Source organism: Podarcis melisellensis (assembly GCF_964234715.1).
Source record: "Podarcis melisellensis genome assembly, chromosome: 7".
Taxonomy (NCBI): Eukaryota; Metazoa; Chordata; class Lepidosauria; order Squamata; family Lacertidae; genus Podarcis; species Podarcis melisellensis.
Genome location: NC_138539.1, coordinates 65,944,098 through 66,087,135, shown reverse-complemented (window position 1 = coordinate 66,087,135; position 143,038 = coordinate 65,944,098). Strand labels below are relative to the sequence as shown.

General features: G+C 43.1%; 6 protein-coding genes and 1 long non-coding RNA gene across 7 annotated transcripts; all 7 read left to right on the top strand.

The window, feature by feature from the left end:
- The first annotated feature begins 5,996 nt into the window (after nt 1-5,996).
- Nucleotides 5,997-11,456, top strand: LOC309373764 (serpin B3-like). The gene is made up of 9 exons (XM_081918269.1): nt 5,997-6,034; nt 6,231-6,415; nt 7,274-7,354; nt 7,744-7,869; nt 8,310-8,456; nt 8,801-8,918; nt 9,301-9,452; nt 9,936-10,103; nt 10,325-11,456. The coding sequence occupies exons 2-9, from the start codon at nt 6,248-6,250 to the stop codon at nt 10,715-10,717; spliced, it is 1,353 nt and encodes a 450-aa protein (XP_081774395.1). The 5' UTR covers nt 5,997-6,034; nt 6,231-6,247; the 3' UTR covers nt 10,718-11,456.
- A 9,918-nt stretch (nt 11,457-21,374) lies between these two features.
- LOC309373770 (serpin B3-like) lies at nt 21,375-29,746 on the top strand. Its single transcript, XM_081918280.1, has 7 exons — nt 21,375-21,545; nt 23,174-23,281; nt 24,991-25,137; nt 26,705-26,822; nt 27,230-27,381; nt 28,496-28,663; nt 29,314-29,746. The coding sequence occupies exons 1-7, from the start codon at nt 21,378-21,380 to the stop codon at nt 29,683-29,685; spliced, it is 1,233 nt and encodes a 410-aa protein (XP_081774406.1). The 5' UTR covers nt 21,375-21,377; the 3' UTR covers nt 29,686-29,746.
- A 4,152-nt stretch (nt 29,747-33,898) lies between these two features.
- On the top strand, nt 33,899-47,608 carry LOC309373772 (serpin B11-like). Its single transcript, XM_081918284.1, has 8 exons — nt 33,899-34,087; nt 38,184-38,362; nt 40,082-40,138; nt 41,337-41,474; nt 43,309-43,426; nt 44,032-44,174; nt 45,151-45,306; nt 46,841-47,608. Exons 2-8 carry the CDS (start codon nt 38,201-38,203, stop codon nt 47,237-47,239), a joined length of 1,173 nt encoding a protein of 390 aa, XP_081774410.1. The 5' UTR covers nt 33,899-34,087; nt 38,184-38,200; the 3' UTR covers nt 47,240-47,608.
- Nucleotides 47,609-55,563: 7,955 nt separating this feature from the next.
- LOC309374815 (uncharacterized protein) lies at nt 55,564-91,573 on the top strand. The gene is made up of 23 exons (XM_081919995.1): nt 55,564-55,604; nt 59,734-59,913; nt 61,154-61,267; nt 61,703-61,945; nt 62,560-62,694; nt 62,912-63,029; nt 64,123-64,265; nt 64,491-64,658; nt 65,914-66,312; nt 71,687-71,860; nt 73,435-73,482; nt 75,430-75,567; nt 76,931-77,048; nt 78,533-78,675; nt 80,250-80,417; nt 81,397-81,799; nt 84,211-84,711; nt 86,439-86,611; nt 86,851-86,988; nt 88,559-88,676; nt 88,789-88,931; nt 89,690-89,857; nt 91,073-91,573. Exons 2-23 carry the CDS (start codon nt 59,746-59,748, stop codon nt 91,475-91,477), a joined length of 4,326 nt encoding a protein of 1,441 aa, XP_081776121.1. The 5' UTR covers nt 55,564-55,604; nt 59,734-59,745; the 3' UTR covers nt 91,478-91,573.
- A 421-nt stretch (nt 91,574-91,994) lies between these two features.
- Nucleotides 91,995-92,167, top strand: LOC309373873. Its single transcript, XR_014170260.1, has 2 exons — nt 91,995-92,085; nt 92,136-92,167. It is a non-coding gene; the product is annotated as an uncharacterized lncRNA (long non-coding RNA).
- A 1,846-nt stretch (nt 92,168-94,013) lies between these two features.
- Nucleotides 94,014-119,016, top strand: LOC309374814 (uncharacterized protein). The gene is made up of 13 exons (XM_081919994.1): nt 94,014-94,190; nt 99,359-99,536; nt 103,011-103,148; nt 103,652-103,769; nt 103,882-104,024; nt 104,303-104,470; nt 105,535-105,937; nt 111,994-112,169; nt 112,911-113,048; nt 114,116-114,233; nt 115,086-115,228; nt 116,617-116,784; nt 118,348-119,016. Exons 2-13 carry the CDS (start codon nt 99,369-99,371, stop codon nt 118,753-118,755), a joined length of 2,289 nt encoding a protein of 762 aa, XP_081776120.1. The 5' UTR covers nt 94,014-94,190; nt 99,359-99,368; the 3' UTR covers nt 118,756-119,016.
- A 7,775-nt stretch (nt 119,017-126,791) lies between these two features.
- Nucleotides 126,792-135,060, top strand: LOC309373784 (leukocyte elastase inhibitor-like). Its single transcript, XM_081918314.1, has 6 exons — nt 126,792-127,073; nt 129,957-130,094; nt 131,472-131,589; nt 132,724-132,866; nt 133,899-134,066; nt 134,211-135,060. Exons 1-6 carry the CDS (start codon nt 127,026-127,028, stop codon nt 134,622-134,624), a joined length of 1,029 nt encoding a protein of 342 aa, XP_081774440.1. The 5' UTR covers nt 126,792-127,025; the 3' UTR covers nt 134,625-135,060.
- Nucleotides 135,061-143,038: the final 7,978 nt, after the last annotated feature.

The window sequence follows — 143,038 nt, the reverse complement described above, 5'->3', positions numbered from 1 at the left end:
CACAACACAACTTGATAAAAATCGCTCTCATCCACCCACAAATATAGCCAGCAACACCCACACCCACCCACAACACAAACAGATGCATGCAACACACACATTCAGACTCCCCAAATAACACACCCATGCAAATATGCACGCAATGAGAGACTCAGGCAGATTGAGGGGATGAGGCCAATAGTGGGGCCAACAGTCCAGAGGGCAGTTTCTGCATGTGCTGTAGAGGGAAGCGAGGGGCAGATGAGGCTCTTCAACCTGGGAAGGTAGTTAATCTAAGAGAAGAAGGAAAACTCTGGTTGTTTTGGAGGACATCTCTGGAAGGAGGAAAGGCTAAGGGGTAAACCCTACACAGATCTGGAGTGGAGTCCCTAAGGTGGTTGGATGGAACCTTGTAGGAACTGCTCCTGGGAACTGCTGCAGCCAAGCTGGTGCCAAATGCATTGCTCTGCTTTTCTTTGGCCCACATCAGCGAGGCCAAGAGGGGCAGTCCAGGACCTCCATACATTGCCCAGGCTTGTGCACCAGGAAGGGCACTTTGGTGCTGCTACCTCAGCGGTCTAACTTCACTCCCAGAGGCACACTCGAATGTCTCTCGAGACAGATGGATGCCAACAACGACAAACTGGTGAGCAATCTGGCCATTGCATTTTGCACCAGCTGAAGTTTCCAAACCATTTTCAGAGGTGGTCCCACGTACTGTGCAACACATTACAGTAATCCAGCTTAGATGTTACCAGACTGTAGGCCACAGAAGTTAGGCTATCCCTGTACTGATAGAGGAATAGCTGGACCACCAAATGAAGCTGACAGAAGGCCACCTGAGCCTCCAGTGACAGCAATGGCTAGGAGAGCACCCCCAAGCTGTGTACTCGCTCCTTCAGAGGGAGTGTAACCCCTCAAGAGCAGGCAGTCTTCCACCCATCTGGTCTAGGGAACCAACCACTAACAGTACCTATGTCTTATCTGAATTGAGCTTCAGTTTATTGGCTCTCATCCAGTCCATTACGAAAGCATGACACCCACTCATCCACTGCCACACCTGTAGATGTAAAAGAGAAATAGAGCCGTATGTCATCAGCATACTGCTGACAACACACTCTGAAACTGAATGGCTCCATTCAGCAGCTTCATGTAGATATTAAACAACACAGGGGGTAAAATTGAGCCCTGAGAGACCCCACATGGAAGGTCCCATGGTGCCAAGAAACACTCCCCAAGCATCACCTGCAGAAGACAACTATCCAAGTAGGACCAGAACCACTGCAAAGCACTCGCAACTCAGATAGCCTCTCCAGGGGGATACATTGGTTGATGGTATTGAAAGCTGCTGAGAGGTCAAGGAGGATTTACAGGGACACATTGCCCCTGTCTGTCTCCCAACAGAGCTCAGCATATAAGGTGACCAGGGCAGTTTCTGTGCCAAAGCCAGGCCAAAACCCTGATTGAAATGGATCTAGAAAATCCAAGAGCACCTGGATCTGGTCAGTGACCACCTGCTGAAGAACCTTGCCCAGAGGAGGGAGGTTGGCAGCTGACTGGCAATTAGGTTCTTAGAATCTAGGGATAGTTTCTTAAGAAGTGGTTTTGTTTTCTTCAAACAAGCAGGAACCACCCCCTCTTGGTCTAGGTACCTCCATGGCCTAGGCAGCTGTCTCCTCTTCCAAGAGGAGCAAGGGTCCAATCCAAGCACCTTGTCCGCACCCTCCAGCCTCATCTATTGAAATTCGCCCAACGAAACAGGATTAGATTTTGCATTACCCTGCAGTTTGTCCATTTGAATACAGAGGTACAGGGTTTGTCAATGAGGGCGGAGGTGTATCTACACCTTCACCACGTCATTGTGGGTGGCTATATGCCAGTATCGCAATCTCCACTTCCTTCTTCCTTCACCTGGGGCATAAACAGGAAGGAAAAGGCATGAATAAGGGGAGGGTTTTCAAACCTGCAATAATTTACCACTCACTCTTGTGGAGGGTGGGATCTGGAATCATTCTAGACTGAAAGGAGCTGTTGAGGATGAGTATAAATGATTCTGGATTGAGAAAAAACTATGTTTTTGTACTACAAACTGGTCAGTGCGAATGCAGTCCATATCTGAGAATACCCCGTGTGTAGGGGCAATTTTGATCACAAAAAAATGTAAACCACCCATTTCCTAGTACTGCAGTTATCACTGTCACCGTCCACTGAGACTTTGATGTGCCAATATAACATTTTTCTAAGTAAAACGAATTTCCAGTCATAGCCATGCTTCCAATTGTTTGAAAGAGGAAGAGGCTGAGACATCTTGGTGGTGCCAAGATATTGAGGGGAGTGGGTGTCAGGGCTTTTTCAGCCAGAACTCGCCCTCTCAGGTGGCAGCCATTGCCATTATAAGAGAACAAAGGGTTGTTCCAGCACCTCTTTTTCTTGCAAAATAGCACTGGTGGATGTAGTTGAGATTTGGTGTCATTGCCCAGTGGCTTTTCCTGAGATATTTTAAAAAGCCCGCTCACCCCTCTTGGTGCGGTGGCGTTGCAGAATGGCAGAGGCTTCACTGGGGGCCTCGGTGAGGAAACTTGAACTTCAGTGCCCCTTCCTGATAGGCGGTGGGGGCATAAGCCCCTGTCCCCTATCAGGAACTGGATCCTAGCCTGCGCCCTGCTTTGTCAAATGGGGATGCAGGCTGGGCCTTGGGCCATGCCAGGGGGTGGAGCCGATGGAGCAGGTAGGCTTCCCTCAGATCTGCCCCATTTAAGCAGCCTACACCTGGGGCACTACCTGTTCGTTAAAAGTGATCTGGTCTGCAAATTTATAGAGGGGAGGAGCTGTTCAATGGTGGTCCAGGATATTTTGCCATCAGATTTTCCCCCTTCTAGGTCAACACTGTAAAAAGGCTTGCTGTGATTTTGTAGACCAATTCGTGTCTTCTGTTATCCCCTCCACCAGCGGCGGCTAGTGCTCAGTGGAACTGGTGGAGAAGACAGGTAGGCAATTGATCGATGAAGCCAGATCCAATGGTGAACAAAGCCAACTCGTTTCTCATTCCTCCCCTGTCCTCCTGGCTAAGTTGTACACAGGAAAGACTGGGACTAAAGAGGAAGAGCCTGGCAGGGTGTGCCACACCTGCACCGGTTGTAGGAAAGACAGGTGAGGGCTGAGTGAAGGTAGACTGGTTTTGTTGGAGCAGTGCCCCACTAGCCCTAGTAGGTGACCTCTCCACTGCCCTCCTTATGAGACCTACTTAAAAAGATTGCATTTAAGAAGTAACTCTGTTACAGCTGGCCAAGCTTACAGGCTAATAAAGATGTATATCAACATCAATATAGATCTCCCTACCTGCTTGCTCTATATCTCAAACACTACCATTCACTAATGAAGCTCCAGGATGATTTACATCAACAAAGAATGTAAAAACGGTGCAATAAAATATAAGCTGGATATGATAAAAAGCAATTCAAAAACCGTAAGAATGGTAGAAGAGGGCAGGACTTGATTTCCATGCACACAGTGGTGTAGCATGGGGGGCAGAGTGCAAAGTTCTGAGAGAGGGGCAACCAGGCAAACAGGCTCACCCATCAAAGCTCCATGGCTGAGCTCCTGCCACCCTCTGGAGCTGCAGGGAGGCAAGCCGTGCCCAGGCCAGGCCTTCGGGGCTGGAGTCGCGCATCCTTCTCCTCATGGCCAGTGAAGGGACGCCTGTGTGCTCCACCCTTGGGCTGGCTGAGCCGGGAGGCAGCAGAGCCGCCAAGCCTAGAAGCCACATGGTTATCGCCACCACCACCAGCAGCAGCCATGTGAACCATGTGCCTCACAGGTTCGGTGCACATCCCCCAGGACATGCCTCCACCCCAACTGCCCAGTCCAACACTTGCCCTGTCCCGGGCACCAGCAACCCATGCTACACCACTGCATCCACACCCAACTGCTAGAGACCAAGTAATCTGCAAATTCAGCAATTATTAATTCTTAAACATAGGAACAGCATGAATTGAAAGCAGGCTGGGGCATCTAGTTCTTTGAAGCCCCCTTCAGAAATAATAGGGGAGGGAGCACACCTCCCGTTGGTGGCCCCCTGCTCGTGCTTTCGCTTGGTGGCAGTGGCAGAAACGAGTACATTTCCCACACTGCCCAGCCTGCCATGGAAGGCTTAGAGGACATCTTATTTAACGAAGTGCTTGCCTTGCAGCTTGTCTCTCTTAAACAAGAACTGAAGAGTAACGAGAAATTTCTGACTCCCAGCTAGATATCAATAACTCCATTGCCACCTAGTGACTAAATCATATAATGACACTGTCCAAACAATTCAGGAAGTTAAGAAGGCGCTTGCTGACATAGACATGAGTTAACACTCGCTGTGCCCAAACTCCCTCCAACACTGTGCAAAGGTGTAGAATTAATCTGTTTTCAGTCAATTCCCATCTAAGTCAAGTGATTTCTTCCTTGATATAGATGTCCTTTTCCTTCCATAAAATGGGAAATGCTTCCAACTGCACTGTCACTGTCACTGTCACTGACTAGTGATAAGTGATTGGTTATATTGGAAACTTCAATTTTTGACATTGTAGTTTTGCTTTTTTACCTTATAACATCATCTGTTGTTTGCTTATTGGACCTGTTTATATGAATTTGTAGTATTTGTATCTTGTTGTTCTTCTCTTTACCTTTATTACTTTGTGCCTAGAATTGGGATTGGAAATATTAAATGAGGATCTTCAGAGCAGAAACATAAATGCTCCTCAGAGCTCCATATGTATTAAATAGTTCATGGCACAATGAATTATCTGGATGAATTCTAGCAGATCACAGAACAGCCTATTTATCCTAGTCCTGCCTGCTTCTCCTGACTGCTCTTTGGGACATTGGTCATATTTTAGATTTTTTTTTGTTCTAAGCCATGTGAATAACACGCTACCCCAGGATGGATTGTAGTTTGTGAACCCTAAAAGCACATAGCAAGTGATGGCTCTCCAGATGTAACAACTTACAAAGAACCTAGATAGGTAGAACTAAAGTTACATCTGATGCAGCCTTCTGTTTTGAACAATGTTCAGTCTGGTGTTTCTTGAAAGGTGGCATATATGTCAGTGTGGGGTAGTGGTTAAGAGCGGTAGTCTCGTAATCTGGGGAACCGGGTTCGCGTCTCCGCTCCTCCACATGCAGCTGCTGGGTGACCTTGGGCCAGTCACACTTCTCTGAAGTCTCTCAGCCCCACTCACCTCACAGAGTGTTTGTTGTGTGGGAGAAAGGGAAAGGAGAATGTTAGCCGCTTTGAGACTCCTTAAAGGGAGTGAAAGGTGGGATATCAATTCCAAACTCTTCTTCTTCTTCTCTTCTTCGAAAACAACAGCTCTCCTCTGCCACTCACGCTCAGCATCTTGAATTGTATTTGGAACTATAGTGCCTTTGGACTCGAACATTTCATTGAGCCATTTTGACGGATAGAAACATTTTCCACGAATATGCCCAGTCTATTTTTTAAAACATCTAATCGAGTGATCCTCACCATTTCCTCCAGTGGTGAATTCGTACCCACTGTCCTGCTGTGTCATTTTCAATTTCTTACACATTTTTTTTCAAAGCCCATGTAGGGTGGTGTGGGGAATAAGAAAGGAGCCCTCTGGCTTTCCTGCCTCTAGGGACACACATTCTTTCAATGGAGTCTCTTGGGGAAAAACTTGGTTTTAAGGGACAGTTTCAAGGGGATATTTGGAGTGCTTTGGGACACGCTGACAATACACCGATGCTGACAGGGTGTGTCACATTGTGCCTGCACTTTGCACTAGATGAAGTATACATAATTAAGCAAAGTCATATAGGGAGTACATGTGGCAATCCAAGATAATTACCTTTGGTCATTAGAAATGTCCAGATTTTGCACCGTACTGGTTTCATTATGTAAATTTGAATTAATCTAATTTTTTGCAGATTCAGAAAATACAAAGTAGTTCAATGGTTGTGGGGGTGTGAGGTGATCAGTATAAATACCAGCATCTCACAGGAGGAGAGCATCACACTCACCTGCCAGACTCCTATCATCACAGCTGAAGCCAAGGTAAGCAGCTCTCCTTTCCAGCATCCATGCAGCCTTGTGTTGGGTGATGTGCATCTTTACAGCAGTTCTTTTATCATGGGTAGTTCTTCAGAACTGTGGGTTTGGTGATAGAATGTATTGCAGTGCAGAAGTAGGAACAAGTATATCTGTATTCTGAAGGATCCTGAAACGACGAGCTGTTTTGGTCTTCCCTCAGAGCTTTTGAATTCCATCATGACCACCCTGCCTGAAGCCAATGCTAAATGCGCCGTTGACGTTTTCAAAGTGTTGACCACTGAACACCCATGCGACAACGTCGTGTTCTCCCCTGCGAACCTCACCGCAGGCCTGGGCCTCCTCGCTTATGCATCTGGTTGTGAACAAGCAGCTCAGATCGAGAAGGTGGGTCTAACCAAGCAGTAGAGATGCAGCCTTCAGACTGGGCTCATCATTAGCAGATACCTTTCCATCACCGGTCATATTTGATACAAGTTGAGAAAAAGAATGACCTCACTGTGGCTTGATCCAGTAATAAGCCCAGTCAACGTCTCTGCACAAAATCCCATAAATGTGCAGAGATCAAAGAATATTGCATCACTAGGCATGGAGTAGAAATTTGGTTGAATGGAATGGAAATCTTCCAAATGGAATCTTCCAAATTTGTAGTTTTCAAAACAATGCATGAGCCAAAAACAGCTCTTTTTTAATAGATTTGTACTTACCTGTACTTATTTTGTAAAAATAATATTTACAAAAATTCATATATTGGGGGAAATTTGCATAAAAATGCAGAAAGTAGCATAACATGCATTGTATTGGAGAAACTGCTTGCAAAAATGTGTACATTAGTAAAAGAAAATGCATCTGAAATGGGTTTATTAGGAGAATTTCGCACTAAAATGCTTGTGAATTTTTATGTGGATCTTTTTTAAAAAAATAAATAAAAAATAGCAAACTATTGCAAAATGTGGAGAACTAAATTTAAGATTTGATTCCTATATGAGATTTGTTTCTATCATCTCAAGGCAGAACCATAGATTGCCTGAAGTTTGTATGTATGTTTGGATCATTAATTTAGCATGATTCTGATATCATGGGCCAAACATGTTGAATTATTTTGAAGAGTAGTATGCAGGAAGATATCCATCCTGCAAATGTCACATATGATCTAAGAGTCATGTGACATACATATCAGGATAATAAGTGCTGCTGTTATAATATTGCCTGTGCAACTGAAGCAATGTCCCAATTTCATTCAAGGTCCTGCATTGGGATGAAGTGAAAGAGTGTGACAAACCCAGAAGCAGGAGCCTGGGACATTCAACAACCAGACTAAGAAGGGTATGTAGAAGAACGCTTGGATAAAAGTGTATTCCTCCCCTGCCCAAAGAACCCAGCTTGCATATTAGTATTATCTCCTGTTATCTCAACATCAACTCCATGCCTGTTGGGCAAAAACATCTCTAAAGGAAGAAAAGGGGCCTTGAACACTGAATCAGCTCTTAAAAGTGCAAGTGTCATTTTCGTAAATATATTTGCAACAAAATATTTGGATGAAGGAGGATTAAAGCATCAATATATGTGTCTGATATCAGTTGAACATCAGAACAAGGATTGGCTGATGTTTGAAAAACTAATTTGGTTTCATGCCAACATTTCTTATTCCTTTATTGTAAATGGGCTGGAAATGAACTACCTATGGATGCAAACATTTTATAACTTCATTGCAGACCCAAGGTGCTGGTGGTGCCAAACCGAGACCCCGTCCTGAACCTAAACCTTGTGACAAGAGACGAGTCATTCACCGCCCAGCTCCTTGCCCCGAGCCCGAGCCCGAGCCACGTTGTCCTAGACGCGTAAGTTGGGAAACATCTGGAGAGTTTCATCAAAATAATAATAATAATTACACACACACAAATAGACATTTTGGGGGTTATCTCTAAGTATTCTAAATGATACCACACAACTTGTGATAAAATCGACAGGAAAGTAGGGATGAAACCGCTAAATTCTTACTTAGATGTGAAGTTCACTGGGTGGTGTTGAGTCAGTCACCATCAACCCCCATCTAACATTGCCGTGGGCATAAAATTGAGTAAATCACAAGAAAGATGAGCTGGGCTGCCTGGAGGGATTCAGATGTGATAAATGTTTACTTCAAAGTAGGCATACCTGAGGTCGACTTTCAAGCAAGCTTTGTTGCTTAAGATAAGTTTGTAAGTTTTCTTTCTCATAAGATATACCCTTAAGAAGCCAGGTGTTGTGAGAATTAACCTCCTTCTTTTTGAATCCTTAGGATGTTCCTTGCTATGAGTGTGAGAAGCCTGAAGGAATCCATACGGCATTCAGCAAAATCCTTGCGACTCTTAATGAGCCCAGCGCCAACTATACCCTGAGCTTTGCCAACAAGCTCTATGGAAACAAGGACATTGCCTTCATCCAGGTAACTCTAATTTTGGCTCCTATGGGTGCTCCACTGCACTGTGTGAACCAAGTGCAAATTGCAACCTGCAATTGACTGTATTCTACCATAAATGGATTCATCATCTACTGGTGTCTGTCAAACTTGTGCCTCATTCCCAGGCAACCAGAGAGATCTACTACGGTAATGATTATCTTCTCTATGAAAGTCTCCACCTGCAAAATTTAGTCTTTTGAAACTACAAAGAGGCACTGAATCTTTAAGGGAATTAGGCAGTACTCAAATGCGAGAGAATACTCTGGACATTTTCTGTTTTGTTATATTTTTACTGATACATGGATCCAATGTTTTCTTGTTCTGTTCAGAAATTCGTTTTCTGTGCTCTCAAACTGTACTTGACTGAAGTGGATGGTGTGGATTTCCATAATGCCCCTGAGGAAGTGAGGAGACTCATCAACCTTTGGGTTGAAACCCGTACACATGGTAAGACCACAGAATGCACTAATGACCTCTTCCTGACATAACTTTCATGATAGGGAGGTCTCCGGTCTTTGTTCTTCTCATGCTGGTTCAAAAAACCAGTTAAATCTTTCTTATTCTCCAAGAATAAGCTAAGAGCCCACTGTGACCTCTGCTTTCTTTCAAACATGAGGAAAGGTAGGATTGATTTGTTGCAATAAACTGGTGCCCATACTATTTTATTTGCTTATAAAAACAGTTAAATGCTCCCATTCTGTTGCAAAGGACTACTTAGGGTATAATTAAGTACTTTATTCAAGCTGTTCCATTTATTCTCCATTAACCATGAACTACAAATTGTATGCCCCCATTCCCAAAAAACCCATTGTAACAATTTCTTTGCCAGGTAAGATCAAGGACCTTCTCCCCAAGGACAGCTTTGATTGCCTTGTTCAGCTCCTGCTGGTGAATGCTCTCTTCTTCAAAGGACAATGGGAAGTGAAATTTGACAAAGAGCTCACAGAAGAAGCTCCCTTTTACCCTCATCATGCAGATGAGGTGAGTTAGAAACATATTCCTAGCTTCCTTGCTTGTTTTGTGCAGAGACAATGTACCTTGTAACTTCCAGAATACACTTATAGTGTTGGAGTTGAGTTGCCCCAATGAGGTCTTGATGGAGGTCACTTGAAACACTTGGTGCAAGGAAGGCTCTGCAATGCTGGACGGTCATCACCCCTTTTAGTTGAAGATGATGGCCCAAAACTAGAGTTAGCTGTCCTAGAGCCCCACTGCTAACAATGGGGTTTAACTTGGCCACTTAATGCCAGTCCAATTGATTTCAGTTTAGTAGGATTGTTGCTGAAATTACAAAAGAGAAGAATCTGCTGTCTCCCTTTTCTTTTTCTCTGGGAGGTTTTTTTTTTTTTTGCAATGCCGAATCTCATGATGTCTGAGAAAGAAAGGAAGAAAGAAAGAACTTCCCAAAGAAAACTAAGTTCCTTCTCTCGTTTTAAATATTTACTTTTTTCCTTTTCTTCACAGAAGGAATGCCACAGTGTGCAGCTGATGCACAGGAAGGGTGTCTACAATGCAGGGACAATTGACCTATGCAATGTTCAAGTCCAAGTTCTTGAGATCCCCTACAAGAACAATGAACTGACCTTTGTTCTGCTGCTGCCAGTAGACTGCAGTGCAGAAGCTCTTGAACAGGTAAATGGTCTTTCCATCCCTATGATATTATACCCTATATAATATCATCCCTACAATATATCCCTAATATAGCTATTCACCTTATCCATGCCAGGCCCTTAATTTCAATAATACTGGTGTGGAAAAAGTCTGTTGATATATTTTTCTTATTGTATTCTCCCTTGTTTTGATTCAGTCGGGGATTGGAATGATATCACTGTAACTTCTATGTGTTCCTCTAGCTGGAAGATGGACTTAGCCACGAGCATCTGCTTGACCTGTCCTGTCATCTGAAGGCCATCGAGGTGGATGTGGCCATTCCCAAATTCAGCTCAGAGAAGAGCATTGAAGCCAACGAATACCTTAATCTGCCAGATCTGACTGACCACGAAAAGGCCGATTTCTCTGGAGCAACCACAACAGAAGGCGTGGCTCTGACTCAGCTGGTCCATGATGCTGCTATCGAGATTGATGAGGAGGGTGGTGAAGAACCAGAGCCAGTCCCTTGCCCCAAAGATAGGCGTCCACGTCGGGAACCTGTGGAGATTCAGGCTGACCATCCTTTCCTCTATTTCATCCGGCACAATTGCACCCAGAGCATCATTGCTCTCGGTAGATTTGCTAAGCCAGAATAAGAGAAGAGTTCTGATGCATGGAACAAGATCAATGGAAAATGGATACGGAAAATATTTTATAGAAGAATATTGTTTTCCCCTCTCCTCTTTACTCAGCAAGGTCAACCTTTGCATAGCTTTGGGCAAAGAGAACTTTCATTGGGTGGCGGGCCTAATTTTCATGGTATGACAACAATGTTTTACAGGATTGTTGCTCTACCTGCCTTCTCCTGTCATTTTACATCTTCTCAATAAGATGTTTGATAAATGACAATATTCGGTAAGTGCATTTTTCCCTGCACTATAGCACTGCGATGGAAGAAGCTACACTTCTTTGGGCCACAACTAAATTTTTCTAAATGGAACACCTGGGTGGAGACTGAAGTCAGGAAAATGTTGCTATTCTGGAATCTGCTTCTTGATGAAAGTCGTCTTGTTCTTTCCTGATGCAAATCTGCCTAACCAACTGAAGCAAAATTGTATGCCTTCTACTGAATTATCTTGCCTGAAGTCAGCAGCATGTGGCTGCCATCCTAGATCTACTTACTTGGAAGTAAGCCCTGCTGAATTCAGTGGGATTTCTGAGTAGACATGTATTGGATCACACTATGAAACAGGAAACTGCAGTTTGGCTCTTTGAAATGAAAATCTTTCCACGTTGCTTGTGAGATTATAGCTTTTGTTTTAAACTTATGAAACTTTCTTGCATCTTTTGTACTGAAGCTGCACAATATCTGAATAAACAAAGCATTTAATAAAACTTGTTTTGCGGTTTTCACTCCTGTGAGATATATTGTAGAGTACGAGTTCCCAAGGATTGCGATGACAAATCTTCCCCAGGCACCCAGACAACAATTTTTATGACTAAAGTCAACCCATAAGATAAGGATCCCCTCTTTCTCATTTCAAAAATTGAAGAATTGGTGTGCACAACATCACAAGATGAGTGGTATTTGGAGGTGGCGGCACAGAAATCAGTAACTTTTCCCCAAACATAGAATAAGGTAGAGGTTGAGTCTGAAACCCAAATGCCAGACCACGTATTTGACCCCACATAATGCAACAAAATATTCATTTCCTAGGAGGAAAACTTCTCACAGAAATACAGACAGGCAGCTCCAGTTGCCCCAGACTTTTCCTTTCCTTTCCTAAGAATGCCTCTGAAGGAAAGAAAGATGTCTGGAAGCTAGCATTGCCTCTGGAAGAGTTTAAACAAGTGGGGCAGGGTTAGACTTCCTGATACACTGGATCAGGCACAGGGAACTTTTCTGGACCAAATGCAGACCCCAGTGCCTCTGAATCTCCCCAGCCCAGCTCTTAATGCTACATGTTATCCCTATTGTCACAGCAGTGTGAGATCCCAGGGGTTCAGGCGCTTACCCAGGGTTTGCATCTGCTTCAGAAATGAGGCACAGCGGAGACTGTAGTGTCAATATGGTTTTATTTACACACACATACATAACCTTGGTTTACTGTGGAGGGAATTCCAGCATTACACTCTGCAGGTTCTGAAGCTTCAATAGGCAGCTTGGCAGCGACTTTGAAAGGCCCCAGCAGCCAAGAGATTGGTATGTGTGTTGTGCTCTATGTATTCCAGCAGCTCATGTATGTATTCTTGTGCTCTCTGCACTGTCTGGTGGCTTTGGGCCAGGAGGGTGCTGGAGAGCTCCTGGAAGTATCTAACAACGGAGTAGGTCCTTTGCTCCTTTCATAGGTGCAGCAGGCTTTGGTCTAAAGGCAGAAAAATCCTCTGTTCCATCTTAGTCTCTTTGTTCCAGCCTGTCACCCTCAGCTCACAGAGTGTTCTGCCCTCCCTTCTCCCTCTCGCTGCTAACAGGCTCCATAGATCTCTCCCTGTAGCGAAAACACAGCTAAGAAGCTCAAATCATATATGTGACTGACATTCTCCTTTGGAAATAAAACCAATATCCAGACTTTAACATTCAAAAAAATTACTTGCAGAAACTTATAGATGAATGAAAACATAATATTTAGAATCACATGCTTATCCAAGCATGGGCTTACAGTCTTTTATTCTAACTTCCAAACAACTGTATTTTTCCTCTCTTTTCAGAGCTCAGCCCTTTTAGCCTTCTGTATCTCAGTTAGGCCACGCCTTGCAGCTCCTATGAGAGATTTCCACTTTTACCTTCTCCTGCAGCTTTGATCTCTTTCTTTCAAGCAGTGAAGAAGCACTCCAACACTCCATTCAACTTAGCAGTGTTCACAGTGGATTCGAAAATGGAGTCTCTCCTTCACTGGATACCCCCCCATGTGACCAGCATTAGCCAATCACGTGTGAACTACCAGAAATCTCTCTAGAATTCACATACCAATCATTCAAATTCAAACTCATAATAATGCATACAAGCGTTTACAATTTCAGTGAATTAAATTACTACATTCAACACCCCCAGCCTACGCCATCCAAACCTGAAGCTCTGGGCCTGGCTTTTGCCTCTGTTCACCATTCCCTGATGGGAGAAGAGGCTCACACTCCTCTGCTGTCCAGCCCAGAGCAACCGCTTCGTTAATTACTTATTGCTTTCTTTTATATTACATGATGGCTCTTCTTTCCAGGTGATTCCTGAGCAGGAAACTGATACTGCCTACATTTTAACACTGCTAAATCTAACATTTGTCAACCAGGTTAATACTCCAACATTTTTTTTATTATTTCTAACATTTATTAACCCTATAAATTAGTGGTGTCTTACACCCACAAACCCTGGCACCCGAAACCTGTAGCATTACCCTCCTCTAAGAAAAGCACATCTGCACCAGATGTGTAAAAGAATTACAGAAAAGTTAGTAAAGTCACTTAGAGTAGTAGTAGTTGTTGTTGTTGTAGTAGTAATAATAATAATAAAGCAAATCATAACACCATAACATTGTCACAGCCCATTCCTTTCCTACACTTCCCTCTGTCGAGATGCCCCACCAGGCCTTCTTATTTCTTTTGCTTTCCTGCAGCGCAGGAGAACTAAAAACACACAGCGCCCACAGAACAATTCCTAAAAATAATTTATCAGTTCAGTTTCTAAAAATTATCAATGGGTTCCCATCACATGTAAAACAAAAACCCCCCACACAGTCTACAGTGTTTAAAAGATTTTCTGGAAGATTTTCTGGAAGGATGATTGTAGTAAACCAAGGGTCAGCAACCTTTTTCAGCTGTGGGCCGGTCCACCGTCCCTCAGACCATGTGGTGGGCCAGACTATATTTTGGAAAAAAATATATGAATGAATTCCTATGACCCACAAATAACCCAGAGATGCATTTTAAATAAAAGCACACATTCTACTCATATAAAAACACGCTGATTCCTGGACCATCCATGGGCCGGATTGAGAAGGCGATTGGGCCGCATCCAGCCCACGGGCCTTAGGTTGCCTACCCCTGTAGTAAACAGTCTCCGAAAGCAGAACACAAACCCCTGCCCACCCCCCACACTGAGCAGCTTCCTCCATGGTGCTTTGCTTGGGATTTACACATAGTTCTCTGTTCAAGTAGCTGTTCAAGGGGCAAACTCCCTGGTGATTTCAACCTCACCTGATTCTGCAGGGACACAAGCCTTGCTCTGTTCCTGGGTTTTTCCCACACTAAGAAAGGCACCACCATTTTCTCAAGCACACAGGGAAACACTCTCAGCACAATTTCTTTTTCCATCGCAAATTGATCAGGAGCCTGATGTTAGTATTTTCATTTTCCATTGCTGTTGGATCTCATGATCCACTGTTTACAGTCCTTTGTGATAGGAGTGTGGGAATGAAACTAGACACTGTACTTCCGTCCTGTGGGCTTTTGTACTTTCTCTTTGCTCGCTGCTTTCGGACAGAACAGATGGGTGATGTTGCTGCTCATACTAGCCATGTTTGTTGTTTTGATTTGTAAATAAAGGAAGCTTTCGTGATGCCAATGCCTTCACAGCCTCGCTTCTTGCTGTTACTCTGCTGATGCATTAGTGTGCCCACAGCTCCACCGGAGGTGGGTCGCTGGACACCTATGTGAGCTCCCAGACCGGGCCGTGGCCAAAGGGTCTGGCACATTCACCTGCTGCTCCTCTGGCTTCTCCTGGCCACACAGGAAACCGCTGCCTTTCTCACAGGCACTAGCTTCCCCTCTAATTCCTGAAGAACGAATTCCTATTCAGCAGGAGCTGAATGTTCCTTGTGCATGCTCTCACGGACCTCAAATTCCTCCTGCTCCCCAATCCCAGGGAGCCCGGTCCTTCTCTGAGGAGTCGTCTTCCACTACAGCTTGCATCTCTTTGCAGTCTCAGCCCCTCTGCTGCTCGGCCATGCTCCGGACTTCCAGCAGAGCTCCTGGGTCACTTCCAACCCCTTGCAGCACTTCATAAGGCAGGGATCTCACCTCGCTTGTGGTCACTTACCCCTCTTCACTAGGCTTCTTCCCCTATTGAACTACTGTAGCTGTTGCTGGCTTTGCTGCTGAAATATTCGCTCAAACCTCTGGCTCTGCCTTTTCTCCATTCTCTCAAGCTGCTCACTCTCTTGCTCCCTCATCAGGTTTATCTGTGTGGCTATTCTTGCTCCCATTTTTTTACTTCAGGCACACCAAGCTGATGTTGTATTGTGCTTTTACTGTTTTTTTGTTGGGAGCCACCCAGAGTGGCTGGGGCAACCTAGTCAGATGGGCAACATATAAATAATAAATACTTCTTCTTCTTAGCTCTTAGGCCTTTCCTCCAGGAACCACAGATCCCACTTCTAACACCAGTGTTGCACACCACCCCTTTCTCTACAGTGGTGCAAGATCTCAGGGGTCCAGGTGCTTATCCAGGGTTTGTGTTTCCTTCAGAAATGAGGCACAGTGGAGATTTTATTATATATGCCTTTATTTACAACACACACACACACACACACACACACACACACACACACACTTAAATCTGTCTCTGGGTTTTGGATTTTTTGTCAGAACGTTCTCAGAGGGTTAGAGTAGGGTCACATATGTCCAAAGCCCTTAGCCTTAACACCGGCTCACCACAGGGTTGTGTGTTGAGTCCCCTGCTCTATACTCTCTATACGTATGACTGTACAGCCATCTATTCCAGCAACAAAATCATCAAGTTTGCTGATGACACTACGGTGGTGGGGCTCATTTCAGGAGGGGATGAGTCCGCCTATCGGGACGAGGTGGAGCGGCTCTGTGTTTGGTGTGAAGAGAACAATCTGGCTCTTAATACGGCTAAGACCAAGGAATTGGTGGTGGATTACAGGGAAAAAAAGGCGGACATTCAGCCCTTGTATATCAACGGGGAACGGGTGGAGAGGGTGGCGGAATTCAGGTTTTTGGGAGTGACTATCGATCAGGGCATGACTTGGAGCGCAAACACCACTGCTCTGGTGAAGAAGGCCCAGCAGAGAATTTATTTCCTCAGACTTTTAAAGAAGAACAATCTGAGTGAGAGACTGCTGGTGTCCTTCTACCGAGGCTCCATAGAGAGCATTCTCACATACTGTATTTGTGCTTGGTTCTCCAGTTGTACAGCTAGGGAGAAGAAGGTGCTCCAGAAGGTCATAACCACAGCCCAAAGGATTATTGGTCATCCTCTCCCATCATTGGAAGAACTGTACGGTTCCCGTTGTCTTAGGAAAGCAAACAACATCCTGCAGGATTCATCTCACCCGGGATACAGTCTGTTTGCACTACTGCCTTCTGGCAGGAGATATAGAAACATCAAGTCAAGGACAAATAGACTGAAAAATAGTTTCTATCCAAGAGCTGTGGCCTTTTTGAATGCTGTAACTCGATAGTGTGACCTGGGAGTTTGATGGGTGTGGGTGTGGGTGTGGCTGGAATGTGGTTTGTTTGGTTGTTGTTGTTGTTTTTGCTTTTGTTGTTTTTAAGGGATGGCATCCAATTTCGTTGTACTTGTGCAATGTTGCACTTGTGTAATGACAATAAAGAATCTATCTATCTATATATGCAAAGAGAAAGAAAAAGAGACAGCACATATTTTTGGTTAAAAAAAAATTAGGTGCCCATACTAGTCTTTTGATGAAATTGCCATGTGTACCAGGAAAAAAAATGGCTATCATGGGAAACAAAGAAAAAGTGATGGTACTCCTTACCAGTGAGTACTAGCACTAAAAATCACTGACTCTATACTTGTTGTTATTATTAAATACAATAGCCACATGATTTAAAAGCAGACAGGAACATCCAGTTCTTTTAAGCTCACTTTAGAAACAGTAGTTCCCTGTGGTCCCCTGCTCATGTTTTCACTCGGTGGCAGTGGCAGGAGTGGGGATGTGGGAGCACAAGAAGCTGGCTGGGTGGCTGGAAGCTGATATTACATTTCCCACAACGCCCAGCCTGCCATGGAAAGCTTACATTACATAATGAAGTTCTTGCCTAGCAACTTGTCTCTCTTAAACAACAACTGGAAAAGAACAACAAGACATTTCTGGCTCCCATCTAGACATGAATAACTCCATTGCCACCTAGTGACCAAACCATACAATGACACTGTCCATATATTGTAGGAAGTAAAATGGCAGCTGACTTAGAGTTGCCATATGTCAAGAATTTCCTGGACATATGCGGAATACTGCAGCCGCAAGCAGTGTCCAGTAATCAAACAATTTAACCCCTATGTTGCAAAAAATAGTCAGTAACATCCAAGCAACACGATGACCAAATACAATGATACGATATCAATATACACTCTTTATATACAGTGGTGCCCCGCAAGACGAATGCCTCGCAAGACGAAAAACCCGCAAGACGAAAGGGTTTTTCGGTTTTTGCGACGCTTCGCTAGACGATTTTCCCTATGGGCTTGCATCGCAAGACGAAAGCCCATAGGGAAATCTCGGGGACCTTTTTTTAAATGCTGGCGGTGGGGAGCAAAGCCTTTTCCCCCCCTCCGGACTTCAGAAGAGGTCCAGGAAGGCCGGCGGGGGCGAAAGGCTTTGCTCCCCACCGCCAGCATTTTAAAAGCGGTCCGGGATAGCAGGGAAGCGCTTCCCACTATCCCGGACGGCTTTTGAAGGCAGGCGGGGGGAGCAAAGACTTTTGCCCCCCGCCCGCCTTGGGAAGAGGTCCTGGATTTTAAGATCACCCAGGGACAGCGGAAGACTTTTCCGCTGTCCCGGGGGCTTTTAAAATGCTGGCGGGCGGCAGCGAAGGTTTCGCTGCCGCCCGCCAGCATTTTAAGATCGCCCTGGGACAGCGGAAAAGTCTCCGCTGTCCCGGGAAGGCAGGCGGGGGGGAAGCAAAGACTTTCGCCCCCGCCAGCCTTCAGAAGAGGTCGGGGGACAGACTGTCCCCAGACCTGGTCTGAAGGCGGTTCGGTTTCCATAGGAACGCATTAATTGATTTTTAATGCATTCCTATGGGAAACCGTGCTTCACAAGATGAAAATCTCGCAAGACGAAAAGACTTGCGGAACGAATTAATTTCGTCTTGCGAGGCACCACTGTAATATGAAATATATAAAATCGCATAAACAGAAAACTTATGAATCTCTGGAAGTCACAAAATATGCACTCTTAATGGATTCTCTTGAAAACATAAAACCAAAAAAACGTAAGTCTTATAAGTCTCTGAAAGTCTTTGAAGACTATGCAAGTCTCTGAAAGAAGCAATAACATTGATTCCGGTTAGCAGGGTCCAGGCAGAAATTGTCGAAATGTCCAAGGAAATCTGGATGTATGGCAGGTGATGTTGGTGATTTTGCAAAACTTTTTGAAATATGGCAACCCTGAGCTGACTGGCACAGAAAAAAACTAACACTGGATGTGTCCAAACACTCTCCAGCAGTGTGTGGGATGTATAATGAACGCTTTACCAGTCAATTCCCATCTAAGTCAAGTATTTTCTTCCTTGATATAAATGTTGTCTTCCTTGTTCCATGAAATGGGGCTGCATCTTATCTTCAGAGGAGATGCCTAGTGTCATTCTGGGGCATTATCTAGAGTTGCGATACATCCAGGAATTCCCAGACATGTCCCCTTTTAGGGGCGCCCATCCAGGACGTGGGTGGCACTGTGGGTTAAACCACTGAGCATAGGGCTTGCCAACTGGAAGGTCGGCCGTTCAAATCCCCGTGATGGGGTGAGCTCCCGTTGCTCTGTCCCAGCTCCTGCTCACCTAGCAGTTCAAAAGCACGAAGTGCAAGTAGATAAATAAGTACCACTCCGGTGGAAAGGTAAATGGCGTTTCCGTGAGCTGCTCTGGTTCGCCAGAAGCGGCTTAGTCATGCTGGCCACATGACCCAGAAGCTGTATGCTGGCTCCCTCGGCCAATAAAGCGAGATGAGTGCTTCAACCCCAGAGTTGGCCACAACTGAACCTAACAGTTAAGGGTCCCTTTACCATTCTACATGCCCATCCAGGAGGGATTTTACATTTTAAAGCAGATGTCCTAGATTTGGTTCAGACTCAGGCTTTCATGCAGGGGACCTGGGCACAGTTTCAGGCTCTGGCCCTCTGGGTGGGCAGAGGGGCAATTGGGCAATTGCCTTAAAAAAGCTCAACAACTTTTTGTGTCCAGATTTTTACCTCTTGAAATATGGCAACCCTAGCCACCATGATAAAGACTGGATAATTTGCATGTTTCCAACTGTGCTGTCTAGTGATAGGTGAATGGTTAAATTGGAAATCTTAATTTTTTGGCACTGTGGTTTTGTTTACATTATGACAGAATTTGTAATTTGTTGTTTACTGGACCTATTTAGATGATGTTGTAATATCTGCATATTGTTTGTCTTCTCTTTATTTTTATTATTTTGTTCCCAAGATTTACACTCACGTAGACCTACCTATGCAGACAGTATTTCTGACGCACCCTGCTTTAGGTAGTACAAAACAAAATCAACAAAATGCAAACTAATCAAAACAGCTGAATAGCAACTAAAAATAATGTACAAATAGCGCAAACAAGGAATCCTGGCCAAATACTGTATACCCGAGTCCTCCTCCTCCAAAAGTCTTGGGGGAGGGGGAAGTCCCATTGAGCAAGTGGAAATCCTTTTGCTGACCAAATACATTAACTGAATACTCTCCAGTGTGTACAAAGGCCTGTCATTTTTCACAGCACCAGAAGGCATTCAAAGGGAATTTGGGGGAAGAGGAAGCAACCCTCTGCATTTCTAGCCTAAAGGGACACCTATTCTTTCAACGAATTCCCATGGTAAAATAATGTTGGCTTTAAGGGATAGTTTTATAATGGGGATGTTTTCAAGAGTCATTATTTGGAGTTCCGTGAGCACACTGACAATCCACAAACATCTTCATTGCTGAAAGGGTGTGTTGTAATCCACCTGTTTGCAGCAGCCGAAATATATGTAATTATACAAAGTCATATCTGCAGCATATGTAGTCATCTGTGATGATTAGGTTTGATTATTACAAATGACCAGGTTTTGCCTCGCACTGTTTTCATTATGTAAATTTGTTTTAATCAATTTTTTTGCTGATTTAGAAATGCAAATCTGTTTAATGGTTGCGTGGGTGTAAGGAGATCCATATAAATGCCAGCAGCTCAGCGGAGGAGAGCATCACAGTCACCTGCCAGCCTCTTATCATCGCAACTGAATCCAAGGTGAGTAGCTCTCCTTTCCCCCCCCCCAAGGCCAAATTAAAATGGCAGGGAGGCTCTGTTGCAGCTCTCAAAATAGGGGTCTCCCTCCCCCCTCAAAAAAAGGAATACATAAAATAAGGAACCAAAATTATGCCCTTAAAGTCTAACAAATTTATTATTAATAAGCTTCCATGGACTACAAAAAATAAAAAATACTCTGAGCATGCTTAGTTTCACACCACCAACCAAGTACAGAGAAAGCCAATTCTGAAATAAGGAGGAGGTGGTGTTGCGGGTTCACGCCCCGAACAATCACGCAGGGCTGGCTGCAGCCCCGCGCGACCAGGGGAATACTCGGGCCGCGTCAGCCCCAGAGCCAGCCAATCAGCTTGCTCTGGGGGCGTGGCCTGGGTCATTTAAGGCTGGCGCGGCCCAGGGATCTCCCCTTTTCGTCCCAGCTGCAGATTCGGTTTCCCACCCACCCACCCTTTAGGTTTTCCTTCTGACATTGCTATGGACTTTGGTTGGTTGCCGTTAAGGGGCCCGGTAGGAATTTTTTCCACTTGGCGAATTGGCACTGGCCATTGGGTTTTTTCCGCCTACCTCATAGCAAATCGTCACAACATCTCTTGGTTATGGCGGTTAGGCATTGGTAGGGGTATTATTATGTAGATGTGTTGGGGGGAGCGCCATCACCTCCCCCAAATATTTAAAGGTAATCCAGTAAAGGATTCCAGGGGGGCGTTGCCTCGTCCGAAACCTATGGAGGCCAGGGCCTAAAGCATACCCCCTAGCGGTGACCCCTGGGGGAGTTCCTAGTGATGTGCATCCCAGGGCTCCCCCTGCTGGTGTTAACCCTTTCCGGTTTTCATGCTAACAGGCTGAAGCCGGATAGTCTGATAGGGCCAATGCATAACCTGTAATCAATAAAGCTGCGGCCAATTTTTGCCCATTAACCTTAATCAATGGTGTCCTGTATCTTTATTTATTCCAATTGGGGGGAGGTGGGAATCACCACGCAAAAAACACTTTGGCAGCCCCCAAAACAGAAAGAAAATACTCTGAGCATGATAGAGCTTGTAAAAAAATGACTCATTCTGGTCTTCCCTTAGGGCTTCTAATTCCATCATGACCACCTTGCCTGAAGCCAATGCTAAATTTGCTGTTGACTTTTTCCACCGTGTGGCCCAAGAGCTCACAGATAACAATGTCTTGCTGTCCCCTGTGAACCTCATCCAGGCTCTAGGCCTGAGTACTTATGCATCTGGAAATGAACAGGCAGTTGCGGTCGAGAAGGTGAGAATAATCAAGCAGAAGAGCTGCAGCCTTCAAACTAGGCTCGCTGGCAAATAGCTCCCCATCACTGGTCCACACCAATTATTACAGTTACAGTGGATCCTCGGGTTACATTGCCTTTGGGTAACGTAACTTTCGGGTTGTGAACACGGCAAACCTGGAAGTGTATACTTCCGGGTTTTGCCGCATGTCCATGCGCAGAAACAGTGCCTCTTCTTTCAGGTGCACACTGACCCCCGGAACGAATTAAACTCATATCCGGAGGGTCCACTGTATTGTTATAATCACAATTCATTTGAATTCCCCCTCCCTGTTTTCTTTTTCTTAAATAAACAAAAATTGGTACTAAACAAACCACCATCCACACACCTGGGTGGATGGAGCAGCCAAGTAATTTCGTTGTCCCCGAGAGGGGACAATGACAATAAAGATATTATTATTATTATTATTATTATTATTATTATTATTATTATTATTATTACAGAGGCACCAGATATCTATTTAATTACATTTAACTTTTAAGTCATTTCAGTTCTTAAACTGAATTATAGTGATTATAACAAATTATAGTGAATTATGGTGTTTATAACAAGTTTCCATGTGCACTTAGAGGCCCATAACTACTCTTGATGCTGCATATGTAATAAAACTATCCCAGGTTGATTGAAAAGCAGTGATTTTCTTTTCTGTTCAACTCTCTCAGACATGGGTTGTGTCAGTTTGTCCATTAATATTAGGTCCCATAGTTGTGAGACCCAGATCTAAACTGCATTTAGAGTCTTCCAGTCTTGCAATAGTAGGTAAGCAACTAGATCGTTCTGGGAAAGTTGTTGATCAGTTTCTGAAAATTATTATAGAAATGCTATTTCTGAATCCAAAGGGATTCCTCATATGTACTGAGCCTATTTGATTATTTTTTCAATCTGAACATTTACTTTCTCATTACAATCCTAAAGTAGCATCTTAAACAAGGATGTCTTAGAATGTGCATGCCTGGAAGAAAGGCTGTGTACAAAAGCTGATAAATGTGTAGAAATGTAATCGCTTCATAGACAATATATGTAGGGCTGCCATACATCTGGAAAATCCTGGACATAGCCAGGATTCGTCCATTGAAAATGGTGTGCATGCAATCTGTTTCTCAAATAGGTCAAAATGTCTGGGAAAACCAGATTTTTGGGGGGCCGAATTTTCCCCACCCAAAATAGCTAACAAACTTCTTTTTCTTTGGAGATTTTGCAGAAAAGAAAAAGGAAAGGAAACGTTTTGTGTCCGGATTTTGAAATATCGCAACCCGAAATATATGTATATGTAGAAAATATCCCTTTCCTCTGTTTCTCAATCCCAATGTGATTTGTTCCTATCAAGTGAACGTAATATTAACTCAAACTTCAGGTTGCCTGCAGCTCAATGGATGTTTGCATCATTAATTTGGCATGGTTCAGATATGATGTTCCAAACATGTCAAATCATTCACAAGTTTGAGATACAAGCAGAGATCTACTCTGTGTTTGATTGACAGTGACACCTTGTGGTGTATGAGACCTAGGAAACCGTATATTTCAAGTTCTTAAGTGCTGCTGTTATTTTGCCTATGCAACTGAAGCCATGTTACCATTTCATTCAAGATCCTTCACTGGGATGAAGTGAAGGAGAGTGACAAAACCGGAAAGAGTAGATATCTGGAAGCAGCCAAAAGTCTCGGACGTTCATCAACCAGATTAAGAACATCAAATGTATGTACAAGATTGCTTAAATAAAGTTTAGGAGTATTCTCCCTATCCCCTAAATCCAAGTGGCTTATTAGCATCTTCTCCTGTTTAAACTCAACATCAAATTCCGTGCCTTTTGGGGGAAAATATATTTGTAGGAAGAGTATTCAATCAACCCTTCGCATGAGAGTGCAGATATAATTTCCACAAATGCACTTGCGGCAAAATAGTCAAATGTAAAACTCAAGTGAAACAGGCACAAGAATATACAAATATCTTCCTCTGCAGTATTAGTGCAATCTTGGGCAGTATTTAACTAAATAATTGCAGAAATGAAACGATCTTTGCTTGTGCACTGGGATTGCCACCCTCCTCCCCAGGCATATCCCAAATATGCCACCCCCAAATCTGCTCCAGAGGGTTAAAGCGGGGACCAGAACAGATTTGGTGGGCACAGGTGAAAAGAGGGAGGAAAGGCCCATGTGCAAGTGGAAGTTATTTCGCTCATACAAGGAGATAATTAGCACTAAGTTGAATGCAGCCCTCGGTTTACGGGACGTTTTGAAAAGTTCATGTGTTTTTATGCCAATGAAGATTTTTTTAAAAAATCTTTTTTATTGATTTTCCAATAAAAAACATCCAATTAATATATCCAATCACAATACTCCAATTAAAATAAAATAAAAAAGACCAAATTATAGTCCAAATTATAATTATTAATTTTTCGGAGCTCCTCGCAGTCTGGGTCTCTGAAGCATATCTCCACATCTCAGTCCTGCCTCTCCTCATTGTTTCCATATTTTCCACATCTCAATTTTGATGCTTTATAATTCTCTGTCCCTGAGTCCACGATTCTCAATCTTCTGCCAGTGAAGATATCTTATTCCTTTCCTCTAACTCAGCGATGTCCAACAGGTTGACCGCGATCGACAGGTAGATCACCTGCATGATCCTTGTCAATCACGGTTGATCGCGGGCAAGTAATGTCCCTGCCCCCGTCCCATATAAACCTCAGAAACTCTGTCTACCCCCCGAAAAAAAAACTCTACAACTGTCCACTCCCCTCCCAAAAGAAGCTCAACAACTCTGGCCAACCCCCCTCCCCAAATGCCCACTCCTCCCCGCTCCAATGACAATGGGTAGATCACGGCCAGTTAATTTATACTGGGAGTAGATCGCAGTTTCTTAGGAGTTGGATGTGCCTGCTATAACAGAACTGGAATTGAAGAACCTACTGACGGAGATGTTTCATTGCAGGCACAGAATAAAGATGCTAGCTGTCAGAACCTGAAAACCCATCCTAAACCATCACATTTAAAACCTTGTGACAACAGATGAGACATTTGCCACACACCTCCTTGCTCTGAGCCTCAGCCACCTTGCCATAATGCCTAAGTTGTGGAATACTTGGGAAGTCTGATCTAGATCAATGTTACAGATATAGTGACCGACCCGAGGTCATCCGGTGAATTTCACTGCTGCGCAGGGATTTTAAATCTGGGTTTGTGTATTTCCTTCCAACTTTTCACTGGATCTTATAGTAATACATTGCGTGAAATCATGTGAAACTCTTGCACATTAGGAGCTGCTGTAACTGAGCGCTTTGCCAATAAAGAATTAAAAATCCGGTCACTTGGCTTTGTTGGTTTACATGTATTCGGGACACAGAGAAGTTAATAATGAGATTAGCAGCCAAGTGTCATGAGAATTAAGCTTCTATTTTGAATCCTTAGGATGTTCCCTGCTATGAGTGTGAGGAGCCTGAAGGAATCCATACGGCATTCAGCAAAATCCTTGCGACTCTTAATGAGCCCAGCAGCAACTATACTCTGAGCTTTGCCAACAAGCTCTATGGAAACAAGGACATTGCCTTCATCCAGGTAACGCTAATTTTGGCCCCTATGGGTGCTCCACTGCACTGTGAGAACCAAGTGCACATTGCAACCTGCAATTGACTGTATTCTACATAAATGGGTTCATCATCTACTGGTGTCTGTCAAAGCTGTGCCTCATTGCGTGGACAGGCGGAGTCCCCAGATCCCACGCAGTCCCCCCGTCATGTGGAATAACGACTCAAGACAACGTGCTATGGGATTAAATTGGCCACAACTTTATTAAATTTCAAATGTGGGTAGACCTTGGCTCAGGCATTGGGCGTTCTCCCTCCCCAGTCCCCAGCCGGGGACCTAGGGAGCATCAGGGTTATCCAGTGTGTGTGGGGGGATGGGCCGGCTCTGGAGAACATATGTTCAAGCAGAGATAGCCACCCCCGTTACGCCGCCGCCGCAGGGGAGAGCAATGACGACCTTTCGGCGTACGGTCAAAGCCTCCCTTCAGAAACCCTTTTAATGGGGAACCCTGGTATCGCCGCTGCAAAGAGGAAGATGGACTAAAGGATTCCGCCCAAGGCCTGATACCACAAAGTTGTGACATTTTGCTACGGGAAAGGCAAAACCTGCCAATGCAGGGAAATTCCTTTCCGGCCCTTTAACAGCGACCTTAACATAGCAGCGCCCGCATACCTGTGAAGAAAAGTTAACCTGCAAAACCTGTGAAGAAAAGTTAGCCTGCAAAATAAGACATTAACTGAGGGTGGGTAGGGTGGGAGAAGCTCTGGAGCCAAGTGAGGATTCCCATGTAAGATCCTCCCTCTATTGTGCGGGCAGGTAATCCCTCCCCTACCTGGCCTGGTCTCCTTGGCAACTCTTCCCCCAGGTGGGATTGGATAACTGACTGAGGTAGGCGGAGACCTCCAGGTATCCTACCTGAGCGAAGGCAAAGCCAAGCCTATGCTGTTGGGGCCGCTCCAGATGTAGGGGCTGCACGCGTCCACGCAAAGGGCGCCCCCTGTTTTAAATGGGGAGCGGTCATTCCCAGGCCACCAGAGGGAACTATTACAGTAATGATTACCTGTTGCATGAAGTACTCCACAACTAAAATCCAGTGTTCTGAAAGTAGGGAAGGACCCGCAAATCTAAGGTAGTTAAGAAATACCAGTGGTTAAGAAGGACGCCTATCAATAAAAATCTCTGCTGGCTTCCAGAAGGCTATCAATAATAACATTTCTATTATGCAAAACCTTTGAGGTCATGAAGCTGTACTTCTAATAAAGTGGTACCTCGGGTTACATACGCTTCAGGTTACATACGCTTCAGGTTACAGACTCCACTAACCAAGAAATAGTGCTTCCCGTTAAGAACTTTGCTTCAGGATGAGAACAGAAATCATGCTCCGGCGGCATGGCAACAGCAGGAGGCCCCATTAGCTAAAGTGATGCTTCAGGTTAAGAACAGTTTCAGGTTAAGTACAGACCTCCGGAACAAATTAAGTACTTCACCCGAGGTACCACTGTAATCTCAAATCAGAGACGAACCTGGATGTTATAACCGATTTGTTATTCTTTTAAATTTACTGATACATGGATTCAGTTTTTCTAATTCTGTCTAGAAATTCATTTTCTGTGCTCTGAAACTGTACCTGACTGAAGTGGATGGAGTTGATTTGCACAATGCCCCCGAGGAAGTGAGGAGACTCATCAACCTTTGGGTTGAAATCCGTACACATGGTAAGACCACACAATGTACTAACAAATTCTTCCTGACAACTTTTGTGAAAGGAAAGCTTCTACCTGTTGTTCCTCATTTGAGTGATCTAAAAATCAGCATCTAAATCTATTTTACTCTCCAAGAATAACCTAAGAAACCATTGTCGCCTCTGCTGTCCTCCAAACATGGTAAAAGGAAAACTGGTGCTCATGATGTTTTATTTGCTTCTTAAAGCACCCCAAAGGACCACTCAGGGTATAATTAAGTACTTAATCTAATTAATCTACTCAAGCTGCTCCAGTTACCCTCCATAAATAGCTAGCATACATGTTGTACACTCCTTTTTATTTGAAGTGATACTATGGAATATAATATTTCAAAAACCTGGATATTTTTCTTAACCCTATTATATCCATTTCTTTGCTAGGTAAAATGAAGGATCTTCTCCCCAAGGAAATCTTTGATTGCTTTGCTCAGCTCCTGTTGGTGAATGCTCTCTACTTCAAAGGACAATGGGAAGTGAAATTTGACAAAGAGCTCACAGAAGAAGCCCCGTTTTACCCACATCATGCAGATGAGGTGAGTTGTAAATATATGTCTAGCTTCCTTGCTTCTGTTGTGCAGAGACAATGAGAGCAAGTAGGTGGGTTGCCTTGCAACTTCCAAATTGCCTGATTTTCGTGGGAGTTCAGTTGCCCCAATAGCGTCTTGATGGAAGTCACGTGAAATACTTGATGCAAGGAAGGCTCTGCAGTGATGAACTGAACCCTTTTTAGATGATGGCTGCTGGGCCCATAACCACGGACTTGCGTGCAAGTCCACAAAGGTGAAAATGTGCACATACCCAAGGTCTGAGAGGGTGACCACTAGGGCTTTTCAATTAATTCATGCAGATTTGTCAGGTCCGATGTCTGTGACCAGTATGGGCGGAGCCAAATTTGCGCTGGTTCTGATTGATGACCATACACGCAACTCGTGGATCTTCACGAACTGACACAAAAATGAAGCTGTGCCGCTAATCAAAGACTGGATTACGGCTGTGGGACTGCAGTTTTCCACATGGGTGCAAAACATTCAGAGCGATCGCGGTGGGGAGTTCACCGGGTCTGCACTGCAAAGTTTCTTCCGCAAAAAGGGGATTCAACAATGGCTCTCACACAACTAGGCTTAGATGTCTTAAAGCCCCATGAGTAACAACAGAGTTTCACTTGGCCACTAGCCACCAGTCTCATTATTTCAATGAAGGAAGAGGATAACTTATTTTAGCAGGATTGATGCTGAAATCTTGGAAGAGAAAAATCTTCTCTCTTCATTCTGGGAGTTTGATGGAATCATGTAGCCTTGCAAAGAACTAGAAGGCTCACTACTTCTTGCATTTTAGAGGGGGGATCCTTACCATTATATTTCTTCCAGATTTATTCATTCAGGATAAACAGAAGATATTGGGCCTCTCCCCTCAATCTTGCATATCTTCTCCTTCCAGGGGGGTTTCTAAAAAAAAAAGATGTGCTTGACAGATGGTGCCCATTTTATCCATCTCTCCCATTTTCAGCAAACCAGAGGCAGTCTCTTGGGTTGTCAATCTCACCTTTATAACTTGGATATTCAAAATCAGGGGAAGGAAGGAACCTCCTAAAGCAAAATAAGTTCCTTTGCTCTTTTTAAATATCTACTCCTTTTCTTTTCTTTACAGAAGGATTGTCATACCGTGCAGCTGATGCACAGGAAAGGTGTCTACAATGCAGGGACAATTGACCTATGCAATGTTCAAGTCCAGGTTCTTGAGATTCCCTACAAAAACAATGAAATGAGCTTGTTTGTATTGCTCCCAGTAGACTGCAGTGCAGAAGCTCTTCAACAGGTAAATCATATCCCTGCTCCTATGCCGACAACAACAACAATTTATTATTTATACCCCGCTCATCTGGCTGGGTTTCCCCAGCCACTCTGGGTGGCTCCCAACAGAACATTAAAAACACGATAAAACACCAAACACTAAAAACTTCTCTAAACAGGGCTGCCTTCAGATGTTTTCTAAAAGTCAGATGGTTGTTTATTTCCTCGACATCTGATGGGAGGGCATTCTACAGGGCGGTGCCACTACTGAGAAGGCCCTCTGCCTGGTTCTCTGTAACCTCACTTCTCGCAGCGAGAGAACCACCAGAAGGCCCTCAGTGCTGGACCTCAGTGTTCGGGCGGAACTATGGGGGTGGAGACACTCCTTCAGGTATACTGGGCTGAGGCCATTTAGGGCTTTAAAGGTCAGCACCAACACTTTGAATTGTGCTTGGAAGTGTACAGGGAGCCAATGTAGGTCTTTCAGGACCGGTGTTATATGGTCTCAGCGGCCACTAATATCCATGATGCTCTTCTCCATAACACTTATATGGATTTAATAACATTGTTGTGAAAGGACGTACTATTACCTACTTATCTATTGTGGTCACCATTGCTTTGATTCAACCTTGGACTGAAATGATATCACTGCCATTTCTGTGTTTGTTCCTCTAGCTGGAAGGTGGACTAAGCCATGAGCATCTTCTTGACTTATCCTGTGATCTGAAGCCCGTAGAGGTGGAAGTGGCTCTTCCCAAGTTCAGCTCAGAGAAGAGAACTGAAATCGACCTGGTTGATAGAAAAAAGGGGGATTTCTCTGGAGCAACCACAACAGAGAATGTGGTTCTGACTCAGTTTATCCACAATGCTCTATTTGAGGTTGATGAGGAAGGTGGTGAAGAAGCAGAGGCAGCCCATTGCCCCAAGGATAGGCGTCCACGTCGGGAACCTGTGAAGATTCTGGCTAACCATCCTTTCCTCTTTTATGTCCTTCACAAATGCACCCAAAGCATACTTGTTTTCGGCAGATTTGCAAAACCACAATAAAGGAAGATTTCTGATTCGTGGAACAAAGTCAGTGGAAAACAGATATAGGAAATGCTTTATGTGCCTCATATTCTTTAGTCAGAGAAAACTCTTTTTGGTGGTGGGCCTACTTTTCATGGTATGTTAATGGTTTTTTAAAGGATTGCTACCCTGCCTCTTTGCAATACCTTCTTCAGTCATTTTACATCTTTTTGAAGAATATCTTTCCACCCAGGACTCAGCAAGACTGCTAAAGAAAAGGTGATATATATGTGTTGTATGTGCGATATAGCATTGTGCCACCAGATGGAGGCCCATGTTTCTCTAGCTATTTTCCCTTTTTAAAATTTACAACCCTTTAAACTGAAAGCCTTCTTTGGTGTTTCTAGATCCAGCCCTGAGCTCTGAATATTGCCCTAGCTTTTGAACAGATATCCAAGACTTCAGAGCAACCACCTAAACAGAAATGCCTATGTTCTGAAAGGAATTTTTTAAACAATGTGTTCGAATTTTTGCACAAAACACACTAAAAACTTAAAATATAAAACGTAAAAAATGTAAAAAAGAGATAATATATATTCTTTCCTTCTTTCATATATATATTTAGATTTGTGTGGCTATCACTGAATTGGAAAGGCCAAAGTTGGCATGAAGCTTCTGTCCTCGGCTCACTTGCCTGGAAGTAAGCTCTTTTGAACTCAGTGGGACTTACTTCTGAGTAGACAATGTATAAAGGTAACTCTGGGGCCAACTCTGGCCAACTCTGGGGTTGCGGCGCTCATCTCACTTTATTGGCCGAGGGAGCCGGCGTACAGCTTCCGGGTCATGTGGCCAGCATGACTAAGCCGCTTCTGGCAAACCAGAGCAGTGCACGGAAACACTGTTTACCTTCCCACCGGAGTGGTACCTATTTATCTACTTGCACTTTGACATGCTTTTGAACTGCTAGGTTGGCAGGAGCAGGGACCGAGCAATGGGAGCTCACCCCATCATGGGGATTCAAACTGCCAACCTTCTGATCGGCAAGCCCTAGGCTCTATGGTTTAACCCAAAGCGCCACCTGCATCCCCTAGACAATGTATAGGATCACACTAATCAACATAAAACTGTAGCCTGGCTGCTTCACATGAAAATCTTTTCATATAGCTTTTGAGACATTCTCTGGCCATGTTTCAATAAACAAAGCATTTAATAAAATTGTTCTGCAGTGTTCATTTGCAATGGGGTTCATTGTAGAGCATGATTTCTTAAGTACCCTTAGCTCAGGGAACTTAAATGGGCTAAGTGCTCTAAGGGTACTGAAGTAGACCAAGAGGATTAAAGCGAGCTAAGCTGGCTAAGAGGACTGAAGTGGGCCAAGTGTTCTAAGGGGCAAAGGGGAATTTAATGGTCTAAGGGGAATAAAGGGGATTGGGGTGGGCTAAGGAGACTTAGGGGGCTAATTGGGCTAAAGTGATTGAAGTGGCCTACGTCAGTCCACTTAGCCCACTTATGTCCCCAGTTAGACTACTTTTGACCACTTTATCCAACTGAAACTTAGCCACTCACTTTTAGCATTAACTTTTTTCAAAGATATTTCTTCCGATGGAGAGAGCCACCAAGGTGTTTTCTGTTCCAATAAATTTTTATATTTCCCCCACGTTGAGTAAATTGATTTTCTCACCAAGTGGTTTAGGAAACCTTTATGCACTTTTGTTTTTTCGTACCGTAGATATGCATCCCAAACAAATCTATTATCATGACCTTCCAAGTCTAAGATATCCACATGCTTTAAGACAATTCACTCCCAGAGCCAGCAAAGACAAGACACCTCATAATATAATCTCAAATCTGGCATGGAGAACTTTCCTTAGTCTGGCATGGAGACTTTCCTTAGTCCCCGTTATATTTTATCCTCGGTTTCTTCCTCTGCATGATTTGATTTTAAATGAGGCATACCAAATTCCCCCTCCCTAATCCCGTGATACCGAGTCAATTTACAGAGTGACCTGCCCCTCTGACGTTATCAAACATTTTTTTGGCCAGCATTGAAAATTCTGCAAGGGGATGCTGTTGAGAAGGGTCTGGAACAGAGAGGAAAAAATCTAGGCAGAATCATCGTTTTAAGAGTGGCGATTCAACCCAACCTGGAAAACTCAAGACATTTCCATTTCTTTCAGTCCTCCTTCATAGTCCTCAAAAGAAGACTAAAATTCCTCTTACAAAATGGGGTGGTTTCTTTAGTGCTGAAAGCTCCAAAGAATTTACAACTTCCAGGTTTAAGTGTCACTCCTGGCAATTGTTGCAGGCTCTTTTTAGTTGCTTTTTCAAAGGAGGTGCCTCTCATCAGCTGTCACAAAAACAGGTTTCCCTTAGAGCCTCAAACCATGATTCATTGTAAACATGCAAAGTGCTTTGCAGTGCATCCGCACCCTTCCCTGAGCTAAAAACTGATGTGCAGCATGAACCCACAGCAAAAACATAAGCCAGCTCAAATTCTCCCCCATCCCTGCAAAAGGATAAAATCTGAAGCAAACTGTTGGAAGCATCTGAAATCTTTCCAAACCTGGAATCTTGTTTAAAATTGTTTTTGGACAAGAGGAATATCAAACAAGAAAGAGACCAATGAAAAAGCCTTAAACAATATCAGGTTTTGTGTAAAATTACTGAGTGAGTGAACACACCGGAGAGAAAGGAAAGGGGGATCACCTAGAACTTGGTGAGTAAATAAAGCCTCTTTAGTGTATACAGTCTCTCCAGAAAGAGGACTGTTTGGCACATGTTGCCTGCCAGTTCATTGATAAACAAGATGAAGGAGAACTGAACCAAACTTGTTAGGCTTGGCCAGTCCATGGATCCATCTGCACTGTAAAGTTAAAATAGTACCATACAACTTTAAGTAGATTTGGTGTCCCCCCAAGACATCTGGGAATGTCACCAGTGGGCACCAGCAACAAGCAGTGATATTCTTCAGCTTGGGGAGAGGCAGTTGCTTGCTTAGATGGCTCCTATGTTTCCTCATGAAGTAATTCTGGCTTCTCTGACCTCAGGCTGCAAACATCCTGGCCCAGCTAATTGAGCTTACTGTTCATTAACACTTCTGATATTGTGTCAGAGAGTAAATAAAGTGCTGGCACCATATTTCACCAGACAGTAGGCGCCTTGGAGCTGGTGCGTTCCAGGTACTTTTTGGACTACACCTACACAGCCCCAGTCAACAAAGCCATACTTCTAGAGACTTCTGGTATTCACCACACATTTGCCATGCTTTAGTGTGCATCTCTGTGGTACATTTACTTGATAGAAATTAGATTTAGGATGGGAGTGCTAAGGGGGCCAGGCCTGCACAGAGCCAAGATGGCAGCCTAGTTCCCAGTCTCATGGCCCTGTAGCACCATATACAAGCCAAAAACCCTCTTGTCCACTCATTCAACATTATACACAAATAAAATGATACAGACATCTGATCTGAGATCAGCAAACCCCTTTCCCTGCCACCTCCCAGTTTGAATGATTGAATGGGGTTGGAGATATTTAAAAAAATCATTTAAAAATGGTTATATGTACATTTTTTCATTACTTTTGTATAAGTTAAGTTTGTTTTTAAGGGGAGAGGGTCAGGGCTTCCTCGGGAGTGGACCCTAGCCAATATAATGGCTGGGACAGGAACCACTGGGGCAGAGACAATGGAACACTCAATCTCAGTGATCTTGGGCAGGAGGAAGAGTTACCCTAGGATCAGATTATGTTTTTACTCAGGAGTCAGGTTTAGTCATTATCTGAAGACTACCCTTGCCTCTGTGTGTCAGGTCTTGGCCAGGCAGATACAGGTATCAGCAAGGATGTCCCACATGAGCTTAAGGTAGTGCTGCGCAAAGCCAGGTCAATGACTAGTAAGACCAACACCATCCATGATTTGATAATGGATGAGGGAATTGACCTGGCAGAATGCCTTCTCAGTCTTATTTTCCAAACCTTCCTATTTTCACGAGCCTTCTGGTCTGTTTCAACTTCTTCTGCAATTGATGTGCCAAGTAAGCTGAAATCTAAACCCAAATTGCAACACAAGTAGATTATTAACTGAGGAAGGGTTCTCTGTTTTGTTTTGGAAATGCTTCTCAAACGACCTTTTCGTGACAAGCTACACCTTCTGAAATTCTATTGAAGGCACAGGAGCACCTGCCCCACCTGTGATCCCAAATTGCAACACCAATAGATCCAGGATTCCTCAGTCTGCTGCTCTAGACAACCTGGCTTGCTATTGCAGATTCATTTGCAATTTATGGCACCACAAACTCATTCTCCAGGAAGTTCCCAAATTGCACCTGTGCGTAACAAAAACAATTCTTTGATTGATTTCCAGCTTTAAATAGTGGTGCCTCGCAAGAAGATGCATCAGCTGCATCAGCCGTAAAGCATTGGAATCACTCCCACAGAGGAAAAGGTAAGCTTGGTACAAAATTTTCTCTCTTCTGTTAACTGAGGAAGGGTTTTCAATCTTAGGACATCCATATTTACATCTAAGGGACACAGGCTTGGGGTGGTGGTGGTACAATGCTAGGTTTCCATGGAGAGGAACCAGATTCAAGAAATTTTAAGAGCACTTATTCTGGTTACCTCTCCATACATACTTTATAAGTCAATTAAAAAAAATTATCAACACAGCACCCCAAATAAGGTGGACATCACAGATACTTTATACATAGGCTCAGCTATTTGCTTATTTGTATGGGCGAAGGGGGCAACATATTTAGCCCCCCAAGCAAGCTAACTACCCATTGCTCCTTAAAAAGGATCTCTCTTTTGGCAAACAGGCATTTCAGGGGCAATCCTATGCATTTCTGTTCAGAACAAATTCTTACTGAGTTCCCAGGTAAGTCTAATTAGGGTTGATTGCAGCCTTAGAGCTTAGACTTACTTGGGGGAGTCGTTGAATTCAGTGGAGATATGTATAGGATTACACCAGGGTTGAGGGTAGAACGGCAGCAGTGTCTTCTTTGTGGTGGTGACACTGTGTTCCCTGGGATGGGAATCAGGTGGGGTAATATGACAGTGAGGTCAGGGGATCTCATTCACTTGTTCCTAAGCTCCAGGAAACCTATCTGAACTCTGTTTTTTGTGGTGAAAAATCGAGCCTGCCAGCCTGTTGTGATGAGATTTAAGGGGTTGTGATTAGTCCTTTCTAACCTCAGATTGTCAGTTAGCAGGCTCAACAAAATCCGATTCCTAGGCTGGATAGCAAACAGGCACTGAATACAATGGAGTGTAGGAGCAGGTCTGCCCCTTAGCCCGGGCATTCCCAAATTCGGCCTTCCAGATGTTTTGGGACTACAACTCCCATCATCTCTAGCTAACAGGACCAGAGGTCAGGGATGATGGGAATTGTAGTCCCAAAACATCTGGAGGGCTGAGTTTTGGAATGCCTGCCTTAGCCTATGCTATATGTATGCTTTTGTTATTGTTTAGTCGTGTCCGACTCTTCGTGACCCCATGGACCAGAGCACGCCAGGCACTCATGTCTTCCACTGCCTCCCTCAGTGGTCAAACTCATGTTCGTAGCTTCGAGAACACTGTCAATCCATCTTGTCCTCTGTCACCCCCTTCTCCTTGTGCCCTAAAACTTTCCCAACATCAGGGTCTTTTCCAGGGAGTCTTCTCTTCTCATGAGGTGGCCAAAGTATTGGAGCCTCAGCTTCAGGATCTGTCCTTCCAGTGAACACTCAGGGCTGATTTCCTTAAGAATGGATAGGTTTGATCTTCTTGCAGTCCATGGGACTCTCAAGAGTCTCCTCCAGCACCATAATTCAAAAGGATCAATTCTTCGGCGATCAGCCTTCTTTATGGTCCAGCTCTCACTTCCATACATCACTACTGGGAAAACCATAGCTTTAACTATACGGACCTTTGTTGGCAAGGTGATGTCTCTGCTTTTTAAGATGTTGTCTAGGTTTGTCATTGTTTTTCTCCAAGAAGCAGGTGTCTTTTAATTTCGTGGCTGCTGTCACAATCTGCAGTGATCATGGAGCCCAAGAAAGTAAAATCTCTCACTGCCTCCATTTCTTCCCCTTCTATTTGCCAGGAGGTGATGGGACCAGTGGCCATGATCTTCCTTTTTTTGATGTTGAGCTTCAGACAATATTTTGCGCTCTCTTCTTTCACCCTCATTAAAAGGTTCTTTAATTCCTTCTCACTTTCTGCCATCAAGGTTGTATCATCTGCATATCTGAGGCTGTTGATATTTCTTCTGGCAATCTTAATTCCAGTTTGGGATTCATCCAGCCCAGCCTTTCGCATGATGAATTCTGCATATAAGTTAAATAAACAGGGAGGCAATATACAGCCTTGTCGTACTCCTTTCCCAATTTTGAACCAATCAGTTGTTCCATATTCAGTTCTACCTGTAGCTTCTTGTCCCACATAGAGATTTCTCAGGAGACAGATGAGGTGATCAGGCACTCCCATTTCTTTAAGAACTTGCCATAGTTTGCTGTGGTCAACACAGTCAAAGGCTTTTGCATAGTCAATGAAGCAGAAGTAGATGTTTTTCTGAACTCTCTAGCTTTTTCCATAATCCAGCACATGTTTGCAATTTGTTCTCTGGTTTGTCTGCCCCTTCGAAATCCAGCTTGCACTTCTGGGAGTTCTCAGTCCACATATTGCTTAAGCCTGCCTTGTAGAATTTTAAACATAAGTTTGTTAGCGTGTGAAATGAGTGCAATTGTGCGGTAGTTGGCGCATTCTTTGGCACTGCCCTTCTTTGGGAATGGGATGTAGACTGATCTTCTCCAATCCTCTGGCCACTGCTGAGTTTTCCAAACTTGCTGGCATATTGAGTGTAGCACCTTAACAGCATCATCTTTTAAAATTTTAAATAGTTCAGCTGGAATATCATCACTTCCACTGGCCTTGTTATTAGCAATGCTTTCTAAGGCCCATTTGACTTCACTCTCCAGGATGTCTGGCTAGATGTATGCTAGATGTATGCCAGAGTCCCAAATTAGCACCCATTGTATTCGCTTGTTAAACAGGGGAGGGGAACCCCTTTGACTTGACAGGCCAGCTCCTTTTAAGAATTTAGCTCGTGAGTCAAATTTGGCAGGTGAAGGAATCTGCTCACCTGTCATTCACCAGATGTCAAAATGGCATCAAGTGCTTTGAGTCTAAAGCCTTGAAGTTGGGATTTCAATGCAAGTTGCTGCTAAAACAAAGTCCCCGCCCCCGCTACCGTTTTCGCAGGACTTTCAATGCCAGTCAAGTTTTGAACTGTCAACAGTTCCAGTCATAAGACTCATATTATTTCCTATAGGTTAGTGTGAATGTTGGTGATTGCAGATAACATGCATGGCAAACTTTAGGTGATATTGAATGCCAAAAGGGGGAGATACTGCTGTTGTCTGTGCATATGCAATGGCAGGGAAAAACTCTTCTCTTCCACCTCTTTCAAAGTAGCTTTGTTTAGAGTTATGTCTCTTGGTTCTAAGCAAGGCCAGCTCAAACCAAGAGAAGATAATTTCCACTTAAGTGTGCAAGCACGATGTTTGATTGGGTTGCCTAATAAGGACATAATTTAAAACTGATAGCCCTAATCATCAGGTGTGGTCAGGTCATACCAACTGTTTCACAACTCACTGTTGGAGCTGCTGGGTGAAGATGGAGCCAGGCAGAAGGCAAACAATTGCTTTTGCTTCGTTATCAGTCTTAGTAACCAACAGAGTTGGTTAAAAAGTCTTAATAACCAACAGAGAATCCACTGGATGGGGGAGGACTTAAATAAATGTTCAATACATGGTAAAAACTTTAGCTAGAACTTTTGTTTGAAGGCTTTTACTTGTTAGTGATTTCAGTGGAACTTGGTTGATTTTCTTTTTTCTTTTTTACTGTTATGTTTCCGTTTTCTAGTTTTTGCAGCTCTGTTTTAAGTAATGAGATGCTTTAGTACCTTGATTGTATTCTCTATCTTGTCAGCGCAGTTTGCCAGTCATTTGGGGTTCTTCCTCCAGTCAGCAGTGCCACCCAGAAAATCATCTAGATCCTTCTTCACAGTTTAGCTCTTCTCTAAACTCCTCACCCATTTGGGTCCTTCTTAGAGTATTTGTTGTCAAGTTAACACTACAGCTTATCTAACTTATGTAACTACTGGTCTAATAAAGTAAAATAAAACTATATACAGAGAATCATTCTATCTCGCCCTGCTCTTCGGCCATCTTGGCCAGAGCAACAGCCTGTACACCACACACAAACCTCCCCTCCAGAGCCTGCCTTATAAAGAAGCCTGTTGTTAAGGGCAAAACTTTTTCAAGGAACATTTCAAGTCAGTGTTTAGAACCTACACTGACATCAAGATTGTATTCTCTATCTTGAACTTTTTAGAAAAGTGGGGTGTAGGTGTTTTAAATAAAATTGAAGTAATGTGGTATTGAAGGCACAGTGAATACCTTTCTATGGAGATATTCCTCCTTTAGACAAAAATAAGACCAATAAAAAGGGATGATATACAAAGGAGTCCACCGGAAGAATTAACCTGACGATGTTTGTCCCAGATATCACAATCAGCACCATGTCTACCCTTGTGGATGCTATCAACAAATTTGCCTTTGATTTACACAAGAAGATTGACAGCACTTCAGGGAACATCTTCTTCTCTCCCATGAGCATTGCAGCCGCTTTGGGCATGGTCTCTCTTGGAGCCAGAGGAGACACTGCTAAGCAGATGGAGAAGGTAGGAAACACCCCACCACCACCACTGTGTGTATGCCAATTGTCATATTATGCAATTGCCTACTGTTATGTACTGAAGTTCTCTCCCTGGGCCAGCAGGGGGATACTTTAGATAGTTTTCACTCAGCTAAAATGAAGTTTTCACTTCATTCCTTAAGTTTTCACTTCATTCCTTATTTGCACATATGCAAATAAGGAATTGAAAGTGACGTTCAGTGATTGGATAGTTACAGAAAGTTGTTACTGTTGCTTTGTAGTTGAGCTCTATATAAGCAGGTTGGCTGAACCCTTCAGCTCAGTTCTGTTCGGGGCCTGTGAATAACCAAGAGCTGTTTGAAGAATCGCTGTGTTGTCTGATATGTTCAACCACAACTTAACACCTCCTGTTTCAAAAGTCAGATAATACAATGGGTGGTAGCTGACTGAGTCCTGGTCAGAGGAGACCCATTTAAATAAGTTAGGGAAAAGATGGCCACCTGATTCTCCTGAACCATGTGGAATCTTCTCCTGCTAGTCATTCTTCCTCCTTGATGGCTTCAATTAGATTCCTTTGTGATAAAAAAAGAAATGTGTTAGTTTTGACTCTGAGAAAGAGTCTCCCCCCCAAAAAAAAAATCTGAGGTGGGGTGAAGGACCAACTATTAGTTATATGGTACCCATTGGCAGTTGTGGGAAGTGGTTTTCAGTCCAAGTGCAGCATTCCCTTGAGGGAAACTTTCTGAGAGGTTGCATGCCAGTGCTGGGTGTGGCCAGAGACAAAAGTGGGTGGGGCCAGAGGAAAAAAGTAGGCAGGGTAATAGATACGACTCTGTCCTCTGTGTTAGGATATTTCCATTCCACCTTAAAAGAGTCAGGCATGATTGTTTTGTGTCACATGCCTGTTTACTCCCAGCACTGTTCTCGCTGAGAACTTCCATTTTGTATATAGCTTTTGTTCCGGCTGTTTTCCTGGACACGGAGGCAAACAGTCATGTTTTTCCTTTGTTCTGATCTACGTTGAATAAAGCTGTAAATATGTATGCTCTCCTGTCTGCATCCTTTCGTTGTGGAGACTCTGCTGAAAGGGTGTGCACGGGCCTTGGAATGTCTCTGAGGCTCGTGTCGCTAATTGACTGATACTGTTCCACGGGAGACCGGTGATCGTCTGGAGACAACTTGGAGGCCTCCCAGATGCCTCTGTCTCCCTGCCAGTATCCCAACACTCTGTACCGTAGGCGATATTCCAGCCCCACAAAAGCCAGAGATTTCTACACAAACACACACATTTCTCCATGAAGCTAAGCAGGAGGTGTTATCACAGCTCAGGGACACGTGGTTCCCAACCCCTGCCCTAAACTTCAATAAGCCCCCTGCTCAAATGAAGTGTTTTTGAAATATACTCAAAATGTGTGAATTACTCAAAAAGTGTGAATTTCATGCTCTTTATTCAGCTCATAGTAGCAATGAATAAAACTTTCCCCAAAACGTCTAGCTATATATACATTATTTACACAATGGGCCCCACGTGATTGGCTAATTCCGGGCTGCTCCTGCAGACCAATCAGGTTGCTGATTCATCCAGGAGCTGGATTGGGTGGCTCCTGCAGACCAATCAAGCTGTTGCATTCTAGGATTCAGCTCAGTACATAACAGTTTTCATTGTACTGGAGGAGGATGAAAAGAAGATGCAAAGTGACTTGGAGTAGATCTGCGGTTTCTCATTCCACATTTTGTGTTGCAGGTCCTTCACTTCAATGAGGTCACTGGATCTGGAAGCTCTCCAGGCTTGGCTGAAAAAGTACTGGCAAATCATTTCTGTTTCACTAGGGGTTTTTTTTTGGGGGGGGGGGGTAATATGGATCTAGCTTATTATCCTTTCAAAATGTGAGACAATCTGAAATCATAAACAGCTGCAGCCATAGCAGCCAACTCCTAGGGGCTGAGGGGGTTTCAGCCCCCCAATAAAATATTTGAGGGGTCACCAAAATTTATGGAGAAATGGCATGCATGTACCACAGCATGTGACTGATTATGTGGACTGGGACTTACTTTTCTCATACCCCCCCCACCCCCAATATGTTATTCAAGTTGGCACCCCTGGGTACAGCTGTGAGGCTCAGCTTTCTTGGAAGTCAACCTGGTGTGATGTAGTGACTAAGAATTCAAGCTGCAAAGGCCTGGTCCAAATCTCACCTTAGCCAAGAACCATGGTTTAGCTCTTAGGTACGGTTCTTCCCAACTCCTGGCCCCACCCTCATCTGCAATGCAGAGATTATAACGCAGTTGAAAAGGCTTCAATTTGGATAACCGAAGTCATATATGAAAAGCAGTTGTGGTCAGCTACATGCTGTTCCTGTTCACCAGATAGCTACTATATACCGAGAGTTAGAGGGGGGAAGGGAAGGAAGCGAGGAGGTGGGTGCTGTGCACCCAATAGTCTCCCCTCCCCCTCCTACCTTCTGGTTAGCAGGCAGCGATTCAGGAGACATCTGAAGGCAGCCCTCTTTAGGGAAGGTTTTAATGTTTAATGGACTATTGTATTTTAATATTCTGTTGGAAGCCGCCCAGAGTGGCTGGGGAAACCCAGCCAGATGGGCGGGGTATAAATAAATTATTATTATTATTATTATTATTATTATTATTATTATTATTATTATTATTATTACTACTACTACTACTACTACTGGAGCTCAGGGGTATACTGCCCTGCCAACCCCTACTGAAGGAAAGCACTTTGAACATTATTCCCCAACAGAAATACACACACTTTCAAAGACTGCTCCAAGGCAGTCCTGGAGTTTCGGGAGCAATTCAGTTTGGTTCAGGATGCCTTGGAGAGGGGCACGTGCTTCCACTCAGAAGAGCCCCCAATTTCTCCATTATCTGCTCACTTTGACTCCGGATTTGGGATTGGTCCACATAATGGTTTGGAGGGCGTTGGGAGCCGTATTTACGAGAATGTTGATGTACTGTTAAACAGCCTTTGCTATTTAAAGGATACACAGTGTGACAGACCGGGAGGACCACACATCCAATTCAAAGCACTGTTAGCAGCTATCAACCATCATGACAAAAATTTTGAACTGAGCATTGCCAATAGGCTTTATGGAGAAGAGAAATACACATTTCTAGAGGTAAGGAAGAACACTTTCTTTGCTCCTCCCTGTGTAGACACATTGCTGTTGGATGAGCAGCAGAGAGCACATGAAATTGACTGCAATGCTTCCGCTTCCTTTTACTGATGCCTCTTTAGTATCTCTTTTCTTGACAGTGGAGAGTGTTTTAAATGGTACATGGGAGCAGTTGTAGGGCCTTTGAAGTTTGGCCTTTAGTCAGTCAGTCAGTCAGTCAGTCAGTCAGTCAGACAGTTTTATTGCATATAGCCAAAGGCTGCCGCAATGTACACAGAATCATTCAACCATTAAAAGAAAATACACTAAATTGATACAAAAAACTTAAAACATTTATATTATCAAGACATTACCTACTCTAAACAGAGCTATAAAAGTACCTTAATATACAAATTAAGACATTAAACAATAAAATTTATAAGCTAAAATTATCACATGGCCACTAATATATTAAACAATGTTAAATAATACAACGTGCAATTATATTCGGAGTTTGGTGATAAAGATAGAATATAGCTTGATGTAGATAGGGTCAAATAAATTCATCTCCTTTACAGTTGGTGGCTACCTTGGCTATATAATTTGCTCTAATTTTCCTAGCGGCAGTTGCAAAGAGTGCTGCACTCCAGGTCACATACTTATCTGTGTCTGCAAGGAAATATAAAATCATGTCAGAGGGGCCAGGGGACCTTGCCAGGGGACCTTGCAGTTTGGTCTTTAATGTTTTACGTTTTATTTTGTTTTTAATATTCTGTTGGGAGCCACCCAGAGTGGCTGGGGCAACCCAGTCCGATGGACAACATTTGAAGCACTGTGGGGTAAACACAGCGGGGAGAGGAGACACAGGGGAAGTTATATTGTACAAATGAAACTTGTTGAGCCCATGCTCAACAAGTTTCTACCCTTGGGGAGAAAGGTGGGGCACAAATATAATAAATCAATAAATGAGTTCAGCTCCATCTTTGTCTGACATTTGACATAAGAGGGGGAAGTATCATGAAAGAAAATGAAGGCTGACATAAGTCAGGAAGAGCACAGTAGCGTTTAATGGGGTGGCTCAGGTAGGACAGCATTGCTCACCTGGCTTCTGAAAACTGAGCAACATTGCTGGTTCCTGAGAGGGAGGGGAAGGCACAGAGAGTTTGGTGTGCAGCAGAAGAAGCAGAATGGACCTATGGCTTCACCACAGGGAGCTCCATGTGTCTCACCTCCAGACTGTCAGTTACCAGAAGATCTGAGCAACGCTCATTGTCCAGAAGGCACCTCCTTGAGGAACACTCTGGAAAAGCAAAGGAACCATCTACTGCTTCTGAATAGGGAAATGGCTCCGTAAATCCCACAGTATTAATTGTACCTTGGAAGCTGAACAGCTTAGTTTCCAAAAGTTTTGGCTCCCAAACGTCACAAACCCAGATGTGTGTGTTCCGGTTTGTGAACTATAATTGGAAGCCAAACATCCGGCGGGGCTTCCATTGGCTGCAGGAGCTTCCTGCAGCCAAGCAGAAGCCACGCTTTGGTTTCCAAACGTTTTGTAAGTTGAACAGACTTCCGGAACAGATTCCGTTCGACGTCCGAAGTATGACTGTATTCTATATTTCTTTTTAACTAAGCTTTCTACTTCTCTTCAACAGCAGGCACTAAACAACTAGCAGTAGGAGAGCAACATGGGGAAATTCATATGCCATACCAAATAATAAATTCCCGTTTATTACATATATATGACAGCCATAGCTTCTGCTGCCCTGGGCTGATTTGGAGGAAGGGATGTCATACAAATTCAATGAAATTGTTTAAATAATAATAATTTCATTAATTTTTTTATTATTAATCTATACAGCAATTCTTACATTGCACAAAGGAGATGTACCATGCTGAGTTGCAAAAAGTGGACTTTGAGGAAAAACCAGAGGAAGCTAGAAATGAGATTAACACTTGGGTTGAAAAGCAAACAAATGGTAAAGGAACAGAAGTTATGTCTCACTTATTTGGAAATGGATCAGCTAAGGAAAGGGCTATGGGAGAAGTTTGTTCACTTTACATTTTAATGTGAACTTACCTAATTCACACTTCGGATGCAAACATGTGGACCAGAAATGCATCTAGCACTTGAAATCCACACATCTACAATTTTTTGATTGCAGTTTTCCATTCCAAAAAATGCATACAAAAAACATATATATTGAGGAAAGGTGGGCAAAAAAAAATGCATGTAAGAATGTGTTCTATTGAAGAAAATTGCTTGCAAAAAAGTGTTTGAGGCAAAATTCCAAGCAAAAAATGCATACAAATGTTCATGCGGTCTTTTAAAATAAATAAATAAATCACAAGCTAAATGCTAAAATGGTGGGAAAGTAATTGAAGATTGAGAAACCGAATGGCATTGAAAGATTTGTTTCCCAGAAGAACTAAGCTGCCCACAGAATTCTAAAATATACAAAAGTAATGAACCCTTTAATGGTGGATAAGCTTCATGTTTTAGATGTTACACACTAACACGCTTGAAAAATTCATTGTCATTTTGACTATTAAATATTTTGCCTTGAATCTGTCTTTTAAAAAGGTAAAATCAAGGACCTGATGGCCAATGGATCTATTGACAAAACAACTATCTTGGTCTTAGCGAATGCTATATATTTTAAAGGAAACTGGAAGTCCCAATTTGATAAGAAACTCACCAAGGAAGCACCTTTCTGGATTAATGAGGTACAATATGCCGAAAAGCTGGTGGAGATGGGAACACCATTTATTATGGCCAGCTATCTGTCCAAAGCTGTGGTTGCGGCGCTCATCTTGCTTCATTGGCCGGGGAAGCTGGCGTACAGCTTCTGGGTCATGTGGCAAGCATGACTAAGCCGCTTCTGGCGAACCAGAGCAGCGCATGGAGATGCCGTTTACCAGTGGCGTAGCGTGGGGGGTGCAGGGGGGGCCGGCCGCACCGGGTACAACATCTGGGGGGGCGCACGCTCGCACTCACAGCTCTCTGCCCCTACTAAAATCCACGGGTTAGGGGGCGCAATTTACTTGCCTTGCCTTGGGTGCTGACAACCCACGCTACGCCACTGCCGTTTACCTTCCCGCCAGAGCAGTACTTATTTATCTACTTGCACTTTGACATGCTTTCAAACTGCTAGGTTGGCAGGAGCAGGGACCGAGCAACGGGAGCTCACCCTGTCGCGGGAATTCGAACCGCCGACTTTCTGATCGGCAAGTCCTAGGCTCTGTGGTTTAACCCACAACGCCACCCGCGTCCCCTATATACCTTTAGGCGCCAGGAAAAACATTCCTTTTTAACCAGGCCTTTGCCCTTTTAAAATGTGGCTCTTTTTTGGGGGGAGTATTATTGCTTTTATTTTTATTTTATATATTGTGATGTTTTTATGCGAACTGCCCTGAGACCTTTGGGCATAGGGCAGTATAAAATTCAATAAATAATAATAATAATCCTGCCTCATTGGGGGGCCAGCTCTGACTATTGCATTGTACATTGGGGATACAAAATACGTTTGTGTTTTATACCAGAGTGGTCCGATGTTCGAAGGTGCTAAACGAAAAAGGTACAACACTGGAAATCATTGCAACTATCCTACTATACTCAGTACTTCATATGGCTTATAGCCACCTCTTTTACACACACGAAAAATGACATTTTATGCTTAACTACTTGCTTTATTCACTACAGAATCAGAGCAAAAATGTGCCAATGATGAATAAGGAAGGTGAATTCAATGTGGCCTATATACAAAATCCATCACTGCAAATACTTGAGCTTCCCTATGATAAGAATGAGATGAGTATGTTCATTCTACTGCCAGACAAGAAAGGAGGTGCACACCAGGTAATTTGCTTTGATTTCTGAAAAGGATCAAGGAATTGAAGTCAACTTTCAAAACTTTGTAGCGGGCATACATACATACATTGCTTTTAAAAAAACCTGATCAATGAGAATAAATTGTTCAACTGATTAGTCAACTGAAGAAATCTTGGAGAAATATAGAGATATATGAACTGTAGCTTTTGTCCTGTCAGTTGCCAATTCTGTTTTATTTTGTAATTTTAACAGACATAGAGCAGGGCAATCCAGTAGGCCTGCATTGTCAATGTTAATACTAGTGTATCTTTGGATGTGCCCAGGGACACAGGTGGTCTAAACCACTAAGCCTCCTGGGCTTGCAGATTATAAGGTCAGATGTCCTGTATACCTGAAGGAGCGTCTCCACCCCCATGAGATCCAGCGCCGAGGGCTTTCTGGCGGTTCCCTCATTGCGAGAAGTGAGGTTACAGGGAACTAGACAGAGGGCCTTCTCAGTAGTGGCACCCACCCTGTGGAAAACCCTCTCTTCAGATGTGAAGGAAATAAGCAGCTATCCTATCTTTAAAAGACATCTGAAGGCTGCCCTGTTTAGGGAAGTTTTTAATATTTAATGCTGTATTATTTTGAACTCTTGATTGGAGGCCGACCAGAGTGGCTGGGGAAACTCAGCCAGATGGGTGGGGTATAAATAATAAATTATTATTATATTCGAATCCACATGGCGGGGTGAGCTCCCGTTGCTTTGTCTCAGCTCCTGCCAACCTAGGAGTTTGAAAGCATACCAGTGCTGCAGCGGGAAGGTAAACAGTGTTTCTGTGTACTCTGGTTTCCATCACAGTGTCTCATTGCGCCAGAAGTGCTTTAGTCCTGCTGGCCACATGACCCGGAAAGCTGTCTGGAGACAAACACCGGCTCCCTCGGCCTGAAAGCAGATACGAGCACTACACCCCATAGTCGAATTCAACTGGACTTAACCGTCCAGAAGTCCTTTACCCCTTTACCTTTACCATCTTTGTATGGGGCTGCAACAAGGGGACTTATTAACAACCATATTTTTGATTACTCTGCAACTTCTGTCTGATAGGTGGGACAGAGGGACACCACACCCTTGGCACAAAGGAGGTTTGGACTGTTATGTTTATAGTGCAATTTCATAGAATCCCATTGTTCTCCTTGGGGCTTTATGCCCTGGGAAATGTGTATAGGATTAGTACACTTTTCAATGACCCAGAATGTGCCCATTGTGTCTTTTAAAACAGAAGTTAAATCAAGGACTCTAAAGCAGAGACAATACATGCTGCTGAACTTAAGGATTCTCCTCTTCTCATTTGTGAAAACATTTCCACCAATATTTTTTTTATGAAACCACCATTTTCACAGACAAATGTAATGGTTTTCCAAAACATTTTTTGGGGGGAGGGTGTAAACATTATTGGAGCTTTTAGACATATTCTTTGCCTACGCTTTAATAAATAAACATTTGTCTTTCTCTTTTTTCCCACGTCTTTTTCTGGGGGCAGATATTTAATTGGCATTGATTATTATTTTTACTTGCCAGGTTGAAAAGGAACTCAACTATGCAAAATTTCAAGAATGGACCAGTTCGAAAAACATGCAAAAGCAAAGGATAAACATTTATGTGCCGAAGTTCAAGCTGGAAGAAACTTATGAGCTCAACAAACTTTTGGTAGCTTTAGGAATGACAGATGTGTTCACACGAGGAAAGGCTGATTTGTCCGGCATGTCAGGAAGCAAAAACCTGTTTGTGTCCAAGGCCATTCATAAATCTTATGTCGTGGTCAATGAAGAAGGCACAGAGGCAGCAGCTGCCACTGGGGTGGGCTTATCTACCACAAGCATGCCAATTCAATTCATAGCTGATCACCCCTTCATTTTCCTTTTGAGAAACAAGAAAAACCAGGGCATCCAATTTTTGGGCAGGTATAATTCACCTTAACAGGTGCTTAAATGATCACATGCATGCCCTTTGCATTTGTTGCAAGCCCGGGGTGTTAGAAGTGCCAAAACAAAAATCATATATTCTACTTTCTGTTTAGCTAATATTTCCGGGTTTTCATCTCCTAAAAAAAGTACAAATACCTAAGATGGACCTCTTTCAGCTTATGTAGGCAGACTCACTTTAATGTACAACATGGGGCTTTAAACAGAGGAAATGGGGAGAGAGAGATAAGGAGGGAGCAGCCTCGCTTCAAAAAATAAAAATAAAACACATATCTAAAAACCAAAAGAGAAAAATCTCAAAGTGTCGAAGAAGGAAAAACGAAACCCAAAGCAACAATCTAAATAAAGTGAGCTATTCAAAATATTTGGTTTTGTTGTGTGATTCCGGGTCCTTAATGAGTGGTGAGGTGTACAGAAATCCAATACTACCTACAGATTATTTTCAGTGCTGATTCTTTAATGTTTGCAGAAATGGTTTTCAATGGAAGCATACACCAAAAATATGCCAATTCCCTCTCAATGTTCCTCACTTTAAGATCTGTCACCCAGAGCCAATGTTTTCACATGACTTTTCAAATATAGTGAGGGACTGTAGCACACACTGAACCATAAGCCACCGTGAGGAAAAAGAAGTCATCTTGATCTTCTGAAGCCATGTAGGTTTTGATTCCTTTACTTGGATTATTGTTGCATGGTTAAATACGGAGGTCCTGGACCCTGCAGAGACCCTTTGCTTCTCAGTCCTCATATTGCTGGTGTTTAAACGAATGCAGAAACCACAGGTGATCTCAAAAGGGAACCAGGAGGGAAGAGTGAGCTGTTTAGACTACTGTGCCCAGATTTCAAGTCCAGAAATGGATATTTTCTTGAGATTCTGTTTTGTGAGGGAGGAAAGGGAAATTTTCCATTAGTGGAAAATATACCTGAACTGAGTCCCAGTTCAACTGATGGGGTGGATTGCTTGAGTTGGAATGCCTCATGATTTGATTTTAAATGAGGCATACCAAATTCCCCCTACCTAATCCCGTGATACCGAGTCAATTTACAGAGTGACCTGCCCTGCAGACGTTATCAAACATTTTTTTGCCAGCATTGAAAATTCTGCAAGGGGATACTGTTGAGAAGGGTCTGGAACAGAGAGGAAAAAATCTAGGCAGGATCGTCGTTTTAAGAGTGGTGATTCAACCCAACCTGGAAAACTCAAGACGTTTCCATTTCTTTCAGTCCTCCTTCATAATCCTCAAAAGAGAAACAAAATTCCTCTTACGAAGTTGGGTGGTTTCTTTAGTGCTGAAAGCTCCAAAGAATTTACAACTTCCAGGTTTAAGTGTCACTCCTGGCAATTGTTGCAAGCTCTTTTAAGGAGGTGCCTCTCATTGGCTGTCACAAGAACAGGTTTCCCTTAGAGCCTCAAACCATGATTCATCGTAAACATGCAAAGTGCTTTGCAGTGCATTTCACCCTTCCCTGAGCTAAAAGCTGATGCAGCCCAAAAATGTTTGGCTTGCGGGGCACTGTGCCGAGTGCTCCCTGAAATCTGAGGTCAACCCTGCTGTGCAGCATGACCCACAGTAAAGCATAAAGGTAAAGGGACCCCTGACCATTAGGTCCAGTCATGGTCTGGGGTTGCAGCGCTCATCTCGCTTTATTGGCCGAGGCAGCCAGTGTACAGCTTCCGGGTCATGTGGCCAGCATGACTAAGCTGCTTCTGGCGAACCAGAGCAGCACACGGAAACGCCGTTTACCTTCCTGCCAGAGCAGTACCTATTTGTCTACTTGCATTTTGACGTGCTTTCGAACTGCTAGGTTGGCAGGAGCAGGAACCGAACAACGGGAGCTCAGCCCGTCGCGGGGATTCGAACCGCCGACCTTCTGTTCGGCAAGCCCTAGGCTCTGTGGTTTAACTCACAGTGCCACCCGCGTCCCTACAGTAAAGCATAAGCCAGCTCAAATTCTCCCCCATCCCTGCACAATTCAAAAGGATAAAATCTGAAACAAACAAAAGCATCTGAAATCTTTCCAAATGTGAAATCTTGTTTAAAATCGTTTTTATTGGTTTTAGACAAGAGGAATATCAAACAAGAAAGAGACCAATGAAAAAGTCATAAATAAACGATATCAAGTTTTGTGTAAAATTACTGAATGAGTGAACACACCGGAGGGAAAGGAAAGGGGGATCACCTGGAACTTGGTGAAGAAATAAAGCCTGCTTAGTGTATATACTGGAGTTGGTGCTGGAGGAGACTCTTGAGAGTCTCATGGACTGCAAGAAGATCAAACCTATCCATTCTGAAGGAAATCAGCCCTGAGTGCTCACTGGGAGGACAGATCCTGAAGCTGAGGCTCCAATACTTTGGCCACCTCATGAGAAGAGAAGACTCCCTGGAAAAGACCCTGATGTTGGGAAAGTTTGATGGCACAAGGAGAAGGGGACAGCAGAGGACGAGATGGTTGGAGAGGGTTCTCGAAGCTACCAGCATGAGTTTGACCAAACTGCGGGAGGCAGGAGTGCCTGGCGAGCTCTGGTCCATGGGGTCACAAAGAGTCAGACACGACCAAACGACTAAACAACAACAACAAAAGTGCATATACAGTACTCTCTCCAGAAAGAGGACTGTTTGGCACATGTTGCCTGCCAATTCATTGATAAACAAGATGGAGGAGAACCAAGCCACTTCAAGCTTGTTAGGCTTGGCCAGTCCAAAGCCCCATTTGCACTACACATTTTAAAGCAGTACCACTTTAAACAATCATGGCTTCCCCCAAAGACTCCTGGGAACATTCTGAGACCCCTATTTGCCTCACAGAGCTACAAATCTCAAAAGTTCCCTGGGAATTCTGCAAGCTTTGGAGAAGAGAAGGGGCAAATTCCTTGCCCAAAAATTAGTGTAACCTTTGTAGGGCAGGTGAATGTAGCAAAACGTCTGATGATAGCTTAAAGATAAGGCTGCAAAAAGGTCTTCTTTCTCCAAATAAAAGAAAAATCTTGCTGTCGCCTCAGACCCCACAAATAACCCAGAGATGCATTTTAAATAAAAACACACATTCTACTCATGTAAAAACACACTGATTCCTGGACTATCGCCGAGCTGGATTTAGAAGGCGATTGGGCCGGATCCAGCCCCCAGGCCTTAGTTTGCCTACCCATGGAGTAAAGCAACTTTCATTGTAATCATATACATGTAGGGGTGTTGGAAAATACCAGTGTAAATGGAAAAGAAAAAGGAAATTTTGCAGTTTGCCCGCTTGCCTGTGATCAGGAATGGAAATCGGTCAAGAGAGTATGATTGGTTTTCATTCACATTGTCACTGTGTGCATTTCTTAAAGCCTGCAAATAATATATAATTAACTGAATGGAAGTTATATGAATAATTATGGTGAGGTGAATAGCATAGAATTTGGCGGAAACCAAATTGCAGTGAAACAGAATCAGCGCTGCCTTGATTTTTAAAAAATTAATTCCCTCATTGCTTTCCTTTAGTGAGGGGCTTGGAGAATGTTTAACATGCCCCCAGAATAAGCCCATCGCCGAGACTTTTCACACACACCATTGCCTGGCTAAAGGGAGAGACAGAGAGAAAGAGAAAGCAAACTGCTTGCTCCACAGCGATGAGGTTCGGGTGGGAAGAGAGAGACACAGGCTGCATCTACACTCACCTTTTGAACATTGTTCTAAAACATATGGACATTTGGCTTCTTTTCCTTTTTCACAAGGTGAAACTACCCAGTTTCTGGAATGGGATAGCTCTGCAGCACCCTCTATTTTTAATTTTTTTCAATTTTTTCAATTAATTTTCCACATTTATAACAAATAGAACATATAAAACAAAACACATTACAATACTAAAAGAAAAAAGGAAGAAAAATAAAAACACTTGTTACTTCTAAAATCCAAATTAACTTTCATTGTTCCTCAAATCTCCTCTAACTGAATTTCCTTGTGACACCTTTGTAGCAGTGCTCCAAGATCATCTTTCTAATACAAGTAACTCCTTCAATTAACTGTCTTCATCTCTTTTCTTATTGGCTTAACTCCATATTACTATACCACATTCTTATTCTAATTCTAGGCCTATTTGATACTTTCAGGTACCTTCTAATTATCTTATATTACAATGTTTAGCTAGATAATCTTTGAATTTCTTCCAATCTTCTTGGTGTTCCTCTTCTTTCTGATTGCGGATTCTTCCAGTCAGGTCGGCCAGCTCCAAAAACTCCAACATTTTCATCTGCCATTCTTTTACCGTTGGTATTTCTTGAGATTTCCAATTTTTAGCTAGTAGCAGTCTTGCCGCTGTAGTGGCATACAAAAATAATCTAACATCTTTTTTGGGCAATTCTTTTTTGGGCAATTCCAATCCTAGGTGTCAGATTTTAACAATGTACCGTTAACCTTGTAAGCGAAACATAATACTTATAACCCTTACATTTTGAAACGCTTTCATAACCCTTTCCTAGCGTTATAAAGTACAAGTGTAGATTAGCCCATGGTGTCTCACTCTTTCCCCCTTACACATCCACCCTCTCTGTTAAGTTGTGGGTGAACATATCAGACGACACAGCGATTCTTCAAACAGCTCTTCTTTATTCACAGGCCAGAACAGAACTGAACTGAAGGGTTCAGCCAGCCTGCTTATATAGAGCTCCACTACAACGCAACAGTAACCATTTCTGTAACTATCCAAACACTGAACGTCACTTTCGATCCCTTATTTGCATATGTGGACCTGAACTATCTACAGTATCCCCCTGCTGGCCCAGGGTGAGAACTTCAGTATATAACACTCTCCTCCTTTGAGCCTTCTCCTTAAGCATTGTGCACCTCTCACCTCCCCACCATGTGGGGGGGGGGTATCCTCCCCCTCCCAACAAATCTCCCACGTGAAAATGGTGGGGCTGCCAGTTTGGAAGACCCACTCCAAGGTCACTTGCAGAGAGCCAGAGAACAAGGAAGCTGCTGGGTCTGTCTCTTGCTCTCCATACCTTTTCTTTTTATTTCACCTTCAGGACTTGCCTATGTGGCTTAACTTTGTCCTCTCTCCTCTCATGCTTCCATTAAACTCTCTCCCCCCCCCCCGCTCCCTCCCACATTTCCACATCTCCCCATTTAACTCTTTCCTGCCTCCTTTTAAATCCTTTCTCACCTTGGAAAGACACCTTTGGGGAGTGCTTTTGCCCTTTTGACTTCTTTCTGATGTAACCCACCCCCTCTTGCTATGTAAATTCACACACACACATACCATTTTTTTCTTGTGTATTAGACTCAATTTTTTCCTAAATTTTTGAAGTTTAAAATAAGGGGTTGTCTTATACATGGATAGTGAAAGGAGAAAGGAGCGAAAGGAGAAAAGGAAGTCTTTTATTTCATTGTTTTGTTGTATGTTATGCTCACTGTATGTTATGTTCACGTTTAATGAGGGTGGATTGTGTATTGGGGAGGGTGGGGGGTTTATGTTAAGTTGTAAATAAAATTCCAATAACAATTATTTTAAAGAGAGAGAGAGAGAGAAAGAGGAACTTGCAGCACAATGCATGGACCACATGGAACTTGAGTTTAAAAGGTCGTAGTTAGGTTTTCTTCACTTTCCTGTTGATTTGGCCCATCATCAGATTGAGAAACAGTGAAGAGTTCAAAAGTAGCAGGGGCATGGTCAGCGAAAGGAGAAAAGGATTGAGGCATATCAGCTGAGTTCTTGGTGGGTGATTGCTTCCTGCTGAAGTAGCGTCTCTTTGCATCCTATGTGATCTGCTGATGTATTTGTAAATAAAGCAATTTCACAAATTTCCACTGTTGCACCATCTAATAAAAGCAGAACTTCTCCCCACTTATTTATTTTTATTTTATTTATTAAATTTATATACTGCCCTTCATTCAAGGGTCACTTGGTGGTTTACAGTTTAAAAACACAAAAAAAATCATAACTTAATAGCAAACGAAACAATAACCCACCCCCCCTCACAGCACACAGTTTAAAAGGTTATAGATTGTTTAAATAGCCAAAGACCTGGGAGAAGAGGAATGTTTTTGCCTGGTGCCTAAAGATATGTAATGAAGGTGCCAGGTGAGTCTCACCTGGGAAAATGAGGAGCATTTGCAATAGCAAACTCGGTCCATAGTGAAAACTGCATATTGACTGGTTCTCTCCATGTAAGCTCCCGACAGTTTTTTTAAAAAATGGACCAGTCACACACTCAGTGAATCAACTCTGAGAAATCAAAATTAAATCTTATTCACACAACACGTAGGTTTCTGAAGCAGCATAGAGGCAGCTCCCACGAAGCCACACCTACAGAAATATTTGCTCAGGATTAGGAATGAGGTTTTGGTGCGTAAATCCTGCCTTTCTGTGTATGTATGAATCACAGAAAGCCGCTCAGAAAGCATATTAACAACATAGCGTGTGCATACTTTTAGTACTGAGGTGTTCAAAGTGAAAGTCAACCGGGCTCTGTCATGTTTCTTAGAGATGAAGAGGGTGCAATTTGGCTGAGACAAGCAAGGTGTGTTATATATGGAATGGAATGTGTCTTTGATGCCTGCTTGTTACCTAGCAACAAGGGAACAAATACTCTTCACATGAAAATCTGATTCTAAGAACCATTGAAGCACGTCAAATTACAGTATCATACCCAGATTTGAAAGTCATTAAGGACGAGTTTGACTGATTGGCAGGTGTTTCAACTCTAGGCATCTGAAGGCATCTTGGCTCCCTCAATATTTGATTTAAGGGGGCTGGGCCCCCTCAATCTTGAGGCAGCCCAGAGTGCATCATGTACAGGACGTCATGCGTGCAATGCACAACGCACGTCACAGGTCCTCCAGAGCGCTCCGCCTCCTCCTTCCCATGCACACCATGTGTGTGATGTGCGATGGGCCCCCTCAATCTTGGGGGCAACTTGGCACCTCTGTTGAATGGGTATTTGGGGGGGTTACCTCTGAATAATTTATATCAGAGGTCAGGTAGGGTAAAGCTGCTAAGCTAGCTTCTCAGTAGGAGGGTGACTTCTGTTTTCTGACAGGGGAGAAGCAAGAAAGGGAGGTGGTAGGTGGCGAGGAGGCCAGCACAGAACAAACACACTGACAGAGACAGCCCAATGCTACAGCTGTACCAGCTTTGCCTCTCCCCTTCCCAAGAAGATGCAGCGACTCACCTGTTGTGAGGTCAGGTGAGTGCCGCCATCCCATCAAACTGCCTGCTACTGACTAGCCTTTCAAGCATGTCCCACTCAGTCTATGGATTTCTCTCTTTAGTATGTCTGGTTTATTTTCAGTTTTGTTTTTTTTATGTGAGCATCTGACCATAAAGAAGGCTGATCACCAAAGAATTGATGCTTTTGAACATCGGGTTAAGAACTTAATTCGTTCTGCAGGTCTGTTCTTAACCTGAAACGGTACTTAACCTGAAGCACCACATTAGCTAATGGGGCCTCCTGCTGCCACTGTGCTGCTGCTGCACGGTTTCTATTCTCATCCTGAAGCAAAGTTCTTAACCCAAGGTACTATTTCTGGGTTAGTGGAGTCTGTAACCTGAAGCGTATGTAACCCGAGGTACCAATGTATGGTGCTAGAGGAGACTCTTGAGAGTCTCATGGACTGCAAGAAGATCAAACCTATCCATTCTGAAGGAAATCAGCCCTGAGTGCTCACTGGGAGGACAGATCCTGAAGCTGAGGCTCCAATACTTTGGCCACCTCACGAGAAGAGAAGACTCCCTGGAAAAGACCCTGAGGCTGGGAAAGATGGAGGGCACAAGGAGAAGGGGACGACAGAGGACGAGATGGTTGGAGAGTGTTCTCGAAGCTGCCAGCATGAGTTTGACCAAACTGCGGGAAGCAGTGGAAGACAGGAGTGCCTGGCGTGCTCTGGTCCATGGGGTCACGAAGAGTCGGACACGACTGAATGACTAAACAACAATGACCTATGAGAAATGTTCATATTTGTTGCATGTATCGACATATCCATCTGCATTTAAGGACTGCAATCTCAATATTTAATAGGTGACAAATTCAAGAGATTTTCCACATTTCACAGAGGGGGGAAAACTGCTTTGAAAGCTCTTACTCAAATGCTCGGTGATACATTGTGTATCAGCCCCACAGCATAGCAGCAGGAAAACACAGATATTTCTATGACCGTGATGTCATGCTTACATTCTTTTTTTTTTAAGGTCACTGATTCTTGCCTAAGATGCTTCAATCATTCCATAGGATCAAAGCCTTAGGGCAAATGTATATTGCATCACACCTACTGAGGAAAGTTTCACTGGGAGTGGTGAGAAATCCTATATAATCAGCCTGACTTGCACTTAGATTTACACGGGTGAAGAGAGTGCCTGCTTTAACAGCTGGGTTAAACGAGGTATGTAAAACTACAATTCTCATCTTTTCTCTGTTTTTGCTGAGGTTTATGCATGTCTTAAGATCAATCTGTGCCAGAGACAGAGTTTACAATCGAATCCGGTGCATATTTATCCGGAAGTAAACCCCACAGAGTTCAAAGGGACTTACTCCCAAGTAAATATGCTTAAGATTGTGGCAGTTCAACAGGGAACTATCATAAAAACCACATCAAAATGTGCTCTATTAGAGATGAATATGACTTAGAAGGCAGGACTAGATCTAATGAGATTACATTGCAGCAGGGGAGAGTTAAGTGGTGTTAATATTAGGAGAAAGTTATTGACGGTAAGAATGATTTGACAAGGGAAACAATGGCACAGAGGGATGGTGAGCTTTACATTCTTGAGCCTTTTTAATATTTGGTGGAAGCTGCCCAGAGTGGCTGGGGAAAGCCAGCCAGATGGGTGGAGTATAAATAATAATAAATTATTATTATTATTATTATTATTAAGTAGAGGATGTATGGTCCATTTTCAGTCAGAAAAAGGCAGCAAGCCAAAGGTAATCTGCCTTTAGAAAGAGAAAATAGAAAATATATTATACAATTGGGACCTTCAGCACAATGTACTCACTGACTTCTCCAGTCATGCCTTCCTCCATACTTTTCCTCCTTCTGCCTCTCACCTGGTTCTCCTCACAGATAGTGAATATTCCATGCCTACTGAGCAATCTCAGTCCCCGTTGCGATGTTCTGGGATTCCTACACCTGTAGGGATTTCCACTAAATAAGTTTCGCACCTCTGCAAGCTGGGGTTTTCTGCCAAGCCTGCTAGTACTTATCTCTTGTATGTGGATGGTGTTTCATTTTGTTCTGGATAAGGTTTCATAGATACCTCAGAACTTTGGGATTATGAAGCCTCTGAGCCCAGAGTCCTGAAGAAATGAACACACAGAGAGGTCTAGGTGCATAGGCTTTGCCCACTCAGAGGTCCACACATGGATCATAGAATCATAAGAGTTGGAAGGCACCTAAGGGTCATCTTGTCGAACCCCCTTCAATGCAGGAATATTTTGCCTAACGCGGGACTCAAACCCACGACTCTGAGATTAAGAGTCTCATGCTTGACTGATGGAGCTATCAGGAGCTCTTTCCAACCCCTACCTGGAGATTGTGGGGATTGAACCTGTGTCCTTCTCCATGCAAAGCAGATGCTGTACCACTGAGCCACACCCTAAACCTCATACAACCTCAGAAGCAGAGCCAACTGCACGTGGGCCTCCTTTATGCCATTAGCCTATAACAGGGGCTATTACAACAAGCATCTTACAAGACTTAACCTGTGAAAGGTTGGGCAGAGTGCAATACAGTACATAGCTAGCTTAGCTGGGTGGAACTGAACTGTGAATGGCAAGACCTGTGGTTAGAAAACTAGAAGGAGCGTGAGAGGCAAAACTAGACCTGACAGGACAAGAACAGGATGCTTCAAATGGATAGATAAGCCGTGAAACAAAGGAACCTGCCAAGAACTATGGATGGCAACACTTCTTCCAAAGCTGCCCAGCCCAAAGTTCTCCAGGGCAAATTCTGCTGAGAGCTTGGGACAACTTCTCTGGTGTGCCTGAGTTAAGTGTTTGTCAAGGAAGGAACAGTGGCAAGCCGCCTGATATTTACAAAAGTGCTAGGTTCAAGAAGACATGTGTCCCAAGATGATTAAACCTAGGAAATGCTATCTTACGTTAACAGGAAGTGTGTGGTAAGCAATTCTTTGCTTGATATAGTCATACAAAGAACAGGATACAGTTTCCTGTGGGCTATGGTCAGAGGCGGATTTAGGGGAGCACGACTGGTTTGGTCACACTGGATGCAGTCTCAAGGGCATTGCAGCAGGCGCCACAACTATGATGCATAACGGAAGGCAAGAGGCAGTCAGGTGCTAGATTTTGGCATTGTACAGGGTGCTGCTGAAATTTGAGACCTAAGGTCTGCCACTGCTGTGATTTCCTAACTCTGTGGCACAATTGCATACCCTGCCTCACAATCAGAGAAACACACATGGTGAGTAACCCCATCATTCTAATCATGATGGCCTTCTTCTGACCTCACTGTCTAAGGCAGTCTGCATCTGTACACTAGTTGTGGGAATTGGAGGAGTGTTGTTGCACTCAGGTGCTGTCAGGAACGTAGCCCCCCCCCCGAGCACAACATCGAGATGTCAGCCTCAGAAATTGAGCTAAGCGAGCAAGGGGCCAACTGTGCAGAGGAGAGCTGTGTGTAAGAGTTTAGAGAGGACAGCCCGGCCCTCCTCATTCCCAGGGAAGAAGCTACTAGCTATCAAGGAGAGGAAGAGTTGGATGTCGGCCTGAGCGTTGCCAGGCAACTAGCAGATAAGCCAGAGTCTGAGGCTGTGTCTTCTGGGAGTGAGGAGGAGGCAGACCAGCCATTCAGTCCCCATACTAGGAGGCAGAAGAAGCTCAGAGAACGACGTAAGGGAAGGAGAAGAAAGGAGGGATTTTGGCGTTCTTCCCGTGAGCCAGTGTGGTGTAATGGTTAAGAGCGGTAGTCTCGTAATCTGGTGAACTGGGTTCGCATCTCCGCTCCTCCACATGCAGTTGCTGGGTGACCTTGGGCCAGTCACACTTCTCTGAAGTCTCTCAGCCTCACTCACCTCACAGAGTGTGTGTTGTGGTGGAGGAAGGGAAAGGAGAATATTAGTCGCTTTGAGACTCCTTCGGGTAGTGATAAAGCGGGATATCAAATCCCAACTCTTGTTTTTGTTGTTGGGAGAGAGATGGTGAGTCAGACTGAGCAACTACTGTTCATGAGAGCACACAGGAGGCCGTGCTCTGAAAGTGTGTTTTTCTTGTAAATAAACTTGCATAAAACTGACGAAGAATCGTTACTGCTTATCAGGCTGCTTGCTTGCCAGAGATTGTTATAGGTTCTGCTTGTGGGTTCCCCATAGGCACCTGGCTGGCTACTGTGAGAACAGAATGTGGGACTAAGCTGGCAGGCCCAGAGGAACTCCAGAAACATCACCACTGTCTGGAAAGCATGGTCCTACCTTGAAACCTGACTTGACTGAGGAAAGGGAAGGGCCATCATTGAAAGGAGAATGTGTACCCAGTTGTTCAGGGAGATGACTGAGAATAATAATGGCATGAGCTTTCATTTATTGTGCAGGAAAAGAGCTGTGCCCTGGGGTTTTTAAAGTTTTTGAAACACTGGTCCATCTCTTCTTGCAGAGAGAATATGAACTTTCTAGCCAATGTATATTTTTCTCACCAAGATGGAATATTGGTAGGGTCATGATAGGGTTGCCATATTTCAAACAGTGAAAATCCAGACAGATAAATTGTTGAGCTCTTTTTTGGGGGGGGGGGGAGGAATTGTTGAGCTTATTTTGTTTGCATTTTTAAGCAAAGTTGTTGAGCTATTTTGGAGACTTTGCAAAAGAAGGCATTTAGGACCTATTTTTAAGGGAAAGTGGCAAAAACGACACTCCCGACATGGGTTGCCATACGTTAGGATTTTCCAGGACATTTTTGCAATTTCTGCCTGGACACTGCTTCCAACTGCAGTACTCCAGATATGTCCGGGAAATATCTGCATATCCAGGTAGGGTTAAAATTCTGGAGAGCCACTGCCAGCATAGAGTACATAATACTGTGCTAGAGGGGTTCTATATTGCTAGCACTTGCTTGTGTAAGCAGTCCGTCACCAAGTCATGTGGCAACAGCCCTTGACAAAATGTGCAGGAACATCTGGCATGCATTGTTCAAGTTGCATCCACATATATGATGTAATTAAGAACTGAACAGACAAATGAACTATTTGCGACTCTCCTAAATAGAAAGCATGGTCTTTTTAATTTCTCAAGTCAGGATCAATGTGCCATAATGAAAGACTTTTGGCAAAAGAAAGACTTCAAACCACATTACTAGTATCTACTGCTAACGCAAGACAGGCAGGAAGACAGTTTCTGTGGTCCTAATGACTGATGGCTTTTTCCGGATTGCTTATCTTTCAGGCCAGTTGCCTGATCATCAAAAGCTTCCAGAATTTCTTCAGTAGGAAAGAGGCATGCACAACAGTCCCTGGTGAACATGTAAACAGTTTTAAAGCTTATTCTCTCTCTCTCTGTAACTAGGTTTAAATAGCAATGGAGGAACTGAGTACAGCCAATGGTGGTTTTGCCATTGATTTTTTCAAACACGTGTGCAAGGCTCAAAGCAACAAAAACATCCTATTCTCACCATGGAGCATCTCGTCTGTTATGGCCACACTGTACCTTGGAGCTAAAGGCCATACTGCAGAGCAGATAGCAGAGGTAAGCTTTGTGCTATTAATAACTTAAATCAGGGTTAGGGAACTGGGTGTGGCCAATGAGCTAGAGTCTTATCTCTGTAGATAAGTTTGGGTCAAGTTTGACAGTGGGTGAGATTATCTCCACCTGCCATCCACTTGATCTCACAATGACATCAGGTGACCTATTGTGCAATGAATGGATAAGAGCCAAGTCCTACCCACCCCTCTAAAAAAGATGGGCACCTCCATTAAGCAAAGGGCTGGGTAAACAGAAAAATCTTAGCCCAGTGCCTAAAAACAGACAGAGATGGCACCAGGTAGATCTCCCATTTCATAGATGGGGGCCACCACTGAAAAGACCTGTTCTCATGTGGTCACCTTCCACACTTTTCTCATGTGGAGTGCACAGATTAAGACTGTAGGAAATGGGCTGGTTCATATGGGGTGAAGTGGTATATCTAAATTACACACAAGAGAAATAGCTGCTCAACTGGTCCCCAGGGTGTAATGTCATTTTCTCTATGTACTCTCAAGACCAGAGGCCTAACTCAATCTGTTTGCATAGTTTCTGGAGCTTGTAAATCCTACCAGCAATGTTGGATCCCACTGTGCCTGGAATTGCATTGTCCTGCTTTGCAGATTGCTAAGCCGTAGTTAACGTTTGAGGCTGGGGAGAAATTAGATTCAGTTTGCATGTACAGGCAAATGTATCCATTTCAACTTTCCAGAGTAATGCGAGAGCCAATATAAGAACACAATGATCCTTTGAAATTTTCACTCATCTGAATTTTGTGGTCAACTAATTAAACTATAGTGTTTACAGAAATGCATATTATAGGTTAAGGTCTGCTTTAAAATGCATATATTAGTGAAAACAATACAGAAATATTCTTTATACAGTATTAAGAAAATTGTTTTACAAAAATGTGTATATTCGGCAAAATTGCATACAAGAATGGGTATACTGGAAGAAATTTCACACAAAAATTCTGGGGAATTTTCAGGCGAACCCTGTGTTTAAAAATGCAAACCAATACAGAAATGTGAACAGCTTAATTTGGAAAAAGGAGACAATTGGAGATAAATAAAGCTGAGACATCTTTAGCTTTTGGGAGGGTTCACTATGGTGAACATCAACTAAGGTTTATAAATCAACTTACAAACCACGGTTAATGAGTGCAATTGTAAGCACATGACTTTATACGCCTCACGTAACAACTTCTTATTGCTTATGTTTTTATTGGGTTTGTTTTAAATTGCAGGTGCTTCACTTTAACAAATCTGGGAGAAGTGAGGCTGCCCATGCTATGAGACACCCACGCGTGTACTCCAAAATGGAGGAGCTGTTGAATAACCCCTGCATCGCTATTCGGAAGGTAATTTTTGGAAAAAACCAAAGTTCATCTCAGACGAATGTATGCAGGCCAGGTTTTTTGTTTGTTTTTTAAAACAGACTTTGGTGTTAACTTCTTTTCCAGCCTACTTTGTCCTAGTTCACTTGGCGATTTGGAAAGAATGTCCTAGTTGATACAAAATTTTAGCTTTCAAAAAAACCAACACTTTAAACCATCAAGTATGTGGACAAGCACAGAGAGAACAGTTATCACTGTTACGTGACAGAGCAACCATGACACATCTCCCCTCCCTTTAAAAATACCCTGCAATGTACATTCATTGGCAATTGAGTTACATGCAGCTTGAATATATGGATGTTGACTGGCAAGCAAGATTGTAAGAATTTACTCCCAGCTAAGTGTGCATAGGGAAGCAGCCATAGTCTCTTTTAACAACACTGCTTTGTTACTTGACAGAAATCTGGATGTCTTAGAGTCAACAGAAATATAAGCTGCAATAAAAGAACAATGGAACTTAAGCATATATTCCCATTTACATCCATTGCAATGAATATGACTTGGGCATGCTTAAGTCTCTCCGGATGTATCTTGTCATGGAGAAACCTAGATATGGGTATCTGGGTATGCTTTTCTGGGATATATTCCAAGGAAAATAACTGGCGCAGACCACATCCCAGTTCCACGTGGAAACTTAAAAAGGTATTAACCTCCCCAAACAAACTTTGGAGAATTGTTTGCTTCATCTTGTAGCTAACGAGGAAAATATTAAGAGCCTTCACACAAGTGGAGCTGTTTGCATGTTAACACCCAACTCCAGCAGTGGTTCCTTATTGCATGTGTTGTGCAGACAGGAAAATCTATCAATTTTGGTTTCTAATTTTTTCCAATTTTTGATAAAGTTCTCCACACTTCTGCACCTGTTTGAGATTTTCGTGTCTGCCTCATCAGCATTCTCATAACATACATATTTTTAGATGCAGCTTTGCCTCTCACGTGCTTTTTTTGCAGGCAATTTCCCCTCACCCAATGCATCTTATATTATTTTTTACTAATATCTGCATTTTACCGCTGCTATGAACACTTCTTTGGTTGGAGAGGTGCATAACAAAATCCAGGGAAGTGTGAATTTCAAATTCTGACCGCAGGAAAAGAAGGGGAAAGGGGAAAGGAGGCAAGATGTGTTGACAATGTGGGTTAACATAAATGTGTGGCCTAAGGGGGATAAATGAGAGGTAATGGGGGGACAAAACAAACTGCAATAAGAGGTAATGGCTGAATGTGGGATTAATCAGTGTTGCAATTCTCTGTTTAAGCCCCCTCCTGAAACATCAAGCAACATACATTCAAGATTCCTGGAACTTAGTCAAGAAATCAGCAAACCTACAAAGCATTTTCTGCTTCGAAGTGTCAACCAGCTATATGCAGACAAATCGGTGCCTCTCCAAAAAGTGAGTGGAGCCTGTAGATGTGACCCTGGAATCAGAGTTGATAATTTAATAAAAACATGGAATAACTGCCTACTACAACAATAGGAGTGTATTCATAGTTTTAATTTGCTTCTATGGGTGTAGTATCCTGTAGTGTAGTATCTTAGTATCCTGTAACTTTTGTTTCACTCTCATTGGCATGGCTGCAATGCCTTAAGAGTATTTTTTTACCTTTAAGGAATTCATATTGTCAATGAAGAAATACTATAACGCAGAGCCACAAACAGTAAACTTTCAAGAAGCTGCGGAAGAAGTCAGAAAAGAGATCAATTCTTGGGTTGAACACCAGACAGAAGGTGAGCTCAAAATGGTTGCTCTGCTATAGGCCTGAACGATATATTGATATATCGCCCAGGACCGGTATGTGGGTACAGACTGTGATGAAAACTTCACTCAGCGGTATATCGCTGGTGAAACCATAACTGCTCTTGAGTCCCTCTGTCTCCAGCGCCCAGGGGACAAAGAAACTAGCCGGGAGCTGGAGGCAGAAGGACTCAAGAGCAGTGCCGGTTTCACCAGCAATATACCACTGGTGAAACCGCCATTGCACTCTGCCGCCCTCGCCTCAGCCAAGCAGTTTTACAGAGCCACCAAGCCGCCACCAGTTTGCATAAGCCAGTGGCGGGATGGGGGCTCCGTTCAAGTGCTCCCCTTCCCCGGCTAAGAGATCCCTGACCCCGCTCCTGCTTGCATGCGAGTAAGAGTGGGATTGGGGCTGCTCAGCTGTGAAGCATGAAGCCCATATAATCCAGCAGAACAGCACTCTCCCACTTGTATTCTTGCTGGGTTTTTTAATTCTGGAGTTAGTATATAGTCAACATGACTAGAAGCCACTGGTAGCTTTTTCTTCCATAAACCTGTCTAATCCCCATTCAAAGCTATCTCCAGTGACTAGGGATGGAGAAACAACTTGTTCCAGTTCAAATTTAAAGACAAACCCACTTAAACTTGCATTTCTCAAAACAATAGGCGAACCAAAAATACCCATCCTTCAAAAGCCACACATCTCTGAATTTTGCAGGGCAGTTCGCCAGCCGAGTAATTATTGTTATTATTTATTGATTCACTTGCCAAAAAAGCTTCTAATTGGTTTACAAGTATAAAGCCAAATACAAAACTATATCCACTAGTAATTAATAAAGCAATTCAAGTACGTACGAATATGAATATATGTACATAAAAACACGCATATTAGTGAAATAGAAAATGCATTCTTGTAGTGGGAAATGTTTTTGCAAAAATGTGTATATTTAGCTAAACATTAGAAAGATAGGTTGGGGCAAGTCCACAGAAAGTTTTAAGGTAAAGTCACATTTCTTGTTCAGATATGTACAGCTGACAAAACATATGATGACTTCTTTCTCTCTCCTACTTCTTCTCCCAAACAAGGTAAAATACAGAATCTGTTGAATGAGGGGTCTGTCGATTCACTTACCCAGCTGATCTTGGTAAATGCACTGTACTTCAGAGGAAACTGGGAAAAGCCATTTAAGAAACAAGACACAACACAGCAGCCCTTCAGACTTAGCAAGGTAAATAATTTCATACTGCTGAATGAAAAAAGGCATTAAGGCACTCCAAGCTACTATAGTCCATTGCCATGCCTATGATGCTATCATGTACCTTGTTCTGCACTGTGAAGTCATGTAAGGGAGAGAGATCTCTTCTCCAAATAGCATATATAAAATGCATTTCCCCCCGGTTCCACCATGAAGTTTAAGGCTCATGGACACGAAAACATATTTGTCATATTGCAGCAAACAAGTAAGCCGGTGAAGATGATGTTCCAGCACGGTAACTTCAATTGGAACTACATAAAAGAAGTGAAGACTCAGATTCTTGAGCTCCAATATGTCAACAATGACCTCAGCATGTTTATACTCCTCCCTGATGACATCACTGATGACACCACTGGCCTGGAAATGGTAAAGAAAAGTAGTCCTATTTAGAATATATATATATATATATATTCCAGTTATTCACTGTTTGTATAGACAGTGCTTCTTTTGGCATATTTTGTAGGAAAATGACTGAATTGCTTAGGATATAGAAAGATATGGATTTGGAACTTTCTCTCGATTGAAAATGACCCTTGATGTGTTGGAAATGGGTTCATGCCATGTGGGGAATCACACAAAAGTCAGAAGAGAAAATGTATTTCTAGTTATCTAAAACCCAAGAACATTGAAAGAAAAAGCTTGCCTTCCCGAAGGTTTTGCAAATGAATGTGTTTTCATAACATTCAAGGAACATTTCTACACATCTAAAGGTGATGGGTGGATATGGATGTTGCACTCTGATTTCTCAACAGACGTTTGTGTGTTTGGTCCAAGAATACAGATTTCGTGCTATCATTTTGGCAGCCAGTGTAGTGTGGAGAAAGTTGAAAGGGAAACCTCCACCCGTATTACTTGAACCTGGGGGATCCAATGAATCAGAATGCTGGAAGATTTGGGAGAGACATCAGGAACACATGAAAAATGTCCCTAAACAGGGCTGCCTTCAGATGTCTTCTAAAACTCAGATAGTTGTTTATTTCCTTGACATCCAATGGGAGGGCATTTCACAGGGCGGGTGCCACTACCGAGAAGGCCCTCTGCCTGGTTCCCTGTAACTTGGCTTCTCGCAGTGAGGGAACCTCCAGAAAGCCCTTGAAGATAGACCTCAGTGTCTGGGCTGAACAATGGGGATGGAGACACTCCTTCAGTTTTCGGTTTTCAGACATTTCGGAACTCGAACTGTCTGCCGGAAAGGATTATGTTCGAAAACTGAGATACCACTGTATTCCATTGGGCTTGTTCAAGTGTTAGCCTCTCATCTAAATTAGTCATATCCTGCTTTAATAACCCCATAGATATTTGTAGATGAAAATCCTGTTCCATTTCACCTCTTTTTTTTTTTTGCAGAAACGTATTTTTCATCTTGTGATATACTGTGTTGACTGTTGAAAACCTTTGACATTGCACTCCGTGCTAGAAAAATGCATTGCATCATAGCTGAAGGGATCTGTAAACTAGCTTGGACTTCAAAAAATAATAATACTTGCAGTGTTTTGCTGTTCATCAATCAGTATAGTGTATATTCCCCAAAACGACATTCAAACACAGCTGTACATTTAATTTAGCAAACCTGGATAACTTTTCCAACTTACTGGTCATTTGATTTTCTTTGTGTCTGCAGCTAGAAAATAAATTGACGTATGAAGCCTTATCCAAGTGGACCAGCCCAGAAGAAATGGAAGAAATTGAAGCAAATGTGTATCTTCCTAGGACCCAGTTAGAAGATCACTATGAGTTAAAGGCAGATTTGACCAGCATGGGGATAACAGACGCCTTCACTGTAGGCCAAGCCAATTTCACCGGAATGTCTGAAAAAAGCAAGCTGATTTTGTCCCAAGTTTTCCACAAGTGCTTTGTTGACATTAACGAAGAGGGCACAGAGGCTGCTGCTTCGACAGGTGCTACTATAGATGGGCGAAGTACAGGGGGTGCGACTTTGTTTGCAGCAGACCACCCTTTCCTCTTTTTCATCCGGCATAATGAAACCAAAAGCATCCTCTTTTGGGGCAGATTCTGTTGCCCTTAAAGTATTTCAGCTTTCGACATGACTGGAAGAATCCGCGACCAGAAAGAGGAGGAAACACAAGAAGACTGGAAGAAATTGAAAGAATATTTAGTGAGATACTGTAATATAAGCTAATTAGGAAATCCCTAATCTAGTAACAGATTAGGCTAAGGGATAGAAAAAGATTAATAATAAAGATTATTATGGATGACAATTGGAAGAGAGGTTAAGAAGTTTGTAATGAAAGAAGATACTGATGTTATAAATATGAAATTGGGAACTGCTAAATATGTAATATGGTGAAATCCAGATTGGAGGGTGTCGAGGAAGTCTTTTAGCAATGTGAATACACCAGGGAATAAGAAGGAAAAAATCTTCTTTTATTTTATGGGTTTTTATTATTGTTGTTAAGTTTTTATGTTGTGTCAAATGGAATGTTTTTCTTTTGTGTTTTTGTCTATGTGTTATAAGAGAAAACTAATAATTTTTTTTGGAGGGGGGAATTAAAGTATTTCAGCTTTCTCTTAGCAAACAGGAAGGATCTTGCGGCAGCAGGAATGTGGCACAACAGAGGGACCGTTTTCCAAAGCTATGTCTACATATGGTGTTCTCGCCTGTCTTTCCTTTGTGCTTGCAGGGGGAGTGCATACAGCCACAGCTGACATGTGCTCAGCAAGAAGTCAACTCACTCTCAAACCATGCATAAAGTAGTCTCTAGGATTCTTGGTCTTTTTGCCATGTCTCTTTCTAAATTGCATTGTTTGGTATACACAGGGTGTTGATGCAATCCTTTTCAACAATAGATTTGCTGATGGGAGAAAAATAAAAACTAGTCTGTGGCTGTCAGTGGGCCTGCACCCTAGTAATTATATATATTTTAAAATTTATTTTATTAAATTTGTATACCACCTTTCATCTGAAGATCTCATGGTGGTTCATAGCATAAAAATACAAGATAAAAGAACACAACACATAGGAGCCAACTCATTGGGGCCGAGGGGGTCTTCAGCCCCCCAATAAAATATTTGAGGGGCTGCCCCCCAAGTTAAAGAGCATTGCCATTCAAATGGTGTGCATGTGCTACATCATGTAATAATGTGGGGCAGGGCTTACCTCCCCCCCCCCAATATTTTATTCAAGGTGGCACCCATGAGACAGGGTATATAATAAAAACAAAAACAAAACAATAACCTCCGTTTCCTAAAAACATATTTAACTTGGGACTCAGCTACATTAGTAAAGAAACAACAATTTGAATACTCTATAAACATGCAACACCAGGTGATGCCAGAAAGCAGGAAATTTTTATACACGATTTTCCATAGTTTCCCTCCCCTTTTGTTACAACTATCTAATTTCTGACTTATTTATAGCATCCCCTCCCCCCCTGTGTAGATCCACCCATGTTATGGGTGGATCTACACAGCTAAACAACTGGTTGAAGAGGAATGTTTTCACCTCACGCCTAAAGGTGTACAAAGAAGATTTATTGCATTGCATTCATGTATAAATGTTGCATTAAATACCATAAATGTAGGATTGTAATTTATATTGTGTGTGGCGATCGCTTGTCATTTCCCCCCATGTTGCAATGTGTGTGTGTACATATATAAACAGAATGTATAATATAGCAAATAAAATTAATTTTACTACACCATCAGGAATGCAGAATGTTTCATGTCTGGTAGAGGCGGGAATTGAAACAAAATGGTGGATCCAAATGGCAGGTTGGTACTGGAGACGAGACTTGCCACTTTTCAGCTAAGTCATGCCTGAAAGGAGGGTGGTGTAGAAGAGGGAGATGAAACCACAGCACACCAATGAAAACTGCATCCATCCTCTTCCCCTCTTTTCAGTTCGGCTCTTAGGAAACATTGCTGGTTGCTTAGTTTTGCAGCTTGACCCCTTGCCTAATTCCATACGTGTTTACAAACCAAACTAAGTTGAACCTGGTTCTCCTTTTCATGAAAGATTCAGAAATGCCAGACCAATTTGTGATACAAGCCACTACAGTACACAGAGGTGCCAACTTGCGCCAAAGATCGAGGGGGCTGGGTGATGTCACCCACAGGGCGTGTAACGCGCGATGTCACATGATGTTTTGGGAGGAGCCAGGGGATGGAGCTGAATGCAGAGGCCGATGGCTCTTCCTCTCTCACGTTACGCAGTTTTCCATGGCAGAAGGTGGAGCCAGTCACTAAAGCCACGCTCAACTCAGCTTCCTCTGCCCCGACAGTAGGGAACATTGGGGGGCAGCCCCCAAAATTATTTGGGGGGATGCACCAGCAAGCAAATAGCACACAAGGTTTGAATAGCAGGGAGCCATTTTCCATGCAGTAAATAGGAGTTCTATGAGCTTCCAAAGCTTGCTACCCAATTCCCATATTTCATGCAGTAAAGAAGAGTTCTATGAGATTCCAACGCGGGTGGCACTGGGGGTTAAACTACAGAGCCTAGGACTTGCCAATCAGAAGGCTGGCGGTTCGAATCCCCGTGACTGGGTGAGCTCCCGTTGCTTGGCCCCTGCTCCTGTTCAGTAGTGGGGGTACTGCCAGCTGAGCAGGCCTAAGGCTGGCAGAGGGAAATCAAGTCCTTAAAATAGTGTTTGAGTTATACTACCTTTTTTGCCAGCTTAATTCACACAGGTCTTACCTGAATGGGCTTAGGATCAGGCCTAACCACACGCTCTCTGGTCCAACCCCAGAATGCCCCTTTCCCAAGCCTTATGCCAGTTTACAATTTGCTTTGTCCCATCTGAGCTCAGAAGGAGAAGATATGCTGATATATCTCTCTGATTGTGCCAAGGATGAGGGATTTAATCTGGTTTAGCCAGGAACCTCCCAGGTCAACTGGATATTCACTAGATTCCAACCCTCTCATCCCAGCAGATCTTGCTATAGGATTGATCCCTAAATGTGTTGTTTGAAGAATTTTTCCTCTTTCAGACTAATGCAGAACTGCTCTTATAACAAACAAACAAAATAGTTTAGTAATAGCTCTGATAATACAACGTAGCTGACAGTCTTTCAGCTTCGCAGCAGACAATGCTGTCAGTTGATAGAGGCAGAGAGGATGGGCAAGATGTTGAAATGGAGGATATAAAAGAGGAGAAGTGAAGGTTGCTCTGTATTTATTGCTACAGAACTGTGTCTTCACAAACACCACAACCTGTCGGAGGAATCACCGAAAGCGTAGCAGCTGCAGGTACCGTGACATTTTAAGCTTGTATAACTTGTTTTGCCATGAAACCTTAAGCTTGGGTGAAAGGGGCAAAAGATTGCTATCTATAAATGTGAAAAAAGCAACGTTGCAAGTGTCAGATATTCCTTGTGCTTATAATGGAAGAGCAGGATTTAATTTGCTTATTAAAAGTGCATAAACATTTGTCAAGTAGATAATGCTAGGCAAGGATATAGGGTGACCAGGATGCCTTGGGCATTATAAGTAGAAAGGTGAAACTTCAAATGAACAAAAATGATGGATAGATGATAGACGATAGATAGATAGATGATAGATGATAGATAGATAGATGATAGATAGATAGATAGATAGATAGATAGATAGATAGATAGATAGATAGATAGATGATAGATAGATGATAGACAGATAGAGTGCTTTTTCTGGGGGGATGCAGGGGGATTCTAGGTAAGGGTTGACGGTCCTTACTGCAGCTTCCCGGATAAACATATGTGCCAAATAGGACCAAACAGCTATTTATGATATGCAACATACTGTTTTTCAAACTCCCACTAGTCTCTCAACACAATTTCTCAAACGATTTGAGAGGCTGCTGCTGTTCAGTAGATTGTAAAATGCGAGGACCTTGAGCTCACTGAACCAACTGCAAGGCTCTGTGTACCCTACTTCCCCACGCTGCACCCATGAGGCAAGGTGAGGCAGTTGCCTCAGGTGGCAGGATCCGCAGGGCAGCAGATCCCAACGTAGATCTTTATTTCCCCTTTGTTCCTGATGTAGATCTTCACTCACCCCTTCTTCCCTGGCGGGGGTGGGGTGCCATTTTGTGGTTTGCATCAGGTGCAAAATGCCTCAGGCTGTGCTACCACCAGAGGTTGCTGGTAATTTGCTAATAAATAACATGGAAGTCTTGCCATATGGCTCAGGTCAACGACATTCTTCGTGCACACAGCAGGGAGAAATGACCAAGACGCTTATTTTGTTTTCAGTCGGTTTGCAAAGGTTGTGGTAACACATATGGTTGCACTTTGCATCACCAAACAAAAGAAAGATTTTAACTGCTTCAGAACCTCCTTGATGAACTTAATGCGCTGTAATTCTATGTATTACAGACCAGGTATGTTGCTTCACCTCTCTTAAGGTATACTGCATTGAACTTGCAATTTATTTATTTTTTTTGTTTTGTTTATGCTTTTCAGATTTATAAATTTTACTAATTTTACAATCATTTTAACATTTCAAAATTTGACTTCCTTCCCCTTCTTTCTGTGGTTCCTTAAATTTATTTTTAATATCTTCTGCATATCCAAATTAACTCAATTTGCTCATTTATTCATCTTTATTAAATATACAGTGGTACCTCAGTTTACAAACTCAATCCGTTCTGGAAGTCAGTTCTTAAAGTGAAACCTTTCTTAAACTGAGGTGCGCTTTCCCTAATAAGGCCTCCCGCTGCCGGTGCCTTTCCACCATTCGGATTCCATTCTTAGACTGAGCTAAAGTTCTCAAACCAAGACACTATTTCCGGTTTTGTGGAGTTTGTAAACCAAATCGTTCTTTAACCAGACTGTTCTTAAACCGAGGTACTACTGTATACTCATAAAACTGCAGGTTATTGCAATAATCCTGCCAATGTTCTTATCTGTTTACAATTTATCTGTAAATCCCCAATAAACCATTTCCATTCTTTAATAAAAAAAAGTTTGTTGTCTTGGTTTCTTATTCTTCCAGTATGTTTCTGTATATTCCATACGTTTTTGTATCTATTCTTCCTTTGTTGAGAATGTACTTGCAATTTATTAAGAACATACAAATAGCAGGCACAGCACATAATATTTCATTGGGGCTGCAAACTTTAAAAATTGTTTGGGAGAAAATCCCACTGAACACAGCTGGCCTTTCTTCCTTGTTAACATACAGAGAATTGGGCCCTAAGGCACTAACATTGCCAAGTTATGTGTGGTAACAAATCTAGAGTTCAATGAGGTTTACAGAACATTAGGATGAGGTGACATATACAGAGCGCATGGATCGATTGGGAATGTATGGGGTGGGGTTATTTTTTATCCAGTTGCATGAATGCTTTAGCATCTAACGTTGGGACGAACTAATGAAAGTGCTATTTTTGTGGGAAAGAAAGAAACGCTTCTTTTGTCAGAGCAATGATTTGTCCTGTCTATTGCATTTTTCATAGGTTGCAGTAATGGACTCCCTCTTAGTAGCCAACGGCAGCTTTCTTCTAGATCTTTACAAAAAGCTGATCCAATCATCTGAAGGCAATATTTTCTTTTCTCCTTGGAGCATCACATCTGTTCTAGCCATGGTCCACATGGGAGCAAGAGGTAGAACTGCCAGCCAGATGGCTGAGGTAGGCTCTTGAATTTGTCTGCAACCACCGCACATTTCAATCTTGCACATAGTTTGGAGATATAATACAGTGGCACCTTGGTTCTCAAATCCATTCTGGGAGTCCGTTCAACTCCCGAAACCATTCAAAAACCAAGGCGCGGCTTCCAATTGGCTGCAGGAGCTTTCTGCAGTCAAGCGGAAGCTGTGTCGAAAATTCGGCTTCCAAAAAACGTTCACAAACTGGACAACTTACTTCTGGGTTTGCAGCGTTTGGGAGCTGATTTGTTTAACAACTAAGCCGTTCGGGAACCAAGGTACCACTGTACAATAAATGCTGTTGTTACATACGGCATCTGTTAAAGTGCTTTACAGTGGTAGCTCGGGTTACATACGCTTCAGGTTACAGACTCCGCTAACCCAGAAATAGTGCTTCAGGTTAAGAACTTTGCTTCAGGATGAGAACAGAAATCGTGCTCCAGCGGCGCGGCGGCAGCAGGAGGCCCCATTAGCTAAAGTGGTGCTTCAGGTTAAGAACAGTTTCAGGTTAAGAACGGACCTCCGGAACGAATTAAGTACCTAACCCGAGGTACCACTGTATTTTAATGTTGTGTCCCCAGATGTTATTGGACTACAACGACCATCTTCCTTAACCATTGATTAAGTTTTTTGGGGGTTGATGGGTTTTGTAGGCCAGCAAATTCTGGGGACCCGAGATTGAAGAACACTGATCTGAAGAACATTGTTGTGTACATGAACAGGAGGAAGATGGGAAACCAGATAACCAACTGATACTAATAATGTCAACATGCATGTGCAAACAAATCTACAGAAGCTTAGCCATAAAAGAAAATGAAACTATAATTTGAAATTGTCAGAATAAAAACTATGATTTGAGAAAAACATTACAATTGCAATTAATCCAGAATGCGGCAGCTAGACTGGTGACTGGGAGTGGCCACCGGGACCACATAACACCGGTTCTGAGAGATCTGCATTGGCTCCCAGTACGTTTCTGAGCACGATTCAAAGTGTTGGTGCTGACCTTTAAAGCCCTAAACGGCCTCGGTCCTGTATACCTGAAGGAGCGTCTCCACCCCCATCGTTCAGCCCGGACACTGAGGTCCAGCTCCGAGGGCCTTCTGGCGGTTCCCTCATTGCGAGAAGTGAGGCTACAGGGAACCAGACAGAGGGCCTTCTCGGTAGTGGCGCCCGCCATGTGGAACGCCCTCCCATCAGATGTCAAAGAGATAAAGAATTATCTGACATTCAGAAGACATCTTAAGGCAGCCCTGTTTAGGGAAGTTTTTAATATGTAATGCTGTACTGTTTTTAACACTCATTGGGAGCCGCCCAGAGTGGCTGGGGAAACTCAGCCAGATGGGCGGGGTATAAATAATAAATTATTATTATTATTATTATTATTATTATTATTATTATTATTATTACAGTGTTGAAAGCAAGCTGGTCATAATCTTTAATGCCATGTAAATATTTTATCAGTCTAGGTTCAATTGCTGAATTACTAAGAAATTATTGTATGTATCTGTTTTATGTAATTATCTTAAAAGTAAATCTTGACAACTCTGCTTACAGGTGCTTCATTTCAATGCATCATCAGAAGAGTCTGAAAGGCCTTCACAGGTAATATCATTCTATAACAGGTTTGACAATCCTAAACACTCTGGAAGTAAGTTATGTTGATTTCCATGGGATTTACTGGTAAGGCAGCAATCCTATGAAATTTACAACCCCTCCAATATTTGTGGTTTTGTACACTTTGAAAAGCTGCATTGCAAAATTTGGAGATGTGGACATTTTGAAGGATAGCTGTGTTCAGGTTGGCATATTGGTTGGACAAGTGGGAGTTAGGTAGCTTCTCATTAAAATGCATATAAAATTAAATTTCTCCATCTTCTTCTTTGGCAATCACTTGTAACTGAGTAAGATTGTCTCCCATGAACACAGTCTTAGCATAAGGTTACCAGATATTTTTCCAATGAATCCGGGGACACTTTTCAACTTCAGTCAAATGCAGTGGATTTTGTCAGGGCACTGATCTGTAAATCTGGGGACTGTTCCCGGGAAATGGGGATGTCTGGTAACCTTATCTTAGCAGTGATTCCGTAAGTGACTGTGGAGGCCAATTCTGGATCCACATGTCCTTCCACAGTAGGGACATAGGTTTCTGGGCAGGAGCTGATCACGGTGAGGGTTTGCCAAATGTGCCTTCTTCTTGGCATGTTTCTCCCTTGCATCCTGAGTTGGAGTGTCTTCAAAGCCCATGACACCTTTGGTAAAGGCTGGTCTCCAATTGGAGCGCTCACAGGCCAGTGTTTCCCAATTGTCGGTGTTTATATTACATTTTTTAAAAAATTTGCCTTGAGTGAGTCCTTAAACCTCTTTTGTTGACCACCAGCATTGTGCTTTCCATTTTAAAATTTGGAATGAAATAGTTATTTTGGAAGATGATAATCAGGCATCCACACAACATGACCAGTCCAAGTAGAACATAACATAACATAACATAACATAACATAACATAACATAACATAACATAACATAACAAACATAACATAACATAACATAACATAACATAACATAACATAACATAACATAACATAACATAACATAACAAACATAACATAACATAACATAACATAACATAACATAACATACATAACATAACAACATAACATGTTAATTAGATCACAATATAAATTATTGCATTGAGCATGCTAAAGTTTAGTCATTTTCCAAAGGAGGATGGAAGAAAAAAGCTAAACTCTGGGCAGCAACTAGTTTTGCATGATTCTCATTTAACAAAACAACAACAAATAAACCTATGGTCACGTAAAGCATCCTCAATAAACACACGAGATGTAACCGGCTCTGTTCTTAGATAAAAAAGGTAGATAAATTTGTATCAAATTTCAACAGAAATAACTCATAAAGTTCAACAAACGAACAAAGCAGAAGACCCAGGGGATCAGATCATTCTCTAGTCAGTTCATGCATAAATAAGGTCCATCCGTGTAATGGTCTCTATTCCACCTGTCTGTTCATAAAGTCCAAACAATCCACATGAAAGGTTGTTACAGTTCCACAAAATCCTTTCACAGAGTCTAAACAAGGATTTCCAGAATATTGGCCTTGTTTCGCCGTCCTGGGCTTCATCAGTAGTTAAAGCACATATGTGATATTACAAGACAGTGGATCTTATGGCATAGTAGTAGCTGTGGTACATTCAATTTTCCCCAGGCAATCCCCCCCCCCAACTAAACTGCTACAAACACCTTGGCTCCTGAACAAATCAGTTCCTGAACGATCAAAACCCGGAAGTGAGTGTTTCTGTTTTTGAATGTTCTTTTGGAAGCAGACCATCCAACAGGGCTTCCACAGCTTCCGATTGGCTGCAGGATCCTCCTGCAGCCAATCAGAAGCCGTGCTTTGGTTTCCAAACATTTTGGAAGTCAAATGGACTTCCAGAACGGATTCTGATTGACTTCCAAGAATGGTTATCTACCTATGCAGTACCATTGACTCTAATGCAACTGAGATTTTTATATGCAATGGTGTCTCCCTGTAAAGGAACCAGGACTCAGTAAAGATGAAACCATCAACAGTCAATTCCAGGAACTGATTTCTAAAATCAACCAACCCAATAACATCTACCTGCTGAAAACTGCTAATAGAGTATATGGAGAAAAGACTTTTGATTTTAACAGCGTGAGTATTTTATACTAAGCTGCCAAGTTTCATTTGAAAATAGTTACATATATAAAAATATACTTCTAATCACAAAGATTACTTCCACATAGCATAATTACCGTATTTTTTGCACCATAACACTCACTTTTTTCCTCCTAGAAAGTAAGGGGAAATGTCTGTGCGTGTTATGGAGGAAATGCCTACGGGTGGCATGCCTACAGATTTTCCTCCTCTAAAAACTACGTGCGTGTTATGGTCGGGTGCGTGTTATAGAGCGAAAAATACGGTAGATAATATGGTGTTAAGAAAAACTGGAAGTGTTGTATGCCGTATATGATGCAATAATACTGAGCTAGAGGGTGATCATTATTAAATTTAATATACATTTTATTTTGTGGTGCTTATTTCTAGATCTGTTTTTCACAGTAATAATTTCACGACGCCAATTTAAACATTTGCTTTTATTCAACATGTTTGTATCCTGCCTTTCTTACAAGGATCTCAGGATGATATATATGGATTTATTCGTTTTTTGTGTTTACAACCATTCTGTAAAGTAGGTTGGGCTTTCCAAAGACAATGAGTAGCAGCCACAAATGAGTCCGGATTCTAACCTGGGTTTCCACTGCAGTCTGATATCCTGCTCTGCGGTGAATCCATACGTGGATTAAAAAATGTTGCACACCACCCTAATCTCTGAGCGGTGTGAGATTCTAGAGATTCCAGGGGTTGTGTTTCCTTTGGTAATGAGGCACTGCAGAGACTGTGGTGTCTTTATGATACATGGTTTATTTACGCATATTGCAACCTTAGCCTAAAATGGAGGGGTTCACAGTATCAACACCCCATGGGCATTGCTGCCAACGTTTCCCTTTTTTTAAGGATAATTCCCTGATTCCGAATAGGATTCCTTGCAAGAAAAGGGAAAAGTTGACAGCTATGCCCATGGGTCATGTTTTTCTCATAGCCGCAACCTTAGACATTTTGGTTTCTCTTCAGATTGTATAAAACTTCTGCCTTAAATTCAAACAGAAATCAAACATTGGTCTTGTTTCTCCTCCTTCTCTCAGCTTGCTGGTTTATATCTGGCCCACATCACTGCAGACTCTCAGCTCCTATCTTTGTCTTTTTCCACCAGCCAGCTGAGGGACGGGGGTGGGCACCCATTTGCTGCCTCACCCAAATCCACTTCCTTTGTTCCCCCAATGGCCCATCACCCAGGCTATCACCTCAATAGAAAGCTGTCTTCTGTTTTGACACTTGCTGTTTTGACACATGCAAGGGTTAGAAGGGTATCTGCATACAACCTACTTCCCCCTTCCACCTGCACAAAAAAAGAGAAAATCATAACAGTTTATACTTTTGCCCCTATAATTTTCAGGAGTACCTTCAGCTCACTAAGAAGTACTATCATGCAGAACTACAACCAGTTGATTTTTTGAATGCTGCAGAACAAGTCAGAGACCAGATCAACGCTTGGGTTGAGAAACAAACTGACAGTAAGCTTATTTATTCAGCCACTGCAGACTGTAATTCCAAGTATTACTCTACTGTATGTTCAGTTCCAGACCGGCCCTTGAGTCTTAATGTCCTTAGGCAGTCAAGGGAATAAACCCTAAGCTACAAGAAAAGCAGAGAAAACAGTTTTAAAGTTAAGTAAAAATTTACAAAATCCACCGTATCTCCAGGCTTGAAAACTGGATTCTGATTTCTATAGAGGGATACAATGGCCCAGTTCTGGTACCCTGAAAATGCTTCATCACCTCTAGCCAGCATGTCCAATGGTCAGGGATGACATGTGTTTTAATCTTAAACATCTGGAGGATACCCTTGTTGAGCGTTATGAGAAAGGGCTACAGCGAATCTTGGGTTTGTCCCAGGGCTGTCTTAAGCATATGCAGTGCCAGGGTGCAAAGATCCGCTCGATGCCCCCCCCCCCAGGTTGCCCAGTCCCAGGCGTACAGGAGGGCAGATCCAGCCAGCCGCCTCAGTGTCTCGCTGGCTCGGTTGCCCCCGAACTCGCAGAGCAGAGCCGTGTGCAGCAGAAGAGCCCACCGTGGTGCTCCAACTGACGAGTGGGCTCTTCCCTGGACTCTCGGCCTGGCGCCCCTGAGAGCCCAGCGACCAGGTGCCCCACACCCCTAGCACCTATGGGTAAGATGGCCCTGGTTTGTCCACCCCCATTTTCTCTGATGCACTTGTGAGATCAGAAGCTTGAACTTCCAATTGGGATTAACCGTGGGTTAGTGTGTTATCCAAACCCTGAACCATGGTTAATCTTAACTATAGTCAGCTGAAACAAATCAGCTTCAAAAAGTGCAGTTTATGTTTCAACTAAAGATCTCTGCTTGTCTGAGTTTAGTTGATACAGCGAGTTGCAGTAATCTAAAGTAAAAGCTTCTTAATCCCTCCTTGGAGGTACACCGGGGGCAAGGGAGGCGCATGAAACTGAGGTTTGCTAAATCTAGTTCTACATCCAAATCGTCCCATTTGTACAGGAAACCATGTACAATTCCAATGTAAATGTATTTGAGGAACTGACACATTTTTCTGAGGTTTTTTTTAAAAAAAGAACTGACTTTCTGGGCATAATGTGCAATCCCTAGCTGCTTAAATATTGAAATCCATTTGTTCTATTTAGTTTCTCCCTGTAATGGCTTAATAATTGGTTCCCATCATGCTAGCTGCTTCCTCTTTACAGCTCCAAGTAATATTCATGCAGGTGAATCAGCCAGCTAGAGCCTTGGTCTGGGAAAAGCAAGGTTCTTTAATGACAGAAATTCACTTTTCCATTTCACCTGAAGAACCCATAAGCCATGGGGAAAGCAGTCGTGAGATTTATAGCAGAACTGGGAAAGATTTCAGATGAGCGACTCCTAGGCTTGACTCAGAACAACAGCATTCCTTTTAGAGGCATATCCTATTTGTATAGCAAGACTGGGATGCCAATACATTAACAACACCCTTCTTTTTCCCCCAAAAGACAAAATCAAGAATCTTCTGCCTAAAGATTCGGTTGGTGCTCAAACAGCACTGGTCATAGTAAATGCCATTTACTTCAAAGGAAAGTGGGAGAAAAGATTTGAGAAAGCAAACACTACTGAGAAGCCTTTCAGACTGAGTAAGGTACGCATGTGTTAATAAAATAAAAGGTGTGTTTTTCCATGAATATGACACATTCTGCTGGTATCAATTCTCTGTAAAATTATTCAGAGCTCTGTGCACAAGGAAAACCACTAAATGTTTATATTAAGAGAGAGAATTGTGGGTTTATTCTTGGTTTGAAAGTGTTGTCGTTAATTGAGTGTATCTCTTGAAAAGCTACAGTGCAATTCTAAACATGTCTATCCAGAAGTAAGTCCTACTGATTTCAATGAGGGCTTGCTCCCAGGTAAAGTGTGTTTTAGATTGTGGCTTTATTCTTATTAAACTTACAAAGTTGCTACTGTAATGAATTCTGCTTAAATCTGCCATTGTGACTTATGCCTACCTTATTGCTACTAATATGATGGTGAAACTTGGTTGGGGGGGAATAAACATGTGATGATATAGCACTCTGAATTAAAGTGGCCAGGAGCAAAGCAAAATATAGTGAAACAAGTAGGATTCAAACACAGAAGGACTGTGCACCAGCAGATGCTCTCATTGCTATCCAAAGAATTACCAGCGCAGCAGAAAACCCTGATGTCACCCATTCAACCACACTCCCTCTGCACCTTTTGGACTAATCTAAAGCCACCTCAGATTGCCCAGGGCTGGATCTACATCGCCCTGTTTAATGTTATTAGAATGATACCAGGTATATCATTCTAAAACAGGGCATACTTGTAAATCAAAGTGTTTCTTACCTTGCTTCGGCCCAGTATACCTGAAGGAGCATCTCCACCCCCATCGTTCTGCCCGGACGCTGAGTTCCAGCGCCGAGGGCCTTCTGGCAGTTCCCTCATTGCGAGAAGCAAAGTTACAGGGTACCAGGCAGAGGGCCTTCTCGGTAGTGGCGCCTGCCCTGTGGAATGCCCTCCCATCAGATGTCAAAGCGATAAATAACTACCTGATATTCAGAAGACATCTTAAGGCAGCCCTGTTCAGGGAAGTTTTTAATCTGTGATATTTTAGTGTATTTTTGGTTTTTATGGAAGCTGCCCAGAGTGGCTGGGGAAACCCAGCCAGATGGGCTGGGTACAAATAATAAATTCTTCTTCTTCTTCTTCTTCTTCTTCTTCTTCTTCTTCTTCTTCTTCTTCTTCTTCTTCTTCTTCTTCTTCTTCTTCTTAGCCCCCCCCCCATCAAAACACTGTCTCCCTACTGCTGGTTGTTCTGTAGTGCCACCTGGTGTCCCATTTTTAATAAAACATTATGAACATAAAAAGTAGAGTGTCATGTGTCCAAATACGTTAGGAAAACCATTCCTTAACGTTAAAAACCATGTGTGTAGATCTGTCCCAGGTTTAGATACGAGTGCTTGTTTTTAGTTTTTCAGTGCTGCCCCCTGGTGGAAACAACACTATTCCATTGTTCCCATTCTCATAACAACCGCCCCCCCCCCGAAAAGTAATGAGGGGTGGGGTGGGAAGTTGCCCGTGTTTGAGAGAGAAAGGCCCTTTATTTAGTTTTAATGCTTCAAGCTTCTTGGTCTCTGACACATCTGAATGGCAGTTCATTTCAGTTGGGAAAAGGATCGCATGTGTTTTTTATTACAGACCCAGTCAAAGCCTGTGCAAATGATGTTTCTAAAAGGTACATTGCCAACCTTCTACATTGATATCCTGAGGGTTCGTATTCTTGAGCTCCCATATGAGAACAATGATGTCAGCATGTTCATCATGCTTCCAGACGACATCGAAGATGAGTCGACTGGTCTGGAAATGGTAAAACACTTGCTTTCATGTCTCCAGAGACTGTTAGACATTTCATTTCATCCCTAAATAAATCAGGGGTGGGGAAATCTGTGAGCCTCCAAAATGTTCCTGGACAACATTTGGACAGAGATGGTGGGGTGGGGTGTTGTAGTTCACTAGCACATAAAGGTAAAGGTAAAGGTACCCCTGCCCGTACGGGCCAGTCTTGACAGACTCTGGGGTTGTGCGCCCATCTCACTTAAGAGGCCAGGGGCCAGCGCTGTCCGAAGACACTTCCGGGTCACGTGGCCAGTGTGACAAAGCTGCATCTGGCGAGCCAGAGCCGCACACGGAAACGCCGTTTACCTTCCCGCTGGTAAGCGGTCCCTATTTATCTACTTGCACCCGGAGGTGCTTTCGAACTGCTAGGTTGGCAGGCGCTGGGACCGAGCAGCGGGAGCACACCCCGCTGCAGGGATTCGAACTGCCGACCTTTTGATCGGCAAGTCCTAGGCGCTGAGGCTTTAACCCACAGCGCCACCTGCGTCCCTTCACTAGCACATAGAGGACCACAATTTCCTCACCCCTGATTTATATAAACAGAGATAGACACACAAAACATTGTCTGATTTTCCCCGCATTGTCACATCCACCTCCATACATTTAAAGCACATGACTTTGAGGCATTTTCAAAGTAAAGGAAGGATTGAACATTGATTAATAAGAGTACACACAGAGGCTTGAACCAGCAAGACTCTGGGAAGGGTGCGTCTGTCCACCCTTCAGCCCAGGTCCACAACCTTTCCCAGTCTTCAAACATTATTTTATGTCCCACATCACTTGCCTTTTCTCCTTGCATCACATTACCTAGCAAAGTAAACAGCAGGCGTTGTTTTGAAAGCCCTCATAACTTTGTGGTGAGAAGAGTTACTGGTTGTAGGGTTGTTGTTTTTAAGAGTCACTTTTGTTTTCATTTTGCTGTCTAACTTGCTTTATTATACGACCACAGCTGGAAAAAGAACTAACATATGAGAGATTGTCGATATGGACGAGTTCGGATATGATGCAGAAAAGGAAGGTGGAGCTTCACTTACCAAGGATCAAACTGGAAGAGAGTTTCGACCTCAAGTCCACCCTAAGCAGTATGGGGATGAAGGATGCTTTCATTCCAGGCCAAGCTAACTTTTTGGGAATGTCAAAAAAAGGCGACTTGGCTTTGTCAGAGGTGTATCACAAGTCCTTTGTGGAGATCAACGAAGAGGGCACTGAGGCAGCAGCTGCCTCAGCAGCCACCATTGTAATAAGGTCATCTCAGAAGCCCATAAAATTTGAAGCAAACCATCCTTTTATCTTCTTTATCAAGCACAAGGCAACAAAAAACACCCTCTTCTTGGGCAGATTCTCTTCTCCATAGAATGTGGTTGCCAATGTAATGAACCAACCAGTACCTCCCATGGTAAACACACCCTCAAAAATAAAAAATGCATAAGAGAACTTCTTGCCCTTCCTGCCAAGTTGATGTTGACACTGGCTTTGCCTCTCTTTCTCTCCTCTGCCAACAACCGTTTTGTGTCATGCCACACGCCCCATAGCAGCCATTTTGTGAATGTCGCCATAGCAGTTTCTCAAAATTCCAAATGTCCTCATTGGCCCAAAAAGGTTGTCAATCTGAGTATAAATGGTTAGGAGCAGGCTGAAATGCCATAGGCCTCACATTTAGGCCTAATGCTGTTTTAGGCATAACCTATATAAGCTTTTCTGCCTTCCTTCTGTTGCCCAAATCTGTCTCTGTACATGACAAGAGTGTGCAGCATCACATTCTTAATTCTTCCCTAGATGTAAAACATGCATTTTAAAGCAATAAATTAATTTTTGAAAATTACTGTACTTTTCCATGTATTGGATGAGCTTTTCTTCAGATAAAAGAATCTCTCAAATTGGGGGCCCTCTAATACATGGGTAGTGCTGAGTGGGGACATGGGATTGGTCACTGGCATGGAGCATTTCAGCGGCAATTTTGCCTGATGATTGGTTGCTGCATCAAGGGCTGCTCTTAATTTGGTCTGCCTTGTCAACTGAGCAGGTGATTTGCGGTTGCTTTTCGCCTGTGGGCAGAAGATTTATGTCTTCTGCGGGGTGCGCAACTGTTTTCGTTGGACCGGTGGGTCCAACTCTCCCCCCTCTCCCAAAACAGCTTAAAAACTGTGGGCAATCCTCCCCCCAAAAAGCTCAACAATTCTGGGCAATCTCCCCCCATTTTCTAAATTTTGAGTCCACCAAAATAGGAGGCGTCTTATACACGGAATGTGGTATGTTTCCACTATGCATGGGGGCGTGTTATACACGGAATGTGGTATGTTTCCACTATGCAGAACAATAGTGTTTTCAAACGCTTATCCTCTCTCCCTGTGCCACATGACATGGAGTACAGCCCACTTGCATTAAAATAATTGACAACGCTCCTATTTATTTTTTAATATATATTCATCATCTCACCAGCTGGTTAGCGCAAAGAAAGAGCAATTAGATGGAACCTGTTCCAAACTGGAGGATATATTACAGACCATAGCTGTCAACTTTTCCCTTTTCTTGCGAGGAATCCTGTTCGGAATAAGGGAATTTCCCTTAAAAAGGGGGAAATGTTGACAGCTATGTTACAGACCAGTTGAGACAGTATGCTGCACTTGGGAAATGCATGCAAAATCCAGAGGCTTCTGGGAGAAAGTCCTTTGACAAGTTCTAATTGACTCAAGTCTCTGCTCTGCAGAAATGGTTCATATTCCTATACATATTTTCTTCAAGCGTCGTGATCTGAGTTCTTCTTCTCTTATGGGCAGGACACCCAAATCCCAACAGTTCTCCGGAATAGTCTGCAGTTTAATCACCACATACCCAGAGATTCCTCTGAACTGTACAAGCTTACCCAGTCTTTCCGGAGAATATTGCAGTCCTCAAAAAATCAGACTGGATGTTCCCATCCTTCACCCAGCATGTCCGGGGAAGATATATTTCAACACTCACTATTGCCAGAAGGATTCAAGCCTGCATATCTATAATATACACCTCAAAGAAACCGATCTCACCCTAAGATCATAGTGGTTCCTTGGTTTACAGAAGTACGTGTGTCGTCTCTTTTTTCAGGTTGTATTTTCTAGGGATCAATTCCATTTGTTGCGAGACATTCGTGTTCATAGAATAACCCTAGGCTCCCCGCACACACAACCTCTCTCACCACCAAGGAAATGCAATAAATCAGTGTTATGTATTGGGTTTAACACATTTTATGTTACAAGGTGCATTCTAACCAATCGCAGAAGCGTTGGTAGACGAACACATAGCTGTCAACCTTCCCTTCTTTTGTGGGAAATTCCCTTATTCCAACGCCATTTCCCGCTGCTATACCGGATTGTTAGATATCCCGTAGACTGTCCCCGGGACAGGTGAAGCTGCTGATCCTTTATTTTCGAGGCTGCTGATCCCTTATTTTCAAATCTGAAAGTTGACAGCTATGGACGGACGTTCTAATGGCAAGTAAGCGCATGCTCTTTCAACTGTCAAACTGTCAACGGTCAGTTCATGCTGGGGATTGTTCAGTTTATACGTCAGATTGTTGTGTTGTTCAGTCAGTTTGGTTCTTGTGTTCCTATGAGTGAGCTGTTGTCACTGACAAATGCTGAATAAACTTACACTTCCTTGGGCTTCTGACTTTTCCCGAACATTTAACAATCAGCGAATAGAAAGAGGATCTATCCAAGCGACGCTGACACTAAGTAAAAGAATATGAGCTTTACTCTATAAACTGCATTGTTTGTATTAATGTCAGGCCCCCCGGGTTTGCGCAGCCAGGCGCCGCTACTCGGGAGTAAGCCTGCGGGGATTACTTCTGCTGCGCCAACAACCAGCGCGAGCAGGGCGCAATTGCGCTTTCGCAGCGCCACCTTCCTGCTCCGAGAGGCTTCTCCGTTTCTGGAAAAAGCAGGCGGCAATGGGGGAAAAGGCGTGCCGCCCGGCAAAGGCAACGGGCAGCGGCTTCGTCTCCTCCTCCTGGGCATGTGCGAGCCGTTCTGCACATGCTCAGTGGCAATGGAAGCCGGCAGCAAACTTGGGGGCTCGAAGCTGCGGCTCCTTCCCCTCCCCACCCTATTAGGTTCCCGGATAGCGGCTGAGTCAGGGGCTGAGTCACAGGAAGGAGCGCCTCCCCTGACTGGACGGGATGGTTTCGTACCTCCTACTCGGGTTTCCCGTCGCCACTCGGTGCCTCTCTTTGCTCGCAGCCGGAGCCCTTCCTGCGATCCGTGCGTAACAGCCGCGCGCATTTCTCCCGGTACAGTCCTCTTCTCTTTGGGTTGCCATTTGTACCTGTTGCGTGTCCTTTAAAAGAAAGGGGGGGTCCTGATGTTATCTGGGACTTCCTTTGTTGAGGAAGTAATTAATCTGGGAGGGTCTCAGGGTGTTGTCACCTGTGGGACCTGCACTTCTGTGCACACTTCTGTCCTTTGAACAGCTGCACGACACAGGCAGAAATTTAATAGGTGCGGCTTTCTATACTGTGTTTCTCTACTGGGAAAGGCTTCACCTTCTGGATTTCTGCCTGCTGCACTCAGCTGTTAGCGCACAGGAGCTTTGCAAGGGGGGCGGGCAGGAGAGATATTGTATACTTCCTTCCCAGTCTTTAGGAATAGGCAGAAGGTAGCAGAAGATGTGAATTGCACCCACTGCTACACCTTTCAAACTGAAGCAGGTCTTGGCCACATTCTCCCCACCATCTGTAAAAGCATCCAGATTCTGTCCAGAAGAGCACCCAGAGTACTTCAACAAACAATCCCTCTTCCCTGGGGACTTACAGTATTGTGTTAGGGTTCGGTTTGATGAAGTGAACATGCAACCAAAGTTGTTGAGCTTTTTAGGATGGAAGTTGCTGAGCTTTTTAAGGATTTTACCCCAGGACATAAACTGCCACAGGGGCCGCATCAGGCCCCCAACACAGACTTTGGACTTGCCTGCCCTAATGCATATTGGTAGAAGGAGTTTTGAAACATTTGTACATCTTAGCATCAGTTATAGCACAATATAGTTATAAAAGCATCAAACAGGACTTAATGCAAGCTTGAACCCGTCCAGGACTCGGTTTATCAAACATAGACTTAATTGCAAAAGTCAGGCTATTCTAGCTGTTGGCGTGCTAACTTAATTCTGCGACCTGAGGCTTTAATAGTCCTGTTTTTGAGGCTAGAATTATGCAGTGGGGAGGGATAACGATGCTTTCCCTCCCTCTATTTCTTTTTACTGTATGTCCCAGAGGGGGTAATGTGGCATGTAAGATGCAATAGACTTTTAATTTAATGCTGATCTTCTTAGAAATCAAGTGAGGGCAAATGTTATTCTCCTCCTGGGCATTTTTGCAAATTACTGTTTGCTGGTCATTGCTTTCATCTAAAGAAATGTAGCATGTGATTGACGGTTCCTCTGTGGGCTGAAGCCCCACCACCTGAAAATGGTGGGTGGGTGGCATTTTGGAGAGCATTAAAATGGTCAAAAGTAGGAATTGCAGGTTGATATGTCATTAGGACGCGGGTGGCGCTGTGGGTAAAACCTCAGTGTCTAGGGCTTGCTGATCGCATGGTCGGCGGTTTGAATCCCCGCGGCGGGGTGAGCTCCCGTCTTCCGGTCCCAGCTCCTGCCCACCTAGCATTTCGAAAGCACCCCTAAGTGCAAGTAAATAAGTAGGTACCGCTTTATAGCAGAAGGTAACGGCGTTTCCTTGTGCTGCGCTGGTGCTGGCTCGCCAGAGCAGGTTCGTCACGCTGGCCATGTGACCCGGAAGTGTATTCGGACAGCGCTGGCCCCCGGCCTCTTAAGTGAGATGGGCGCACAACCCTATAGTCGGACACGACTGGCCCGTACGGGCAGGGGTACCTTTACCTTTATGTCATTAGGACACATGTGTGGGATCTGAACACAAATGCTTAGGTTTGGGTTTTTTCTTGTAAAAGTGACCTCCGAGCGGACAAACTGGATGACTGTCTCCTCTGTGCTTGTTTCGTAGGTTATAAGACATGGACCGCCTCACTGCAGCAAACAGTGCCTTTGCCCTCAATCTGCTCAAGAAGCTAAGTCAAAATGATAACACAGCGAACATGTTTTTTTCTCCTTTGAGCATTTCTTCTGCTTTGACGATGGTTTCTCTGGGTGCGGCAGGGAACACTGCAGCCCAAATGACAAAGGTATATCCAGATAAATACTATTAAGAGGAGGGGGAAGCTTGACTTTTGACTCCATGCATGGTGCTTCCTTTTCTTTGTAGCAGGTCAGGCTGAAATATGCATTTACAGTATTTCACTCTCTTGTTTGCTGAAAGGCATGGATTTTTCAACTGATACAGTTTTTAAGGAGTACGTAGATAAATGTCTGTATTTAAATTACTCTACTGAACAATATCCATTAACCATTTATCATCTTACAGGTGCTGTCTGTGACCAACGATGTCGAATTTCACCAGGGATACGAAAAACTTATTTCTGAAATCAACAAGCCAGACACCAAGTACTTGCTTAGGCTAGCCAACAGGCTATTTGGAGAAACATCCTATGAGTTTATTTCAGTAAGTTACACGGTTTACAAATATGCTAGAGAACAGGAAGTGGTCTCTGTTCAGATAGTGAACCATATTCTGTTGCAGATCAGAAACGCAGCTAAGCACTCACTATCCCTTCTGTACTTTCCAGTAAAACCTTCCATCAAACTGAAAGGGACATTTGAATTAGCAGCAGTGATCAGCTTGAGTTCAGGTGGCAGGTTGTACCAGCCAATCTAATAATAATAATAATAATAATAATAATAATAATAATAATAATAATAATAATGATAATAATAATAATAATATTTATACCCTGCCCATATGGCTGGGTTTCCCCAGGCATTGTATGCAGCTCCCAGCAGAACATTAAAACAGATGAAAACTACAAACATTAAAAACTTCCCTAAACAGGTCTGCCTTCAGATGTTTCTAAAAGTCATATAGTTGTTTATTTCCTTGACATCTGATGGAAGGGCGTTCCAAAGGGCAGATGCCATTACCGAGAAGGCCGTCTGCCTGGTTCCCTGTAACCTCACTTCTCGCAGGGAGGGAACCACCAGAAGGCCCTCAGCGTCCGGGCTGAACGATGGAGGTGGAGACGCTCCTTCAACTATACAGAGCCGAGGCTTTTTAGGGCTTTAAAGGTCAGCTCCAACACTTTTGACTTGTGCATGGAAACATACTGGGAACCGATGTAGGTCTTTCAGGACGGGTGTTATATTGTCTCGTCGGCCACTCTGAAGATGCACCTCTTTACCCTATGGCCTATGTGTTTTCAGGACCCAGGCCATTGCTGTGACTTTTTAATATATGTAATACGTACAGAATTTTAAATTGTTGTAATCTGCCATGGGACCTGGAAGGCAAAGTCCCCCAGCGTTTGCACAAAGAGTTCACAGACCAGCACTGCGGCATTTCCCCATCTGTTTATGGGCCTTTGAATCCAGGCCATTATAGAGAAATGTGTGTTAATTTTATGACATGCTTGTGAGCTTCCAGGGACAGAATGTTAGACTAAGAGGAGCTTTTGCTAGATCAAGCCAAGAGGATAATTACATTAAAAAAACAACTGTAATACAACAGGTAGTTGGCACTTTCCAAAGAGTAACCAAATTTGGAGACAAATAAGTATTGCTTACATAACGTTTTTCCTCCATAGAGGAATAGAAAGAGAAAACACCACATTGGAATTCATTATCCACCTGCATTGAGCAGAACTGATACAGGGGCAAATCTTGGTAAGAATTTAGCATCCTGCATATGGACCTTTCATGTAGGATTCTCATATATAAGAATAAGACAAGGATTGCTATGTGTATTCTTCAGCAAAAAAAGTTTGTTTGGATCCGGTTCAGTTTATCTGTTTTGGCTGATAGGAATCTATTGCACATGCCAGGACCTTTTTCTTATCAACTGAAGTAAAATTAAGCATCTGCATACGTGTTTCACATCTTTTGGTATCTGAAAATGGAAGAAACATCCTTCTCTTCCTCTCTTTTCTGTGGGACAAAACCTGAATGAAATCAAAGTTTGTTTGTATATGATATATACAGATCCATATATAGCTTTTAATTCTGAAACATATTTGTTTAAGTCATTCATAGACTCCAGCCAGAAATTCTATCGAGCAGGTCTAGAGAAACTAGACTTCATTAAAGAATCAGACGATTCCAGGAAATACATAAATAACTGGGTGGAAGAGCAGACAGCAAGTGAGTAGCAAATTCTTGGGCTTCCATATTGTCTGAGTTTTACTTCTTAAAATATGAGTTTGTGTCTGAAATATATGTTCTTATTAAAACAGCTCTTTAATCCCTCTTCAAGGTAAAATCCAAAATCTGCTCGCCCCAGGAATAATTGACTCCAGTACAAGGCTGGTCTTGGTGAATGCTATCTATTTCAAGGGAAACTGGGCAAATCAGTTCCGCAAAGATCTCACTGAGGAAAGGCCGTTCAAAATTAGCAAGGTATGAGGTGGGAAATAATGCGAAGCACATCATTGACCACACAGTCTTTATCGGTTTGTTTGTTTGTTTGTTTTGAAAAGTTTTTATTGTTAAAATAATTCAGCATTAATACACATATTGTGAATATACAAACATACATTTCATACAATCCTTAAAAATATTCAAACATACCTACATTCAGTCCCACGGATAATTCCTTTTCCCATCTCCATCCACCATCCCTCACCCCACCTTTGTATTAGACTTCCAGTCTACTCAATTGCAATTTCTTTCCACTTCTATTACTTTCTTTCACACATCTTTAACCTAATTTCATGCTTCTTTTTCTATTACACATTGTTATCCATCTTATTTAGTATTTGAGTATTTAAAACGGAACTTGTTTCTTCTAATAGGAGTTCTGATTTTTCAATATGGTTTTGCAAGTATCCTTTAAACACCTTCCAATCCCTGTCTATCTTCTCTTTTGAGATCCTTCCGATTTCTCCCATTGTTTTGGATATATTGTAGTACTCCAATAATATTTGGCAAGCCACTCTATTTTTGTCGGTATAATTAAATACACACATTCTGATATTTAGAGTGTTCCCTCCTGTTTTTTTCTTTCATCAGTTGACCAGTTGGGATTTCCTTTCCCACCATGTCCTAAGGACATTCTTTTGCAGAGACAATGGAGGATGAACAGTAAACAAGATGCAGAGCAGCTCAAGAAATAGAAAAGATTATATGCTTAAAACGAAATTCTTCTCCATTTGCAGAATGAAAGCAAACCGGTGCAGATGATGTTCAAGAAAGCTAAATTCAACATGACATGGATATCGGAACTTCGCACCAAAATTCTCGAGATTCCTTATGTTGATAACGAGCTCAGCATGATCGTCCTGCTTCCTGATGAGATTGCAGATAATTCTACAGGCCTGGAAAAGGTGAGGCATTGTTGCTGAGAATAAAACCATCTAAATTCTCGCCCGTAAAAATTGCCCTTGTTGGTTGCTGTACATGACGAGAGCATGATTCTTGCAGCTTCTACGTGATTCTTCCAAGTGCCCAGTGTAACTTATTATATTGTTGGCATCTGTCTGTCTCGAGAGACAATGGAGTCTGCCTCCAGGGGTGAAGTCAAACCACCACGCCAGCAGCGCCAAAGTGACCTCCCTGGGGTCAGTGCCGGATTTACGTATAAGCTAAACAAGCTATAGCTTAGGGCCCCACTCTCTTGGGGCCCCCCAAAAATGTAAAGAAAAAGAACTAGATGTACATTTCCAAAATATAAAATATAAAAGAAATAAAATAAAACCTACATATAGCAACAGTATTTTGTGTTGTATAGGCTCCTATAATGTAAGTAATGGGTCCTGCCTGCTCCCTAAAATATCACTGGTTTGCTCATTTCTATATATATGGTGCCTGCATTCTGCATGGGCAAATGGCTTTAGATACCTTTTAGGTCCATAAATTACTATACAGTGGTACCTCGGGTTAAGTACTTAATTTGTTCTGGAGGTCTGTTCTTAACCTGAAACTGTTCTTAACCTGAAGCACAACTTTAGCTAATGGCGCCTCCTGCTGCCGCTGCACGATTTCTGTTCTCATCTTGAAGCAAAGATTTTAACCTGAGGTACTATTTCTGGGTTAGCGGAGTATGTAAGCTAAAGCATATGTAACCCAAGGTACCACTGTATAATAGTTTGAAGAATTTTCTTCATTCTTTCAGCTAAAATATAGGTATTTATATTTAATTTTATAAACATTGTTTATAAACATTGTTCAACATGCTGACAGCTTCTAGGAGCCACAGGTGAGAGCTGAGTTCAGGGTGGGAACCAAAGGTGGATAAATTACCCCAGAAGGAGCAATATATGTGTAATATAGCTGTTTATATTTCTATAAGCATAATTAAGTCTGCCAGTGTTCTGTCTTATTCAGAAAGATGGAAGGCATAAAAAGCAAGTTGAGCAGAAAGGAATTCTACTCGGACAGACAGGGCAATTGTCAAACAAGTTTGTTTAAGTGATGTACATGGAGTCATTTGACTCACCGAGAATCCAGTGAAAATGGTTTCATGTAAGAAATGTGAGGATTTATATATGCAGCCAGGATTTCCTTTTTTCCTTGAATGCCTCGTGTTTGTCTTATTTTAGCTGGAGAGAGAAATGACCTATGAGAAACTCAAGGATTGGATTAACCCTGAGATGATGGACCTAACTGAAGTTGAGCTGTCTCTACCCAAATTTAAACTGGAGGAAAAATACGACCTGAAGCCTGTTCTGAGGAGCATGGGAATGGCTGAGGCGTTTGACCCAAGCAAGGCAGATTTCTCCAGGATGTCTCCCAACAATGACTTGGTTTTGTCTGAGGTTGTTCACAAATCCTTTGTAGAGGTAAATGAAGAAGGAACTGAGGCTGCTGCTGCTACTGCTGCTGTTATGAATAAGCGGTGTGCTAGGATTGTGCCCTGTGTCACAGCCGACCATCCCTTTCTCTTCTTCATTCGGCACAACAAAACACAAAGCCTTCTCTTCTATGGTAGATTTTGCTCCCCCTGAAGCAAGTTAACTTCTCAGGAATGTCAAAGAAAAGTGACTTGGCATTGTCAGAGGTGTATCACAAGTCCTTTGTGGAGATCAATGAAGAGGGCATTGAGGCAAAGAACCCACTAGTACCTCCCATGGTAAACACACTCTCAAAAATAAAAAATGCATAACAGAACTTCCTTCCCTTCCTGCCAAGTTAATGTTGACACTGGCTTTGCCTCTCTTTCTCTCCTCTGCCAACAACCATTTTGTGTCATGCCACGCGCCCCATGGCAGCCATTTTGTGACTGGCGCCCATATGCAGTTTCTCAAAATTCCACATTTCCTCATTGGTCCAAAAAGGTTGGCAATCTGAGTATAAATGCTTAGGAGCAGGCTGAAATACCACAGGCATCACATTGAGGCCTAATGCTGTTTCAGACATTATCTCTATAAGCTTTTCTGCCTTCCTTCTGTTGCCCAAATCTGTCACTGTACAGAAGTGTGCAGCATCACATTTTTTCTTTGGATGCCGAGCTGCAACTCGACATTCTCTAAATGCCAGTCATCATTGTCTGTAAAACATGCATTTTAAAGCAATAAATGTAGTTTTGAAAATTATGTTTCCACTGTGCAAAACAGTAGTTTTTAAAAGCTCTTATCTTCTCTCCCTGTGCCACATGACATGGAGTGCAGCCCACTTGCATTAAAATAATTGACAACCCTCCTATTTATTTATTTTATATATTCATCATCTCACCAGCTGGTTAGTACAAAGAAAGAGCAATTAGACTGAACCTGTTCCAAACTGGAGGATATATTCCGGACCAGTTGGGATAGTATGGGAAATGCATGCAAAATCCAGAGGCTTCTGGGAGAAACTCCTTTGACAAGATCTATTAGACTCAAGTCTCTGCTCTGCAGAAATGGTTAATGTTCCTATACGTATTTTCTTCAAGCGTCGTGATCTGAGTTCTCCTTCTGCATCACTGATAGGCACATTCTGGTACTTCTGATTCCACACGGCTCGCTGGCATTTCAGGTATTAGAAGTTTGCCCTCTGCATTTATGTACAAACTGTCCATTATGCTTAACCTTACTCAGTTGCAACACAGCATCACCAGGGTCAGAATCCTACCTGGTACCCGTCCTCGTTTCCCAATAGCAATGGTCTTAGAAACTATAGCAGGATCTCCTTCTCAGGCCTCAACATGGTTCTAACAGGGCATCATAATCTCAGCCAGGTAGTCTGACCTTTGTTTTAAGCATCGTAATTGTGTGTATTGGGCAACAAATTGAAGGCATGAATATCGTTTATTACCCAGTTTCCCCACATGGTTAACAACAATCTGGACACTTTCAGTAGATCAAATAGTGTCCCACAGTGCTTTCATTTGAAGAGATGGAACTCCTTCAACACTCCTCATAAACACACTCTTATGGGCAGGACACCCAAATCCCAACAGTTCTCCGGAATAGTCTGCAGTTTAATCACCACATACCCAGAGATTCCTCTGAACTGTACAAGCTTACCCAATCTTTCCGGAGAATATTGCAGTCCTCAAAAAATCAGACTGGATGTTCCCATCCTTCACCCAGCATGTGGGGGGGGGGGGGACAACAACACTCTCTATGGCCAGAAAAATTCAAGCCTGTATATCTATATCATACACCTCAATGTGATCTCACCCTAAGATCATAGTGGTTCCTTGGTTTACAGAAGTACGTGCATTGTCTCTTTTTTCAGGTAGTATTTTCTAGGGATCAATTCCATTTGTTGCGAGACATTCGTGTTCGTAGAATAACCCTAGGCTCCCCACACGCACAACCTCTCTCACCACCAAGGAAATGTTCCCAGGACAGGTGAAGCTGCTGATCCTTTATTTTCGAGGCTGCTGATCCCTTAGTTTCAAATCTGAAAGTTGACAGCTATGGACGGACGTTCTAAGGGCAAGTAAGCGCATGCTCTTTCAACTGTCAAACTGTCAACGGTCAGTTCATGCTGGGGATTGTTCAGTTTATACGTCAGATTGTTGTGTTGTTCAGTCAGTTTGGTTCTTGTGTTCCTATGAGTGAGCTGTTGTCACTGACAAATGCTGAATAAACTTACACTTCCTTGGGCTTCTGACTTTTCCCGATCATTTAACAATCAGCGAATAGAAAGAGGATCTATCCAAGCGACGCCGACACTAAGTAAAAGAATATGAGCTTTACTCTATAAACTGCATTGTTTGTATTAATGTCAGGCCCCCCGGGTTTGCGCAGCCAGGCGCCGCTACTCGGGAGTAAGCCTGCGGGGATTACTTCTGCTGCGCCAACAACCAGCGCGAGCAGGGCGCAATTGCGCTTTCGCAGCGCCACCTTCCTGCTCCGAGAGGCTTCTCCGTTTCTGGAAAAAGCAGGCGGCGATGGGGAAAAAGGCGTGCCGCCCGGCAAAGGCAACGGGCAGCGGCTTCGTCTCCTCCTCCTGGGCATGTGCGAGCCGTTCTGCACATGCTCAGTGGCAATGGAAGCCGGCACAAACTTGGGGGGCTCGAGCCTGCGGTTCCTCCCCCCCCCCATTAGGTTCCTGGAGAGCGGCTGAGTCAGTCAGGGGCTGAGTCATAGGCAGGAGCGCCTCCCCTGGCAGGACGGGATGGTTTCGTTTCCCCTTCTCCGGTTTCTCGTCGCCACTCGGTGCCTCTCTTTGCTCGCAGCCGGAGCCCTTCCTGCGATCCGTGCGTAACAGCTGCGCGCATTCCTCCCGGTACAGTCCTCTTCTCTTTGGTTTTCCATTTGTCTCTGTTGCGTGTCCTTTAAAAGAAGGGTCAGGGGGTCCTGATGTCGTGTGTGTGTGGTTAAAAGCTGCGTCGTCTTGGACTGTTGTTATTTTGGTAAGCTGAGGAAGAAAATCAATATCTGATCCTAACTTCCAGAAAGGTAGGCGTGCTGTGAGTGGCTTGCGCGCAACGAAAGTTCTTGGAGTGCCTTAAAGACTGCCAACTTTATTGCGGGCAAAAAACTTCCAGGAACTTAATAGTCCATTACATCAAATATGCTTGCAAAAAAGGTTGTACCATAACTAATAAAAGCAGGTTCTTGCCTTCAGAAGTTGATGCTGCGGTATATATATATATATATATATATAGCCAGTGGAAACTACAAACTTAAGTCGTTGCTTACTGGATTGCAAAGGGTAAGCCAGGTGGACTGCTTGGCAGCAGCGTCTGGGACTTCCTTTGTTGAGGTGGAGCGCTGAAAGTAATCTGGGTGGGTCCAGGGTGTTGTCCAAGACTGGCACCTGTAGGACTGGCGCTTTTGTGCTTTGAACAGCTGCATGACAGAGGCAGAAATTCAATAGTTGCGGCTTTCCATACTGTGTTTCTCTAATGGGAAAGGCTTCACCTGCTGGATTTCTGCCTTCTGTGCACAGCTGTAAGCGCACAGGAGCTTTGCAAGGGGGGCGGGAGATAAAACCCACCTTGGTGCCTGTTCTTGATTGGCATTTGTTGGGTTTGTTTGTTTTTATATTTGCACTGAAAAATTTAATCACCTGCAGAGCATGGAAGAAGTGGATTTTAATGAGTTTTCCTTGTGCATGTGCAGCAACCAATTCCTAAAACTCTTTTATTGGCTTGCTTATTAGGATAAAGCAGACTTCCTACCTGTTCCTTGGAAAGAAATTAAAGGGGGAAGTTCCTGGCGTTCCTGCCCACACCTTAGGCTGGGTTCTAAAGTGTTGGTTAAGCAGGGAGTCTCCTAGCAGCTAGGAAAGAGTGGGGTGCCTGGCAGAGATTGGCATGCCATGCTGTCAATTACGACACCCATCTGAGGAGTGTAGCAACTGCATTGCCAACGCACAGGAGTGAAGCAAATAGAGGAACCGACTTTGTAGCACAGGAAGGATGTGCAGCTTATGTGCCAACACAGAGCCATAGTTTTCCATTGTACGTATTCACCAGCCTTGTGAGGGTGGCTCCTCTTCTGTCCCTATCCTTCCCTGAGAGGCTGGGAAACTTCTCATTGTGTCTCCTGGTATCATTAAATACTACTATGACAAAAAAGCTGATCTTCAGACATTGGTGCATTTTCAAGGCAGGAGGGAGTAGTAACCGGTTGTTTTCTATTTCTTTTTGTTCCAAAATCCCTAAATAGCTGTGGAATGTGGAAGGAATGCTTCTGTTTTTAAAAACACTCCATTTGTCAGAGTAAAAAAGAGATGAAAATCCCTTTATGGTACAGATACTATTTTAATCAGGCAGTTTTGAACTGGCAAGCATTGGATGGATAGTAATTAAGAGTTCATTTTTTTTAAAAACAAACCCATCAACCATTTCTCATTATTTGTCTTGTATACCTCCCAGTCTCTAGGAATAGGCAGAAGGTAGCTTAAGATCTATTGGTAAGATCTCTAGGTTGTTTGCACTAGGTTTTCTGTTTTAACCATTGCAACAGCAAATGACTGCTGCGGAAATGAAGATTGCCTCGTGGGCATCCATTGAGCACAACTGAGCAAGGATTATTCCTGTAGCGTTTGATAATAATGCAAAGCCTGTCTCCGCTGCTGCACCCTTCAAACTGAAGCAGAACTTGGCCACATTCTCTCCACCATCTGTAAGAGCATCCAGATTCTGTCCAGAAGAGCACTCAGAGTACTTCAACAATCAATCCTTCTTCCCTGAGGAATTCTGGCCTTGTAGCTCTGCAGGGAGCAGGGAATGGGGTCTCTTAGCAACCTTAAAAAAGTACAGTTTCTTTGATTCTTTGGAAATGGAAGCCATGGCTGTAATAATGATGGTGATGATGATAATGATGGTGATGATGATGATTTATTTATACCCCACCCATCTGCCTGGGTTTCCCCAGCCACTTTGGGCGGCTTCCAACAGAATATTAAAAACACGATAAAAGATGAAACATTAAAAACTTCCCTAAACAGGGCTGCCTTCAGATGTCTTCTAAAAGTCAGGTAGTTTATTTCCTTGACATCTGATGGTAGGGCGTTCCACAGGGTGGGCGCCACTTCCGAGAAGGCCCTATGTCTGGTTCCCTGTAACCGCACATCTCGTGGTGAGGGAACCGCCAGAAGGCCCTTGGATGAGGACCTCAGTGTCCGGGCTGAACGATGGGGGTGGAGACTCCTCTAAAGTGTTATGATACTGCTTTAAACACACACTGCAGATGGGGCCATTCACCTTGCTTCTTTTTTATCCATTTGATTGCTTTTTGGAGGATTTTCCTTTTTTTGCAAAGCCTCTTTGTAGCTGTGTGGCTGAACTGGGTGTAGATATTGATTGCCAAAACCAACCAACCAACCAACCAACCAACCAACCAAGTAAGGTAATTTGTTGAGAGTGAGAGGAATAACTTTAGGGATGTGTTTGGAGAGCTTTAGCTCTCAGTGGTTCTGTTGTTGTAAAATAACACCAAAAGTGTGGAGCCCTATAATGTGGCCCTCCAGCCATCTCTATATCTCGGCCCTCCCTACATCAGTAGGCCAAGACCCTCACTGGTCCCACTCTGGACCTCTTCTTGAGTGCTTCTGCCTGGCTGGAATAGTCCTTGGACTGTGATGATTGATGCCTCTTGCCTGGACAAATGCATTGGGCGTAGGTGTAGAAATCCCTGTCACTTTGTGTGGCTGGAATGTAACCTACAGTACAAAGGTAAAAGTCACACCTGTTGCCACGCCTACGTTTGCCTCTGGCTGCACCCAGCGCTGGCATGCATTCCCTGGAAGGATCTGCGTTCTGGGGAAGGAAGAAGGCGACCCACCCTCCTTCAATAATGGAATAAACAAATTTGGATAGTACAATTCCATGCCTGAAGCCAGAGTTCTTTCCAAGCAGAACTAGCACCGCAGACCAATTCAGAGAACTGCTTGGTTGTGAATACACTAATATATACAAAGAGAGAGCATCCATTCTTTCTCTGTCCCAGGCGGCCTCTCTGTAATCGGAGATCTTTTGTAGAAGGCATGGCTCAAGGCCGAGAAGACTGTCTCTATTACAACGCAAAGCAAACAGCAGACAGGGCTTAATGCCATGTCTTCAACCAGAAATATATTTTTCATGTTCTTTTTTAAACAGTCCTCAATACTTTTTTTTTGTATAACACATGTATAAAACATTTTGTCTCGTGATGAACAAAAGAGACATTCACATATCATAACTGGAAATGTACAAAAAAGGGGGAAAGGCTGCTTTCAAAGGCATTGTATAAGAAGTCGGATAACATAGCAAAGGATTTCACTTTTAAAAAATAAATAAAATACAGCATAAGTATGTATTCTGTAACTCAAAAGCTCAAATCACACTGCGAATCTTCATGGTTCCCTCATTTGCAGTATTATAACCACTCAGAATTCACAAGGTGGTGTCACGTTAATTCTTCCACAGGTTTATATATAGATATTCTTTAGAATGTTAGAATTATTTTTTAAAGGAATCGGCATAAAGGAAGGCCGATTGACACCAACCCTGTGCAGGATCAGTGCTCTTTTCAATTCAGTGGCATCAAGCACTGCGTTGCGGATTGTGTCCCAGTATGTTACAGGCTTATTCGTTGACTGAAGCAGAAGGTTTTCCACAACTGTACTTTTCTGTGGAAAATATTCCATGCCTAAAAATGCATTGTTTCATACAGTGAATTAGCATTCTAAATAATGAATACAAGAGATTGCTTTTCCTCTTTGTCTAGAATAAAGAGATGACCTGTGGTGACTTGAAATTGGCAGTGTGGTAACTAAACGAACCTCCTGAGTAATCCTGATATTAGGTTGCTAAGTTTATACCCTTATGTATTTTAATTACAGTGAATCCTCAGTCATGTCTTATGGTAAAAATATTATGTATAACAGATGTGTTGTGTAGCTTTCATTACCTGCTTAGCCCTGTCTGTATGAGAGTTGTCTATTTCCCTGACTGCTAATGTTTTGCAGAGAGATCAGAGCCATTTGGGATTGCATCCCTAAGGATTTTTTTTTCTGTGCCTTTAAATAGGTTCACAGCTTAGAGCAGTTCTGAAGGCTTCACCTTCCTTTCCCCTGTGATGGGAGAAATAACACATGCCAAAATTCTGGTTTTAAATAACAAGGAAATGTGTGCTAGCTTGGCAAGAGTGTTTTGTTTTGTTTCAAAAACAAGAAAACCTGGGCTTGGAAGCTCTGCCAGCCAGAAAAGAAATGGCAGAGTTCCTATGTCTCTGAACCTCCAAGACAGATGGGGCTGGGTTGATTTAGTGTGCCCAGATCTCCCCCCCCCCTAATGCATATTGGTAGAAGGAGTTTTGAAACATTTGTACATCTTAGTGTCAGTAGTCACAATATAGTTATAAAAGCATCAAACAGGACTTAATGCAAGCTTGAACCCGTCCAGGACTCGGTTTATCAAACATAGACTTAATTGCGAAAGTCAGGCTATTATAGCTGTTGGCTTGCTAACTTAATTCTGCGACCTGAGGCTTTAATAGTCCTGTTTTTGAGGCTAGAATTATGCAGTGGGGACAACAGGCTGTCAAATGATGCTTTCCATCCTTCTATTTCTTTTTATGTCCCAAAGTGGATGATGTGGCATGTAATATGCAATAGACTTTTAATTTAATGCTGATCTTCTTAGAAATCAAGTGAGGGCGAATGTTATTCTCTTCCTGGGCATTTTTGCAAATTACTGTGTGCTGGCCATTGCTTTCATCTAAAGAAATGTAGCATGTGATTGACGGTTCCTCTGTGGGCTGAAGCCCCACCACCAGAAAATGGTGGGTGGGTGGCATTTTGGAGAGCATAAAAACATTCAAAAGTAGGAATTGCAGGTTGATATGTCATTAGGACATATGTGTGGGATCTGAACACAAATGCTTAGGTTTGGTTTTTTTCTTGTAAAAGTGACCTCCGAGCGCACAAACTGGATGACTGTCTCCTCTGTGCTTGTTTCGTAGGTTATAAGAAATGGACCGCCTCACTGCAGCAAACAGTGCCTTTGCCCTCAATCTGTTCAAGAAGCTAAGTCAAAATGATAACACAGCGAACATGTTTTTTTCTCCTTTGAGCATTTCTTCTGCTTTGACGATGGTCTCTCTGGGTGCGGCAGGGAACACTGCAGCCCAAATGGCAAAGGTATATCCAGATAAATACTATTAAGAGGAGGGGGAAGCTTGACTTTTGACTCCATGCATGCTGCATCCTTTTCTTTGTAGCAGGTCAGGCTGAAATATGCATTTATTAGCGGGCCCCTAAGGCTGCTAGTGAGCTCCTGTTGTTCGGTCCCAGCTCCTGCCAACCTAGCAGTTCCAAAGCACGTCAAAGTGCAAGTAGATAAATACCGTATTTTTCGCTCTATAGGACACACTTTTCCCCCTCCAAATATTAAGGGGAGATGTGTGTGTGTCCTATGGAGCGAATGCAGGCTCCCTGGCTACAGTGATAGCAATGCAAAGCCTCTGAAGCCTGCGCTCCGGAGGCTTTGCATTGCTTTCGCTGAAGCCAGGAGAGTGGTCTTTGAGGCTGGCGGTGGGGGAAAGCAGCGCTTCCATCCACCGCCAGCCCCACAGGTTCGGGGGGCAGCAGGAAGGCGCACGACTCCTTCCCGCGGCTCCTCAACCTGGTTTTGAGGCTGGCGGTGGGGGAAAGCAGCGCTTCCCCCCACCGCCAGCCTCACAGGCTTGGTCGAAAAGCCCACAGGAGCTGCACACTCTTTAAAGGGTGCTCAGCTCCTGTGGGCTTTTGTGGGAGATGGGGGAATTCCCCCACCTCCCACAAAAGCATGCAAAAGCCATGCACTCTTTAAAGGGTGTCGGCTCCTGCGGGCTTTTCTACGAGGTGGGGGAATTGCCCCACCTCCTAGAAAAGCCCGCAGGAGCCGCACAGGGGGCTTTTCCCCAAGGAGGGAGAAGTCAGTCCCTTCTCCCTCCTGCGGGCTTTTGCGGAAGATAGGGGAATTTCCCCACTTCCTGCAAAAGCAAGCAAAAGCCTTGCGCTCTTTAAAGGCTGCATGGCTTCTGTGGGCTTTAGCATCCTTCCTGAGCCTCAAAACTAGGGGAGGCCCGTTCACGCAATTAGTCATTTTAATGACTTTTAAAACTTAAATAACAGACTGAGGAGGCCCAGTCTGAATTGGAACACAGGTAGAAGGGCTTTTTTCATAGACAGATAGATAGAATCTTTATTTGTACCAGCCAGTAGCCATAGCAATAAAATAAAATGTATTGAAGGTAAAAACTTAACTATAGAAAATTCATTTTGGGGGGTTTACATCAATAATCAAATAATAGATCTTATTCTAATTCCCCCAGCTAAGAACCTTGCAGTTTTTGCTGTCACCTGATCATCTTGATCTACTAAAATAAAGGAGGCAGTAGCAATGGTTGAGCGAGCCGGCATGGACTGTAGTAGAGGGGTAATAACCCCACTCCTCAAATCTTTATAAAGAGTGCAGGCCAGAAACATATGAGCTAGTGACTCAATACTGCCAACTCCACAGGGACATAACTGTATTTCCAGTGGAATTTTTTGAAATCGACCCTCAAGTACAGCCGAAGGCAGTATATTCAATTTTCTGGAAGTGAAAGCACATCTGTATTTTGGAATTGTTAAATTTTGCAAATAGGGTGCCAAAGTGTTGAAATGACTAGGTAGAAGGACTTTAACTCTCTGCCCCCTGTGGAGGTTCCAATTTGCATGCACTATTTACTCTTAAAAAGCCATTAGTGCAATTCGTAGGTGTGCGAATGGCATCAAGTCTAGTTTGGCCCTAAAGGAGGACAGCTCATTGCGCTGAATCTAGAGAAAGCTAGTTTAGGATTGAGTGATTTAGACAGAAGGGGTTGGGAGGTGACACATACTATGATCTGAAAATGGTTCACTTTCAGCCTGTAACCATAGAGTCAAAACAGGCCTAGCATAGAGATGTGTGCTCAGAGCCTTCTGCAGTGCATGGTGTATTGATGTGGGCATGTGTGTGTTGTGTCTTTTAATTACAACGAATGTAAAAAAGGTTACATGCTGTTCCCTAATAGAAAATTCTGCGGAATGTAACACTGAGAAAGGGGACTTCCTACAGCTTCTGCTTGCTATTTATCAGACCACTGGAATGTTTATAACATAGGGAGTTTGTATTTTCCTACTCCACAAGTTATAATTAACAAGTTTCTCCACAAGTTGCAATTAACTCTGTAAGCCCGGTTCACAAATTACTCACATGTCAGGCACTTGCAAGGTAAATGGGGAGCAGGTCCACATTTTTAGCTACTTGCCTGACATCATTTTACTTCCTGCAATCACCCTGCATTGCCTGTGTTTGTCTGAAGCCTTGACCCACAAGATTCTGGTTTTATGTGGATGTCCCAGTCTCGTGGAACCCCTACATCCCAGCAAGAGCTCATGTACCAAGTTGATCTGGGGAGTGTCTGCAAAAACGGGGGTGGAGCTAATAGCACGGCCCCATTCCCCAGTCACAATTGCCTTATATGCAAGTAACACATGAACTGGACTTAGGTCATGGTTCCATAGGGAAGAATTCCTGTTCACACAAAACGAAGTAAAAACCACCATGCTTTGAATTCTTGAATTTAGTTTGTGGCCGCCTATTCAACCAGGCCTGAACAGCCCACTTAAGGAAATGAAAGCCACCACTTACACCCCTTACAATTGTATTTACAATCTCTTCGATAATCACAAGTCGGGCAGTCCTGCTAAATCGACAAAAACAGTACCAAAGAAGGACTATGGAACATGTGGGCTTTCTCTTTCTTGTCTAGCAGGTATTACCAGTATAATGAAAAAAGAAAAGCAAATTTAGATTCCATGTTTTTCTTCCCCAGAACAAAGGGCACTTAGTTTTGTAGGCCCAGTTTGTCGTCTTGAATGAAGTTGACTTATGTGAAAAGTATTTCTTATGTCACACCCAGAAAACCTTCCCGCTGCAGGGAGGTTCTTCTCTGTAATTGCAGTGGTTCTTTGGCCCCCTAGTTTTTCCTAGGCTACTGGCAGCTGCGTGCATCTGTTTCTGCTGTGTCTGCCCCAAATGTTTCCTGAGCTCCTGATAAGCAGCTTGATCTTTAGCTATGGTTGGTTAGCACTGCCCAGAGTTCAATTCTCAGTGCATCATCAAATTTCAGTTACTCCGTCCTTGCGCAGAAGAACATGGCCCATGCTGAAACATGACAGCCCAGTTTTATTTAGAAAGTTAAGTTAAATTGTTAGGGGGAAGATAAAAACCCAGCAATTTAGTATGTGGTTTTTGTTAATTGTTTTTTGAAAAGAATATGTGAAAACTAATAGTCACTCTCTTTTGCCTGCTTCCGTTCTAACTGTTTCAGATATTTGTCTTGTGAAATCTTGAACAGGAACGGAACAATCTGCTTTCTGCTTCTTCATTTTTATTACTATCAAATCTCATTGTGATTTTGTTTTGTTTTTCCTCCTCAAACAGTAAGGCCCCTCAACGAATCATTGTTACAATGGTTGTTTGTTTTATATATTTTACTCCCTTGTTTGCTAAAAGACATGGATAACGGTTTTTTAGGAGTACATGGATAAATGTCTGTATTTAAATAACTTAACATTATCCGTTAACCATTTATCATCTTACAGGTGCTGTCTGTGACCAACGACGTAGAGTTTCACCAGGGATACAAGAAACTTATTTCTGAAATCAACAAGCCAGACACCAAGTACTTGCTTAGGCTAGCCAACAGGCTGTTTGGAGAAACATCCTATGAGTTTATTTCAGTAAGTTACATGGTTTACAAATATGCTAGAGAACAGGAAGTGGTCTCTGTTCTGATAGTGAACCGTGTTCTGTCGCAGATCAGAAACGCAGCTAAGCACTCACTATCACGCCTGCATTGAGCAGGACTGATACAGGGGCAAATCTTGGTAAGAATTTAGCATCCTGCATATGGACCTTTCATGTAGGGCTCTCATATATAAGAATAAGGCAAGGATTGCTATGTGTATTCTTGAGCAAAAGAAGTTTGTTTGGGTCCGTTTCAGTCCATCTGTTTTGGCTGATAGGAATCTATTGCACATGCCATGAGCTTTTTCTTATCAACTGAAGTTAAATTAAGCATCTGCATATGTCTTTCACATCTTTCGGTATCTGAAAATGGAAGAAACATCCTTTTCTTCCTCTCTTTTCTGTGGGACAAAACCTGAATGAAATCAAAGTTTGTTTGTATATGATATATACAGATCCATATATAGCTTTTAATTCTGAAACATATTTGTACAAGTCATTCATAGACTCCAGCCAGAAATTCTATCAAGCGGGTCTAGAGAAACTAGACTTCATTAAAGCATCAGAGGATTCCAGGAAATACATAAATAACTGGGTGGAAGAACAGACAGCAAGTGAGTAGCAAATTCTTGGGCTTCCATATTGTCTGAGTTTTACTTCTTAAAATATGAGTTTGTGTCTGAAAAATAGCTACTTATTAAAACAGATCTTTAATCCCTCTTCAAGGTAAAATCCAAAATCTGCTCGCCCCTGGAATAATTGACTCCAGTACAAGACTGGTCTTGGTGAATGCTATCTATTTCAAGGGAAACTGGGCAAATCAGTTCAACAAAGATCACACACAGGAAAGGCCGTTCAAAATTAGCAAGGTATGATGTGGGAAATAATGTGAAGCACATCACTGAGCACACAGTCTTTATCGTTTTGATTAAATACACACATTGTGATATTTGGAGTGTTCCCTCCTTCTGTTTTTTTCTTTCATCAGTTGACCAGCAAGCATTTCCCTTCCCACCATGTCCTAAGGGCATTCTTTTGCAGAGACAATAGAGGATGAACAGTAAACAAGATACAGAGCAGCTCAAGCAGTGCAATGGAGCAATAGAAAAGATTACATGCTTAAAACGAAATTCTTCTCCATTTGCAGAATGAAAGCAAACCGGTGCAGATGATGTTCAAGAAAGCTAAGTTCAACATGACATGGATATCGGAACTTCGCACCAAAATTCTTGAGATTCCTTATGTTAATAACGAGCTCAGCATGATCATCCTGCTTCCTGATGAGATTGCAGATAATTCTACAGGCCTGGAAAAGGTGAGGCATTGTTGCTGAGAATAAAACCATCTAAATTCTTGCCCGTAAAAATTGCCCTTGTTGGTTGCTTTACACGATGAGAGCATGATTCTGCCAGCTTCTGCGTGATTCTTCCAAGTGCCCAGTGTAACTTATTATATTGTTGGCATTTGTCTGTTTGAGAGACAATGGAGTCTGCCTCCAGGGGTGAAGTCAAACCACCACGCCAGCAGCGCCAAAGTGACCTCCCCAGGGTGCAAACCTGGGCAGTGCGTATAAACATTTCAGACTGCCCAGACAACAGGGGACCCCTCTCGTCCTTGCTGATGTCCAAAGGAAAGCAGAGTGATACCTTTGGCACCAGTTTGGCTGCAGGAATTGCTGGAAGGAGGCGTGCAAGGGGCTCCATTCTGGATTTGTATAGCATTTACTCCTTAGCCTTTCTTCTCCTGAAGTTATCCCACAAGACAGTGGAGGTTTAGGATCAGAATTTCCCTTCTCCTAGATGGGCTACTTTCCCAGGTTGATGAGCCCCATCTGCCCTTCATTTCCCTCTACAGCACTAACTGCCTTCTCGACCATTGCACCCACTATTGGTCTTCTCTGCTTAATCTGCCAGAGCCTGTATTTGCATGCAGGGCAAATCCCTAACACAGAGAGTTTGAGACCCATTGGCTACCCTCACCTGGTTTAGCCGGCCAGTCAAAGCCATTTCCCAGATTGTGGCTCCTAGAAGCCACAGGTGAGAGCTGAGTACAGGGTAGGAACCAAAGGTGGATAAACGATCCCAGAAGAAGCAATATATGTGTAATATAGCTGTTTATATTTCTATAAGCATAGTTAAGTCTGCCAGTGTTCTGTCTTATTCAGAAAGATGGAAGGCATAAAAGCAAGTTGAGCAGAAAGGAATTCTACTCGGACAGACAGGGCAATTGTCAAACAAGTTTGTTTAAGTGATGTACATGGAGTCATTTGACTCACCGAGAATCCAGTGAAAATGGTTTTATGTAAGAAATGTGAGGATTTATATATGCAGCCAGGATTTCCTTTTTTTCCTTGAATGCCTCATGTTTGTCTTCTTTTAGCTGGAGAGAGAAATGACCTATGAGAAACTCAAGGAATGGATTAACCCTGAGATGATGGACCTAACTGAAGTTGAGCTGTCTCTACCCAAATTTAAACTGGAGGAAAAATACGACCTGAAGCCTGTTCTGAGCAGCATGGGAATGGCTGAGGCGTTTGACCCAAGCAAGGCAGATTTCTCCAAGATGTCTCCCAACAATGACTTGGTTTTGTCTGAGGTTGTTCACAAATCCTTTGTAGAGGTAAACGAAGAGGGAACTGAGGCCGCTGCTGCTACTGCTGCTGTTATGATGCTGCGGTGCGCTATGATTGTGCCACGTTTCACAGTTGACCATCCCTTTCTCTTCTTCATTCGGCACAACAAAACACAAAGCCTTCTCTTCTATGGTAGGTTTTGCTCTCCCTGAACAATGGGTGTCCTGTATGTGCAGCAGAAACATTCCCCGCTGCAGCCTGCTGGCAGAATATCAAGTTTTCAATTTCTCATCCTATTATTTCAGTTATATTGTCTAATCCCAAGTCTTCACTGCTATGCCTCTGCTTGCAACAGCTTTTCCCAGCACCATTCATATTTGATTAACAGTTGTGCATAAGGGGATCACATCTTAAAATGGGCCAACTGAGAACTGTCGCCTTCCTTAAACCCTACTCCTAATGAACATTGATGTATTGTTTGTGCCTTATTTAGTATAGGAGGCACTTGTATCACAGACCATTAGCAATATTGGTGAAGATGAAGCAGATCTTATTAACTGCACACCTCTTCATCTTTTGCATGCTCTTAATAAAAACATAGAGGGCTCATTTTTTTTTACCAGGCAGCTTTGCTACAAGTGCGAATATTTGTGAGGTCCATTTTGTTCTGGACCTTTATTTTCACAGGATACTTCAGGGTGGGGGGTGGGAAGGTGGTTTTGCTCTTAAAGGGTTATTAGCAACCACCAAAAACAGCTTCTATCAAAGGAGATCCTACCATATAACCTCATGTGCATTTGATAAACAAACACAATTGTTTAGTACCAGTTTCTGGCCTTCACACCAGCATATAAATTTAAGATCTTGCTAAGCAAAGTGAAAACGAAGAGCCTTATTTAGTTACTGCAGCGCAGAAAATGTGCAATGATTTCTACAACACAGAAAAAATTGGCCTTGCAAAGAATGCAGTGCATAAGCAGAAGTATGAATGATGTTCGGTCTACAGTGTATTATTCTTTGACATTACATGCAAAAAAAAAGTAGTCACAGAATTTTGACTTGGCAACCTGTAAGTGACATTTATGTATGAATGGATATCGATTCATGTATTATTGGATTTAAAATAAAAATGAAATTGTTTTGTGTTCTGATTGTACTGTTACTGAATTCATTAATCAGCAGCTCAGGGCGAGATTTATTCTGACCCCATAGCTCCAGCGTCACCAGTCTCTTCCCACTTAAGACACTGGTTGCCAACAACATGTGTAAACAGTCAGTCAGCGAATTTCCGCATGAGTACAGGTGAAGTCGTCTCTCTGGGTGTGGCATTTGCCAATCTATTCAGCTTAAGCTGACCGTACTACAACTGCCAACAATACTTGGCTTATGCTGCCTCTTCTCTAGCACGCAAGCAATTTCATATGACCTTTGAGATGCACCCACTTGCGGGAAAATGAGACGAGTGAAGCACTGCAGAAACATTTCAGCAGTCTGCTTATCAGGGACAATCTCTGTACCTGGTACTTGTCGCTGGCAAATTGTTCTTCAATGTGACTCTGTTTTCGTCTCCTGGGAAAGTTTAGTGGGGTGCCTCCCCCACAAAAAATGTGCTAGCACGAATTGGATATGTGTAAAAGCACACAAACAATGTTGGTGCATTCTTCCAAAACAAATGCAGCTGAATGGGTTTTGAGTTGAGGCTATGCCTCTACCGTACCCATTTCTGTCGTAGAATATACTAATCAATCTCTGTCTTAAGGGTGCTTTTTTATTTTTCTAAGTTAGTAACGTTGCCCTGCTTTGGAAGCTGTGCTGAAAGAACTGTGTAACACACTGGAAGAAAGAATTTCATTGCACTGTTCAATTCAGTAATGTGAGCACACTTTATTTCACCCAATACATTTAGGCGCATTATCGCAGCTTTCGTATTGTGACTACAGCTTGAAACTAAAAAGGAACAATGGTCCAATGAGGCCATTAATTGTTTTCCTTTTATTTATTTTTGCAAGTGAGTGGGGAAGAGATGTTGCTCAAAGTGAAAAAGGAGTTCTAAAAAAGTCCACAGTAATTGAGAGTGAACGATGTAACATAATGAGCCTCACTTATGTTACTTCTACAAAGCCTCATTTTCAGTTATCATCAGGTTGACAGATGACAGGCTGATCAGTGTGTTTGTTCCATTGGTGATGCCTTGCCAGTCAAAGGCTTACTACTACCTGAAAACTAGATGACCAGCCCTTCCTCCTTGCTGAAGGTGTCAAGTTAGGCAACAACCCACTTTAACCTACCTGTAATTCTATTCCCTGTTGTGGCTGTGAGTGGGGAAATGCCCTGTATACTGCATAGTAAGTGGAGGAATTTGGAGTCAGTGCATTCCACCAGTAATCAGCAAAACTTGAGTTGTACTTTTGCCCTTCTGTGTCTGGATTTCTGTTCCTGAAAAACACTGGCTGTAGTTACCTGGTAAACCCTTGGCACTGACCTGTGCAGGGCCGGATTTAGGTTTGATGAGGCCCTAAGGTACTGAAGGTAAGGGGGCCGTTTATATGTCCAGCTGTCATTTTGTCAACAAATTGTCGCTGTTTTTATGTGTTGAATATATGCTATATGGTAATTTATGGACCCATTACTTACATCATAGGAGCCTACACAACACAAAACACTTGCTGTATGTACCGGTAGGTTTTATTTTATTTGTTTTTTATATTTTGGAAATGTACATCCAGATTTGGGGGGGGGCAAGAGAGTGGGGCCCTAAACCATAACTTATAGGTTAATCCTATAAACTAAGGTTAATAAGGATCCAGGTGGAAATCGATACTGAACGTGATTGTGCAAACGATGGTATGTCTTGATTTAAGGTTACCAGATTTTTTTCAATAAATCCGGGGACCCTTTTCAACTTAAATGGATTTTGTCAGTGGACTGATTTGTAAATCAGGGGACTGTCTCCGGGAAACGGGGACATCTGGTAACCTTATTTTAATTTACCACGTCGTCAGACAACCCTAACGATCTCTGACAAAAAGTTTTAAAATGACGCGCTGTTTCTCACAAGGTGTGCCCACCAATTATATTCTTCAAAAGTCTTCCTTGTACAGGGTGGCATGGCTTCTGTTCCAAATAATCGCCTGGTACCAAAAGAAAAATGCAAAGTAACACCAACTTTTAAGCCTTGCAATAGTACACATACAAACCCCTGCGCCCGCAATTAACACATCTCTTCAGTTCCAGCACTTTTCTCCTAATTCCTGCAGGCAATTTAGAGTGTGTCATTTTAGAGGCAGAACATAATATTTGCAAATTTCTATATCGTGGGGTCTTGGAAAACATGTTTTTGGGTGAGTAGGGCTGCCATATTTCAAAAAGTAAAAACCAGGACATCCCAAAGGTTTTTGAGCTTTTTTTGGACATGCCCCAAAGTTGCTGAATTTTTTTATGTTTACAAAAACACCAAAAAAAAAAAAAAAAACGATCTTGACTTGCCTAAGATCCAAGACAAAACACCATTCAGAAATCTACCCCTGCAATCAATTCTGCCTTTGATGAAGCTCTTGGGAAACAAAATAATTTTAATTTTGCCTTCTGGAAATGTCCGGTATTGATATAGAAGAATAACTCATCATACTAATAATAAGTAATATAACTGCAAGCATTTGGCCATCATTTTTAATGGTGTCCATGCCATTTTACACACATTTTCCTTACCGAGCAAAACTAAATGCATAGAATCGTAGTTTGACGGGATCATCAAGGCTCATCAAGCGCAACCCTCTGCAATGCAGGAATAAATCACATTAATTTAACCAAAAAAGGTCTAATGAATTCCCAAGGCACAGTCGCAGCCTTTGACCGCCCCTCATTTTGGGGACCTGGAAGTTGGAAAAAAAAATCGGCACGCCCATGCGACCAGGTGAATCTTTATTTGCGTCCGTCATCGGCCGTAGCAATAAAACAACAATACGATATACAAAGCATAGAAATAAAAAGTCAATGATATAAAATACATTTTTTAGGGTTTTGAATCCATAGTCAAATAGTGGATCTTATTCTGATTGCCCCAGCTAAAAACCCTGCAACCTTTGCTGTCACCTGCTCATCTTGATCAAGAGAAAGGTTCTTTCTGGTCTCCCGCACCGTCGCACCTGTCGAACGCTCTCCGGGTTCCCTCCGTCGAAGGGCGGCGCCTAAGGCGTTGCTCCGCTTTCAGTCTCCCCTCGCAGCTTTAGACCCGCCCGGGGCGCTTCCCTCCGCCCTGCCTTCCAGCCGCTTTCAGTAGAGCGAGGCTCCCTCGACGGTGACTGACGCTCCCGGGAAACTTTGCTCTGGGTCCAGGTAAGAAAAAGCACAATTTCTGGCCCAGTCGTGGCAGGAGAAGGGAGCGCAGCGTCTTTGCCTCGAGGGGCGCGGCGCGCTCCGAAGGGCGCACAGCCTGGACGGCTGCCACATTTCGCCCCCTCTCGGCGCTGCAAGACGGGAAAGCTGTATTTGGAAAACTGTTGCAGAAGAAAAGCAGGGATGTATTGGGCGGAGCTGCTGACATCCGATCCTCGGGGGCTTGGGATTTCTCAAGAAAGGCATGAAGGGAGGAGGAACAGAAACGGCAAGCTCGACGGCAGGGTGAAGTTGCGCTTTGGGGCAGGGGGATGTTCCGTCGAATGGTAGACCTGGAAGGGGATTCCCCTAGGGCAAGAATGTCCAGTAGGCCAATCGCGATCTACTGGTCGCGATAGATCGTGGGCTCCTTTTCCTAGCGCTTGCAAAAGAGCATCCTGCCGTGCGCCCCCGTCGCCCCGTCCTCCATTCGCGCATGATCCTTATTGATCTTCCGCTGAGCGACCTTTTCCATTTCCTGCCTAAAATCAGGTCCACAAAACGGGGCTTTCCTCCCTAAAAGCGCAACAACTTTGATCTGAACCCCCCAAAAGGGGGTAAATCACTGCCAGTTTTTAATTCTGTGAGTAGATCGCAGACTCTTGGGAGTTGGACGCCTCTGCCCTAGGGTTATCCAGGAACTTTGGCAACTACGTTATTCTGAGTCATCTAACTCAGTACTGCAGCCCTTGGGCGTAGCCAGGATTTATGTTTGGAGGGGGGTTAGGACACCCACCAGCCTTCACCCTCTGTCTGGCTCTGTCTAGCAGGTTCGGAATGAAATGTCTCAACAACGGTTGTTTATTTTTATTATCATCATCATCATCATCATCATTATTTATACCCTGCCCATCTGGCTGGGTTTCCCCAGTAACTCAAATTACCTTCTTTTGACCCCAAGTGCTGGGTTGGGCGTGGAATCTGTCAAAATCTTTCCATGATTTATACTTTTAGTTAAGTATTTTTGTTTATTTACTTGATTTAGGGGATGGGGCAAATGATCCATTCTGCAGCCTACACTACCTGGTAGTGGATCTGAACTGGAGGCTTTCATATGGCCTGAATATACTAGTGATTAAACCTGCAGGCAGAGATTTATTATTATTATTAATAATAATAATTTTATTATTTCTACCCTGCCCATCTGGCTTTCCCCAGCCACTCTGGGTGGTTTATAGCACATAGTAAATCATCAAATATTAAAAATGTTTTTAAGATCCTGCATGCCGCAGATTTTATGGAGAAGAGCTCCTGCTGTTGATATCTTTCCCCCATCATACAGCTGTTTAAAAACTGTCAGGAAAAGAGCTGGGAAGCTCAGGTTTCTGTGTTTGGCAGAGGGAGGAGTCCAGAGTTTAACCACTTTAACAGAAAACCAGCAGGTGGAGTTTTTCCTCTGGGCATGAATGAGACAAACAGAACTTCCTTCTTCTCTGGCTGCCAGGCTGATAATAAAATCCTAGAACCATAGAGTTGGAAGGGAGCCTGGAAGGCAGCTTCTTCTCCTAAATTGCCGCTCACCTGTGATGTCCGTGTGCCTGGAAGGTGCATTTAGAGGCGACTCGAGACAGGTTGCTGAGCTTCCCAAAGCTCAGTCATGTGGATCTATCACTTGGTGGTTGCAGGGAGATTTTAGAAAGTTTATTAACTTGAAGAAAATTTGGGGAAAGAGCCCTTTTTGCACATACCAGGCTGCTGCCCCACGGCACTATCACAAAAAGGATGTGGACAGAGGCAGAGAGAGACCATAACTATATTTGTTATTTTGTGACACGTCTGCCGAAGTCAGGTTCCTGTTTTCCTGACTGCATATAGATTGTGTGTATGGGTTGGTCAAAAGTAATAAGTGTAACAACATGACATGGTTTTTCTTTCCTTTTCATGCTTTTCAGATTGCACCATGGAGAAGCTGGCTAACGCAAACACACATTTTGCCCTTGATCTCTTCCAAAAGTTCAGTGAAGCCAACAAAACAGGCAACATCTTTTTTTCGCCGCTTAGCATATCTGCTGCAATCGCCATGGTTTCCTTGGGGGCTAAAGGTAACACAGCCGCACAACTCTCAAAGGTCAGCAAAAATCTTTTCAGGTTTTATCTTGATTTCTGGTTATTTTTCTAAGGTGGTTCAACTTTAACCATTCAAAGCACTTTATTTTTTTTATTTATTTTTTTATAAATATTTATTAAGATTTTTAAAGAAAAAAAAGTACATTAATAATAAACAGTATTGTTTTGCTTTAACAAAGTTTCATGTCATCTTTGAACTTCCTCACGCCTCCCGCTCCCATTTACATCATTAATAAATTTTTGTCAAGCAAATTATCATCTTATTTCCAACTTGTGTACCAATAAAATACATTAAAATAATTCTCCTTCAACTTTGTTTCTCTTAATCTCTCTTATCATCATTTCCTGATTTATTTTGGTGATGGCCACTTTACATTTAATATCCCACAAAGTAGGAACAGTTTTGTTGAGATTTAATTATGCATCAGAATATATTCTGAATGTTGCTGTTTATAGTCCATGATTTCATTGCAGTGGTGTTTTTCCCCATCATGATAGTAACACACCAGGGAAATAAAGCTAATTATTTTCCTTCCATGTCCTAAAACCTTTTACTGCAATTTATTAAAAATATTAAAATACCGTAATACATCAAACATTAAAAGCATCTGCCTTCAGATGTCTTCTAAAAGTCTGGTAGTTGTTGTTCTCTTTGACATCTGGTGGGAGGATGTTCCACAGGGAGATTTATTTGATTGGTCCTAGTGATAATAAGTTAGGACTTCTCTTTTCCCTTGTGCAGACATTTCACTTTGATGTCGTGGAAGACCTTCACTCAAGATTCCAGGCACTGAATACCGACATTAACAAGAGCGGAGCACCCTATACATTGAAGCTTGCTAATAGGCTGTTTGGAGAAAAGACCTACGCTTTTTTGCAAGTAAGTTAATTGCTGGGATATCAATGAAACTCTGCAAAATTAACTGGCCGAGAGATTTGCTTTTTATTTCCCTAGATGTGGAACTGCGAGTGGTGGGGTTGTAATTCTTCATTTGGGAGAATTGGTATGCTATGAAACTGCTGCATCAGAACATTAAAAGCCACAAATGTCAAGCTCACAAATGAAGTGCTGCCTCATGTAGGTTGTGGGTATTTTCTTTTTGCCAGCTTTATTGTGTTTGACATTCCTGGATAAAGCTAAACATTCAAATTCGTTTACAACATCACATTCATTTGTGTTGAAACAACTTCTATAGAATGCTTTTGGATTGTATCTTCTGTGTTAAGCAGAGTAGGTAGAACTTTTCCACAGGAACGTCCGCACAGAATGAGGAAAAAACCCAAACTACTACTACTGCTCAGCGCCTGAGGGCCCCAGTCCTGCCACTCACCGCCTGGCCCAGGGCGGGGCCTGACGGGCTCTATAAAGGACTGCTGCCGCCGCCGCTGCTGGGCAGAGAGGGCTCCATTTTGTTTTTGTTTTTTTTTGTTTAAATTGCTGTTATTTTTTACTTATGTCATTTTAAACTGATATTAATGCTGTATTCTTAGTTTCAGATTTTGATGGTAATTGTTTCCCATTTGGTTGTGTATTTTCTTGATGTGGTTTATTTATTGTTTGTGACTTATGTAATTATGTAAATCTTGTCATGCTGTAAGTCGCCTTGAGCGCTGTTTTTTTAACTGTGGAAAGGCGGCATACAAATAAAAAATGATCATTATGATGATTTATACTCCACCCATCTGGCTGGGTAAACCATCAAATGTTAAAAACTTCCCTAAACTGGAAATTGAGTGTTTTTACTAATTGGTGCATTATGAGTTAACTGGCATTCTTTCAATAGATTGATGAACGATGCCACCAAAAGTAACTGTCACCCCCAGCCAGGAGTGGGAAGACCAATTTATAGTCCACAGATGGGTGATATCCCCCTCCCCCTTGTACACTGAACCACGCCCCACCCCCACCCCCCGTACATTGATATCTGTCTTCTGTGATTTCTCCAGGATTTCTTGGCTAGCACCCAGAAGATGTATGGAGCTGAGTTAGCCACAGTGGATTTTCTCAATGCTTCAGATGATGCACGAAAGCAAATTAACCAGTGGGTTGAGAATCATACAGAAGGTGAGTGCTGCTTGGAAAACTCTCAATTTAGAGAATCGTAGAATCATAAAGTTGGAAGGGACCACGGAGACTTGAACTCACAACCCTGAGCTAGGTGTCTCAAGCTTTACTGACTGAACTACCTCAGTTTCTTAAACAAAAATATTAGGAAGGACTACCAGGGTTTCCTTCCTTCCTTCCTTCCTTCCTTCCCTCCCTCCTTCCTTCCTTCCTTCCTTCCTTCCTTCCTTCCTTCCTTCCTTCCTTCCTTCCTTTGTTTTGGCCCTACCTTGTCTCCAGTCAGATCTTGACTTAATAAGCCAGGATATGCATTGTTGTTGTTGTTGTTGTTGTCGTTTAATCGTGTCTGACTCTTCGTGACCCCATGGACCAGAGCACGCCAGGCACTCCACTGCCTCCCGCAGTTTGGTCAAACTCATTTTGGTAGCTTCAAGAACACTATCCAACCATCTCGTCCTCTGTCGTCCCCTTCTCCTTGTGCCCTCCATCTTTCCCAACATCAGGGTCTTTTCCAGGGAGTCTTCTCTTCTCATGAGGCGGCCAAAGTATTGGAGCCTCAGCTTCAGGATCTGTCCTTCCAGTGAGCACTCAGGGCTGATTTCCTTAAGAATGGATAGGTTTGATCTTCTTGCAGTCCATGGGACTCTCAAGAGTTTCTTCCAGCACCATAATTCAAAAGCATCAATTCTTCGGTGATCAGGATATGCATTAGTTTCAGGCATATCTGCACGCTTTCTGCACAAAAACAGCAAAAGAAGCCACTGAGCCACAGTTATCCACAGCCCCCTGTCATGTCTGAATCAGTGCCTTGCTTCTTATAGAGCTAATTTGTTCTGTAACTTCCATTTCCAGGTAAAATACGTGACTTGTTATCCGAAGGCTCGCTGAATGAACTGACCAAACTTGTTTTGGTAAATGCCATCTACTTCAAAGGCAGCTGGGCAGAGAAATTTCAAGAGGAGGACACTGAGAAACTCCCTTTTAGACTCAGTAAGGTAACAAAAGGCCTATATTCCACACTGTCCTGTTATTAAAGGTAAAGAGACCCCTGACCATTAGGTCCAGTCGTGGCCGACTCCGGGGTTGCAGCGCTCATCTCGCTTTATTGGCCAACGGAGCCGGCGTACAGCTTCCAGGTCATGTGGCCAGCATGACTAAGCCGCTTCTGGGGAATCAGAGCAGCGCACGGAAACGCCGTTTACCTTCCCGCCGGAGCGGTACCTATTTATCTACTTGCACTTTGATGTGCTTTCGAACTGCTAGGTTGGCAGGAGCAGGGACTGAGCAACGGGAGCTCACCCTGTCGCGGGGATTCGAACTACCGACCTTCCGATAGGCAAGCCCTAGGTTCAGTGGTTTAACCCACAGCGCCATCCACGACCGTCTTATAAAGAGTTGTATCCAAAGCAGCGCTGAGTAACACTTCCCATCAGTGCAAGGATTTCTGTTTTGTGCAACAGGACTTCCCCACTTGTCCTCCCCTCTCTTGGGCCCCCTAAATTTGTTCTAGGGGTTCTGGAGCACATCTGGGGAGGGTACGGGGTGTGCGAGGAGAGGAGGGAAATCCTTACACTGAGAGAATGCTTTAGTCGGATGCTACCCAAAATTTAGGTTTAAGGGTGATAGTCAACTTGGTAATACTTTTAGCATCTCTAAAACACGTAAAGGTTATTTGTGCATGACTGGGAGTAAAAAACCCAAACGTGGTAGGACACCTGTGGATTCAACCCAGTGTGTTCTCTGAATGTAAACTATTAAATTTGAACCAATATTTTCATTTTAAAATATTTTATCGAGCTTTTATTGGACTTCAGTTTCCATTGGCCACCTTCAGTGCTTGATGGAGAACAGCTGAAAAGAACAAACAGATTTGGTTTTAGTAATTCGCTTGCTTGATTATCTTTGCCTTTAGATGACAAAAAGCAATATTGAGTGTGCCATGAACTGATTACAGCGGTGTCCAAATTTTTTTCAAAGAGGGCCAGATTTGATGAAGTGAAGGGCTGTGGGGGCCAACCAAAGTTGTTGACATTTTTTAGAATTGAAGTCGTTGAGGTTTTTTTAGGATTTTACCCCAGGAAATAAACTGCCCCAGGGGCCGGATTAAACCAAGCAGATTAGGCCCCCAAAATGGACTTTGGAGATTCCTGGATTAGAATGTGAATGGTTGCATTCCTTTGCACACTTAGCCCTGGGAGTAAGTCCCAATGAACCCAAATCTAGCTTTCTTCTGAGTAGGACCCCTCTGTAACAGCACCTCCGTTAACATAGTTTTGGAAAGAACCTTTTTCTTTGCACGAACTCTTAGGTGTCTAAACATACTCTTTTACTTGCAATATGTTTTTGCATGCTCATAGTTGTGCCTTTTTTAAAAACTACCCAGAAGGAAAAGAAGACAGTGAAGATGATGTTTCTGAAAAAGGAGCTTCCTTTGGGATATATTCCTGAGTGTAAATGCCGTGTCCTGGAACTTCCTTATAAGGGGAACAAACTTAGCATGATAATCCTGCTGCCTGATGACATTGAGGATAACTCCACTGGCCTGGAACAGGTAATTCGGATTTCTCCCTTTCTTTCTCTATAATAATTTTTTCAAATGGCACATTACCAATATTTTCTTTATGTATGTTTCCAAGCACAATTCAAAGTGTTGGTGCTGACCTTTAAAGCCCTAAACGGCCTCAGTCCAGTATACCTGAAGGAGCGTCTCCATCCCCATCATTCTGCCCGGACGCTGAGGTCCAGCGCCGAGGGCCTTCTGGCGGTTCCCTCATTGCGAGAAGCAAAGCTACAGGGAACCAGGCAGAGGGCCTTCTCGGTAGTGGCGCCCACCCTGTGGAACGCCCTTCCAGCAGATGTCAAAGCGATAAACAACTACCTGACATTCAGAAGACATCTTAAGGCAGCCCTGTTCAGGGAAGTTTTTAACGTGTGACATTTTACTGTATTTTTGGTTTTTATGGAAGCCGCCCAGAGTGGCTGGGGAGGCCCAGCCAGATGGGCGGGGTATAAATAATAAATTATTATTATTATTATTATTATTATTATTATTATTATTATTATTATTATTATTATAAAAAAGACGACAACCTGTAGTTGCAGTGCTCATGGTATATGCATGTGAAATTGACATCAGAATTTTTGAACTATATTATTACTATTATTGATTATTACAGCTGAGTCTTCATAGAATTGTAGAGTTGCAAGGGACCCTGGGGTCATCTAGTCCAACCCCCTGAAATGCAGGAACATGCAGCTGTCCCAAACGGGGATCAAACCTGCAACCTTGGCGTTATCAGCACGGCACTCTAACCAGCTGAGCTTTGCAGTTGATTGTCGAAGGAGTATTCGTGGATAACACATGAAGCAGCCTTGCAGCAATCCTCTCTTTTGTAGGAACATTTTACTTTTCAGGATCAAAGGCTGTGTTGCTGGGTGGATGGAGATGTATCACAGGCCCTCATCGCCGCCCCAGAGAAAACCAAAGCAGAGCGCCTGGCTTCTTCAGCACATGCTCTGAATTATCTGCAGATCGATTCATTTGCAGACTTGAAATCAAATAGGGACAAGTTGGACTTTGCTTCAAAATAAATGCCTTCAATATGTTGCTTTGACACAATTTCCCTACCGTTCCAAAGTTTCTAATGACCACTGAGTACACAGGAGTAGCTAAATGCTTTTGGGAGTATTTCCGTGTGGAATTTTAGATTTTATAAAACTCCGCATCAGTCTCTCTGTGTGTCTTATACCTGCTAATGTCATTTTTTTCATACACTAAACCCCATTAAAGCAGGAGCTCTTCTACAGACAAGGTTTCCTTTTATGGGACCAATAGTGCGTTGAGTAACGTATTATCTCTTCCAATAGATAGTGACTCTCCAAGGTCTTGGGTAGCAAACTGAGGGGTACCATTCTGAGGTGGAGATAAACGAAGTTAAAGTTGGGATCCCCTTCTTGAATATCTATTTCTCTGTTCTCTACAGACGCTCCCTAGCTTTCCATTCTGACTTTCTATAAAAGCACTGCTGTTGTTGTTGTTGTACATGAAGTAGATATATTTGAGCTGCGATGGCATAAGAAATTCATCCTCCCTCTCTCTCTCTTTAAATTCTAGCTGGAGAAGCAGCTCACCTTAGGAAAGCTCCAAGAGTGGACACACCCAGGAAAAATGTACAGCAACTCTGAAGTTAGGGTGCATCTGCCGAAATTTAAGCTGGAGGAGACCTATGATCTTAAAACTCCCTTGGCCGAATTGGGAGTGCTGGATGTCTTTGACAGCGGAAAGGCAGATTTGTCTGGAATGTCAGGAGCCCGGGACCTCCATGTGTCCAAAATTGTTCACAAGTCATTTGTAGAAGTAAACGAAGAGGGGACAGAAGCAGCAGCAGCAACCGCTGCTATGATAATGCTATGTAGTTTGCCGATGGAAGAGGATTTCAACGCTGACCACCCCTTCCTATTTTTTATCCGCCACAACCCAACAAAAAGTATACTTTTCTTGGGCAGATTTGCTTCTCCATGAAAAGTAAAACAAATGGATGAACCAAATGCCCTTAGAGCTGCTCCTCAAAAAACACTCTTTGTTATTTTGCTTTTTTGAGAGGGAGAGAAAGAAGAATCATTACTGGGCACCAGGTTTTTCAGAAACCGATTTATAAGAGAAGTGGCTTTTCTTGTATTCGTTTGCTGCCTGTCATTAGCTAGCTTTTGGTTTATTACATTGTGACACGCTACTTAAAATGAAGCCATTGTAGTAAAACTATGCAATATATATCTGATTTAATAGAGGTGTGTTTTTTTAAGAAGGGATGTTGCTCCAAAGCTGGATATGAATTAATTTGGGTAATCTGTTCAATCTTTGTGTATCATGGTGCCCCTTTGTCTTCTCCTGCAGCCTATCTTGCTCTTTGAATTTGTTATACTCAAACCAATTGAGTATAACAAACAGCCGAAGTTGTTCTTGGCTAGTCTCATTTCACAAAGACACTGCTTTTACAGACGTACTAATCCATGGGTAGGCAAACTAAGGCCCAGAGGCCGAATCCGGCCCAATCGCCTTCTAAATCCGGCTCGCAGGCGGTCCAGGAATCAGCGTGTTTTTACATGAGTAGAATGTGTCCTTTTATTAAAATGCATCTCTTGGTTATTTGTGGGGCATAGGAATTCGTTCAATTCTTCCCCTCTCCAAAATATAGTCCGGCCCCCCACAAGGTCTGAGGGACAGTGGAAGGACCCTTGCTGGAAAAGTTTGCTGACCCCTGTTTGACATCCGCAACATCCTGGGATCCAGCAACACAGTTCTAAAAGCATACACTTGGTTAGTCTATGAGGGGTGGATGAGATGAGTCTGCTTTGCAATTTGCATCCCACCCGCTTTCCAAATCCTGGATTTCAGCTTCCTACATAGCAACCCAGTACAATGCTTTGGACTGTACAACATTTATCCACATCATTGGTGCTAAGATTCCCGACTCTTGATTCCCTCTTCCTCTCCCCCAACTACCTGCCAGATTATTTTCTGATAGAATAGTTGCTGAAAGAGCCTGTCAAGAGCAAAAAATATAAAGTATTCTTGTATTCAGATCCATTTACAGTGGTACCTCGGGTTAAGTACTTAATTTGTTCTGGAGGTCCGTTCTTAACCTGAAACTGTTCTTAACCTAAAGCACCACTTTAGCTAATGGGGCCTCCTGCTGCCGGCGCGCCGCTGGAACACAATTTCTGTTCTCATCTTGAAGCAAAGTTCTTAACCCGAGGTACTATTTCTGGGTTAGCAGAGTCTGTAACCTGAAGCGTATGTAACCCGAGGTTCCACTGTATGCTATTGAATAACTATTGCACCCAACCCACCGTCTGGAAGAAATTGCTAAGAAGCCCATTCCCATATCCATCACAGGCATGTGCATCTTGTCTCTGATGCTGTTGAATAATTCTAGGAACAGGTAGGTAGCCGTGTTGGTCTGACGCAGTTGAAATAAAAATTAAAAATAAATAAATAAATTGTCCAGTAGCACCTTATAGACCAACTAAGTCTGTTCTGGTATAAGCTTTCTTGTGTCCGAATAAGTGTGTATGCACATGAAAGCTTATACAAAGAACAAACTTAGTTGGTCTATAAGGTGCCACTGGACAATTTTTATTATTTATTTTTATTTTTATTCTGAATGCTAGGAACAGACCACATTAGCTATATGCTACCTCCAGAATCAAAAACAGCAAGTCTCTGAATACCAGTGACTGGGAAACAACAGTGTGTAAGAGCTGCATTCCCAGAACACACCCAATTATCTGTTTTCGTAATTATTGAACCACCCGCTGCATGGATCCCTCCACCCCTCCCGCCTGGAGAAGTATCCTCAACACAACAGGATATCTGTTCATTCCCCAAGGAATTGGCCCCTTGTAAAGGAATGTTTCCATCTGCTTCCCTGAGACTCATGCTTCCTCACAGCAGGTGAATTACCACCTTAGGCTAAAGCTGATGCTATTCTAGGCTGCATCAGCAGAACTATAGATTCCAGGTCAAGGGAAGTCACAGTCCCACTCAATTCTGCTTTGGCCAGACCACAGCTGGAATACTGTATCCAGTTCTGGGCACCACAATTTAAAAAGGATATTGACAAGTTGGAACATGGGCAGAGGAGGGTGACCGAGGGTCTGGAAACCAAGCCTTATGAGGAACAGTTGAGGGAGTTGAGTATATTTAGCCTGCAAAAGAGGAGACTGAGAGGAGATACACTAGCCATCTTAAAATATCCATGGAAGATGGAGCAATCTTGTTTTCTCCTGTTCTGGAGGGTAAGACCCAAACCAATGGCTTCAGGTTACAAGGAAGGCGATTCCAACTCAGCTCCAGGAAGACCTTTCTGACAGTAAGAGCTGTTTGACAGTGGAACCTTGGGAGGTTGTGGGCTCCTTCATGGGATGGTTTTTTTTAGCAGAGGTTGGATGGCAATCTGTCATGGATGCTTTAGTTGTGATTCCTGCCTTTCAGGGGGTTCCAGCTCTACAGTTCTATGATTCTAGGAGCAGGGCACATCTATAATGCTCCTAAAGGCCTCACCCACCGTTTCTGCCTCTCTTAGCTTTTTTCCAGGTTGGCCTTCAACACAAGGGAACAAACTTGTTCACAGCAGAGCACTGCACCCCAGAGGCAGTCACAACTTCTGCCCAACAAGGGAGATAGTTCTACATGTGACGAAGAGTTCAAAACACTAGAAATCCTTCACACCCTTCCTTACATTCTACCTGCAAAATTGTTTTTGTAGTTTTAGGTTACTTTACTAAGAGCTTGGGTTTTCTTTAGGTCAAGGAAAGGAGGGGTAGAGACCTCCTCATAAGGTCTGCTTAACACACCTTGACACTTGGTCAGCTGGGGCCGAGATGCTTCATCAGCTGGGGCTCCTTGAAGCTCATGGAATCAGCCTATACAGTATGTTGTTACCCAAAGTATCCTCCCCCTAGGAGCGGGTGGCACTGTGGTGTAAACAACTGAGCCTCTTGGGCTTGCTGATCAGAAGGCTGACAGTTCGAATCTGCGATGGTGGGGAGCTCTGTCCCAGCTCCTGCCAACCTAGCAGTTCGAAAGCAAGCCATTGCAAGTAGATAAATATGTAGGTACCGCTGCAGCAGGAAGGTAAACCGTTTCCATGCACTCTGGCTTCTCTCGTGGTGTTCCGTTGCGCCAGAAGCGATTTAGTCATGCTGGCCACATGACCTGGAAAGCTGTCCGTGGACAAACACCGGCTCCCTCGGCCTGAAAACGAGATGAGCGCCACAACCCCATTTGACTGAACTTAACTGTCCTTTACCTTTAGCTTTTACCTCTCCCCCTAGAGAACCTCATACTTGCCCCATTCATAATATGTTAGACTAAGGGTGTGTGGATTGAGACTATGTTATGATTCTGTATGTTCCAACTCATTGTTCCAAAATAGGGAGTATGGGACCAGTGGCGGAGCTAGTCGCCTGAGCATGCCATGCCCCTGGGGGTGGGGCGACCCGCCCACACAGCAGCATGATCTGCCCTGGAGGGATTTTGTAACCCACCTCTGGGATGACACCCGGGGCGGACCCCTACCGCACCCCCCTTCCTACACCCCTTTCAGTTTTCAGTTTTATGTGGGCTTAATGGGTGAGGACAGTTTAGTCCACAAAAAGTGTCTTGGCTATCCTTGAGCACACATGCTGAAGACAAACACAAAGGGTGGAATTAGCTGTAAAAAAAAAGGTATTGTTTAAACAGTAACTTACCTATAAATGTGTTTGCTCTGACTCCAGTAAACATCTGCCGACAGGGAGCACACAGCTATCCTGTGCAGCTTTTAAACACCTGCTGAAACCTTTTCTTCTAACAGGTGTATGTAAGTCTATTAAGAAAACATCCTTCCTGAACAACTCAGATTTGCAGAGCAGAGAACTTAGAAGTCACATTACAAGCTAAGACAATTAAACAATAATAATAAGATGCATGATTGCTAGACGCCTCGCAGGCACAATGATAACTAACCAGTACAAATTTGGTTCTGGGAAATAGCTAGATTAAAAAGACCAGGCATAGGCAAACTCAGCCCTCCAGATGTTTTGGGACTACAATTCCCATCATACCTGACCATTGGTCCTGTTAGCTAGGGATGATGGGAGTTGTATGTTTCCGAGCACAATTCAAAGTGTTGGTGCTGACCTTTAAAGCCCTAAACGGCCTCGGTCCAGTATACCTGAAGGAGCGTCTCCACCCCCATCATTCTGCCCGGACGCTGAGGTCCAGCGCCGAGGGCCTTCTGGCGGTTCCCTCATTGCGAGAAGCAAAGCTACAGGGAACCAGGCAGAGGGCCTTCTCGGTAGTGGCGCCCACCCTGTGGAACGCCCTTCCAGCAGATGTCAAAGCAATAAACAACTACCTGACATTCAGAAGACATCTTAAGGCAGTCCTGTTCAGGGAAGTTTTTAACGTGTGATTTTACTGTATTTTTTGTTTTTATGGAAGCCGCCCAGAGTGGCTGGGGAGGCCCAGCCAGATGGGCGGGGTATAAATAATAAATTATTATTATTATTATTATTATTATTGTAGTCCCAAAACATCTGGAGGGCTGAGTTTGCCTATGTCAGAAAAAGACTTACAGATGATGTCCAGAGGACAAAGTAGGAAAGACAAATTTACTTCTGGCTGGCTTGATTTCATAATGAAAGCTAGTGTCTTGAAACATGAACAAGTCCTTCCTATGTACTGTCTGGTTAATTAGCTGTAACAATATCTCCACATGTCTCATGTATTGTATCCTTCTTATGCGTAAGACAATAAGAAAAGCAATTGTCATCTTAACCCCAATACCATTATTCATAATAGGAAAAACCACTACCACTTACGTGTTCTGGGAAAGCTCAGATGAGTGAGGCCACCATATCACACCCCTTCATGGATTCGCCTTGTGGCGAAGCGGCTTGAATAACTCCAAGAAGCTCTGAGCTATGCCGTGCAGGGCCGCCCAAGATGGACAGGTCATTGCTGAGAGTTTAGACTAACTGTGATCCACCTGGAGAAGGAACTGGCAAACCACTCCAGTATTTTGCCAAGAAAACTCCATGGACATAAAAAAGGAAAAGCTTTGAGAAGAAAGTGAGAGTTTCCAAGGCATGCTCTGGTTCATAGGGTCACGGAGAGTCGAACACAACTAAGACAACTAAACAACAACCATGTCACAGCTGCAGGGATGCTTTGGGTTTTAAAAATCTTTCACGTTTTGTATTTGATCAAAAGCTTTGTATCCAAAAGTCAATACTTTGGATAATGTGTTACTCACATGCTCCCTGTTAGATTATATATATAAGATAACTGACCGTTTATTTTGTTTATGGTGATTTTTTTTAAAAAATCCTTCCACAAGGGTTAACTGAGGTCTGATGTTAAGCTTTGAATAGTTTTTACTGGGTAGTTTTGTGTTTTTATTGCTGCAAGCCACGTTGATATATTTTTAATTACACAGCAGTGTACACAAACATACAAAAGGCGGCCCTGAAAGAGCAATAAAACATACCTAGGCAATTTCTGAAGCTGTTTCCTTCTTCCCTTTCTAGTATTGCATTTCCTCTACCCCAAATTCCTGCTGCCACACCTGCCAGGGTGAAGCCACCCCATTCGCTCAGTGGCCTTTGCCAGCCCTCCAGCACCTGAGATACAGCTCAGCCTTCCCAGGTCTCTGGAGAGAGCGACACTTGCTCCCCAGACCAACCCCAACCACTTAACAGTTTGCCGACCCACAGCTGCTTTCTCCCACAGGGCTGTTTAAGCAGTGACCAGCTACAAGGACTTTTATTCCTGTCGCCCAGCCAGGTAAGTGCCGTAAACAGAGACGCCGTGCGATTCTTCTGCGCCACATGAGTCCAGTGCTGGATCAAACCCTGTGGAGGCCCCAGGGCAGTCAAAATCTCAGGGACTCCCTCACAAATTATCTCCTAATACTTGATTGTAATTTTCTTTTGAGATCAAATCAATAATGCTTTATCTTTTGCCGTGTGGCCCCGAAAAGATGTGGGGTCCATGCGCCTGCTCTGCCTGTTTGGTAATCCGGCACTGCACCAGTCAACGCTGCCATCATAGGGAGCAAAACTGCAGCGAGGCACTCGCCTGTCAGAAGGGTTGGCGCAACATTGATGCCGAAATCCAGCACCACCTGAGCTCTGTGAGGGCAGCTTTCTCCCGATTGAAGTGCAGAGTGTTTGAGGATGGGGACATTCGCAGGGAAACCAAAATGCTTGTTTACAAAGCTATTGTACTACCGACCTTACTGTATGCTTGTGAAACATGGACCACTTATAAAAGCCATCTCCAACTCCTCGAAAGATTCCATCAACGGTATCTCTGAAAATTTTTACACATCACTTGTGAAGACAGGCAAACTAATACCAGTGTACTGGAAGAAGCAAAGATTACCAATGATTCTTCAACATCAACTTTGTTGGACTGGTCATGTGCGGATGCCTGATTATTGTCTTCCAAAGCAACTGCTGTATTCCGAACTTAGAAATGGAAAGTGTAATGCAACAAAAGAGGTTTAAAGACTGTCTCAAGGCATTTTTTTAAAAAATGTAGTATAAGCACCAACAATTGGGAAACACTTGCCTGCGAGTGCTCCAACTGAAGAACAGCCTTTACCAAAGGTGTCATGGGCTTTGAAGACACTCAAACTCAGGATGCAAGGGAGAGACGTGCTAAGAGGAAGGCAGGCTTGGCAAATCCACACCATGATCAACTCCCACCCGAAAACCAATGTCCCCACTGTGGAAGGATGTGTGGATCCAGAATTGGCCTCCACAGACACTTACAGACTCATTTAAACCGTGTTTATGGAAGACAATCTTACTCAGCTACGAGTGATCGCCAAAGAAGAAGAAGCTTGACTGTTCCTGTGCGACCAACCTGAGGAAATATTTCGTATTCTTCTTTGGCGGCCCAATCGCCTTCTAAATCCGGCCCACGGATGGTCCGGGAATCAGCATGTTTTTACATGAGTAGAATGTGTGCTTTTATTTAAAATGCATCTCTGGGTTATTTGTGGGGCCTGCCTGGTGTTTTTACATGAGGAGAATGTGTGCTTTTATTTAAAATGCATCTCTGGGTTATTTGTGGGGCATAGGAATTAGTTCATATATTTTTTCAAAATATAGTCCCCATATTTCCCCATCGCCATTGGTCTGAGGGACGGTGGACTGGCCCATGGCTGAAAAATGTTGCTGACTCCTGTCCTAAGTGGCCACAGTAGAATTTTAGGAATTTATTAACTTTTAACAGAATTTGGAGTGGGGCCCCTTACTAGGAACAAGAAGCAGCACAAACACCAAGTTGCTTCCCTGCGGTGTTAGTGCACGCAGCTGTGGTATGTGAATATTTCAATTGCACGTGCAAAGCTCTTAATCGCATTTGTCTTTCCCATACAATCTGTGCCCTTCTTCATGGCAGTATTCCATTGGTGAGGGAAAGGCTTTGCCCACCAAATGGTGATGCTTAGACACAGATATCGCAGTTGCACAGAATTGCCCCATAGCCAAGCGACTCTATTTGAAAGATTATTATATGTGAACCTCTGGACTGCCAGTATTTTTCAGGAAGGATTGAAGCGCAGACTGAGAAATTTAGGTCTGCACAGCTAAATTAGTTTAAAGCACTCTGTCTACCCTAGTGCAACAGAACCGCTTTTAAAAAGAATTTGTGTGCATGGGAACGCAATTGGGAAATGACATTGAAAAGTGTAGCATGAACAAAGGATTAATGGAATACCTATAAACTGACCAAGATGAATGAAACAGAATAATTGCTCAATAAAGACCAGATTTAGTATGAAAATGCTGGCTGCATTAAGATAAATTCAACAGAGCAAATAATTGTTGATGGATGTTAATAGTGGACAACCGATTGGAATAGTTATTGTAAAATATGCAGGGATGTAAGATATGCAAAATGAACCATGGAAAGAGAAGAAGGGAAGTCACTGGATATGTTAAAGTATGTAAAATGTTTGTTGGAAATTGTAAAACAGAAATTATATATATATATATGAGAGATTTAGTGTAACCACCACATATGCTTTATGCACCCTTTGTGTTTTTGTCAATAGTCATATGTAATAACAACATAACAGAAGTTTTCATTTGATTTCAATCTTTCAGAATTTCACCATAGATGAACTGGCTAATGCAAACACACATTTTGCCCTTGATCTCTTCCAAAAGTTCAGCGAATCCAACTCAACAGGCAACATCTTCTTTTCACCCTTTAGCATATCTATTGCCCTAGCTATGGTTTTCCTTGGGACCAAAGGCAACACAGCAGCACAGCTCTCAAAGGTCAGCAAAGCTTTTATTTCTATTTTTTGTGTGACAGCTGTTATATGGATTTCTGGCTATTTTGTTAAGAAGGCTAGATTAGAAATCATTAAAAACCCTTTACATTTACAATATCCCAAATAGAAGGAGAAGGGTTTGTTTGGACTCAAAAAATATTAATAATAAATAATAATAATACATTTTTATTTATACACCGCCCTTCCCGGTTCAGAAAACCGGGCTTAGGGTGGCTAACAACAAATTTAAAACATTTAATTGTAATACAACATGGAAGCAGCATAAAATACAGTATAAAAACATGAATAACAATAAAATTCAAAGTTCAAAAACCAATTTGGGGGAAATCCATCCAATAAGCATTAGATAGTCACCAGGGCTAGCTGGCTGAATTAGTCCTACTTGGGCCAGCGAGGAGGCCAGGGGACAATTAGCTGTGGGGTCTCAGAGTGGGTAATCTTCATAAAAGGAGAGGGGGAGGGAAGAGAAGGGAAATAAAAGATCAGGCTGAATTCAAATTAAAGGCCAGGCGGAATAGTTCTGTCTTACAGGCCTGACGGAAGGAGGTTAAATCCTGTAGGGCCTTAGTCTCATGGGACAGAGCATTCCACCAGGTCAGAGGCATCACTGAAAAGGCCCTGGCCCTGGTGGAGGATAGTCTGACTTCCTTAGGATCCGGGAGCTCTAAACTATGGTTATTCATGGACCTTAAGGTCCTCTGTGGGGCATACCAGGAGAGGTGGTCCCGTAAATACGAGGTCCCTAAGCCACAAAGGGCTTTAAAGGTCAAAACCAGTACCTTGAACATGACCCTATATTCCACCGGGAGCCAGTGCAACTGGTAAAGCACTGGGTGAATATGCTTCCATGGCAGGGATCCCGTGAGGAGACTTGCTGCAGCATTCTGCACCCGCTGGAGTTTATGGGACAGTTTCAAGGGCAGCCCCGTGTAGAGCGAATTACAGTAATCAAGCCTGGAGGTGACCGTCGCATGGATCACTGGCCAGATCGGGGCAGTAAAGGTAAGGGACCAACTGCTTAATGCAGCGAAAATGGAAAAATGCTGCCTTAGCTGTTGCTGTAACCTGCGCCTCCATGGAAAGGGAGGCGTCAAGGATTACACCCAAACTCTTAACGGAAGGCACTAGCAGTAATTGGGCCCCCGCAAGAGAAGGGAGTTGGTCCCTTATCCCCATGCCATCCCGACCCAGGCAGAGGAGCTCTGTCTTTGAAGGATTTAGTTTCAATCGGCTCCCACGAAACCATCCAGCCACAGCCTCCAAGCATCTGGTCAATGTGTCTGGGGCCGAGTGGGTGTGGCCATCCATCAGCAGATAGAGCTGAGTGTCATCAGCATATTGGTGACAACGCAGCCCAAAGCTCCGGACAATATGGGCAAGGGGGAGCATTAAGATGTTAAAAAGCATTGGGGAGAGGATTGTGCCCTGTGGCACTCCACACACCAAGGAATGGCACGACGACATCTCCCTCCCTCGTGAAACCCTCTGTTGCTGACCAGAAATAAAAGAGCACAGCCATTGTCGGGCTGTGCCCTGTATCCCCACATCGGTGAGGCAGTGGTCCAGAAGATCATGATCGACCATATCAAAGGCTGCTGACAGATCTAAGAGAATCAGCAGTCCCAACCCACCTTGATCCAGTTGTCTACGGAGATCATAGGTTAGGGCGACCAGAGCCATCAAAGTCCTGAAACCAGGACAGAAACCGGACTGAAATGGATCTAAAGCCATTGTTTCCTCCAGAAACCTGCCAAGCTGTTCAGCAACCGCTCTCTCAATTACCTTACCCAGATATGGAAGATTCAAAACTGGGTGGTAATTGGATAGATCTAAAGGATCTAATGAAGTTTTCTTTAAGAGCGTTGGCTTGCAGGCCATCGCTCCGCCCTCTCCCCAGGTAGCCAATCAGCTGCTGGCTGGGGGGCGGAGCAAGGGCCAGGTAGGGCAGGCTCCAGCCGACCATCATTACCAAAATCTTATAAATAGGCCCAAAAAATAACAATTGTGTTGTAAGGTAAGCGAGGAAAACGACAGTAGCTAAAATTAATATTAATTAATTAATTAATTAAACCCCACTGCAGCCAATCAACTACACCCTTGGCCTCCCCCAATTCCTCTCACTACCAAGGAAATGTAATAGGCAAATTGAAAGAGAACCTACCCAGTTGACATTGACACGAAACCCCACGTGTACACTATAAAAAAAGAATATGTTTCGCCACCACCCTTTCTCTCCCTCCACTTCTTCCCCATCCATATACTGTGCTCAACACTAATGTCTCATAACAAATGTAACTGATCTGTAAAAAAGACTTTAATTTTGTAAACAAAAAAAAAACTTTAATAAAAATTATTCTAAATAAATAAATAAATAAATAAATAAATATTTCTGGCTTAACCAAACACATAAAAACAAAACAACACATTCAAATAGATAAAACAGAAACAGTTTTCATTTATTTCAGAATATTTGCCCCATTTATTTGTAACTATAGTTAACATCTCCCCTCTATCCACTCCCTGTCAGGGAAACAATATGTGATTTTTAATTTTTTCTATTCCTAGCCCCCCAAAGCCGCTTTGAATAAGACCATGGCTTATAACACTTAAAAGCTTTTGGAGAGTCACCAGTTTTTCCTCTTGTATCTCTGTTAGTAAAACTTCCATACAGCCCCCTCCCCTTTTAAAAGAACTCTAATTGCAGTAATCCTTTCTCTGACAATGGTTCTGCCACATGGCAACTGTACTGTACACTGTGTGTGTGTCATTAGGAGACCAGAAAGTTTGCTGTGTAGTCTGTTTCTTAATCGGCATCAATTTGAATGGCTACCGTGCTGATGACTTAGAACTTCTTTCTTCCATGCAGACATTTCACTTTGATGACGTTGAAGACCTTCATTCAAGATTCCAGGCACTCAGTACTGAGATTAATAGGAGTAGTGCACCCTATATATTGAAGCTGGCTAATAGGCTGTACGGAGAAAAGACATACACCTTTTTGCAGGTAAGTTGCTTGCTGGACTGTAAAGGAACTTTGAGAACTTGCTTGGCCACCAAAATTGCTTTCTATTACCCTAGATTAGCTTTGCCCAATCTGGTACCCTCCAGAAAGAATCAGACAGGTACCGGGGTGTACCTGGTACATGGGTGATGGGATTCGTAGTCCAAAATATCTGGGTGTCAGCAGGGTGGAGAAAGGGGTTCTAGACTCTGTTATTTAATGAACTCATCAATACAATTATTCTTAGAATCATAGAATCATAGAGTTGGAAGAGACCACAAGGGCCATCGGGTCCAACCCCCTGCCAAGCAGGAAACACCATCAGAGCACTCCTGACATATGGTTGTCAAGCCTCTGCTTAAAGACCTCCAAAGAAGGAGACTCCACCACACTCCTTGGCAGCAAATTCCACTGTCAAACAGCTCTTACTGTCAGGAAGTTCTTCCTAATGTTTAGGTGGAATCTTCTTTCTTGTAGTTTGGATCCATTGCTCCGTGTTGTTGAACCATTGCTCTTGGTTGTTGAATCTTCAATAAATTCAAACGAAGTGACTTTGTGTGTTGCAGTCCAGTGAGCTGATAGGTCCACTCTAAAACATCTGTTCTTTGAATGCTTTTTTAAAAAATGCACACACAAATGTTGCTGTTCCAACAAGGATAGGGCAGTGGAAGCTGGTCCATTGAGATGAATGGGCAGTCCATGCTCCACTAACCTGTCTGCCCTCATCCAGCCCCCACCTGCCTGCCTTCTAACCAGGGAGTGGCACTTCCAATCAGCCTCCTCCTCCTCAGACTCAGTGTTGCGCCTTGTAGGGAAGGGAGAAAAACTAGACTTTTTTTGGCTCTGCCTCCACTGGGATATGGATACCAATTTTATTGTGGTTGGCATTTTTGGATGCATCTAAAAAATCATCATGTTTATAATCCTTATTATGACATTATCTTGATTTCATGAAATAGACTTCCCCTAATGAACATTCTGTCCAAGGTTTCAGTTCAGTCATAACTAAATATAATGCAGACCAGTCTTGGAAGGTGCGCATTCACAGTCCGTTCACTATTACTGAAGGAACATCCTTGTGTGTAGGCCTTTTCTACAGGACTGTATTGTCCCAGAATATACTTATTTTTTGAGGTGGAAGGGAGGCTATTGCTGATTTCTCAGTGTTCTTTATCTGTTCCCTACAGTATAAGAGAACCAACATTTAGACAGTCCCATTAACTTCAGTGGAGTAAGATTAACTACAGTTCCTTTCATAATCTCCATAAAATAATTACTCTTTCCATTCCGGAATGGGAGGATTAATTGCATCTTCCAATCCAATTGGGTGACTAAAAGGTTTTATTGCCCACTGACAGCTGTCCTCTATGGTTTCTCCAGGATTTTTTGGCTGGCACTCAGAAGTTCTACAGAGCTGAGTTAGCCACAGTGGATTTCCGATATAATTCAGACAATGCACGAAAACAAATCAACCAGTGGGTTAAGGACCAAACTGAAGGTGAGTGGCTCTTGAAATATCTCAGCTTTCCAAACCTTTTACTAAGAACAGCCAACATCACTTTTTTCTCTCTTGCAATTTGCACTATGTTCCATTGCTTGTCAACCTCATTTGCCATGATTTCAGCATCCGTGGCAAAAAATTAAAAAAACACAACAGCATTAAATTAAAACCCCTACACACACACACACACACACACACACACACACACACACACACACACACATGATTTAAGAGACTGTGTTGTAGAGGCCTTCACTGTCGGGAACAGCAACTTAACCAAGGTTGCAGTTCTGGGCACATTTACCTGGAATAATCTATTGTGAACACCATGGGATTAAATTTTGAGATGAATGGGACTGCTCTGGAAATAAAATGCCACTGAAGTAGCAGGCTGGCTGCTGTTGGAAACCAAAATCTCAACTCAATATAATCCAGTAAGACCATTCTTCACACTTTATTTAACCTTACCCAGGCAAAGTAGAAAACCTTTAGCACTGCTTTGTACTGAGAGAAATCTGGCAAGGAGTCATCCCCATTGCATGTGTGGAGAACATTTGGCCTTCCAGATTTTGCATACCCACAACTCCCAGCAGCTCAAGAAGCATGACTAGGGATAATGGGATCTGTAGGTCAGGAACATTTGGAGAGCCAAAGGTTTCCCACACCACACCTGCTCTATTGTGTGAATGGGGACACATGTGATACTTGATTTCCAAATGGAAGTCCTCCAGTTTGACGGCATCCAGTTTGAGTTCGGTGTTCCTGATTCAACAGAAACCTGAGCCAAAACCCAAAAAACCAGGGAGTAAAACCAGCCCTGTTAGGTAGAACAACTGCCACCACTCCTCTTTTGCTCCTGTTTCGTTCATTCATTCATTTATTTCAAAGTGCAAAACTACTTGATATCAGGGGAGGTTTCTTGAGGACATACAATTCTGCTGTGCACAGCATCAATTTGCTATTTCAAATGAATAATTTTATTTTAAAGAGGTCGTCCATGAAAAGGAAAGGGTAGATTTGGGGGCTGAACAAAATAAGGGTGACTCCAGCATAACCCTACTCTAATAATAATATTGTGTGTGTATTGGCTCTTAATAGCTAGATAATTTGTTATGCAACTTTTCCTTCAAGGTAAAATCTGCGACTTGTTACCTGAACATTCAATTGATAAATGTACAAAATTGGTTCTGGTGAATGCCATCTACTTCAGGGCCAACTGGGCAGAGAGGTTTCAAGACAAATTCACTATGGAGATGCCTTTTAGACTGAATATGGTAATTGAATGCTTAGTCTATAAAGATTTTTTCTTGTACCTCCAACTTGTACAATGTACAAGGTATATATAGGGCTAAATATGTAATGGTTGAATTATCAGGGGTGGAAGGGTTAGTACCACTGAATCACACGAGCTCAGTTGAGCTATTGGGTTGTATCCAAGTTAGTCAGGCTAAGGATAGATCTATTAACATTAATGGACATTACTAAATTAATACTCTTAGGTGGAATCTAGACACATAAAAAAATAACATTGTGAAAATGCCTTTTAAAAAAAGGTTTTGAAAAAGATATTAAATTTGTCATAGCTCACCATCGCCATCTATTGTCACATTTGTATAATGCACTTTACAACACACTTAAAACGTTTTATTTGCAGCTGTATAGCTAAGTCTTAGAAGAGCTTAGTTGGATACACCTCACAATCAAACATATAAAAGGTTGCTTGTTCATGACTAGACGTAGCAGATTGTGAAAGGCACACTTCTGGATCCAACCCGGTGTATTTATATGATTGCAAACATTTCCCCATCAAATTTTAACCAAGAGCAAGCATTTTATTGAACTTCCTGGACCAGTTTTCCATTGGTCAACTTGAAAGCAAAGCACTGGAAATGACTAACAGGCTTTGTTTTAGCATTTCCCTGTCATTATTTAATTGGCCTTGCCAAAGAACAATCAGCTGTGCTGTAAATTGATTATGCTGTTAACGGCTACAATCCTGTGCACACTTAGCCCTGGGAGTAAGTTCCAATGAATTCAGTTTGACTTTCTTCCAAGTAGGATTCCTCTGCCATGGTATAAAGCACAGCTTCATTCTTAATATGTTTTGTTTTGTTTTGTTTACAAGATCCTTCTTCTCTGTATGAACTCTTGCAAATAAAATAAAATAATAAATTAAAATAAAATTAAAATAAAATAAAATAAAATAATAAAATAAAATAAAATAAAATGATGGAAGTCTTTGCTTACATTCTCTTTTTATATGATCATTGTGTATTTTTTTATATATTAAAAAAAACACTATCCAGAAGGAAAAGAAGATGGTGAAGATGATGTTTCTGAAAAAGAAGCTTCCTTTTGGGCACATTCCTGAGTGTAGGTGTCGGGTGCTAGAACTTCCTTACGAGGGAAAAGAATTTAGCATGATGATCCTGCTGCCTGATGGTATCGAGGATAGCTCCACTGGCCTGGAACAGGTGATTCTGACTTTCTGTTTCCCCCCTTTCTTCCTCTAAAATAACCTTTCCAAATGGTACATTGCCAAAATGCTGTAGTTGCAGTGCAAGCGGCACAGCAACAATATGTTCAATTCATTCTCTCTCTTTCTCTTTAAATTGCAGCTGGAGAAGCATCTCACCTTAGGAAAGCTCCTAGAGTGGACACACCCGGTAAAGATGGAAAACACTGTAGTTTATGTGCATCTGCCTAAATTTAAACTGGAGGAGAGCTATAACCTCAAAAATGACTTGGCAGCGTTGGGACTGCTGGATATCTTCAACAGCGGAAAGGCAGATTTGCCTGGAATGTCAGAAGCCCGGAATCTCTATGTGTCCCATATTGTTCACAAGTCATTTATAGAAGTGAATGAAGAGGGAGCAGAAGCGGCAGCAGCAACTGCTGTTGTTATTACAACAACATGTACCTCTACACATTTTATGCAAGAGGATTTCAACGCTGACCACCCCTTCCTGTTTTTTATCCGCCACAACCCAACAAGAAGTGTACTTTTCTTTGGCAGATTTGCTTCTCCATGAAAAGTAGAATAAACGATTGAACGGGTTAAACTGATGGACAACATACTGTTGTTTGTTTCCTTGTTTTAGTTTTTTTCCAGATACTTAGAATCATGGAATTGTGGAGTTGGAAGGGACATTCCAACTGCTTTAAGTGCAGGGATCCTCCCCATGGCCTTCCTTGGTTCTTATAGGCTTTTGAAGGAATGAGGTCCATTCTGGATATGGATTAATTAGGGGAAATTATTCAATCTTTATTCATCACAGCATGCTGCTGATTCAGCTCCAGTAATTTGTTTGTTATACTCAAACCTGATATGGTTTTTTTCCCCCCAGCTAGCATCTTCTTATGGAGACTAATTTGTTTGACATCTGCTTCAAGAAGTGTTCAATGAGGGCCTACAGTAAAAGATAAAAAACTCTTAGGAATAGGCTTCTATTAGAGAGAAAGAGCCTTTTGAGGGCAAGCTTTCATCCCAGTCTGCATTTGGTATTCTATGTCCAGTCTGGAGATCTTTTTCCTAGTCTGTATTTGTACTGTATTTGAAATGGTTTTTTAAAAAATAAATAAATATGGAATTGTTTTAATTGTACTGTGGAATCAGTTTGAGATATTTCATGGAAAGCTATTCATAAATATAATCATCATCATCACCATCATCATCATCTTCTCGGGGATGCGAGTGGAGCTGTGGTCTAAACCAGTGTTTCCCAACCTTTGGTCTCTAGCTGTTTTCAGACTACATTTCCCACCATCCCTGACCACTGGTACTGCTAGCTAGGGATGATGGGAGTTGTAGTCCAAAAGCAGCTGGAGACCCAAGGTTAGGAAACACTGGTCTAAACCACTGAGCCTAAGGCTTGCCGATCGGAAGGTCGGCGGTTCGAATCCCCGCGACGGTGTGAACGCCCATTGCTCAGTCCCAGCTCCTGCCAACTACAGTGTGCTCTAGCTGTATTTTGCATCATCCCTACACACAGTGCTACAGTTCAAAAGCACGTCAAAGTGCAAGTAGATAAATAGGTACCGCTCTGGCAGGAAGGTAAACAGCGTTTCCGTGCGCTGCTCTGGTTCGCCAGAAGCGGCTTAGTCATGCTGGCCACATGACCCAGAAGCTGTACGCCGGCTCCCTCGGCCAGTAAAACGAGATGAGCGCCGCAACCCCAGAGTCAGCCACGACTGGACCTAATGGTCAGGGGTCCCTTTACCTTTTTAAATGGGTAATTGGTCCCCATCTCTCTTCTGCACACATGCAAACACAGACAGCATCCTGAGTACAGCCTGCTACCAGGGCATACCATGAGACAGACAGACAGACAGATGATGGATAGATAGATGATAGATACACACACACACACACACAGATCCTAAGGACCACGGAAGCCAGTGCTGCTTGTCCAAGGCAAAAAAATCCACAAAAGCACTTTCCCCCTTCCCTGAGAAGTTAAATTTATTATTGCTATATTTTTACTATCCATTTCCTTTCTTTTCATGATACCCCAAAAGAGCTGCCGGAGGCGGCTGCCTCATTCTACCAAGTGACAGAGTTGGGTCTGTTAGGGCCCCAAGAGATACCACCAACCCTGTAGTGTGAAAGAAGCTTGTTTTCGCACACCCCACTTCTTGCAGGTTAAGGGATTTGGCTACCTTTCTCAGTTGAAAGTCTGAAAAGAAGAAGCAGCCCGCAATTAACCTGCACTGGAGCTCCATCTACTGCCCGTTGCTTGCAATAAAATTCAAACATGCTCACTATTGCAAGCACCGAAGTCTTACTGACAGCTTGCTCCATGGCTGTGAGAGTTTTTGGAGCAATGTAGTGTTTAGATGCCCAGGTTAAAACACACACACATATTTTAGTTGCTAGCCTCATTCATCATATTTTATTGTGGTTGATGCAGCATTAAACTCTTATTTCTTGCATTTTTAGCTCCCTTTCCCTACAACGAATCCCAAGCAGGTCACATGGTTATCTTGTCACAACAGTCCTGTGAAGTAGGACTCATTGAGAAACAGTGACGAAGTTTGGGTTATCCAGCGTGATTTATATCTAATTGGGGATTTCAACTCTGTTTTCCTGAGTCCTAGCCCAACCCTCAGTTGCAGGAATGGTAAAACTAGTGACTCTCTACTTGTTGTTGTTGTTTAGTCATTTAGTTGTGTCCGATTCTTCGTGACCCCATGGACCAGAGCACGCCAGGCACTTCTGTCTTCCACTGCCTCCCGCAGTTTGGTCAAACTCATGCTGGTAGCTCCAATCCAACCATCTCGTCCTCTGTCATCCCCTTCTCCTTGTGCCCTCCATCTTTCCCAGCATCAGGGTCTTTTGCAGGGAGTCTTCTCTTCTCATGAGGTGGCCAAAGTATTGGAGCCTCAGCTTCTGGATCTGTCTTTCCAGTGAGCTGATTTCCTTCAGAATGGATAGGTTTGATCTTCTTGCAGTCCATGGGCCTCTCAAGAGCCTCCTCCAGCACCATAATTCAAAAGCATCAATTATTCGGCGATCAGCCTTTTCTTTATGGTCCAGCTCTCACTTCCATACATCACTACTGGGAAAAGCATAGCTTTAACTATACGGACCTTTGTTGGCAAGGTGATGGACTTTCTACTAGTTGGATTCAATTCCCCTGGCAATTGGGCCCTAGTCACTGTGCTAGCTTTTTGTTCATCCGAGTTCCAATTTCCATGGCTCATACAGCTTCTGTCAAAGAAGCACTATCACGTTTCTGCAAACATATTTGCCTTGTTACACATTTGAGTCTGGCACCTTGCAAATCCGGCTTAGCTTAATGCGTTGTGCCAAGAAATTCTGGGGAACGCGTGATTGGGACGTGCAACAGGTCACCTAGATGACATTTGGAGACTGCCTAGGTTCAATACATGTTTGTTTTATTGCAAGGGGGGAAGTAGGGGAGAAAGCTTCAGGGGCTGAAGAAAAGTTTAACACTAAACAATGCATTTTGTAGTAATCCTTTAGTGACAGTTCCCACCCAATGCATGAGCTCCTCTAGAAGATCACTTGCAATGGTCAGAATCTGTGGCAGGGCCATGTATGCATTACTGACTTAAAACACAGCTAGGCTGTTGTGGGTGAACATATCAGACGACACAGCGATTCTTCAAACAGCTCTTGTTTATTCACAGGCCAGAACAGAACTGAACTGAAGGGTTCAGCCAGCCTGCTTATATAGAGCTCCACTAGAACACAACAGTAACCATTTTCTGTAACTATCCAATCAGTGAACGTCACTTTCAATCCCTTATTTGCATATGTGGACCTGAGTGAAAACTATCTACAGTATCCCCCTACTGGCCCAGGGTGAGAACTTCAGTACATAACATAGGCAATTACTTTTCTCAATTTGGATTGAGATGCTTTGGGATGGGGAAATGCATCAAAATACAGTTCTACGTAAGAAATGACAGGCTAGATATGAATTATGACTACTGTCGTGTGTACTTTGCTTCCTAGGCAAGGTAAATGACCCCTGGATGGTTAGGTCCAGTCAAGGCGACTATGGGGTTGCAGCACTCATCTTGCTTCAGGCCGAGGGAGCCGGTGTTTGTCCAAAGACAGCTTTCTAGGTCATGTGGCCAGCATGACTGAACTGCTTCTGGTGCAATGGGAGACTGTGATGGAACCAGAGCACACGGAAATGCCGTTTACCTTCCTGCCACAGCAGTACCTATTAATCTACTTCCACTGGTGTGCTTCCGAACTGCTAGGTTGGCAGAAGCTGGGACAGAGCAACGGGAGCTCACCCCGTCGCAGGGATTCGAACCAGCAACCTTCTGAAAAGCAAGCCACCTGTGCCCCTAAACCAGTGCTGGGAGTGTACTGGATGCAGGGTAAATGCAGGACTGTGTACATAGCCCAAGATGACACCTGGTGATTGCCTGGGATAGTATCAAACAATATATCCTCTCCTGCATCCCTGAACATTCCCACAATATGTGTTGGAGGAGAGAGGCAAAGCTGGGTACAAGCCCAAGGAATGGCATGAACACTCCTTCTGTGTCCGTTTTAAGGCCTTCGTGGCATAGGTTGTTAAGTCCCTGTTAGGCTTGCTAAATTGTCAGAAAAATGCAGCTGTTTTTATGCCATTAAGAGCAGATCAATGTGCAGAAAGCCACAGGTGAAACTTTTCACATGAATAGCTAGAAGATGAACACGTGCAACTGACCGAAGACAAACGACTTGGCTGGAAAAACGATCGTGGCTGGTTGAAGAGTTGAGATACTGCAGAGGCTGGCTGAAGTGTTGCAGAATTTTCAAGAGCTGGGATCATGTGATTCAAAATAGAAGGCCAAAATTAGGGTTTAAAGAAGCAGAGAGGGATTACGTGCTCCTGTGATAGCAACATTGGTTGGGACCTGGGTAGTATATAGTTAGTAAGCTATATGGGTTGGGATCTGGGTTAATAATCCATATTTAAACCAAATAATTTTTCTATCTTTGAATCACATTTACATAGTATTTAAAGCTTTTACAGTGGTGCCTCGCAAGACGAAATTAATTCGTTCCGCGAATTTTTTCGTCTAGCGAATTTTTCGTCTTGCGAAGCACGAAATCCCATAGGAATGCATTGAAAATCAATTAATGCGTTCCTATGGTCAAAAAAAGTCCAAAAAAAGCCAAATTTGGTACAACAAGAGTTTATTATGTGCTCTTTAAAGTCACACATACTGTAAAGAGCATTTCAAAATTCAAACCCAGATTTTTTTAAAAAAAACAGCAGAGTGGCTCAACGGTCACAGAAAATCATAAAAATGCAGGGGAAAACTACAAGCTTCCAGATTCTTGCAAACCCCTCCCCAACACCAAGTCCTTGAATTCCAAACACCCCAACCCAAAATCCAACCCCCCCAAAAAAAGTTTTAATAGCTTAACTTACCAAATGGCTGCAAAAGAAGTTTTGGAAAAGCTTCCAAAATCACCAAAGTCTTTAAAAACCTCAAAAAAGGCTACTATGTACACTGCGTTCTATGAGTTGCTCCTCAAAGTCAAGTCGCAACTGTATTAATGGTGTTAAGAAAAAGGAAACAAACTTGCAGGACGTTTTCGTCTTGTGAAGCAAGCCCATAGGGAAATTCGTCTTGCGAAGCAGCTCAAAAAACGGAAAACCCTTTCGTCTAGCGAGTTTTCCGTCTTGCGAGGCATTTGTCTTGCGGGGCACCACTGTATATGCTTATACATGGGTGGTTTTATTGTGTTCTAGCTTGGTTAGTAAATTAAAAATGAAGGACACTATTGTCCTTCAGCACAATAGCTCATAGGATCACAGATTAAGCAAAGCAGTCTTTTAGTTAATTTGAAAGGAAATTAACAAACCTTGACTGAGCCTTTCGCTGATTCTACAATTTGTTAGTTATCCAAACTTATCTGCCTGTTTCCCCTTAAACATATTGGTGGCATCCGATTGCATCTGTCCACATGCAGAACAGACTTTTCCTCATGGAATGGGGCTTCCTGTTCCTCTTCTCCCAGCTGCAACCACCCCCCATGCACCCTCCAAATCTGCTCCTAATAGTTGGGGGACCCTCTGGAGCTGGGGCTGTTAGTGTATGTGTGTGTGTGTGTGAGAGAGAGAGAGAGAGAGAGAGAGAGATCTCCTATTGTACAACGCTGGATATCACACAAAGGAAAGACAAGAGTCTAGTACAAGGCCTGTGAATGCTTAAGGTGACCATTCAAATCCGGAATGGAAGTTGGTTAATACACCTTTCACTACCATGGTGCCCTCCAGATGTTTCAGGCTTTCCCCAGGCTGAAGATGGCTGAACTAACATAACCGCCTTTTGGGAGTAAAACAGCAGAACCCTGAACATTAACAGCTCACTTACTGCGAGTTCCTAGAGGCAAGGATGAAACCAGCTGCCATTGCTCTGTCGCTTTCTGACAGCGCATACCATTTAAAAAAAAAATTCTTGATGAGGCAAGTTATGAGGACGACATTTGGCCATTTGACGCAAAGTTTGCAGAAATCGGATATGATACGGGCACGCTCTGTAACCTCCCATTTTTATTCGCGCTGGAAGAAAACAACATGACCGGCCAAAGTTCAAGTGTGTCCTCAGAGGAATTAAAAAGGGCTAAAAATGAGGCGGCGAGAGGTCAAGTTACTAGCAGCAGAATGCTACATACCTGGGTTAAGCCGTGGCGCATGCTCAGTGAGAGTGCGTTGTTTTCCAGATGCTTAATAGTGCAAGCAGGCCGAATTGAGTATCCATGAAATTTAGATGGCTTGGCTCCTTATACACCACACTGACTTCTGGGTGCTTACCAGAAAGTTGACGTCTCCTTCCTGAATCTAAGTTTGGCTTAAAGGGAAACAACTGAAGTTTATATGATGTCACACGTTACATTTCTGTTTTGTAAGTGGTTGTAGGCCTGGGACCACTGTGTGGACAGAAGGAGCTCTAGTAATGTTAAGAAATTGTGAAATATCAGCTTAAACTCTCAGAAAGGAAAAAGGTTCGCTGCAAATGTCATTTTTTAAGAGAGTTTAGATTTGGTATCCGGCTTTATCACAAGTCTCAAGGGATGCAGGTGGCGCTGTGGGTTAAACCACAGAGCCTAGGACTTGCCGATCAGAAGGTCAGCGGTTCGAATCCCTGTGACGGGGTGAGCTCCTGTTGTTCGGTCCCAGCTCCTGCCCACCTAGCAGTTCGAAAGCACATCAAAGTGCAAGTAGATAAATAGGTACTGCTCCAGCAGGAAGGTAAACGGCATTTCCGTGCGCTGCTCTGGTTCGCCAGAAGTGGCTTAGTCATGCTGGCCACATGACCCAGAAGATGTACGCCGGCTCCCTCAGCCAATAAAGCGAGATGAGCGCCACAACCCCAGAGTCAGCCACGACTGGACCTAATGGTCAGGGGTCCCTTTAACTTTACCTTTAAGCAGTCTCAAAGCGGCTAACAATCTCATTTCCCTTCCTCCCCCACAACAAACACTCTGTGATGTGAGTGGGGCTGAGAGACTTCAGAGAAGTGTGACTAGCCCAAGGTCACCCAGCAGCTGCATGTGGAGGAGCAGGGAATCAAACCCGGTTCACCAGATTACGAGTCCCCTACTCTTAACCACTACACTACACTGGCTCTCAATTTGTCTGCAGTGCAGAATTTTGGCGCAGATATATTTCAGTTCCTTGGTGGCAGCTACGGGGCTGCAGAACTGATTAAGCACACAAGGAAGGCTATGCATACAATTTGTACATTATCTCCCCCTTTTGTGTAATTTTAACTTTCTTCAACATAATCTTGAGGCAATTCTTAACACAAACCATCACCATGGAAGCACATAGTGATGAGCAGACTACCATGATTTCTGCAGTAAGTATGCTGGATTGGGTGATGTATTTAGCATACAGAGCCCAGTTTAAGAAGTGACAAAAAACAGGCATGCCAGTCCACACAAATCTGTGATCTCTGCCACTTCTTGCAATTGAATGACGTGGCTTCAAGATTCGACCCACAGAGAACACCTTTTGGTTTGCCAATAGATCTGGCTAGAGGAACCAGCCCAACAACAAATGTGGGAAGAAATGATGCAGTTGGCCGCAGAAGATGCTACAGGATTCCAGTCTGTCAGCTCTTGGTAGGGGTCCATCCACTGTGGCTTATATCTCAAGTCATCTTCCCTTCCTCAGATGCCAATCTCTCCAGCACACGGTTATCCCATCTCCTGTTTCTGCTTGAAGTAAGAGTACAACGAACCAGCTTGCTAAAGCAGCCTTTGCCAGACCTCCAGATGTTCAGGACTGCAACTGGGCTCCTTTGAGAGGACGGGCAGTGTATAAATTTAACAACAGCCATCAGAGCAGCAAGCCTCTTGAGGGGTCCCTGGTTCGCAAAGGCTACCTTAAATCATTTTCAAAAAACAGAAAATAGTAGGTGTTTCCCAAAACTAAAAAGGCATTTTCGGGAGGTCTCTGAGATCCAGCTACAGCGGTACCTCAGGTTACATACGCTTCAGGTTACATACATTTCAGGTTACAGACTCCACTAACCCAGAAATAGTGCTTCAGGTTGAGAACAGAAATCGTGCTCTGGCGGCACGGCAGCAGCAGGAGGCCCCATCAGCTAAAGTGGTGCTTCAGGTTAAGAACAGTTTCAGGTTAAGTACGGACCTCCAGAACGAAGTACTTAACCCAAGGTACCATTGTACTGTGTATTAACTCCCCTCAAAAGCCCTTTTATTAAAATATTTATACCCCATTTTATGCCGCTAAGGGAAACATGGAGGCAGCTAATAAGTGTTTCAAGCCATCTACCAATAAAAGGACGTAGGAATTATTTAAAGAAGAAAAATAGTAATGTTAAACAAATCTGTATTAAATCAGCTAAAAATGAAACACACACAGGAACCCAGAGGGGACACTCTGAGTGGACAAAGTAAGGAAAAATATCCTGCCTTTTCACTGAAAATTGATGTTTT

Coding starts and splice junctions, on each gene's coding strand:
- LOC309373764 (XM_081918269.1), top strand. CDS start 6,248: ATGACCACCCTGCCTGAAGCCAATGCTAAATGCGCCGTTGACGTTTTC. Junction 6,416..7,273: donor AAGCAGCTCAGATCGAGAAG/GTGGGTCTAACC, acceptor ATTTCATTCAAG/GTCCTGCATTGGGATGAAGT. Junction 9,453..9,935: donor ACCCTCATCATGCAGATGAG/GTGAGTTAGAAA, acceptor TTTTCTTCACAG/AAGGAATGCCACAGTGTGCA.
- LOC309373770 (XM_081918280.1), top strand. CDS start 21,378: ATGACCACCTTGCCTGAAGCCAATGCTAAATTTGCTGTTGACTTTTTC. Junction 21,546..23,173: donor AGGCAGTTGCGGTCGAGAAG/GTGAGAATAATC, acceptor ATTTCATTCAAG/ATCCTTCACTGGGATGAAGT. Junction 23,282..24,990: donor CCAGATTAAGAACATCAAAT/GTATGTACAAGA, acceptor TTGAATCCTTAG/GATGTTCCCTGCTATGAGTG.
- LOC309373772 (XM_081918284.1), top strand. CDS start 38,201: ATGTCTACCCTTGTGGATGCTATCAACAAATTTGCCTTTGATTTACAC. Junction 38,363..40,081: donor CTGCTAAGCAGATGGAGAAG/GTAGGAAACACC, acceptor TTTGTGTTGCAG/GTCCTTCACTTCAATGAGGT. Junction 44,175..45,150: donor CACCTTTCTGGATTAATGAG/GTACAATATGCC, acceptor TATTCACTACAG/AATCAGAGCAAAAATGTGCC.
- LOC309374815 (XM_081919995.1), top strand. CDS start 59,746: ATGGAGGAACTGAGTACAGCCAATGGTGGTTTTGCCATTGATTTTTTC. Junction 61,268..61,702: donor CCTGCATCGCTATTCGGAAG/GTAATTTTTGGA, acceptor GTTACTTGACAG/AAATCTGGATGTCTTAGAGT. Junction 80,418..81,396: donor AGTCGACTGGTCTGGAAATG/GTAAAACACTTG, acceptor ATACGACCACAG/CTGGAAAAAGAACTAACATA.
- LOC309374814 (XM_081919994.1), top strand. CDS start 99,369: ATGGACCGCCTCACTGCAGCAAACAGTGCCTTTGCCCTCAATCTGTTC. Junction 104,471..105,534: donor ATTCTACAGGCCTGGAAAAG/GTGAGGCATTGT, acceptor GTCTTCTTTTAG/CTGGAGAGAGAAATGACCTA. Junction 115,229..116,616: donor TCCCTTTTAGACTCAGTAAG/GTAACAAAAGGC, acceptor AAAACTACCCAG/AAGGAAAAGAAGACAGTGAA.
- LOC309373784 (XM_081918314.1), top strand. CDS start 127,026: ATGGTTTTCCTTGGGACCAAAGGCAACACAGCAGCACAGCTCTCAAAG. Junction 130,095..131,471: donor AGACATACACCTTTTTGCAG/GTAAGTTGCTTG, acceptor TGGTTTCTCCAG/GATTTTTTGGCTGGCACTCA. Junction 131,590..132,723: donor GGTTAAGGACCAAACTGAAG/GTGAGTGGCTCT, acceptor TTTTCCTTCAAG/GTAAAATCTGCGACTTGTTA.